This window comes from Primulina eburnea, chromosome 9, assembly GCF_022965805.1.
Source record: "Primulina eburnea isolate SZY01 chromosome 9, ASM2296580v1, whole genome shotgun sequence".
Classification (NCBI taxonomy): domain Eukaryota; kingdom Viridiplantae; phylum Streptophyta; class Magnoliopsida; order Lamiales; family Gesneriaceae; genus Primulina; species Primulina eburnea.
In genome coordinates, this window is record NC_133109.1 from 35,072,586 (window position 1) to 35,201,788 (window position 129,203).

At 38.0% G+C, this 129,203-nt stretch overlaps 3 protein-coding genes across 3 annotated transcripts; 1 reads left to right on the plus strand and 2 right to left on the minus strand.

Annotated features, from left to right (window-relative positions):
• Positions 1-23,026: 23,026 nt before the first annotated feature.
• On the plus strand, positions 23,027-23,755 carry LOC140840648 (uncharacterized). Its single transcript, XM_073207827.1, has one exon. It carries the CDS (start codon positions 23,110-23,112, stop codon positions 23,632-23,634), a length of 525 nt encoding a protein of 174 aa, XP_073063928.1. The 5' UTR covers positions 23,027-23,109; the 3' UTR covers positions 23,635-23,755.
• A 2,794-nt stretch (positions 23,756-26,549) lies between these two features.
• On the minus strand, positions 26,550-74,560 carry LOC140842074 (5'-3' exoribonuclease 4). Its single transcript, XM_073209893.1, is given in 24 exon segments — positions 26,550-27,803; positions 28,045-28,127; positions 29,273-29,348; positions 31,785-31,798; positions 31,800-31,890; positions 31,969-32,108; positions 33,252-33,326; positions 33,435-33,475; positions 33,563-33,639; positions 33,746-33,874; positions 34,215-34,285; positions 52,410-52,505; positions 52,809-52,889; positions 55,700-55,786; positions 56,040-56,117; positions 71,284-71,448; positions 71,560-71,712; positions 72,234-72,296; positions 72,402-72,411; positions 72,478-72,587; positions 72,754-72,945; positions 73,048-73,124; positions 73,203-73,305; positions 74,078-74,560. Coding segments are annotated over 24 exon segments (2,955 nt in total). The 5' UTR covers positions 74,285-74,560; the 3' UTR covers positions 26,550-27,067.
• An 18,499-nt stretch (positions 74,561-93,059) lies between these two features.
• LOC140842075 (FLUCTUATING-LIGHT-ACCLIMATION protein 1, chloroplastic) lies at positions 93,060-113,154 on the minus strand. The gene is made up of 6 exons (XM_073209895.1): positions 112,415-113,154; positions 110,220-110,322; positions 101,848-101,903; positions 94,030-94,194; positions 93,451-93,564; positions 93,060-93,366 (listed from the first exon to the last, which is right to left on the minus strand). Exons 1-6 carry the CDS (start codon positions 113,051-113,053, stop codon positions 93,274-93,276), a joined length of 1,170 nt encoding a protein of 389 aa, XP_073065996.1. The 5' UTR covers positions 113,054-113,154; the 3' UTR covers positions 93,060-93,273.
• Between the last annotated feature and the right edge of the window lie 16,049 nt (positions 113,155-129,203).

The window sequence follows — 129,203 nt, forward strand, 5'->3', positions numbered from 1 at the left end:
TCGTATATCTTCCATTTTGGGCAGTTTTAGTTTTTTTTATCGGAAAAAATTGATATGAAACTTATACATCAGCATCATGTCGGAGCCACGTAGGTGCAACTTAAATGTCACATCAATCTCACGTCAGAAAAAAGACTACAATTGTACACACAAAAAAGTAGCAAGCCAAAACTAAAATTTGATAACATTGAAGACCAAATTAAAGCTAAAAATAAACAAAGCTCATTTACAGACACATCGAGATTACAGACACATCGAGATTCGGGCAACATTTCGCGAAGTAAAACCCAATATTTGACGTCAAACAATTTTAAAATCGAAAATAGTTGGTGGAAATTCAAGTCTGAAAGAAAGAAAGGTAAACATCACAATAACCTGTTAAACGAAGATGTCAATGGGGAAACAAAATATCACCGACACACTCTGTTCTCCTTCGTCCGATTTCGCTGAGTTGGTGGGAGACTTCATTGTTCGACTTGTGGGGGGATGAAAGGGTACTTTAGGAAACTACACGTTAGACAAAAGGAAGGACTAATAATATTGGGGTGGGGCAATGGTTTATTTTATCTACCCTACTATACTTTAGTCCTTTGGACATGGGATTGGGAGGTGTTAACTAAAACTGAACCAAGCAGAGGATAGAGAAGGACAAAACAATGTAAACCTATTTAATTCAGCCTGCCAAACGCCCCCTAAATGTATCAGCGACCATAAACTCAACTTCGTGTTGGACCTATTGTGCCACATAAGAAGTTAAAACTCGGGAATTCTATAAACCTCTCCACATAATCATAAACTTATTTATAAGCTTATTTGTTATCTTTATTTATAATTATGTTCATTTATATACTACTAACCATCTTAATTAATTTATTAATAATATATATTAGTTTTATTTAATAAATTAATAATACATTCAATTTAATAATTATAATTAATAATTATTTCTATTTATAATTTTATTTAATAGCTATTTTTTAGGAAAATAATAATTTGATGAAAATATTGTCAAAAATTTTATTAATTTAAAAAGAAAGAGTACAACATTAGGAATAAAAATATATAAAATTTAAAAGAAATGCCAATTTGAATTTTTAAATCAAAATTTTAAAATAAAATACTGAATTGTTATTTTAAAACAATTTTTTTTAAAAAATAAAAATAAAGCAGCACGGCCTTACACACGCGTGCAATGAACATGGCTAAATATCTAATGTGCTTCATCATCCGTACTCTAGAAGAAGACTCACCACCATCCTAGTCTAATTACCAAATACAGACACACACACATACACAAAAAACCGTCCACGAGGGGTGAACAGAAACTCAATATGATAAAATAAGAACAAAATAACATGCAATTATAATGAATGCCATATGAAATGCAAGTCATGAATATATATGATACAACATAGACATAGTCTGTAAAGATAGTGGAAACCAATAACAATCTGAGAACATAACTGTGACCATGTTTGAGCACAATATAGCATAACATAGTGGCCACACCTTTGCCGATCAACTACCGTACGTGTATAAGTCACCTTGCAAACGATTTTACATATTCACAATGTCATTTAGCTTGGAATAACTCTTGGGCAAGTCACAACATTGTATAATCAAAAGCCCATCGAATCAACCTGTTTGGAAGTGGTTGAGCTGGGTTATGGGTTAGGTCAGAGATGGCCCACCATTTTTTTAAAAAAAATTAAAAATGTTGAAAAATATATTTAAAATGTGTGTATTGAATATTTGAATGTTGAATATTTGAATGTTGAAAATAAGAGTTGTAAATATTGAAAATTAGTGTGTGATGATGTAGGTAATGATGTATTTTATTTTTGGATTATTTGTAAAGATTTCCTATAAATAGATCTCTCATTTGTGAAGAAAATCACAATTGAGTAGAGAGAAAAATATTATAAAGTGTGTAGTTTGGTAAATTTTGAGAGTTTGAGATTTTTACTTTTTACCATAAATTTTTACTTTTTCACAACACGTTATCAGCACGAAGCTCTAAAAGTCCTACATATTTTTCCAAGCTCCAAACAGAAGAAAAAGGTAACAAAAGTAATTATATTTATTTTACTGTTATTTGTTTATTGTGTATTTATTTAATATACAATATAATGTTATTATTAGAAATAATAAAAATAAATTTTTCATAAACTTGTTATAAATCCTGGGAGGATGTTAAGACGACATCCCACACTCCCGGCAAGGGATACGACAAGTATAAAAGCCTATAAGGTTTTTAAACAAAATAAATTATGACAGTCGTTATAATATTATGATATGATATATATAATTATTTAAACATGTCTAATATTATATATACCATATTATTACCATAAAATTATACAAATACATACATTTATTCTTTTATTCACCAACGGTCATAAACGGTAACAAAACGGCTAGTTTTTGCCCTATAAATATGATCTCTCAAACTCATTCAATCACCCCAACTTTCTCTTCTTCTCTAAAAATTATTCTTCATCAAATTTTCGGAGAAAAAAGAAGATGGCTTTCGCAAGGTTATTTTTAATTATTTTAGTTATCATACTCACGAGTCTTGTATTTATCGGAGAATATCCTCCTCGTGTGTTTTCTTTATTTTTACGAATACTTGTACTTATTGTTTATCCATTACTTTGTATTGCAATATTCATTAACTAATAAAATGCATCGTGATTTTTAGTACCACAATGGCAAACTTGACAAAGCTCGATTCATCGCTCTTGACATTACTGGGAAAAATTATATGCCATGGACTCTCGATGTAGAAATTCATCTTGAGTCATTAGGTCTAAATGAGACCATAAAAGAAAATGACATATGCACATCACAAGAAAAGGCAAGAGCCATGATATTTTTGCGTCGACATCTCGACGATGGATTAAAATGTGAATATATGACTGAAAAAGATCCCATGGCTTTATGGAAGGGATTAAAAGAAAGATTCGAACATATAAGGGAAGTTATACTTCCGATCGCTAGGGATGAATGGAATACGTTAAGATTCCAAGACTTTAAAAAAGTCAGCGATTACAACTCGGCGATGTATAGAATAATCTCGCAGTTGAAATTTTGTGGGCACGAGATTACAGAATTGGAAAAGCTTGAGAAAACATTTTCCACTTTTCACGCATCGAATATAACTCTACAACAACAATATAGAGTGCGTGGATTTTTGAGATATTCTGAACTTATCGCCTGTCTCCTTGTGGCGGAAAAGAATAACGAGCTATTAATGAGAAATCATCAGGCACGACCTACTGGTTCAACGGCATTTCCTGAAGCAAATGTCGTAAGCAAAAATGAATTTAAATCTGGCAACCAAAATCAAAGTTATAGACAAGATTTTGGTCGAGGACGAAATCGAGGTCGTGGTCGTGGACGTGGTCGGGGACGTGGAAATAGTCGTGGTCGTGGACGCGGCCGTGGTTTTGAAAATAATCGAGATAGTTACTTCAATAACTCATCTCAAAGGAACGTCCCAAATCATCCACCGAAAAGGCATCAAGAGAACATGAGTGTAAATGAAAATCACTCAAAAAGATTTGAAATTTCTTGTTTCAGATGTGGTACTCCAGGACATTGGTCCCGTATTTGTCGAGCCCCTGAGCACCTTTGCAAACTTTATAAAGAATCAATAAAGGGGAAAGAAAAGGAGACCAACTTCGCTGAAAACAGTGAACCTTTGAGTAATTCAACTCATTTTGATGCTGGAGATTTTCTGATTGATTTCTCAGACAATGATCAATTTGCGGGTGGAATAAATATGTAAAACATTTTATTTTTCATGTAATTGTATGATAATATTTTATCGTGTGTTATATTTTGGCATATGTATTGTATTGTATTTTTATAAATGTATTGTCAGTAATTTTATTTCATTGCATATTTTTTTGAAGTTCAAATATGGAAAATACTATGAACAAAGATGAAGTTTGCATACCTGATAGTGGTACAACGCACACTATCCTCCGAGATAAAAGATATTTCTTGGAACTAAAACCAACAAAAACAATGGTGAATACAATATATGGTCCTGTAGACTTGATTAAAGGTTGTGGTAAAGCACAATTTTTGTTACCTAATGGTACAAAATTTTTGATCAATGATGCTTTATATTCACCACAATCGAAAAGAAATTTGTTGAGTTTTAATGATATATATTCCCATGGGTATGATACTCAAACAATGAATGAAGGGAATGAGAAATATATGTGCCTTATCACATATAAATCAGGAAAGAAATATGTGATTGAAAAACTACCAATGCTCCCTACTGGATTGCATTATACACATATAAGTCTCATTGAATCAAACATGGTAGTTGATAATTCTTCGATATTAACCAATTGGCATGATCGATTGGGACATCCTGGTTCAACAATGATGCGAAGAATTATAGAAAATACACATGGTCATCCACTGAAAGACCAGAAGATCTTTCAGAATAATAAGTTTCAATGCAAAGCATGTTCTCTTGGAAAACTTATTATAAGACCATCACCAGTCAAAATCCAAACTGAATCACCAATGTTTCTTGAACAAATCCAGGGTGATATTTTTGGACCAATCCATCCACCATGTGGACCATTCAGATACTTTATGGTATTGATTGATGCCTCCAGCAGATGGTCACATGTATGTTTATTGTCAACTCGAAATGTTGCATTTGCAAGATTACTTGCTCAAATAATAAAATTGAGGAATCAATTTCCCGATTATACAATCAAGAAAATTAGACTTGATAATGCTGGTGAATTTACTTCCCAGACTTTCAATGATTATTGTATGTCTATGAGAATCATTGTTGAGCATCCTGTTGCTCATGTACATACACAGAATGGATTGGCTGAATCATTGATTAAACGTCTGCAAATGATTGCTAGACCAATGATTATGAAAACAAAGCTCCCTATTTCTATATGGGGACATGCAATTTTACATGCTGCTGCATTAATTCGTATCAGACCAAGTGCATATCATAAATACTCCCCATTGCAGCTTGCATTTGGTAAAGAACCAGACATTTCTCATCTGAGAATTTTTGGATGTATGGTGTATGTGCCTATTGCACCACCACAACGAAAGAAAATGGGACCTCAAAGAAAGGTTGGAATTTATATCGGTTATGATAGTCCATCAATCATTCGATATCTTGAACCTCAGACAGGCGACGTGTTCACAGCACGTTTTGCTGATTGTCATTTTAATGAGGAAATCTTCCCAATGTTAGGGGGAGAACAGAAACATACCGAAAAGGAAATTACGTGGTATGTATCATCATTGTTACATATGGATCCAAGAACAAAACAATGTGAAAATGATGTACAACAAATTGTACACTTGCAAAGAATAGCAAATCAAATACCAGATGCATTTGCAGACACAAAAGGGGTAACTAAATCATATATACATGCTGCAAATGCCCCTGCTCGAATTGAAATTCCAAAGAAACAAATTGAAAATACTCATGATGTCATTAAACGTCTGAAGCGTGGAAGGCCAGTCGGTTCCAAGGATAAAAATCCTCGAAAAAGAAAATTCATAGAGAAACACGATGATCACAAAATAGAGAATGATGTTCCTGAAGAAACACATGATGATCACAAAATAGATAATGATGTTCCTGAAGAAACACATGATGATGAAAATGTTCTGTCAGAACCACAAACTGACGAGAATCGTGAAATATCTATCAATTACATTAATACTGGAAAAATATGGAACCGAAAAGATATAGAAGAAATTGATGATATATTTTCTTATAATGTGGCAATCGACATCATAAATGATAATGAAGATCATGAACCAAAATCTTTTGGTGAATGTAAAAATCGACAGGATTGGGTAAAATGGAAAGATGCTATCCAGGTTGAATTGGATTCGCTAAATAAACGTAATGTTTTTGGACCTATAGTCCTTACACCTGAAGGTGTAAAACCTGTTGGATACAAATGGGTTTTTATTCGAAAGCGAAATGAGAAAAATGAAATAGTAAGATATAAAGCTCGACTTGTTGCACAAGGTTTTTCTCAAAGGCCTGGAATTGATTATGAAGAAACGTATTCTCCCGTGATGGATGCAATTACGTTTCGGTATTTGATTAGCTTGGCGGTATCTGAAAATTTAGAAATGCGTCTTATGGATGTTGTTACAGCTTACTTATATGGATCACTTGATAGTAATATATATATGAAAATCCCTGAAGGATTTAAGATGCCTGAAGCACAAAGTTCAAAACCCAGGGAATGTTATTCTGTGAAATTACAAAGATCATTATATGGGTTAAAGCAATCAGGTCGAATGTGGTATAATCGACTAAGTGATCACTTGATGAAAAAGGGATATGTAAATAATTCAATATGCCCTTGTATTGTCATTAAGAAAACAATATCCGGATGCGTAATTATTGCTGTATATGTTGATGATTTAAACATCATTGGAACGAATAAGGAAATTCAAGAAGTTGTGTCATACTTGAAGGAAGAATTTGAAATGAAGGATCTTGGAAAAACCAAGTATTGTCTGGGTTTACAAATTGAACAAAAAGAATGTGGAATGTTTGTTCACCAGACAAATTATACAGAAAAGATCCTTAAACGTTTTAATATGGATAAAGCAAATCCTTTAAGTACTCCAATGGTTGTTAGATCATTAAACATAGAAAAGGATCCATTCCGTCCATGTGAAGATGATGAAGATATTCTTGGTCCAGAAGTACCATATCTAAGTGCCATCGGTGCCCTTATGTACCTTACAAATTGTACAAGGCCTGATATATCTTTTGCCGTGAATCTGTTGGCAAGATTTAGCTCATATCCAACAAAGAGACACTGAAACGGAATTAAACATATATTCCGTTATCTACGAGGAACGACAGACTTGGGACTTTGTATTCAAAAGATGCTAATCCAAGTATAATTGGTTATGCTGATGCTGGATACTTATCTGATCCACACAAGGCACGTTCCCAAACTGGATATGTATTTACTCGTGGAGGCACTGCAATATCTTGGCGTTCACAGAAACAAACGCTCGTAACAACTTCATCAAATCATGCCGAGATTATTGCACTACATGAAGCAAGTCGTGAATGTGTGTGGTTAAAATCAATGACCCAACATATCCAAATTTCATGCGGATTATCATTCGATGAGAAGCCTGTGATACTATATGAAGATAATGCTGCATGTGTTGCTCAAATGAAAGAGGGATACATAAAAAGCGACAGAACTAAACATATTCCTCCTAAGTTCTTCGCATTCACCAAGGAGTTAGAGAAGAATAAATGTATTGATGTTCGTCACATTCAATCAAGTGAAAACTCATCAGATCTCTTCACAAAGGCACTTCCTACGTCAATATTCAGAAAGCACATATATAATATTGGGATGCGCAATCTACGAAATTTGTGAAGAATTGTTCATGTCAACATCAGGGGGAGTTTACGTGACTGCACTCTTTTTCCCTTACTATGGTTTTTATCCCAATGGGTTTTTCCAAGTAAGGTTTTTAACGAGGCAGTACAAAACACGTAATGAAGACATCATCGTATCATGATCATCATCACAAGGGGGAGTGTTGAAAAATATATTTAAAATGTGTGTATTGAATATTTGAATGTTGAATATTTGAATGTTGAAAATAAGAGTTGTAAATATTGAAAATTAGTGTGTGATGATGTAGGTAATGATGTATTTTATTTTTGGATTATTTGTAAAGATTTCCTATAAATAGATCTCTCATTTGTGAAGAAAATCACAATTGAGTAGAGAGAAAAATATTATAAAGTGTGTAGTTTGGTAAATTTTGAGAGTTTGAGATTTTTACTTTTTACCATAAATTTTTACTTTTTCACAACAAAAAAGAATTTTTTATTTAATTATAGTAGTTGAGTGATAATTATTTCAATTCAATTTTGACCAAATTCATTTAAAAAAACTTCTTTCAAAGGCAAATTAAATATTTTTTTGGTTTTCTTATTCATTAATTTATTTCTAAACTTCTGTTTTTTATTACCGAAATAGTACTTTGTTGATATGTTTTCATTTGTTCTTCATGATCTTTCCAAATTCTGAGCAGCAGCAGTAGACGAGGCAAGAATTATATTCTTTCTCTACAAGACAAGATCACCCTATATCAATGTGCTTACTGTTTGGAAAAAATCGTCTCTAAGATACAACGACTAGAATTTATAGAATTCAGCAAATCGATTCTCCAGATATCGATGAACAAAATATATGTAGAGAGCTCTCAAAGCAGAGAAGAGAATTGAGAGACAATATGAATGTAGAAGAACTATTTCTCATCATTCAAATGAATGCAGACATGAGGAATTATTTGTCCTAATCTAAAGCTTGTGACTAAGGAAAAATGCAAAAACATAAAAGTTGTAGGCCCTATTCCTTGGGTTTCTAATGGAAGTCGTTTCATATCAATGTGATTAATATCCAGATAATTATGATAAAAACTGCATCACTACTTCATTTTTCATTTAATTTTCTATATATTAGTATCTCTAGTTTAACTTTTCATTACACTACTTAATTTATGCCTCTCAAAATCATCATATCCACACCAACAAGTTAATATTCAATGTTCCTACTTATATCTCATCAGAAGCTGGCGTAACAAAATTTCTTTCCGGTGAAGTCCACAAAACAAAAAAAAAGTCTTTTTTACGAGGTACACAAATCGAAATTCTTATTTATTTGTTCAAAAATTTACCATGCCAAAATGGTATTCCATACAAATTGAATTCGCAATTAAGAATTCAAAAAGAGTTTCATTTTTTAATGAAGTTACACGATCCAGTTTTTATTATTAGTTTACGCTCAACGAATACATGTCTATTCCATTGTCGTGTTGGTCCTAAACTCATGCACATAATCTCAATATCATCATAAATTCAAATATTTCAATTTTCATACGCATAATGCTATACTCATGGCACGAAATTAAAATTTTAAACTTGACATGGTAAACATAAGAAAGTTTATTAAATTTAAATCATTTTTAGGAATGACTGGACATTACAATTCTTCATTCCTTCAATGAATTTCGTTCTAGAAATTTGATATACATCATAGTTCAGCATGTTTTTGTCTAATTTCTTCTTCTTGTTCTCAAGTTACTTATTCAATATCATGATTGCACCACAAAACTTTAACTAAATGAATCTCTTTGTTCCTCGACATTTTCAACTTTCTGTCAAATATTTGGACATGTTGCTCTTTATAAGATTTGTTTGGGGCAAGTTCAAGTGGTTCATGAGGAATAACTTGGGACAGATTGGCAAAATACTTCTTTAGCATGTAAACATGAAATACATTATGAACACTTGAAAGAATTGGGGGCGACACAATATGGTATGCTCTTTCCCCAATCCTTTCCAGGACTTCAAAGGGACCGATATAAAGTGTACTCAACTTCCTTTTCTTATCAAATCGCAAGATGCCCTCTAAAGGTGACACTTTTACAAATATAAGATCACCAACTTGAAATTCTAGTTTATGACGTCGGACATCTGAATTGTTTTTTTGTCTGCTCTGATCAGTTTGTGATGGATAGGTTCGGGCACCTTTGAAGGTGCTTCAAACACAATATTCTCAATGAGCTGCAATAGCTCTTTTTCTAAGAATGTAAACACCGATGAATTAGATCGAGTTTGGTTTTAAACCAAGCGGAAAATACTCGAAATAATCCTTTGTTAAGAAAGCTAATCAGTTTAAAACTTTTAACTTGTGTAGACTGAATAACTGAAATAAGGGGGATCATTTCTTGCATATATCAGTTCAGTTATGGTGAGAACTGAATTGACAACAACTCGAACTGATCAAATCAGTTTTAAAACTAAATTTAAGCAGTTAAATACACAAGATATGTTTATGGATGTTCGGAGACTTCAACTGCTCCTATTTCACCCCTTCTACCACCTCGGGTAGGTTCCACTAAAAGACTTTGATATATACAACACCTTGTACAAACCCACTCAGCTTATGACTTACACCACTGCCTAAATGAACTCCTAGTTTAGACTGAAGGTAGCAACTTCCAGCCAACACTTGTTTAACGTCTATGTGTCAAAAACTACATACACAAGTTTTATGTCTTTGTGCAAGACTCACTCAGCTATTCGATAAGCTCAACTCTCTGTATATGCGAGTGATTATGTGTGTGCGTGTGTGAGAACTGATCTATGAATACAAAATGAAAGTGTTCTCACACACTGAGAATTTTGATTCTAAACTAAGCAGTTGGCATAACCTTTTTCTCTTCTTTTGATCTTCACACACTTGTGTGTTTTTCCACACCCTTGTAATTGATGATCTTGGTCTGGTATTATAGAGGCAATGAGACCGTACACCAAGACTCATCGAATATGAACGTTACAATTTGTATCTGTTCCTCGATATTTGTCTTGTACTTTCCGACAATCATTCTGGAACATTTTGACTTTAAGCACTACTACAACGTCTATTATTGTGCTTTGACTAGACAAAATATTTTCCTCAGTGTGCAAAGATGGATTTCATTGAATAAGCGCTTGTCGTGTTCTGCAAACTGATTGATTCATAACTGATGTTTCTCAACTGTTCAGTTGAACTGATCTTGAACTGGTTTGGTGAAATCAGTTGGCTCGTCAGCTGAACTGATTTCGCTACTTCAGTTGAACTGGTCAGTTGGACTCTTCGTCAGTTGAGCTTTTCATCATCTGGTCGGGCTTCTGAAGGTCTTCTGCTGAACTGCTATCAACTGGACAATCAGTTGAACTGGTCTTTGATATATCAGTTGAACTGATTCAGTTTCGGCGATCAGTTGACGCTTTCAGTTTGCGTCTTGATGGCTTCAGTTTTGGCTCGATAACTGATAAATTTGAATCCTGATCAGTTCCAGTTTCTACACACTTAGGTAAAATATTAGAAACAAAATAACAAGTTTTGTGAACATCAAAATCAAGATTGTGAACATGAAATATTCTAACAGTTTGCATTCGTTCTCGTATACTTGTTACTAGCTCGGATGTTTGTTGCACCAATTCTAGACACAATAACTTCCTTTCCACAACTTCATCCTATTGCACTAGAGATCAACACCTTCGGCCATATAATGCTGCATACAATGCCATCCCGATGGTGGACTAATAGTTTTTGTTATAGGTGAATTCCGCTAAAGGTAGCTTACTATGCCAACTGCCTGGAAAATCAATCATACGAGCTTTCAACATATCCTTCAATAGCTATTAATTTGCTCTGATTTTCCATCTCTTTGTGGGTGAAATCTTGTACTAAACAATAACTTGGTTCCAATAACATGATGTAAACTCTTCCAAAAGGCGCATGTAAACTTATGGTCCTTGTTTGATACAATGGATACTGGAATGCCATGTGGCCACACTATTCCCCTTATATAATCCTCGGCGTACTGATTCATAGTATATGTGTTCTTTACTGCAAAAAAGTGAGTTGATTTGGTTAACTAGTCTACAACGACCCAAATTGAATTGTACCCTTTCTGTGTTCTCTGCAACTCAAAAATGAAATCCATGGTAATGTGTTCCCATTTTCATGCAGGATTGGGCAACGTTTTCAGAGCCCCGCTAGACTCTGATGCTTCGTCTTTACTTGTTGCACATTAGGAATTCTGCAACACACTGAGCAACAACCTTTTTCATCATCGGCCACCAAAAATAAGGTTTCAGATCCTTGTACGTCTTTGTGCCTCTTGGATGGATGGAATAAGACGTTGCATGAGCATCAATCAGAACACCCCTCCTGATATTTCCCTGTTTTGGTACACATATTATTCTTCGACACGTCCATAACCATCATTATATTCAAAGTTCAAAGCTCATTTCTCTGCATCCTGGTGTCTTAGATTCTTTAATTCTTAATCTTAATTTTGTTCGACCTTAATTCTCTATGCTAATATAGGTCAAACCATTAACGCCAAAAGCTTAATTATAGCTCCCTGTGGTACAATTTCAATCTCCAATTTCTGTAAATTACTCAATATATGTTCTTGTACTCTCAAATTGCAACAAAACTCGACTTTCGGCTCAATGCATCCGCAACACATTTTCTTTTCTCGGATAGTATTTGATTACACAATCATAATCTTTTACAAGTTCTAACCATCTACGTTGTCGCATATTGAGTTCTTCTTGGGTGGAAAAGTATTTCAGACTCTTATTATCTGTGTAAATTTCACATTTCTCACCGTACAAGTTATGCCTTCATATCTCAAGGCAAACACTACAGTTGTCAGTTCCAATTAATGTGTTGGATATTTCTTTTCATACTCCTTCAATTATCCCGAGGCATAAAAAATAACATTCCCATGCTGCATTAACATTGCCCCCAATCAATGTTTTTACACCATAAATCCTCATGTTCCTTCTAAATTGCAAGGACATGTGTTGATGTCAACTTAGCTTTCAATTCCTGAAAGCTTCGATCACATGCTTCACACCATACAAATTTAACATCTTTTCTTGTCAAAGCAGTTAAGGGCAATAATATTTTAAAAAAATCCTATTATAAAACGACTATAATAATAAGCTAAACAAAGAAAACTATGTACCTCTGCAAAAGTGATAGGTCTAAGCCAACTATCAACAAATTCAATCTTACTTTGATCAATAGATACATCTTTTTTTGAAATTATATGATACCACCTCAAAGCGCCACGTGTTTGAGCCAAAAACTCGCATTTCTTCCATTTTGCATACAATTGCTTATATTTCAAAGTCTGCAACACCAGCCACAGATTTTATCGATTCTCATCCGTTTTTCATGAATAAATGAGGATATAATCTATGAACACAATCACAAACTTGTCTAAAAAGGTCTGGAAGATTCTATTCATCAAATCCATAAAGAAGTTGGTGCATTCGTCAGTCCAAATGACATTACAAGAAATTCATAATGCTCATACCTGGTTCGAAAGACAGTCTTTGATATTTCATCTCCTTTTACTTTCAATTGGTGATAGCCCACATACAAATCAACCTCGGAAAATGTTGCAGCTCATTGTAACTAATCAAATAGATCATCAATTCTGGAAAGTGGATACTTGTTCTTGATAGTTACCTTGTTTAACTCTCTATAATCAATGCATAATCGAAGGGTGCCATCCTATTTATTCACAAAAATATTGGTGCGCCCCATGGGAGAAACTCAGTCAAATAAGCCTCTTATCAAATAACTCTTGTAATTGATCTTTCAATTCTTTCATTTCAATTGGGGCCATACGGTAAGGGGTCTTAGAAATGAGATTTGTGCCAAGTACCACATCAATCGTAAACTCTATTCTCGGTCTAGAGGCAAACCTGTTATTTCATCTGTAAATACCTCTGAGAATGCACACAAAATTTATGTATCCTTCAGCTTTGATATAGGATGTTCCTAAAGGGCTACTGTAGCAATAAATCCCGAACATCCTTTATGAATCATTTTCTTGGCCTTCATAACAGATGGTGACAAGGACTTACCAGTGCTCTCCACTATAAATGGCTCTATCCCTATTGGTGCAAATCTCACTGTCTTCATGCCACAATATATTGTAGCTTGATACTTGGAAAGCCCATCCATTCCAAGTATTACATCGAAGTCATGTGTTATCATAACAATGAAGTCAACACATAATTCTTTGGATTTCACTTGTAAAAAACATGCCAGGACTATTCGGAATCCATATCAGATGATCCCGGGTCATGGATCATGTTAGGAGAAGTTTTGGGCCAATCTGACAGATAACCGGGAAAATATATTCTCGATACATCATCTCCCCAGGCTACTAGCAGCCAGGCATATACCTCGGGCTACCAGAAGCCTGGAATTCCAGACAAGCTCCCGGGTGATGGCTTTCTACCTGGGCTACCTCGATAGTAGTACCGCACTCGAGTGCACAAGTATGAGATACTTTATATTTGGAAATCATTTCTGTCAGAATCATAGGGATTTGGCATGTCAGAGAAGTTGTCAGAAAGTAGGGTATTTGCAACCATCTTGCCATAATTAGTATGTGGGCGTTGATAATAAGGTCATCATTGAATTCCTTGTCATAAATATCAGGTTTTCTCAAACTTTAAAGGAGTATTCATTCATTCACCTACATATTACCTACAACATTTACTACAAGATTCTCTAAAAAAATCATTTCATTGACTTGAGCGTCGGAGTGATCACGCCAGAGAATCTTTCGGCGCCCATTAACGTTCTTTCTTCCTTGAGAGTGCAGGTCTAGGTGCCCGGGCAACTATCTTCTGCTCATCAACCCGACCCGGTGTAGTCGCCCACTAAGCCCGCACTCGATTCACCCGTCATCATCATTGGCACCGTCCATGGGAAGTCTCGATCTAAGACGTTGATCATGGTTTCCAAAAGAAAATCCACAAGAAAGGATAATGCCGCGAAGGAGCCCTCTGACTTGGAAGTCCCTCAATAAGGTCAGCTTCAACCAACCTTTGTATTAAATCAAGAGAAACTCACCCAAATCATAGCAGTAGCTGTCCAGAAAGCTGTAGTGGAAAAGTTACCCCCTGGTGACAAATAGGCACAGCGTAAGGAATGGGCAGGAGACAAGTCTCCCTCTCTAGGAAAAAATGAAGAAGCAGAAGGCTCGCCAGAATACTCTAAGGCCCCCACTATGGCCGAGGAGCTAGAAGACTTAAGAAAAAATTTAAGAAGCTAGAAGGGCAAGCTGGATCTTCGTATGTTCCCTGAGCCCAGCTGAGAGGATGCCCTTTCTCTGCCCGCATTATTAATGAGCCTTTGCCCACCCATTTCAAGTCGGCGAACATCAGGGAATACAATGGAAATTCTGGTATAGAGGAACACTTGACTCGATTCGATAATATGGCCATGTTGCACTGTTAGGGCGATGAAATTAAGTGCAAGGCCTTTTTAACCACATTGGTATCTTCTGCCCAACGATGGTTCGACATATTGGAGCCCCGGAGTATATGAAGTTTTGAAGATTTCAAGAGAGTCTTTTTCCATCATTTCAGTAGTGTACGAGATACAAGAACACTGCTTTCAGCCTGTTTGAAGTCAAACAGGGACGAGATGAGTCACTACGAGGTTACATCCACAAATTTAACAGAGCGGCACTGGAAGTACCATCCTATGTCCCCGAGACAAAAACTACTGTCTTCACTCAGGGGTTGCAAGAAGGTGATTTCTTCAGGTCATTAATGAAGAGATTACCCAGTGATTTTGAGGAGTTGTTTTCCTAGGCAGAGAAATATATCAACATGGAGGAGGCGCAAAAACAAAAGAGAGAGGCTGGGAGAAGAGAAAAAGGGGAGAAGTCGGGGAGGCCAGAAGAACGAGTCTCTAAAAAAATTCCTTTGGGGCATTTCTCTCATTACACCCTCATAAATAATTCAAAGAGCCGGGATGTTCATCTTTGTGATGAGAAGGAGGGTGATATTCCAACGCATCTGCCTCCCCCTGTTTAGGGAGTTGGTAAGAAATTTTGTTCATTCCATAAAGAGTATTATCATGACACTAGCGAATGCAGGCAACTAACGAGAGAATACCCATGGAAGAGTCCTGAAGAATTCAAAGCAGCATCTAAGAAAGTTAAGGACCCCCCTGGGCACCCCGGAACTCGTGACCTACTTGTTGGGTGCAATAATTATCTCTGCTGGAAGAGTGATTGAACAGTGGTGCTTGAGCTGTTGTGAGATTTAAAAGATTTGAGTTACACCATTACTACCAGCTATAACTTTTAGTAAAACGGTAAGCACTCGGTCCTACAATTGTTATCAGAGCCAAGGTCATGAGTTTGATTCTCATTGATTGCAAGGAGTGTAATAATTGGGAGAAGTTGTTGGGTGCAATAATTGTCTCTGCTGGAAGAGTGATTGAATCGTGGTGCTTGAGCTGTTGTACGGTTTAAAAGATTTGAATTTCACCATTACCACCAACTATAGCTTTTGGTAAAACAGTAAGAACTCAGTCCTACACTATTTTTCCAGCCCGGGTTCCAAGTTCCAGACCGGTCTCAGGTACTAGAGAAAGGCTCATACATCAGGAAGGGCCTGGGAGGATAAAGATTGAAGGAAATTCCCCAACTTGGGGTGATAAAAATGATTTCAAGAGGATCTATAGACGGGGACTTCAACAGGGTGAGTAAAGCTTGGAGCCGAAGAGAAATTTTGGGAGTAGACAATTCCAAAAGAGAGGAGAAGCCAACTATTAGCTTTGGGCCCCAGGATTTACAGGGCATATGCCTACCTCATAATGATGCACTGGTCATCCATTTCAAGATTGCCAATTATGACATCAGAATGGTGTTTGTCGATACAGGTAGCTCTGTAAATGTTTTATTTCAAGAAGCTCTGGATCTGAAGAATCACGGTTTAGAGCCTGTGGAGACAACACTCTATGGGTTTGCCGGTCATCCGAGGATAAATTATGTTCCCCATAACTATGGGATCTGGGGAGCTAAGGAAGTCAGTAATGGCCATTTTCACTTTGGTCAACGCACCATCTTCTTACAATGTTATACTAGGGAGGCTAGCTATGAATGCCTTCAAGTCAGTAGCTTCCACCTATCATCAGAAAATAAAGTTCCCAGTGAAGGGAAAGATCGGGGATGTGCGAGATAATTTGCCTTCTTCTCAAAAATGTTAAGCAGAGACAATCCGAATTGAGAAGAAGAAAACCAGGAGGGGGTGGTGATAACCAAGGGTGGGGAGGGGAGGTTAGTGTGGTAGAAGAAGTGCAGGCCATCGTAGAAGAAGAACATGAAGAAATGCTCGGCCGGGATCTGGATCTTTCCACCCGGACACAATTGTTGGAGTGCTTAAAAAGGAATGTGAATGTTTTCGCCTGGTCCCCGACATAACTTGTGGGCATCACAGCCTATGTAGCCGAGCACAAGTTGAATACCTGCCAAATGCTCGGCCGGTAGTACAAAAGAAGTGGCATTTTGGACCAGAAAAAGATAAAATAATTGCAGACCAAGTGAAAGAGCTTTTGAAAGCTGGCCAGATTCGGGAAGTTCAATTCCCAACTTGGCTTTCAAATGTGGTGCTGGTCTAGAAGGCTACGGATAAATGGAGAACGTGTGTTGATTTCAGAGATATGAACAAAGCATGCCCCAAAGATTGTTATCATCTGCGCGAGGATTGATCAGCTAGTAGATTCTACTTTTGTTGTGAATTGCTGATCTTTATGGATTCCTATTGGGTATCATCAAATTCCCCTAACCAAAGATGAGCATGAAAATGTTATCTTTTTAACTTCTGGTGGTACTTTTTGTTACACTGTTATGCCGTTTGGTTTAAAGAATCCAAGAGTCACATATCAACGTTTAATGGATAAGATCTTTCAAGAGCAAGAAGAGAGGAACGTTGAAGTCTATGTGGATGATATTCTGGTTAAATCAGAGAAGACAACATCTCTTATTTCTGATCTCGAGGAAACTTTCTCAACCTTGATGAAATATGGGATAAAGTTGAATCCATCCAAATGCACTTTTGGGGTCCGGAGTGGAAAGTTCTTGGGCTTTATGGTAATGGAAAGAGGGATAGAAGTTAATCCTGAGAAGGTCAGAGCCATCTCCGAGATGACATCTCCTCGGTTAGTAAAAGAAATGCAAAAATTGACCGGGAGAATTGCTGCCCTGTCTCGCTTCATTTTCTTATCAGCACACTGGAGCTACCCATTTTTTCAAATTCTAAGAAAAGCTCAAAGGTATGGTTGGGATGACAAGGCCGAGCAGGCCTTCCAGGAATTAAAGAAACATTTATCCGGACTGCGAGTCTTGGTAAAGCCTAGGTTGGGAGAAAAATTGCTGATCTATCGGCCACGGATTGTGCTGTTAGTTCAGTCTTTATTCAAGAAGAAGGAACATATCAGAGGTCGGTCTATTATGTGTGCCATGCTTTGAGAGAACCCGACCTGTGCATGATATTGATGTTGTTGAGGGACTTGATGGTTGTTCTTGCTGGACTGAAGGTGCACACAACCCGAGAACCAGCACTAGTTTTCCGCATTTACATTAAGTTTATGATAAATATTTTACGACTTTTATGATGCTTTTGAGTGGTTTTGAGAGGATGCTAGAGTTATGTTATTTTGAAATATTGCTAAGTTTAGGTTTGGTAAATGATATGAGATTTAAATTCACAAGTCTTTGCAAGGTGTTGGAATTAATGTGTCATAGTATGTTGGAACATTCCATGTTCGCAATCTTGATTTTGATATTAATAAAACTTGTAATTTTGTTTCTAATGTATTTAACTAAGTGCGTAGGTAGCTTGAACTGATCAAGTTTTGAACTGATCAGTTATCGAGTCAAAACTGGAGCTGAGATCAGTTACGAGCTGTCAAAATCACAGACTGAGGACGTCCAAATGATCGCACAAGCTGAACCAGTGGAACTGAAATGTAAACGAATAGTTCCACAGATTGTCCAACTGATGTGTGGTTCAGCAGGAGATCTTTAGAAGCCCGGCCAGCTGATGAAGTGTTCAACTGATGAAGAGCCCAGCTGACCAGTTCAACTGAAAGAGTGAAATCAGTTCAACTGACGAGTCAACTGATTTCGCCAGCCCAACTGAAGATCAGTTCAGATGACCGGTTCAGAGCATCAGTCAGAACCAATCAGTTGCAGATCAAGACAAGCTTTGTATTCTAATGGAATCCAGATGTGCACAAAGGTACAAAAGCTATTGTATGATCTAGGTACAATAAGAGACGTTGCATCAGAGCTTAAAGCCAAAAATTCCGGAATAGATTTCGAGGAACAGATTCACTGTACGTTCAGCCAAACGCCTATAAATAAAAGCCGAAGCTCAGTGAAGAAACATGATGAGAATTGATAAGTGAAAGAAGAAGGGCACAAATATTGCATATCAGCTTATAAGAGAGAAACAAACAACCCAAAAGGAACACTTCAATGTATTATCAACTTAGATTAAAAGCCTATTTCCCTCAGTGTGTGAGAACACTTTTCGGGTAGTTTTCAGAGATCAGTTCTCACACACACACACACACTCACCACCACTCAAATACAGTCTTGCACAAAGACAATAAACTTGTGTATGTAGTCTTTCTCACATAAACGTTAAAGAAGTGTTGGCTGGAAGGTGATGCCTTAAGTCTATACTAGGAGTTCAGTTAGGCAGTGGGTAAGTCCTAAGTTGGTTGGGTTATTAAACTTGCTGTAATTAATCAAAGTCTTCTAGTGTATCCTACCCGAGGAGGTATAATGGGTGACGTAGGTTCAGCAGGAGATCTTTAGAAGCCCGACAAGCTGATGAAGTGTTCAACTGATGAAGAGCTCAGCTGACCAGTTCAACTTAAAGAGTGCAATCAGTTCAACTGACGAGTCAACTGATTTCGCCAGCCCAACTGAAGATCAGTTCAGATGACCAGTTCATAGCATCAGTCAGAGCCAATCAGTTGCAGATCAAGACAAGCTTTGTATTCTAGTGGAATCCAGCTGTGCACAAAGGTACAAAATCTACTGTATGATCTAGGTACAATAAAAGACGTTGCATTAGAGCTTAAAGCCAAAAGTTCCGGAATGGATTTCGAGGAACATATTCAAAATGCAATGTTCACAATAATTGAGTCTCACTGTACGTTCAGCCAAACGCCTATGAATAGAAGCCGAAGCTCAGTGAAGAAACATGATGAGAATTGATAAGTGAAAAGAAGAAGGGCACGCATATTGCATATCAGCTTACAAGAGAGAAGCAAACAGACCAAAGAGAACACTTCAATGTGTTATCAGTTTAGATTAAAAATCTATTTCCCTCAATGTGTGAGAACACTTTTCGGGTAGTTTTCAGAGATCAGTTCTCACTCACACACTCACCACCACTCAAATACATTCTTGCACAAAGATAATAAACTTGTGTATGTAGTCTTTCTCACATAGACGTTAAAGAAGTGTTGGCTGGAAGGTGCTGCTTTCAGTCTAGACTAGAAGTTCAGTTAGGCAGTGGGTAAGTTCTCAGTTTGGTGGGTTATTACACTTGATTTAATTAATCAAAGTCTTTTAGTGTATCCTACACGAGGAGGTAGAATGGGTGACGTAGGAGCAATTGAAGTCTCCGAACATCCATAAATATATCTTGTGTACTCTAACTATTAACCCCTAGCTTTAAACTTACTTGATCAGTTCGAGTGTCTATCAGTTCAGTTCTCACCATAACTGAATTGATACATGCGAGAACTCATCCCCCTTATCTCCAGTTAATTAGTTACACAAGATTAAAAGCTTTAACCGATCAGTTTTCTTAATGAAGGATTACTTCGAGTATTTTCCGCTTGATTTAATTTCAAACTCGATCTAATTCATCGATGTAAACATTCTTAGAACACGAGCTACTACAGCTCATCACGTTTTTAGAGGATTTTCCCGATCCAACATAGTCTTCCATGCCATAGATTAGAACATTCAGTCAAGTAAGCAGAATTCATAACTTTATTTTTCGCCTCTTGGCGTAAAAAATTCAGTGCATTTGTTTTAAAGAGCTCATTCTCTTCGTTCTCTTTGCGTACAAATACATAATTTTTGGTTAATAAAAACGTTTTTGATTCGAATACTATCTTAAACCCGACCTTACTCAATAGGGAGTTGGATACCAAATTCTTGCAGATGTCAGGGATATGCCACACGTCCTTAAGCGTCAGATATTTGCCATAAGTCAATTTGATCACCACCTTTCCAAGTCCTACAATGTTGGAAGTTGAAGAATTTCCCATAAACAATTTGTTTTCAATTTGAGTTGTGACATGTTTATCGGTAGAGACTGGTCCTCAACTATATTGGCTTGCCTTTTTGCCATTTCTTAATGTTTTTCTTTAGACAAAGGCAATTATTGTCCACGTGGTTTTTTTTTGCCACAGTTGTAGCAAACTCCTTTAAATTTCTTGGCTTTCACATGATGCTGATCATTGTGTTGACGTCTTCTTTTATGGCTAGTACTAGATTCTGCTAGATTTTCCTTTGCCTCGATTCCATATTCGATTTTCTCGACTTTGGAGTTCCGGTTGTCTTCCTAAATCCAAAATCTCACAATCAATTATTCAAGTTTTAACTTCTTGGGCTTATGCTTGAGGCAGTTCTTGAAGTATTTCCATGAAGGCGACAATTTCTTAATGATGGCTGGCCACTTGTAATGGTTCATTCAAAATCATTTCTTTCACCAGTAATTCGTGAAGAATGATTTCAAGTTTCTGCACCAGGCTTATCACGTTTTTTGAATCAATTATCTTAAAATCAAAAATTTACCGACAACAAACTTTTTGATTCACGTGTCCATTTTCTTGCATTTATTTTCCAAAATTCCCACAACTCCTTGGCAGTCGCCATAGTGTTGTAGACATTGTACAATGTATCATTGAGCTCGTTCAGTATGTAGTTTCTGCACAGTAAATCGCTGTTGTTCCAAACATCATCAACAGTTCTTCGTTGTGTGTCTGTATTGCCATCAGTAACGACATGGGGGTCCTACTTCAGAAATCTAGAGAGGCCGAGTGTATTCAGAGATAAAAATATATTTTGTTGCCAACGTTTGAAATCAGCACCAATGAACTTGGACGGTTTTTCTCTATGTACAGGAGTAGTGGCCATTGGAGTGAAAGATACAATTGACATCTTCAAGAATAAAAGAAGAAAGGAAAAAAAAATTGTCTTTGTGATCTTTCCAAATTCTGAGCAGCAATAGTCGAGGCAAAAATTATATTTTTTCTCTCTACAAGACAAATTGCCCCATATCAATGTGCTTACAATTTGAAAGCAATCGTCTCTAAGATACAACGATTCGGATCTAGAGAATGCAGCACACTGATTCTCCAGTTATCGACGAACAAAATATATGTAGAGAGCTCTCAAGATAGAGCAGAGAAAATATGAGTGCATAAGAATTATTTCTCATCAATTAAATGAATGGACGGACGAGGCATTATTTATACTAATTCAAAGGTTGCAACTAAGGATCACAACCTTTTGAGAAAGTCATAACCACATGACATGTCCATTCTTTATTTGGGGTGTCTCTTAGGTCAAGAGACTTGAATGGATCACCAAAATAATCATTTAGGTAAAATAATGTCAGATAGCTTGAAAATACATCACAACTTCTCGTGAAGCAAACTGTCAGGGACGCTGGGGAAACCAAAACGCTGATCTTACTACCTGGAGAACTCCAGGCAGCCTTTGGTGCGCTAGGGGTGGCCATTAGCCCGAACCTTGCTGCACATAATTTTCTTCTATGCAGCACTCCTATGCGCATTTGGAGCTCAAGTTTATCCTTTAGCTCCAGAGCTATCGTTTCGAGTTTTCTTAACTTCCTTGCTTAATTTTTAATTCATAAAACCTATAATAACAACATACTTTTAAAAATTTGTTTGGTTTTCCAAATTATTCTTTATAGACAATATTAATTTTGTCTTTTACACCTTTTTTTTTTAAAAAAAGTTGTGGGTTAGGCTTGAGGTAGATTGAGTTGAATTGAGATTTTCCAACACATCAAATGGTGGACCATGCCGCACCGACCAGTTTGACGACGGATTGTGGCCGGTCGATGTTAGTTGGCTTATTTTGACATCTCTACTTCAATATTAGTTATTGAACACATGTTCCTTTAGCGTAATTGTACAATATGTAAAAAATAGATAATGCCAATGGTATGAAACATGTACTAATAGTTTAACATCAATCACAAAAACAAATGAAGAAGACCATTGTGTGCATCGAAATGATGCCAAGGTAACATTACATCTAACTGTTAGATTCATTTGGATAATCATTTTATGATTAAAAATCTTACATTTATAGGTCTCAATTGTTAACAATGAAAAGCAGCAGTGACATTCAATTTTTATTGGCTGCTCATTAAGTTAAAGAAGGTTTAATTTGTAATTAAAAGTGTTAAAATCAGGAATTTGCTACGAAAATGTTGTATTGGAATATTCGATTTATCCATCCATCCATCCAAGAGGGATTGGATTGTTTATTTAATTTCCTCAAGCGATTTGCAACCACACATCAAAATCATTTATTGCTCGGAAAGGATAGGATATAGAACAGAACAGAACAGAACAGAAAATCAACAAGGAGATGGCTTCCGCAACAACCAGACACCCATTTACACTCTTTAATCTGCACAACACTCAGCCTCAAACACTATTCAAAACACCCGCGTTTTTCAAGCCTCGGAGACCCATTATAATCTCCACTACTTGGATCAAATCCACCGATGTGTCCAATGAAGACAAATCCATTTCAGAAGAAGCGCCAAAAGCCGACAAGAGAAGACAGGAGGAGAAATTTGCTGTGATAAACACTGGGATTTACGAATGCAGATCTTGTGGGTACAAATACGACGAGGGTATTGGGGACCCTTCGTATCCGATTCCACCTGGTTTGCCATTCGATCGGCTTCCGGATGATTGGAGATGCCCCACTTGCGGTGCTTCGCAGAGTTTCTTCGAGAGTAAGCGCATGGAAATCGCGGGGTTTGCTCAGAATCAGCAGTTCGGATTGGGGGCTAATGCGCTTACTTCGGGTCAGAAAGCTGTCCTCATATATGGTAGTTTGCTTCTTGCATTTGCTCTCTTTTTGTCTGGTTATTTTATTCAATAATGTGTTCATTAAATTTAATATACATCGCAGGACCATGTTAATTTTTTTCTGCCAGCAAAACATTAATGTAATAAGCAAGTAGAGTGAAGAAGATAACATAACATCATTGCCCATGCCTTTATTGGTACTTACATTCATGTTTCGTCGGAATAGTTGCTGTGCTTGGAACGACAACTATCGTTCCACTTTCAATGTTATGTCGATGAACGGTAGTATAAAAAAATTTAATAAATTCAAAAAAATTAGTAAAAAAATAAATATAAATTACATTATACTAAAACATAAAATATATGAATTATTAAAAATTAATATATAAATACAAACAATTTTACAATAATATCACAATAAGAAATACACACTAAAAATTATAACTTATCAAAACTAATACCATGAATAGTGATGTGGATGAGCGAAATCATTGTTATATTCTCCATGAGTATCCTGTTGATTAAATTGATTTCGAACATTTGGATATTGATGTAATTGTCCATAGGGATATTTATTAGATTGAGATGACGAAAGATCATTAGACTGTGATATTGATTTTGTAATAGTGTTTCATCACGACGATTATAGTATCCAAATCCACGATACCCACTAGAACTATCAGCTGTACTTGAAGATCTATACTTGAGACCATGACGTTCAACATCACGCCATATAGATGATGAAGATTCATTGTATCTATCACTAATATCTTGAGACGACCCATAATCAAATGCACGATGTCTAATTCATGTGTACCAGAACTCATTTAGGTAACTGAAGGACTGAACTCATTTAGGTATTCAAGAAAGTTTTCAAAATCAAATCAGAAAAAAAAAACAACCTAATCTTATTCTAAACTCATTCCGATCCCAAAACCCAATTCCTTGATGCAACAACAACCTGAATTCTACCCAAAACATAAATATTCAAGAATAATAATGGGAAGTTTCATCAAATACAGTTTATGATTAAAAAGCCTGGGTTAAAAAGACAAAGACAATCTTCTGATCAGGTGGATTCAGGCGAGCCTTGCTGAAGATTGTACATCAAGTTAGCACTTTCACGTTCCGTTCTGACCGCTACCGTTTCGTTCCACCGTTAAAGCGTCGCTATAACGTCGAAGACCAACGCTACAAAGCAATCACCGATTTGCCTTGGAACTTTGAACGTCGGTGACCGTTCCCGTTTCCAGTCCCGGAAGTGTTACGGCCGCGTCGTGGCCCTTCCAGATAATCATGCTTACATTTCATAAACGTTTGAAAAATGTCTTGAAATTTCAACTAAAGATTCGAAATCTCGTCTGTTATATTACCAAGCGTGATGGGCCACGACTAATGTATTTCCTTAATAGCGACTAATGTATTTCCTTAACCACTTTCAAGTGCAAATTACTAAGCGTGATGGGCGGTAGCAATCGTGATATTGTACTATTCTGTTGGATCTTCTAATCGTGATATTGTACTATTCTAGAAACTTTTAAACTGTCAAAACATTGATCCGATAGGCATGTGTACCCTTTGATCTTTCACAAAAACTCTCTTATACATGGATATTTCACGGGTCGATTTTTTGTTTCATGAAAAATCATTAATTTTTATAGTCAAAAATATTATTTTTCATCGTTAGTATAGATTGAATCAACTCGTTGTCATCCGTGAGATCATCTCATATAATACTTTTATCTTTTGAGATGGCATCAATAAGCTTGGGGCTTGGAATGAGACACTTTATAGATTGGCAAAATCCTTTTTCTTTACTTGTTTGCCTCCTAATTTACCCAAAACTGGAAGAGTGAGTCTCATGTGAGACCGTCTCACGGATCATAATCTGTGAGACGGGTCAACCCTATCCATATTCACAATAAAAAGTAATACTCTTAGCATAAAAAGTAATACTTTTCATGGGTGGCCCAAATAAGAGATCCGTCTCACAAATATGACCCGTGAGACCGTCTCACACAAGTTTTTGCCAAACTGGAAAAGGCCTGAAATATTTTTTTATCCCGTTAAACTATATGTAGTTTTATCCTATCAACCATTCAAACTTCAGTGATGAAGAATGATAAATAAAGTTTTTTTTTAAAAAAAAGAAACTTTTAGTTATCACCTATTTTTTTTATAGATAAATAACCTAATACTTGCAAAATAATAATAATAAAACAGACTCCAACACTAACGATTATCTTATTTTAACAAATGAAAGTCTTTAAAAAAAAACCGAAAACAAAATGTGCAAGAAGCCTATAAATTTGAAATTTATTCTCAAAACTAACCTCAATATCAAGAGCCAATGGTGAAGGAGTTGAAATTCACGTTGGAGGTATTGTTTTAAACCCAAAAAGACCCAAAAGAAAATGCTAATCCGATGACTTGACTAGTCATCACTTCAAATTGATATGATAACATGCAACAGATCCGGGTTTTGTGTGTATCTGTTGAACTTTACCTTGCATCAAGATAGTCGAGTGATTTGCTCCATTTGTTATTCATCTCGTGGAGTTTCTCCATAGCCAGATCTGATTTATAAAAGGTTTAGCACATGAAATCGGGATCTACCATCGCATTATCAGCAACCTTCTCTTGGCTTATCGTGAAAATCAGATCTATAACTAGAATTGGAGGAGTTGCGTCCTTTTTCAATTCATAAATACTTGCGGATTCTGTGAAGCTGTCTGTCCTCCGTCGGAATTTCTTAACGGAAATATTTTATTCATAGGATATTAATTTACAATTAAAGAAATGCGATCGTATCAATGATACACTGACATTCTTCGAGCGGGTAGAAACTCCACGAGAAAGGGTAAGCAGCCGAAGCAAAATGTAAAGTTTGAGATATAAGAAACGAGTGAGAAACCCAAATTTCAAATTATGCATACACCTCGAAACGTTTACAATCTAGTAAGGTATTTATTTTCTATGCCCACTAACGAATGTGAACTTCCCAATGACAATTGCAAAATCCCAATTGATTTCCAACCCAATAATATACCGTAGCAATGTGTTGTATTTGCATGTCGATTATATTACATGAACAAGTTTCTTTTATAATAAAAACATATAAAGGTAACCTGTGTTTTTTGTCTAAAAGAACCAAGTGTTTGAAGTCGATCTTTTACTCCCTGGCAATGAAACAGTGGCAGCAACGAACAAATAAAACATATACGTCTCTGTGCCATATAAAATAATCTATCGGGGATAAAAACACACCTGCATCTGCAAACTCAAAAATCCAAAAATCACCACTTCTAGCTGGAATCTGTATGCAACAAGACAGAAACAAACTTCGTGTTCTCATCTTTTAAATTCTCTTAGATAGCAAGCGCATTTTCATAGATTGATGCTACCATAACAGCTGTTTGGTGTTTCATTTGGAACTACTTGAATTGGAGGAGTTGCGTCCATATTCGATTCCAATTATCACTGCTGGTGTTCTGAATCCATGAGGTTCACTGGTTCAGCGTGGGCTTGTATTTGAGCTGGTAGACCATCTTCTTCACCGGTCTTTCATGATGCTCTGTACTACTATCTTGTCGTCTGGAATACATTTCTGTACTCCCAACTGCAGGTCTAGTGATCCATTTAGGGGGTGGTGATGGAAGTGGAGCGATGTTGGGCACCAGTTGGGGAAGTACATGAGTTACTTGACTAGAATTTGGAGCTCCGGAAGATGCAGGCGCAGGTGGTCTCATTTTTGGGCCACCTTCTATGCACAACGCAGAAATGCCATTTCTTAGGTCCTGTTGCTGCTCTATATATGAAATTCTATCTTGCAGCTTGAAACCTACATTTGGTCTATAGTCTTGCTTATTATTAGGGGAAACATGATACTTAGAACTAACTGCTGGGCCTCGAGGGAGGTAATGTCTGTCATGAAAATTTGGATCATTATAATAGCCCAGTTCATAACCATATTGACCAGCATCCTGCTCAAATCCCAATTGCCCAGCTGCTCTTGGCCTATATATTGCATGATGATTACTTAATGAATTTTGGGTAGATGTTCCGTCAGAAATAACTCTTTCATAACCAGGAGGTCCAGCTGGCCTTGGTCTATTTATTGCTTGATTTTCCCGGAAATTGCGATAACTCGTCTGCTCTGATTTAATATTGAGTGTGTTTTGAACCAAACGGTACGCAGCTTCTCCCAAAGTGGGACCGGATATTGCCCCAGAAACTTGCGTTCTGGGAAACAAAGTAAAACCAACAAATATATGAGAATAATAAGGATACTACCATTTCAAATCAAAACATAGTTCACCACTCCTCATTTGCAGAGATAGTTATGGGACAAAAGAAGCTCAAAATTTCCACAAATACCAAATTTAGAACTTGATTGATCAAATTGAAGAATTTGTAGTTGTTCAAAAATGATACGAGACTTGGTAAGGAACCTAATCAATACAATCCAGGTATAACAATTAACCTGTCTTTGCCCAGCTGATTCCTGCCCCTGTTGTCTTCATGCCATAAGACAGGGAAAGGTTTTATGTCAATAGATCTCAAAACCTGCAATTAACATATGCGGCCAATCATGAGAGCAAACGAAACTCACTGAAATGATACATCTCAAAGTCGGAAAGCAGTTACTCCGGAAATTGCTGCTATATGCACTTGGGCAATGCCCTTACTTTAGCATTCCCATGCCGGCTATGGAAACTACTATCACACCATTCAACACCCATCTGAACATTGAACTTGTTATATATCTAACCTTCCACTATGAGACTATAGCTCAGGGGGAAAAATTGAACATGTCATATATCTAACCTTCCACTAAGAGAGCCTCATGCAACACGATCGAACTAAGTATGTGGAGATATATAGGCATTTCATCAAAGAAAAGATTGAGGAATGTACCATAACCTATTTTATGTGCCTGCAAATCATGGAATCCTGATATTCTCACTAAGGCCCTTCCAAGAAATAACTTCGAAAACTTAAAATCCAACCTGGGTGTGCTTGACTTTCAAAACCAGATTGAAGGGGGAGGGGTTGTGGAAATTAAATTTTATGAATCTTTTATTGAGATAAATTAGTTTTTTTTATTGTGTAGGAGATCTCTCCTCCATAGCAAATAAACCAATTGTCTATTTTTCAAGATCATAAAAGTTTTAGCAGTAACTTTATATCCGAAACCCTTTAAGCTTCAGAAGATTTTTCTTAGACGAATGATGTTCAAATTCTATCGAAAAAGATCAGACAGACAAGTTTAAAATTCTTTATTTTCTGTCAGAAGTTGTCGATACATGGTAGAAAGAAGTAACTCAAACTTACCACATGTAACATACTGTAAATGAGACATTGTACTTCATGCGTGTTCTTATATAGGCGTATAATATTTATAGCACTGTAAAAGTTGTTATGATCCATTTAAGAAGTCACATCTTTTATTGAAAGGTAAGAAAAAATGACATCAAAATATTTGAATATTGATCATCTATATAAATGGTTCCTTCAAGCAAATACTACAAGGATCAAAAGCACCAATGGTCAGCCAGGTATGCTTTTTAAAATAACTAATGTAACTACTGCAACCTATAAAACAACAACTATGACTATAATTTAAGGACAATAATACTTGACGTAGCGAATGCTCCTTTAATACAAATCCATATCCAAAGGTAAAGAAGCAGAAAAATAATTTCACATACCTTCGCAGGAAAAATTACACCTTCAGGAGGCTTTGGAAGGTGAGCATGCTGAGATGGATTAAGATAAGTGATGTTTCTGCAAAAGCAGATACACTTGACTTTTTTGCTAAACTATATATATACACTAGAAAAGTGCACGTACATTGCACCCTAAACTGCTGAAAATATATGTACGAAATTTTGATCATATTTAAATGAATTAAAACATGGCTAATAGCATTTATCAATTGAAACAAACCAAGCCACGAAAAATAAAAAATCATAACCATGGACATTATATGAATCGGAGATGTTATCTTATCCACTTGACACACTTTTCAATATGCTTCTTGGTTGATTTTGACAACTCAACAATTATTTGTCATAGTTTCTTATAAGATGCATATAACCATTTTAGTATACTCAACAAGTATATGATCGTTTTTAACATCTATTATGTCATTTATAATCCTCATCTGAGATCTGACATGATCGTACTTTGCTTCCTTATCATGACATTTTCTCGGTTTTCTACATTGTTTTTATCTGATATCTTATTTTTTCGACTATTTGTTTTGTTATTAAATGATTTTTCAGTTTTTGACAATCATCAACTATAATTCTTAAGAAAAAATATTTTTAGTCGTGATAGATTTTCACTTGTGACTAAAAGTATGCATAACCTATATATTCTTCGACAACATAACCAATGAATGGTTTTGCACCTTCTTCAAACATCGTGATATTTGTGATATCATTTTTATATATTTAGTATCAATATTATCAACATAGAGCTATAAAGTTAATAATTTTTTAACAACTTTTTATTAATCACTATGATAAAAAATATTTGAAAATCTTTTCAAATGACTATATCTTAGAATTGTGTCCTCGTTTAGTTTGACGCAATTCAGGAAGGTCATCATCATTCGTCATTTTTTTGAAAGCTTTCGAACAATGATTGCGTGCATCATGTCATTAGGATGATATAGTTTCAATCTCATTTGTTGTTTCAATCACACTCATCTCCATTCCTCTTCCAGTTATTACCTTAATGTTCATAATATTAACAATTATTTAAATTTATAATATTATGATAACGATTTTCTATGAATTTAATGTCAATGTAAATATTAAAGTAATTAATTTTAAATTGAAAAGTAAAATTAAAATTAAAATAATAAATAGCTTGATTGAGTTAAATTTATGATAGTGATTTTCTATGAATTTGATCTTAATATATAAAATAAAGTAAATTAATTAAAGTAAATTAATAAATAGCTAGATTGAGTTAAGTACTCTATTAATAATCCTATTAAACTAATATAGAAATAATTTAAAGAACCTCGTGAACATTACAAATTATAAAACAAACAAAATGATAAAATAGTAAGTTACCAATAAAAGTCATATATTTATACTACTTATTATTTATTTCTAATAGTAATATATGTTAGTAATATTAACAATTTTTTTTAAAATGTACAACATTATGATAAAGATTTTCCATGAATTTGACGAAAATGTATAAAATTAAGTAATTAAATTAAATTTGAAAGTAAAATCAAAATAATAATTGTCTTCTTTGAGTTAAGTACACTATTAATGACTATATTAAACCAACATAGAAAATGACTTAAAGAACCTCATGAACATGACAAATTGTAAAACAAATAAAAGGGTAAAATAGTAAGCTCATAAAAAAGTAAAATTAAAGTTAAAATAATAAATAGCTTGATTGAGTTAAGTTTATGATAGTGATTTTCTATGAATTTGATGTCAATATATAAACTAAAGTAATTAAATTTAAAAGTAAAATTAAAATAATAAATAGTTTGATTGAATGAAGTACTCTATTAATAATCCTATTAAACTAATATAGAAATAATTTAAAGAACTTCAAGAACATGACAAATTATAAAACAATCAAAATGATAAAATAGTAAGTTACCAATAAAAGTCATATATTTATAATATTTATTTTTAATAGTAATATATGTTAGTAATATTAGCAATTTTTTTAAATGTATAACATTATGATAAGGATTTTCCATGAATTTGACGGAAATGTATAAAATTAATAAATGGAGATAAGTTTATGATAGTAATTTCTATGAATTTGATGTCAATATATAAATTGAAGTAATTAAATTTAAAAGTAAAATTAAAATAATAAATAGCTTGATTGTGTTAAGTACTCTATTAATAATCCTATTAACTACATAGAAATAATTTAAGGAACCTCGTGAACATGACAAATTATAAAACAAACAAAATAATAAAATAGTAAGTTACCAATAAAAGTCATATATTTATAATATTTATTTTTAATAGTAATACATGGTAGTAATATTAACAATTTTTTTAAATGTATAACATTATGATAAGGATTTTCTATGAATTTGACGGAAATATATAAATTAAGTAATTAAATCAAATTTGAAAGTAAGTAAGCTCACAAATGAAAGTCATATATTTATAATAAAAATAGATAGATAATAGATATGTATTGTTTATAATCAATAGAACTTACAAAACTTGATTATCATGTAATGTCTCCCAACCCACTGACAGGGGAAGCAACCACTTGCCGTAACGCATTCCTCTTAGTTAGCCACAGGAATCCATTCATTCCGCCACTGAAAAACCAGAAAATGGAACGACGTTTGAGATAACCAAAAAGAGCAAAGTTGGCCAAATCATACCAAATAACCAACCTCGAAACAGTGTCAATAGGCCATGTCGAATCTTCAATGTTACAAAGACGATAGTAAAAGGTAATTTGGGCAGCTAATGCATGAAGAGGATGGACATACAGCAAATCAAACATCACACTATTCCGAAAATGTTCTTCCTCCTAAAATAACAGGAATGATCAGAGCTAAAATGATAAAGATAGCAGCCCTCATATTTCCACCCTCTCCATAAAGAGCAATTGGCATTTGTAAATCAGTGCTTCAACATTCTGAAAATTTCTAAGCATAAAAGGTAATTTGGGCACATGTGTGAATTGTCCATAAGAAAATTAACAGAAGGCTGCGTTAGGCACGGTGTCTTCTATATGAGATAGCCACAGGTACCATCAAGACAAACGATGAAGTGAAGTTAGCCTTTTGTTCTACTCCAACTACCTAGCAGATATCTTTTCTTTTTTTGTAAAGGTCTATGAATATGCCAATTTATCATGGACGTAATTTCTAAGCATGCCAGTGTATCATATCGAATGTTTCCTGGATAAAGATACATGGCAAGTACCAAGTATTGGATACTTCTATTGAAGTATTAAAAGGTAAAATTTGGATACCATATCCAGCCTTGGTCAACAACTAAGTATAGACCAAGTTGGATACATAAATAATATTTAAATTTTTTAAACTATTATGATTTTTATTAAACAATAAAGAAAAACAAATCTAAAAGAATTCAATTAAAAATTTATGGAATATATTTGGTCGGATATAGCTGTATGTTTGTCGAGGCATTGTGGTATGAAAGAGAGCAATAATTCTTTATGGTGTAAAATACATTTCATAGAGTTGCGTTATATAGGCCACGCTACCGAAATTCTCCACGGTCCCAGGCACTATAGAACAACTATTCCTAGTAATAAGAAACATAAAATAATACAGTATATAGAATATTTAAACAAAAAATATCTAAATGAATCTATCTGTGAATATATCTTTATATTTTTAACACCCCTCAAATGAATGCAGATGTTGATCATGTCTAACTTATAAATAAAAACTTTGAACTTTGGCCTGAAATCGCCTTTAGTTAACATCAGCTGTTTGCTAGCAACCTAATCAAGTCTAACTAAAAAATGGGGTAAAGACACGTGTATATATATATACACAAATTCAGGAATATTTTCAATCGAATTGTGAAACATTTCACATACTGGTAACTAAGGGGGGATTCATGAGCACACAGAATTTGACAAAAAAAAAATATTAGGCTCATGAAAGTACACAGAAATTGAAGTATTCATCTTCCATACCATCAAAGTGTCTTCAAGTTTCTTAGTTTCGGCAAGCAATTTCTTCTCATCAATGAAAGGCAATTTGACAACCCCCTATGTTTCCGCAAATGAAAGATTTTCTCATACTCATTAGCCAAATAAATCAAATAACGTTAATCAGCAGCCGAGGAAACAACATTTGAGTAAGATATGGAAGGATACCTGCCAAGCAAAACGCTTCCCATTCATGTCAATTTCAAAATCTGCGCATTTGACAGATGAACAGCTTGTATAAAAAAATTAGAGGAAAAAACATCTAAAATATGCTTTCAGGAAACCACAGACTGTACCAGTTGGGTAGAAATAAAAAATGGGAGATGAAGGATCAGTCATCAGTCTCCTGTATTTCTCAGGAACAGCACTTGAGCTGTATATCAAGCATACAATAGATATTTTTAACTTAGGCAACAAATGAATTAAGAGGCAACTCAAAAGTTTCCAACTCTAAATAAATGGAAAAAGAAGTGAAGGACCTTGCAGATGGTAGGGTTCCTAAAAGCTGATCAAAGGGTTTAAAAGGTTCCCCAGGGAAAAAGGTTATTTCCAATTCAGCTAATCCTTCGAGATCAGATGCAAATGGGGCATAATGATATGGATAGTACCTGGATAAAGATCAAGTGAGCCAAGTAAACTTACGGGGAAAGTTAGACATTGCACAATGAAACTGCATGGCCCTAAACCTTTGAAAACCTCTTACATGTTAACACAGCACACATGGGACTAAACTTTAAGGTCCAAATTGATTTGGCATGGCAAGAGAGTATGACTCTGCCATGCCCAAACATTAAAAATTAAAGATTAATAAAAGAATTTTGGCCTGGTTTGTTTCCCAATTTTCATTGCACTTGTGAAGACGGTAAATTTCATTCATTAACTTCCTCTTCCAGCAAAAACTTCTGTATAGGTATGCATTTATCGGACTATTAAGAAGACAATACATACCACTGCCATGAGCAGACACCTTGGTAATAATAACGGCAAACCCAACACAGTCCTTCCACATACTTCAATACCTACAAAACAACTCATTATCCACCTATGCCAGATTGGAAGTAGGCTTTAGAAACACACTCAGTACCAGTTGGGTATCAGTCAGTAATATAGATTGGGCGTGTACTAAAATCTGATCATAATTTTTCATTGAACAGACAATCTGATCATTCTTTTGAGTAAGCTGTATTGCTTTTCCATAAGAGTACGTTATAACTCTAATTACAGCCATAGACATATTTAAACAATATAATATAATCAGTTACAAAATCAAAGCAGTATACTACAACAAGCTTGTAATCCATAGGTTCAAAAAATATTCAGAATCTTAACACAGTTTTACAAAAAGATATCTTAAAAACATGCCATAGTGAAGGTCCAAAAGAATTTCTAAGCCACAAAAAAGAAAAAGAACAATTGCCATAGACAAGAGCAAGTTCTTTTCTAATGCACTTCAACAGGCAACTGTTTCCATTATTGAAGCGACACTAAAATGTTTCAATTTTATTTCAATTTCATACACAAGAAAACATAGTTAAACATTGTATCATCAAAGTCAAAGCACAAGCACAAGCAGCCTCAAGGGTTTTTTTTTATCAGTTTACTGTACTTTTTTCAAAAACTTTATCAAACTAATGTGTTTTTTAAAAATTCATCATAATGTGAAATTTGACAGCCGAAATTTAAAAATATATGTATCTCAGTATGTGAGGGGGGTGGGGCAAAAATAAAGAGTAAATTTAGATGGCCAGCATGTCCTAGAGACGGGGCAAATATTGAATAAAATGGGGGGGCACTTAATTCTTTTAAAATTTTAAATGGTTGCCTTGCCTATGCCTTGATTTTTTTAAAATTTAAATGGCAGAGGCGGGGGAACTTAATTTTAAAATATATATATATATATGCATATCTATATAACATATATATACAATAATACATTTATAATATATAATTTATCTTATATATATTACACAATTTATACAATGTATATTTATCAATAATTTATGAACTTAACAGAATCAAACAAGTTGAGAAGCTATACAATCTGTGTTATCAGGAAATCAACTGAAAATACTGGAATTCCATTGGATATAATCGAATATATGCTCAAAGGGAGAAGTAATGAAGTATAAAACGAGTAACATTAACTGTTAATCATCCGGGAAGCCACTAGCTTTGTCCGGTAGCGAGGGAGACTATCTTCTTCACTTGGGAGAACAAGAAATTAGGGCACGAGTTATTTGGGATTTTTGGAGCTCATCTCTGTGTCTCACGTACGAGCTTTTGTCCATTTATTTTATCCATCAAATTGACAGAATGACTGGATTGGGAAAAACGATTGAACTAAATTGGCTCATTAAATTCAGTCAGGACTGAACCGGGAATGACTCCAAACAATTAGGGACTGAACCGAAATATTCCCCATCAAAGTTGTGTGCTAGATTATCGTGTACAATATAGAAATTTATATCTGGACAAGTAATATGGTAATCACTTGTGATCATTCTAGCTAGTTTTTTTACGCAAATTATAAATCCTGGTAGTACTACTTTTTTTTAAAAAAAATTGAATAATTTTTATTGTATGATTAACAGAGAGACACTTCATAAATTTTTAAGCATACTTTGAGTACAGCATAGTTGTCATAGAGATTGTAGCGCTTGCTACAGCGCGTAGACACGCGAAGGGAAGACCCGCAGCTACAGGGGGCGACGCACACGACACTTCCACATAGCGAGTGCTATCGTCGTTATCAACTCTATTTCGGTGAGGCGATGCAGCGCTACAGTAAAAAAAAGCGCAGGAGGCCCATTTTGCACAATATGTAGCCCTTGATTTCTGCTGCGTATCGGTTTCTCTCCACTTCTCCAAGCCTTACGTAAACCTTACCAGTTTCAACTCTAAACCGCTTCTCTCGTCGGACATCGCGTTTTGCACCGCCGGACTTCGGGCCTCCGACCGCCTGACATAGCTCACGCTTTGCACCACCGCCGGACTTCGGTAATATTCTGCTCTCTGTCAGTCCGTCTTCTCTTTTCTTTTTTTTTCGATTTTTGATTTCTTGGAATGGAAATTTTTATTTGACTGTGGAGGAATGCTGTTAATTTCTAAAAGACTATTATGTTGCACTGGTTTTCTTTCAGTTTTTATCAATCTTGAATAATTTTGGTTGCTGAAACAACTATTATGTTGATGCTGGATTTGTTTCAATGAGCTTCATTGTTGTGTGCATATAAACAAAACATGATTAGTGGTCTTTAGTTTTTATCAATCTTGATACATTTTGGTTGCTAAAACAACTATTATGCTGCTGATGGATTTGTTTCAATGTTCTTCATGGGTTGCTCAATTTTTCTTACTTTCAGAGTTTAAAAGTTGGAAAACCTACAAGAAGATATAAGAAAAAACGATATTGGATGGAACTATGAGAGGAATAGAATGGTTAACCCGGACAAGAATTTTGATGGAATATTATGCAACTTTTGCCAAAAATTTACAAAGGGTGTGATAACAAGACTCAAAAATCTTGTCGGAGGATTCAAAAATACAAAACCTTGTCCAAATGCCCCAGCACATGTTAAGCAAGAAATGAAAGATCACTTTGAAGTAAACATCTATTTCTTCCTCGGTCAACTCGTCAATATTACTACCCAAAAAACCACAGTCATTGGGTCCTATAAATGCTTTCTTTAAGCTAGATGCAAAGAATCAAGGTGGTAAAGCACCCCAATTTAATGAAGTTCAAAAAAAGTTGAGATCCGATGCAGTTCAAAAATTTGCAAGGTGGATGTATGATGCAGGGATCGCATTCAATGCCGTCAAATATGACAGCTTCAAGCCAATGATCGAAGCAATTGGACAATATGGTCCTGGGATGAAACCACTTAGTTACCATGAAGTGAGAGAACCTCTTTTAAAGGAGGAGATAAACCATACAAAGCTGATTTTGAAACAAAATGAAGAGGAGATGGTGAAGAATGGTTGTATTTTAATGGCTGATGGTGGAGAGATAGAAAGGGGAGATCACTTATCAATTTGTTGGTGAATACCCCAAAAGGCAGCATGTTTATTGATTGAGTTGATACATCTACTCTCACACTGGTGAGAAGATGTTTGAATTGTTTGACAAATTTGTGCAAAACGTTGGGGTGAATAATATTGTTCAAGTGGTCACCGACAGTACATCAAATAATGTTTATGCTGGTTAGAAAATCTAACATACTAAGTTACAACTTTAGTTTCATTAACTATCCTGTTATTCTCTTGTTCTTTACAAGAAAAAAGTTGATCGATAAATATTCAAACTCGTATTGCGCCAAATGTGCAGCACATTGTTTGAATTTGATGTTTGAGGACATATTTAAAATGCAATATTTGAAGAGGGTACTTTTTTTTGATAAGAAACTTAAGATTTATTATAATAGATTTAAAGTTTACAAAACAAGTGGATGAGTGATCCACAAAACGTAACCGTAATTAAGACAGCCACAACTCTAGGAACAAATAAATTTCCAATCCCTGACTAGGTCCGATATTCGCATATGTTGAAACTGCTTTATGTTGATCGTCCAAGTCGCGACTCTGAACCTGATCTTCTCCCATAATTCTTCCTACGAATCCTCTTTGTCGATGAAAATTCTGTTATTTCGTTCCAACCAAACTGACCAAAAAACGCACTGAATAACCACGTACCAGAAGTCTATAAGGGCCTTCCCCTTGAAGAATGACTGATCCATCAGCAACATGTCCCTCGATCTGCTTGGGAAACCCCATTGGAAGCCCAAATGCTGCATGACCTTAATCCATATTGCCCTCGTGAAATCACAGTGAAGTAGTAAGTTGTCCTGAGTCTCCATACTGTTCTTACATAGGCAGCACCATTGGGGACATAAAAATATTCCGGGCCTTAATATTGATGTCATCGTTTGGAATTCTATCATTCATGCTATGAAAGTTGGTGGCCCATTATTGCAGGTACTTCGGTTGGTGGATGGGGAGAAAAAGCCTGTCATGGGTTACATATACGGGGCGATGGATGGGGCTAAGGAGAAAATACCAAAAGCTTTTGGTAATAACGAGGATATGTACAAAGATGTTTTTGAGATAATTGACAATAGGTGGAAATTGCAATTCCATCAAGAATTGCATGCAACGGGTTATTTCTTGAACCCTCATTTCTTTTACTCAAATTCAAAGATAGAACAAGATGAAGAAGTAGTCACAGGGTTGTACAATGCAATCAGTAGGTTGACTTTTGATTCTAAGACGGAGAGAAAAGTACAAACAGAGTTGTTAAAATACAAACAAGCCGAAGGTCTTTTTGGGAAGGAAGTTGCAATTGAAACGAGAAAGGTTGTATCACCAGGTATGTAAATATGTTTCAAGGACAAGTTTTCCTTATTTTTTGAAAAAAAATTGAATGGGAAATATTAATATGAATATTGTTATTAACTAGCTGCATGGTGGAACTCATATAGAGCTTCGACACCAAAGTTGCAAAGACTTGCCCAAAAGATACTCAGTCTCACTTGTAGCTCCTCTGCTTGCGAGCGCAATTGAAGTGTTTTTGAACGTGTAAGATTTTTACAATATTACAATTTTTATTTTCCATTACTGTGAAGTTTTAAGAATTTGTTCTCGTGCCACGTGCCTTAATAAACATATATCAATAAATGCAGCTTCATTCCAAGAAAAGGAATAGATTGGAGCAAAAACGCCTAAATGATTTGGTGTTCATCAAGTAAAACAGAGCTCTGAGGCGTAGATACGATAATCGTGATACCATCGATCATATCATATTGAGTGAAGTTAATGATGGCAATGAATGGCTGCTAGGGAGACTGGGGGATGAAGAGCCAGACTTTGTTCATGATGGTGATGATTTGACTTAGCAAGATGTTGCAGATTGTTGGGGTAGATGAAGCTCTTTATAAATTGAGGAAATCCAGAAGGGCCTCGAAGGCAACCCTTGGAGCTACGTAGGTCTCACAGACGCACACATCTACACCTACAGGAAGCTCGAAGGCGTCCACATCTAAGTCTAGAGGGAAAAGGCCAATAGAACATCTACTACACTTAATTTTGTAGATGAAGATGAATTTGACTTTGATGAAGACAGTGAAGGAGAGAATGACGCCAAATGTTATGCAATTTCAAATGAAGAAGTTGGTATCGATCTTGATGATGAAGATGAAGATGAATTTTAAATTGTTACGTTAACTTTTTCTGATAACATGTGTTAAGATTGGAACTTGGACCTAACTCAACCTCAAAAGCTAGCTAAAAGGGGGATGATTGTCCAAGTCCATATATGCAACTCTCAGGTTATTTATCCAAACGGCGTGGGACAATTAACATACACCCCTCACGACCAGGAATGAACATCTGGAGCGTGGAGTTTACAAATGACCCAACTATAGGCAGAACGGGTGGCATATCTATAGGCAGTCCAATACATAATGGTGGAACCTGAGCTCTGATACTATGTTAAGATTGGAAATGTTTTTGCTGTCTAATACATGTACTTGCTAGCTGAGTTGGCAACTCACCATTTGGCTTGAAACATATGTCGATTGTTTCTCATATAAGCAATCAAGTGAGCATGATAAGTGAGAGCTAGGGAAATAATGAGTCAGGATTCAGAAGTCAAAAGTCATCCAGAACTTAGAGGGTTTAGTATTTCTGAAGTTTAACACAATTTGTTAGATATTGTTTCAGGATACAAAGACTACAGCTTACCTAGAATTTTCTATTTTGTTTTTCGGATTCAATGTTTGAGCCAACCCAATTGAGAGTCATTATTTTACAGAACTAATCTGTCGATATGGTTTTACTCACATGTTTTGTTCAGCTCATTATGAACTTATAATTTTCCCAACAGTTATTTGTGCTCTCAGCTACTTATCCAACAAAGATGGTATTTGTTCTACAGTGTGCTCAGTTCTGTCCCATTAAAATATAAGCTTGACACAAACTAAGAGTGAGAATTCCTTAATCAAAAAAAAGCAACATAAAAAAGCCCTAGAGAGAATTTTTTGAAAATGCTCTCTCCAACTGTTCCTGACTAGAGGCGGCAGCTCACTCCTTAACCCACCATCACCGATCAGCATCTACCTTTCCCGTCCACGGTCAACCACCTCCCTTTTCCGGTCACCGGCCATCGGAGGTTTCTCCCTCTTCTTTCTCCTTCTTTTCTCCATTATGAAGTATTTTATTGCATAGTCTCTCGTTAGATAACTAATATATATCATATCATTTCACATAGAAAGCTCATATACACTTAACAAAACCATTTGTTCTTTGAACAGTAAAAATGAAAAGCAATCAAACAAAAAAAAGGGTCCGGTCTTCCTCAGTATCCATCTATAAAAATGGTAAGAGCCCATTCCATGGATTGAAATAGAAAATTTCGGAAGAATCTTAGGTTAGAAAAAGTTTCTAATCTTTTTCCGGCCTCAGCCAACCTTCGCCTGCATTTTCCAACAAATGCTGACCTCCACCGGTGTAATCTTTCTCACTGGTGGCTCTGGTCTTCTTTTCTTCTTCAGAAACTGCCCTCTTTCTCAGTCCTGTTTTAGCCCCATCAAGTGCTGCTTGCCCTCAGTCTATCTTCGTCGTTCACCTCCGTCATCCGTTGATTTCCAGCCTTTGTATCGTTTAAATCAGCTCCAGCCTTCAGGTTTCGATATGCGGCAGTGGAGTCTCTCGAGGCAGCATGTCACTTGAGTTCCAAATAGAATGGGTAATCTGCCTTTGAGGGGGTTTTGGGGAGCTGCTGCTCCCAGTGTGGAGGGAGAACTCAAAGTTGAACAAAAATTGTTCATAATCAAAAAGGGAAGTGGGGAGGAAGTGGAACTTACTTTTCTTGACAGAAAGAACTCGAAATGCGAGTTATTAGTTGGAAGCTGATTTTGGGTGTGCTAGATGGATATGTTCAAAGCTTTGGGAGTACAGCAATAACTCTAAATCTTGCCCGGATTTAACCATTTCAGGGGCAAAAAAATGCAGTATTCTCTATTCAGAGGTTTGCTAACAATAAAGGCAGTTTTTTGGAAGTGTCTAAAATCATGCAACAAGGTAAGAGGCAGCATATCATAATACCGTGTGGCATTGCCATGTGGGGCTGGAAAATGTTTGGCGAATAATATATCCAAAGCCATGCGGGGGATGAAAGAGGTGCGGGTATTTCCACATGTAGACTGAGAGCGAGAAAATCAATTAAATCAGAAAGATCGCCATGCAAGGCAAAGTTAGTGTCTACCAAGATCGAGCAGAACAAACTCTTTAACTGTAAGGACAAGGATTGGAGTGAAGCATCTATCATCACTATAGAGGAAGTTAACATCACTTGGGACTTGATTCGGGCGGTTCATAGTAAGGCGGTCAAACGGTACATTGAAATCTTTCCGTTCCAAGCTAATAAGGCGGTGTGGTGGCCGAACAATGAGGACGACTCCTCTATGTTGGGGATTGAGAAGAGGCATTTAGTGATGAAGTAGGCAATGCATCGAGAGCCAATAAATTTAGGGAGTTGAAGAGGTTGACCTTTGGGACTTATCATGAGAAAGGATCATCGCAGTGGGGATTTGAAGACGTTAAATAAAGATTTGCTCCTGGAATATTAAGAGAGGAGGGTCGGATACAAGCAAGGGACTTATTAGAGCAGTTTTGCGAAAGAAGAAACTGGATATAATTGTTCTTCAAGAGATTAAGAGATAATCGATGGATATGAGATTTATTGTCAGTCGAGGTTTGTTGATTGGTTAATACTACCTGCTATAGATAATGAGTTATGACATAATCCCAGAAGAGAGAATTTTTTAAAAAATGCTCTCCCCCTCTTTCCCCTCCCTCGGTTTCTCGTTTCAATTTTCCTTCATCTTCTTTATCTCCTGAGTTTTTCTGTTCGACTCGTTTCTTCTTTTCCGGCGTCGGTCGCCGGTCGCCGGCGACCATTAATTCTTTACCTCTCCTCTTTAAGTTTCTTTCCATCTTTCCCGCTTCTTTTCCGTAGAGTCTTCTAGTTTCTTGCTCGAGATTACCTTCTCTCAGCTCCGAGGTTTTTCTTGCTGTCGAGCATGTATCGCTCACTTGTTTCCTCGTTTGGAAGTAAGGACTGTGATGAAAGTGTGTTCATTGAACACAAAGTTTTCAAGATGCGACTGGGCTTTGGGGGCAGTTCCGTTTGGTGGGAAGAACGAACCAGGAAGAAGAGCTATATGATGGACTTTGACCGCGATGAGGCACGTTGGTTAAGCAAGCGATTCCATGAACTGGGCAAGAACCCATCTTCATCGGCCGTCTCTCACCACTTCAGGGGTCGTAACTCGGTTTTCACGCTGCAAAAATTTGTAAACAAACGGGGTAGCTTTATTGAGATTTCTAAGTTCAAACCACAAGGAAGAAAGCAATATACAATTGTGCCCAGTGGATACGGTTCAGGGGGATGGCTGAAGATAGCTCATACTTTGGAAAAACTTTTGGGAGACATAAAGGCCTTAATCCGAGGCCACAACGCGTCATACAACCACCGAGACTTAAGGTCCATTTACAAGACGACAGAGAATCAGCGAGGGATGGTAACTCTAAGAAGATGTCAGATATGAATTTTAAGGAGATGAAATGGCTTGAAGCAATTGTGATTACGAAGTGCGAGATTAATATCTCTTGGGATAAGATTCAAAATGTTATTCAGAAATCAGCCATGAAACAGGTCAAGGTTTTCCCATTTCAAGCTAATAAGGTTTTGTGGTGGCCATCAAATGCAGAAGATTTCGATTTTTTCACTAAGTTGGGAAGGGGTTTTTTTTGATTACGGGATTGCTTTGGAATTCGAAGCTTGGAGAATGGATATAAACACGGATGACAGGGTTTTCAAGTGTTGCAACAGTTGGATCCTAATTCATGGGCTACCGTGGAATATCTGGAATCATGAGAACTTCAAACTCATAGGGGAGACTTGTGGTGGCTTGCTGGATATCCACGAAGACACTAGACTCTTCCGTAATCTGGAGGTGGCAAAGATTAAGGTTAAAGGAGTTGAGGGAGGCTTCATAAAGGATAGATTGTTGGTACATCTGGAAGGGAAGGAAAGACAGATCCAAATTCAAGTGGAATCCTTTGATCTGGGGGCCTACGAGCAATATCAAAGACAAACATATGCACAGGTTGTGGTTAATGGCAAAAGGACGGTGGCGGGATGGGGGAATAAAAATATTCTGAAGTGGAAAGTTATTAACAAGGGGGCTAAGGAAGGTCCATCAATCGCCAAACAGATGGACGTTTCTGGAAATCAAAATAGCAATACTGAAACAAGCTTTGAATGGCATCCGGGTCATGATTCTGGGTAGGAAAATGTGGCAACAAATGGTTCTTTCAAACCAAAGGCTCACTGCAAGCAACCAGGGGTTTCCAAAGGCATTGCAACTTCAAATGCAAGCAAAGTGCACAAAATATTAACAAATATTGTTCCTAAGGACGCTGAAATCTTCAGAAAATCTCCGATCCATTCATTGACAACCGACAACAATGTGGAAGTGCAAAATGGGGTTAATAAGGGTAACAACAACCAATTATTGCCTCCATTTTGGCATGTGTATTGCAGGAAAAAATCAAGAAGGAACGAGCTGCTGGAAGTGGGACACGAATATGAAAGAAAGCTTGAATCAGCGTACGGACTTGGTCTCGATAGTGAACATGAGGGAATTTACGACTCAGACAGCGGAGGAACATTGAAGTTTGTGGACTCAGGAGACGAGTTGTTCGACAATGAATCAAACTCAGAGGATGACGCTTGCAAAGGAATGATGCAGTCAAAGGAAGACATACAAGTTTTAGAGCAAGAAGTTTCAATTCAAGACTTGTTCAAATCACCGAAGATGCTGGAGGACTACGCAGCGCCCAATTCACCTGACAAGGACTTCTCTGCTGAGGGACAGGTACCAACCAACATCTCTTCTTCTTTTTCTAACCAATCCTCCTTGTCCAAATCTCGTCTACATTCTCTTTTAGTTTTGGGATTGTCTAGTGGTCCTTTAGGAAGTGAAGGGAAGTTTTTAGTTGAATTGCCGGGTAAAGAACAAGAATTCATCAATGGGTGTCTATCGGTAACATCAGCGGGTGCTAATAAGGATGTGCATTTTGAGTTGGAGCGTGACAACTGTGGGGATCAGTGCCACGTATCCACAATTCTGTTGGAGAGGGAGTTGCAAAGAATGGGTTCTGGTGCTGCAGACGAAACAGCCTCATCCTCGAGGGATAAAGAGGTTCCTCCATGAAAATCATCACTTGTAATATTAGGGGAGGAGGGAACTCGAAAAAAAGGGAATTGGTTCGGAGAATATTGCGGAAACAAAGGCCGGAACTCGTGGTCATTCAAGAAACAAAGAAAGAAATAGTTGATAGGTGGTTCGTTGCCAGCTTATGGAAAAACAGGTTTGTTGATTGGATTTCTCAGCCATCGGAAGGACGGGCGGGAGGTATTTTAGTAATGTGGGATCCGAGGGTAGTGGTGGTTAGTGATAACTTGATAGGTGAATTCTCGGTTTCTATTCGGATATTGTTTAACTATACCACCAGTTGGTGGTTCTCGGCGATCTACGGCCCAGTGAAGCCAACGGACAGGGACAGATTTTGGGACGAATTGGCTGGATTAAGTGCTATTTGCGGGGACAATTGGTGTTTGGGGGGTGACTTCAATGTGGTAAGGAACACGGGAGAGAAAAAGAACAGCTTCTCAACAACCACGAGTATGATTTGTTTTGATACCTTAATAGGCGAATTGGGCTTGCATGATCCTCCACTTCTCAACGCCCAACACACATGGTCAAATTTCAGAGTTTCACCGATATGTTGTCGTTTAGATAGATTTCTGTTCACCAACGGTTGGAGGGACTTATTCCCTCAATTCAGACAAACAGTGCTTCCAAGGACAACATCGGATCACTGCCCGGTGTCATTTGATACCACTAAGGCGAAATGGGGTCCATCTCCTTTTTATTAGAACGCCTGGCTATCTCACCACAACTTCAAAGATCTAATGCAGATTTGGTGGCACGACCGAGCTTATCATGGTTGGGAAGGATACAAATTCATGTGCAAGCTGAAAAAATTGAAAGGCGATTTGGTCATATGGAACAGAGATGTTTTCGGAAACTTGGATGCAAATATTAGCGAGTTGACTGCTAGGATAAAAATTTTGGATGAAATAGAAGGCAGTGGAAGATGGTCCGAAAATTCTCGGCTGGAAAGAAGAGATCTTAAATGTGAACTGGAACAAGTGAGTTTCAAAAAACTACAAATGGAAAGCCAAAAAGCAAAAACGAAATGGTTGAGGGAAGGCGACCAGAATTCAAAGTTTTTCCATTCGTTGTTAACAAATAGAAGAAACAAGTCGGTCATAGATAAGCTGGAATTGGACGACGGTTCTGTAATTGTGGATGAGAATCAAATTGAGGAAAATATTCTCAAATTCTATACTAATCTTTACAGAAGATCGAACGGGGTTGAGGGGCATTTGGATGGATTGGAATGGAGCCCTTTGGATAGGTCCGACGCACTGGAATTGGAGGTCCCTTTCTCGGAGATTGAAATCAAACATGCCGTATTTGACAGTGATGGGAACAAAGCTCCGGGTCCGGACGGGTTCACATTAGCTTTCTTTCAAAAGAATTGGGATTTATTGAAGGGGGAGTTGTTGAAAATCTTTCAGGAATTTTTCGAGGGGGGGCGTGGTAAATGGCATCACGAATGAAACCTATATTTGTCTCATACCGAAAAAACAAGACGCGATTAGGGTGAAAGACTTCCGACCAATCAGTGTGACTACCAGTTTGTACAAGATATTGGCAAAAGTGTTGACGAACAGATTAAAGAAAGTATTGAGGAGTACGATCGCCGAGAACCAATGTGCATTTATAAAAGGAAGACAAATTTTGGACTGCAGCCTTGTAGCAAATGAGGTGGTGGAGGACTACCGCAAAAGAAAGATGAGGGGATGGGTTTTCAAGGTGGACTTTGAAAAGGCTTACGATAACATCGACTGGGATTTTCTTGACTTCGTTCTACAAAAAATGGGCTTCGGAGATAGATGGCGGAAGTGGATTCGTGGGTGTGTGTCAAATGTCTCGTTCTCGATTTTTATAAACGGTAAAAAGGAATCCGTCAAGGATGTCCCCTATCGCCTTTTCTCTTCAACTTGGTTGTGGATATCTTGGGGAGGATGGTAGACAAGGCTAAGGATTCAAACGAGGTGAGAGGACTTGTAGTGGGGAAAGGGAAAACTGAGATTTCTCATATTCAATTTGCGGATGACACACTGTTCATGGTTCAAACGAAGGCTCATGTCATTGCACTTGTGGATTTACTCAAATCATTTGCGAAATATTCTGGTCTCAACATAAACTTTCAGAAAAGTGTCATTTTGGGCATCAATATTGAAACAATTGAAGTGGTACAGTTGGCGCAAATCATTGGTTGCAAACCTGACGACTGGCCCATCGTGTATCTAGGGGTTCCTTTGGGAGGTAGGCCTACGTCGTTCGACTTTTGGGAACCAGTCCTATCCAAAATGTCAAAAAAGTTATCTAGTTGGAAGAAAGCATTTCTATCAAAAGGGGGACGCCTGACACTCATAAAATCAGTTCTTTGTGCTATGCCTTCCTATTACATGTCTTTGTTCAAGGTCCCAAGAAAGGTGACAAAAATTATGGAAAAAATCATGCGTTATTTCCTTTGGGATGGTTTGGACGGGGAAAAACATTGTCATCTTGTGATATGGGATCACGTGTGTAAACCAAAAGAGAGAGGAGGATTGGGTTTGGGAAGTATCGTTTTGAGGAATAAGGCATTGCTAGGAAAATGGTGGTGGAGAGGAACGAGGGAGACTGAGACTATGTGGAAAAAGGTGATAAAGAGCATCTACGGTCTTCAAGAGAACGAGTGGGATTTGGGTTTGGCGAAGAATGTAACCTATAGATGCCCATGGAAATTCATTTCTAATACTTTCCCGGCAATTCAACTAATGTGGGGTTCGGTTTTGAGAGGCGGCAATTACATTAGATTTTGGGAGGATGTGTGGGGGGGGGGGGGTGGGGTTAGTCCGTTCAGTGTTCGTTTCCCTTCTTTGTATCGTATTTGTACCTTGTCAAACAAACCCATTTTGAGTTTCTTAGAAGTTGTCAGTCATCAGGATAGACGAACCTATCGGTGGGATGTTTGTTTTAGGAGAAATCTAAACGAATTAGAGTTGGAAGAGTTTGTTAGTCTTGCGGGAGTGTTAGATACAATAAGGGTTCAGCTAGGCGTCGACGATTACAGGGTGTGGTTGGGGGAGTCTACGGGTATGTTTTCTGTCAAATCATTTTACGACTCATTCTTTCCTACACAAACCTTTCCTGCTTTTCCAAGCTACAATCATATTTGGAAGGTTCCTGTCCCTCAAAAGTTGCAAATTTTCTCGTGGATTGTGGCGTTGGGTAGACTACCTACTGCAGACTTGGTGCAAAGGAGGTGGCCCACCTGTCAGTTGTGCCCTAACTGGTGCTCCTTATGCGAACGCAGCGACGAGACTCAAGATCATTTGCTACTTCACTGTTCGTACACAACCACCATATGGTCAAGGGTTATGCAAGATATGAATTTTCAATGGGTGTTCCCGAAGACGGCTAGAGATATGTTCACCAACGATCAGGGTATCCCTACGGGAAACAGAGCTACCATCCTATGGTTTGTCACGATTCATTACTTATTTTGGAGCATTTGGTTGGAGAGGAATAACAGAATTTTCAATGACACAAAAGCGGAAGCGACTGATGTATGGGAGCTCGTTAAGTTCAGAGTGGCAGCTACAATCACAAGGGCTAAAGAGTTTATTCATCAATCTAATTCAGATGTTGTTAGGGATTTCAAGTTTGTAATGACGTGAACCTAGTACTATTTCTATGATTTTGTGATTGCGGATCACTCATCCGCTCCTACTGTACTTGATCTTTGATAATTTAATAAAATAATGTTTCTAATCAAAAAAAAATACTACCTGCTATAGGGAGATCGGGGGGAGAACCTTTCAAATAGGTGATGGCAATATGTAGTGGTTTTCAGCAGTGCACGGACATTGTAAGCCACGGGGGAGAGAAATTTTTGGGATGAATTGGCAAGATGGAGAACAATTTGTGGGGATAAATGGTGTTTGGGGGGGATTTCAATGTGGTCAGCTAGTCAATTGAAAAAATGAATAGCTGAGCATTATCTACAAGCGTGAAGTGTTTTAATTCGCTCATTAAGGAGGAGCTAGAGTTGTACGACCCACCTTTGTTGTATGCAAAATATACTTGGTCGAACATGAGGGCATCCCCTATTTGCTGCACTTCGGACATATTCTTGTTTCTAGGGGTTGGGTAGAAATGTTTCCTTTGTACAGACAAACGATGTTACCCAAAATGACATCAGATCATTTTCCAGGAATCCTAGACACATCAAAGGTAGGGTGTGGTCCGTCAACTTTTAGATTCGAGAAAGTGTGCCTTAAACACCAAAGTTAAGTCAACAGTCTCATTTTGGTGGAATAACTCAGATTTTCAGGGTTGAGAGGGGTATAAATTTATGAGGACACTTAAAGCCACCAAAAGTGAGCTTTTACATTGGAACAAAGAGGTTTTCGAAAACGTAGGAATGAGATTGGCATAGTTGGAAAATAAAATTCAGTATTTCGAAGAGCAAGAACAAGAGGGGCAGGGGTAAGAGGAGGTAGCAATTGAGAAAAAGAAGATCAAATATTAGGGGTGTCAAAATGCGACACGACCCGTCAACCCGACACGACCCAACACGAAAAAAATCAGGTTCGGGTTAGGGTTTTTCGGGTTCGGGTTGGGTGGATTCGGGTTAGTGTCATGTTAGGCGGGTTTCGGGTTGGGTCGGGTTGGGTCGCGGGTTGACCCACGAACTTTTTTTTTGAAAATATTACCTATATTTTTATATATTGTATGTTTGAACAAAATTTATTGTATATTTATGTGCTAAATTTTCATCATTTGATATTTATTTTGCATATTTTTATTTTTTTAACAATTTTTTATTTGATTTAGTAAATATACTTTTAATTTTCTACGATTAAACTTTCAAATTTAAATCGAAAATTTTGTTATTATGTGTTTAAATTAAAATATTATTATTATTTTTTTGAATTTTTTTCATTAATTATTTAAAAAAAATTTAAAAAAATTAATAAAATTCGGGTTAGGCGGGTTAAACGGGTTGAATTGGGTTATACGGGTTCGTGTTCGGGTTGGGGGTTTTCGGGTTGCTTCGGGTTCGGGTTGGGTTCGGGTTGAAAAAAAAGTAAAAAAATTTCGCGGGTTGACCCGAAACCCGACCCAACCCACCCGATTGACATCCCTATCAAATATGCAATAGAAGAGATAGTATGCCGAAGAAATCAGACTGATAACCAGAAAGAGAAATTGAAATAGTAGAGTGAAGGGGATCATAACACAAAGTTCTTTCCTTCACTACTAAATCACTACAGGAGCGTATCATTTATTGATAAACTGGAGGTGGAGGATGGGTCGGTATGGTCAAACAGTGAGCAGGTGAAGGCGTATGATAATGTGGATTAGGGTTTTTTGGATTATGTTCTACTGAAAAAGAGGTTTGAGAGAGGTAACGTAAGCGGATTCGGGGTTGTGTTTCTACTGTTTCATGATCAATTCGAAGGCCTACAGATAAATTTAAGGGTGAGAAAAGACTCATACAAGGTGATCCACTTTCACCTTTCGTATTTAATTTGGTAGCAAACATGTTGGACAGATTGATTCATAAGGCCAAGGCAATGAATCTCATTCGAGGTTTGAATGTGGGTAGAGAGCGAGTAAAGATTTCACACATTCAGTTTGCGAATGATACTTTGTTCTTCGTAAAAAATACAAGTTGTTTGAGATTTCTGCTAGAGGTCTTAAACTCGTTATATCAGATGTAAGGAATAAAGATCAATAAGGAAAAAAGTGTCATGTTAGGCATAAATTGTAAAGAAGAAAAACAGGATGAGTTAGCTCTAGAGATTGGTTGTGGAAAGGAAAGCTAGCCAATTACATATCTGGGGGTTCCACTGGGGGGAAACCCGATGAAAATTTCTTTTTGGGAACCTTTAGCCAGTTGGAAGAAAGTTTTTTTGTCTAGAGAGAAAGATTAACTTTGATTTTTGCAGTTTTGAATGCGTTGCCAATGTATTTCATGTCCCTTTCTAGGGTCCTCAGGGGTATAACGACATTATTTTTAATTTTGACAAAATGGAGAAATTTTTCGCCATTTCTTCTTTATCCAGGGACTTGCATCTGCGGAGAGATCTAAAAGATGAGGAAGTGAACAAACAGAGTTCTTTGTTAGGATCTTTAGACAGAGTCAGATAGGTCAAGGGGATGGGAGATACCCGGGTTGAGATGGGGATCCTTCAGGAGTTTTCTCAGTCAAATCCTTCAATGAGTCTTTCTTCCCTATTAGGATTTTCCCTTGTTATGTTCTTTCATGTCATTTGGAAAAGTCCAATCCCATCAAAGATTCAAGTCTTCTCGTGGACTGCAGTGTTGGGTAAATTGCTTACTTGTGAGATGATGCAAAAGATATGATCTTCGTATGTTCCGTGTCCTAATTGGTGTGCGGGCTGGAAGGGGTGGAGAATCAAGATCGTTTATTTATTTAGTGTTTTTTTCACGAGTATTCTTTGGTTAAGAGCTTTGGAGGAGGTGGGTTTGCTATAGGTAGTTCCAAGGTCATTGCCCGAGCTTTTTGAGGCAGATCTTGGACACGATATGGGTAAGAGCGGTAGAACTTTTTGGACAGTAATAGTTCACTGTATTTGCTGGTCAGTATGATTGGAGCGGAATAAACAGATTTTTGACGGTTTAGAAAACTCAACCAAATATGCTAGAGAAAAGATTAAAATTCATGTATCTAGTTTGATAGTGAAGCATGCAGATTTTAAGAACTTCTCGATTTCAGATCTAGAAGTTGGAGTTTTATGTGTGAGTTGAGAAAGATTTTTCATCTTTTTTCTTGCAGTGAGGATCTCTTGTCCGTCCTTCGCAATTCCGTCCTTTGTAATTTGTGTTTCTTTTAATGAATATATTATAGTTTCCGATAATAATAATAAAAAAAAAATTCCTTGCTCAAAAACATTATTTCCGCTCACAATTAAATTCCAACTAGGCGATGTGTCTTTTTCCTTTTTGATTCTAGAAAGGCATGACTTCACAATTAACCTCTACAAAAAGTCGATTGACCAAGGTCTCGAAATTCACCATTTAGACCACCATGTACTCCGATTAATGCGCACGTAGAGAAATTGGATCCCATAATTAATTTGCAGATTCATAGACGCAGTTCACACATTCTATTAAGAAAATCCACATATTAAGTTTCAACAAACAACTTTGTAGGATTTGTGCCCCGCTGTCTTATGCAGCTTGCCTTGTGGAGAAGAGGTTAAAACATGGTATTTGGACTACCATGTGGACTTAAATTTTGAAGTTGCATGTTGCTAGCAACTATACACTTGTTCATCAAATGATACCAGAGCCAAGATTAAGAGAGAGGATTGTTAGGTTTGTGCCAATAGCTCATGTTATCCTGTGTCGTTGCTTTGTCGTAACAATTGAAACACGACGCTTGGTCTACTATACAATGCAAAAAAATTGATTTGTATGGTTACTAACAAATATAACTTTTGGTATTGCAGCATACGCCCGAAAATCAATAAATAGAATATTGGCACAAAGAAACCACAAAGTTGAGTAGATTATTTATAATATCAAACAAGATTTTGTTTGATTTTGCAGTTCTAAAATATTTACATCTTAAAAAAAAACTTTAATTGCATATTAAAGAATAAAAACATGATACAATTTAAAATCAAAGGATATATTTTTCCCCTGTTCATGCATTATTGATTACTGTTTTAATTTTCTGAAACAGTAACTATATTTAAACAGACACCCTGGTTTCTGGCACCTCACGTTTAAAATTCAAAAGTGCATGAAATAATTTTTTCAACAGAAGAATTAGAAGTATAAGAAATGAGTTTATTGACTGACGAAGAAAGCAAAATAAACACCAGGCTAAAAAGATAACTGTAATGAATGTGGCAAGTATGCTTACCACTTCCATTCTGACTTCATCAAATTTTTTTGGTTCCCACAAACCAAATTTCTCAGAATAATACCTTTCTTTGTATCCAGGCTCCCCCAACTTCACCTGAGAGGATTAACATTTTGGCTGGTTAATACAACAGTTTCAGTAATTATCATCTCAGCCATCATCCAGATATAAGAACTCTATAGTGTCAACTATGTTACCAAGCCACACTCCATAGTTTCAAATAAGTCAAAATAATCCCAGTTGTAGAATATAAAAGGTAGAGGTAAGGCATACAAATTAAATCACAATCTAATGCTGCAGACCAGAACAAGCAATCCACAATTTCCGTTAACTTTATTGGTGTAAGACATGAATTGCTATAAAATACTACTTTAAGACAAAAATTTAGAGAAGAATAACCTTGTCTGAAGCAGAAGTGTGTGGCTCTTCATTAGTATCTCTTCTTGATTTAAGTTTCATCTCTTCATTATTCTCATATGCCTGAAACAACATAAAGGAAAGAAACCACAGAATTAGTAATAGATTTGATTTCACAGGCAATGACACCATTGCAAAGCACTCCCACTTAGATAACCAGTATATCCTTGTATTAGGCACAAACAAACACTTATAACTCCATAATCTATCTAGAACATCTAGTAGCCATTTAAAATTCCACAAAAATGTCGATCCCTTTGAAATTTTTTGACTTGGCAGCCTGTATAACCAAAACATCACCTGCATGGAAAAAAACAAGGATGTGCAAAACTTCGCTGCTGACAATTTTTTTTATAAGAGATGATGTTTTATTAATAATTAAATAGATGTTAATTACAATTAGCGGACCACTAGTCCACTGTCAACAAAAGTTAGATAAGATCGATGTTCTACCAATGATACACATAAGCCCAACCTCTCAATACATATGAGATCGACACATTCTTAAATTCTTCATGATTACCAATCCACGTAGCAACTTTGATCTTGATTTCATCCCAGCATTCGCCACTGTTGTCTTCCGTATTCTCAAAAATTCTTCGATTTCTCTATAGCCACACTGATAAACATCTGTCGTGAACCACCACTTCCTAAAAAATTCTTCCCCTCTTGCCAATTAGTTGTCCTAGATTCAAAGCCAATAAATCATTCGTTGACTTCGGCACCGCCCAAACCAAATCCAATTCTTTCAAAGCTCTAGCCCACAAGCCGCTCGTGATGAATGAGCATATGATCTTGTCTTTCCATATCATTCCTACACAATACACACCAATTGGAGACATAGCAATTGAGGGCCAGTTCTTTGGCATTATCTGCGAGGTCGGCAACTTACCCAGAATCGATGTTCATGAGAATACCTGGATCTTTGTTGGAACTGGAACCTTCCATATAGCATAGAAATATGGAAAAACGGGAAAGCTACTTTCGGGAAAAATGAATCAAAGAAGGATTTGACTGACTCCACACTCGGCAGTCATCTACCCCTTCAATCAACTTAATCTTATCTAACACCCCTAATAACTCAGTCAACTCTAATAACTCATCATCTCTCACAACCCTCGGAAAATGCAGATCCCATAATTGGGAAGACAACGAATTGTCAAAGTGAACAAAATATGATAGTCTTTTTATGAACCGTGGAAAGCTGAAATAAAGATGAGTAAAGATCTTCATAGAAAGAATCCCCCCACCTTATGTCTTCCCAAAACCTAGCCTAGTTACCTCCTCTGATTTTTATCATCACTAATTGTTGAAAAGTTGGGTAAGATCGAGAAATAAACTTCCATGGACATCTGAATGTCACATTTCTTTCTAAACCCACATCCCACCCATTCTCTTGTAACCCGTATTTACCCACTGTGATCTTCTTCCACAACGTCCCATTTTACACACAAAACCTCCACCACCATTTCCCCAACATAGCCTTGTTTCTCTTGACAATATTCCTAATACCCAATCCGTCCTTTTCTTTAGGTTTACACACATGTTCCCAAGCAACCAAATGACTGTGCATCACCATCAGCTCCATCCCATAAAAATTTCCTTGAAGTTTTCTCCATCGCATCCGCTATTCTTTTTGGAACCCTAAAAAGAGACGTAATAAATCGGGAATGCACTTAAAATTGATGTTATCAACGTTAATCTTCCTTTTCTTGACAGAAAAAAGCTCTTCCAACTTGCCAACTTTTTAGACATCTTAGACAATATGGGTTCCCAGAACGAGACTTGTAATGGATTTCCTCCTAAAGACACTCCCAAATACTTAATCGACCACTTTTCCTTACCACATCCAATTTGCTAAGCTAACAGTTCAACTTCTTCTTCTTCCAATAGAAACCCAACAATGCACTCTTTTCCCAATTGATTTTTAACCCAGACATGTCGCAAAATGATCTCACAACTTCCACCAAAAACATGATATGATCCTCTTTATTAACAAAGAAAGATGAATCGCCCGCATATTGAATATGAGATATCTCTATCATATCTCTACCAACCTCGATCCCTCTGATTAAATTCATATCCTTAGTTTTATCGACCAACCTCCCCAACACGTCCACTACCAAGTTAAACAAAAAAAAAGACAACTGATCACCATGTCTAAGCCTTTTATGAGCATTAAATTTAGCCCTTGGACTTCCATTAATCATAATAGAAAATGATACATTCGATTCACGTCCTTTGATCCACCTTCTCAATCTCCCTCCCAACCCCTTCTTCCTTGATCCAAAATCCAAAAAATCCCAATCTACATTATCGTATACCTTTTCGAAATCTACCTTCAATACCCACCCTTTTTTTCTTCTTCTTCCTCCTTCCCTCTTCCAATAGTTCATTTGCAATTATGGCTTAGACCGCGTGCATATCAGCAGAACACCAGCAAATAAATTTCTATCGAATATAAATTAATCACAATTCTGGTTCCATTGCCTTCAATTTAGCTTCATGTATTGTCCATTTAACTTCTCTCTCAACTCAGTGGCCATTTCTCAGCAGATCCCAATAGTCTTACATTTAAAAGCAAATACAATACATAACAAGATTCAAGATAAGTAGACATGGCCACATGCAGACTTAGAGTAAGAGAATGAGACGGAGAGATCAAGAATACATAAATTTCTCCATGCCAAAACCAGTAAATTGATTTTTTAGTGTGATCATCATCAGTTTTTCAGTAAATTCAACTGTGAAAAATTGTACTCCTGCAAAAGCAATCAAAATCTTTATCATATATGCACAGCAGCAAAAGTAAGAGACTAAGAGGATATCAACCAATAAAGAGGCTAGGAGAAGAGGAAAGGGACAGAGACTACATGCTGTATTCGAGTGCGTTTTTTAAATATTTGATCTTCGTATACCGCAACTGCCTGAACAAAGTGTTCAACTCTATCCAAGAAGACCTGAAAAAAGGATCAATAAAACCAAAAGTTATAAAGATTAACAAAATTTAATCCTTGCAAAACCGTAGAATTGAAATACAAAAATTCAAAGTGTGGGAAGCAACTTGCTCCAGTGGATTTATATATAGTCATTTCTTTAATAAAATATGCAGGCAAGCACATCCCCACAAATTCTTGAGCGAAAACGGAATCAGCATCGAGCATAGGCTACTATCACAAATTGTACACCTTACGGCAGCATTATTTCTATTACCTCACCAGCATCAGTAAGATAACCACCCATAGCCGCAAATTCCCTTCTATATACAAAAATGAGCAAATTTATGGCACCCTGCAACAATGAAATGGAAAACTAAAAAGCTAATGATGGGAAGCAATCGATGGAAAAATAGAGGAATTCTAAGTGGTTCCAATTACACAATATTGCCTAAAAAGGTGACTGCAATTAAAACATCTCTTCTGTAAATTAACCTTTGTGTTATCAATCAATTTTGGTAGTTGTTTGATGATTACAATTATTTTAGTTTATTTGGTTGGCTCATTCCAACAAGTAAACGGTCCAATATAGACAAGTCTGGTGAAGATAATCAAGCGGCGGAACAAAGCAAATGGAAGAGCCATGGGTCCCATAAAGCCGAGCGCCATAGAGACGGGGCAAACTTGAAGGCATGCCAACTTTGACGATAATTCATGTAACAATTATGTGTCATACCCACACTATCAGTGTCTGTAAGAAACAGTGAAAAATCAGTTAAAATTTTTTGAGATTCCGCAAACCACTAAATAATGAAAAAAAATTGTATGATAGGTTTGATTCCTAAAATTTGAAGATTCTATTTCTAAGCATTCTATGACGAATATATATAAATAAAGGGTCTTAGTCGACATAAGAACACACCTAAGATCATAATTCAATCTTCATTTAATCCTAAAGTTCTAAGCATACTTCATTCAAACAAGACTATAAGTTCAAAAGTTAATGTAAGCACTTGCGATCATTCTAGTTTCATTTTTATATAACTCTAAGCACACATTTCCAAGTCACGGCAGTAAAACATTTTTTAAAATAATATGCCTTTATGTTGACAACCAAGCAAAGTTGTAAATGTATTTTCGGATATTAAAAAATGATTAAGTCTGAACCTCAGTGGCAGGTTAACGTTTGTTTGCACTAGATGGAGGAAGTGGATTATGGGGTGTGTCTCCAATGTTTCATTCTCAATTTTTATTAATGCACGACCACGGGAGAAATTTAAAGGTGAGGGAGGTCTAAGGCAAGGGGACCCATTATCCCCTTTTCTTTTCAACCTAGTGACCGATGGACTAGGTCGTTTGGTAGACAGGGCTAAGATAGTGAATGAGGTGAAAGGGATGGAAGTAAGGAGAGATGAGAAATTTCACACATTCAATCCGCGGATGACACTTTGTTCTTTGTCCGACCTGAGAGGCATTTGCTGGCTTTGGTGGAAATTTAAATTCCTTCAGCCTCAAATTGGGTCTGAGTTTCTTTTTTGACAATAATTTGTTCTAATTCTTGAATTTGTGGGTTAGTGGACTCTGTGCGATGGATTCGTCCAGACTGTATAGCTGTTGGATGCTTTGAGTTAAATGATGACGGAGGAAGTGAGAGAATTTTTTGAAATGCCCTATCCTCCCCCTAACCTCCGCTCGGCTGGATTTCTTCTCCGATCCTTCCCTATCCTCCTCCTTCGCTAAGCTGCTATTTTCGATCTCACTTTCCGTCTCCGGCGCCGGTCTCCGGCGGCGTCATAGATAAAAAAAAATAATAAAAAAAATTAAAAAACGCTTTTTCGTGCTTTGTTCTAATCTTTTCGGCAGTTGCCTCCCTTTCTCCAATTTCCTCCTTTGTTTCGCTTCGATACTTTGTCTTTTCCATCAACTTTCTCCGCCGAGCGTCTCCCGCCTTCGTGTTCCCTGTTTACATTTCAGCTGAGATGAACCAGCGGGATTTTAGGTTCGATTTCAAATCAAGTTGCGAGTTCAAAGTTGAACAGAAACTATTTCTAATCGGTAGGGATTTGAGGGTTAACTCAGTCAAGGTCATAGAAAGGACTAGAAACGCTAGTTATGTTCTGGAAATTAATCTGGAAAGCTTGGAGTGGATTATTTCAAAACTATGGGATCATATCATTAAACCTCAATCGACCCCTACTTTCAACAGATTTAGAGGTAGTGAAGCAGTGGTCTCTATGCAGAAAATTGCTAACGGCCGAGGAAGATATCTAGAAATATCTAAGCTAGTTTGGAGGGGCAAGACTCAACGTATCATCATACCTAGTGGCCGCTTCAACGGGGGATGGAAATGGATGGCTAACTATTTGAACAGATTCAGGATGACTACAAAGGACAACGTTATGAATTTCAGAGACCCTTTTAAGCATTTGGCAACACCACTTAAGAAACAAAATATTGGGCAGATTGTTTGCGACAAGGTTTTCTCGACATCAGAAGAATCAGATCAACCTCAGGATTTAGTAGCAAAGGATTGGAGTAAGGCTCTTATCATTACTAGGGATTGTGTCAACACATCATGGGATTTGGTGACTAGAACACTTGGTAAGGCGGTCCAGAGAAAAATCGAAGTCTTTCCTTTCCAGGCCAACAAGGCTGCTTGGTGGCCTCACAACGAAGACGAGGCTCTATTCTATTTAAGATTGAAGAAATGTTTTCTGGAAAGTAAAGTCACATTATCATTTCAGAAATGGAACGAAAATATTAACCGTGAAGAGGAAACTTTCGAGTGCTGTAACAGTTGGATTCGATTACTAGGGATCCCTTGGAATCTGTGGTCCAAAGAACTTCTCAAGCGTATTGGTGATCAATGCGGAGGATTACTTTGCATTAGCCAAGATACGATGTTATTAAGAGATCTCTCAAATGCAAAAATCAAGGTGCAGGGTCTCGAAGGAGGGTTTATCAATAGCAATCTTCATATCACGACTGAAAGAGGACCTCTAAACATACGCGTTGCCGTAGATTCAGTGAGCATAAAGGATTATGATTCGATTGAAAGAAGATCATACGCACAAGTGGTGATTGATGGAGGTAGAAACGACACAGGCTGGGGATTTAAGAAGGCTTTCAAAGACAGGGTCATAATTGCTGATAATATGCACGAACTACCATCAAGGCAGGAGGCCGTTTCATCTTTCAAACCTGATGCAGCCCATAAAGCAACAGCCTCGATTACTCAGTCCTGCGAGCTGCCGATTACGAACAAAGGTAAAGAAAAAATTGAGTTCAAGAAAGGCGAGACAGGCGAGAATTCAGGAGAAAGAAATTGTGCTTCAGACCCATGGCATCGTGGGAAACATATCAAGATTCTCAAAAAGTTAAAACCGAAGGATCAGAAGGAGTTTCACAAAGGAAAGATTGACACTACAAAAGCTACAGTCTCACAAAACAATGTTCAACAAACTTTCGAAGGGAAGACTAGAAAAGCGGGAAGGATGTTTGACCAGGTTTATCGAAGGAAACAGGTTCAGCAGCTTCTAGACAAATATTCTAAGCGTAAAATAGACAGTCAAACGATTCCAATCCTTGACATCGACAAAGATACATGTCTCGGGGAGGAAAGCTTCTGGGATAACAAAACAGATCACGGACAGTTCGAGGACAATTCAGATGACGGAAGAGAATTCAGTGATGCAGACAGTCATATCTCCGATCAGTCGGACTTCTCAACAAGAAAGTCACTGGAATTTAATGATTTGGGAGAATTTTTTGAGGAATCTCCGAGTAAGGTACGCAATTTACCCAACAACTCTACTTCGATTCATTCTCCTTCCCTTTCTATTCCAATTTCAGCTTCCTTCATCGGGTCGGGGGGAAAGGAAGTATTGCTGGGTGAGGGGGGGCTTTTTGCAGCGGGTAGAAAGTTGGGTTTATCCGGTAATAACTTCTCAGGGCATATTGACGGACTGGAGGAAGGTGTGGATATTCTGTCTATGGACAAACGGGAATCTAAGTATGCTGACCCGAACGAGTGCTTAACATTGATGGGTTTACAGAGGGTGGAACTTAGTGATTTCAATGCTGAAACTGTCTGTGGAATGACGAAGCTGAATGAAGGACTTAGTAGTCATAAGATAGAGAGGGCCGCAGAAGTTAATCAATGAAAATTCTTTCTTGGAATATAAGGGGGAGTGGTTCAGCCAATAGAAGGGGAGTGATTCGAGCCATACTAGCCAAAGAAAAACCAGACATAATTATTCTGCAGGAGACAAAAAGGGTGGTGGTGGACAGAAAACTAATATCAACTCTGTGGAAGTCTAGATTTGTGGAATGGGTATCCTTACCTTCGCTTGGTAGATCAGGGGGGATAATCATCATGTGGGATCCAAGGGTAATAACGGTCAAGGATAATCTGATAGGGGAATTTTCAGTCTCAATTCAGATACAATACAATACACAAATCGACTGGTGGTTTTCAGCCGTTTATGGGCCATGTCAACCGAGTTTAAGGAGTAATTTTTGGGATGAACTTGCGGGTTTGAGGGTCATTTGTGGTGATAGATGGTGTTTGGGGGGAGATTTCAACGTTGTGAGATCCACTAGTGAGAAATTAAACAGCGGCTCTACGACTTCGAGTATGCAGTGCTTTGACACTTTGATTCAAGATTTACAGCTTTGTGATCCACCTCTTTTGAACGGACATTTCACTTGGTCGAATATGAGGGCTTCACCAATTTGTTGCCGTTTGGATAGATTCTTGTTTACTATGGGTTGGACTGAACTATTCCCTTTCTATAGACAGTCTATCTTACCGAGAATCACGTCGGACCATTTCCCTTTGGTTCTCGACTTGACAAAAAGCAGGTGGGGGCCATCACCTTTCAGATTCGAGAACGTGTGGTTGAAGGATAAGAATTTCAAAAAAAATGCGGAACAGTGGTGGAATAAATTGGGTTTCGATGGATGGGCGGGTTATCAATTCATGATGAGACTAAGATCGGTTAAGGGTGACATCAAAAAATGGAATAAGGAAGTTTATGGGTCGTTGGAAATGCAAGCAGCAGAGTTATCAAACAAGATTGAAAGAATTGACAAAATAGAGGGTGAGGGGAAGGTCACGGAAGGCTTAATTTCTGAGAGAAAAGAAGCAAAATTAAAGTACGAAGAAAATCTAAAACGAAGGAATCAGATTAGCAACCAAAAATGCAGGGTGAAATGGATCAAAGATGGGGACCAAAATTCAAAATTCTTTCATTCAATTCTAAATCAGCGTAAGAGTAAGGCTACAATTGACAGAATCGAAAGAAATGATGGATCAATAACAACAAGCGAGGATGAGATTGTTTCAATTATTTCCGAATTCTACAAGGCACTATACAGTAAGCACGAGGAAGAAGTTTGGGGGGTTGAAGGCTTAGAATGGTGTCCAATTGAAGTGGAAATGAATAGGCAACTAGAAATAGAATTCACAATCGAGGAAGTAAAGGAAGCAGTCTTTACTTGTGATGGTGACAAGAGTCCGGGCCCTGATGGATTCACTTTGAGTTTCTTCCAAGATTGCTGGGAAATTGTCAAAAAGGATATTTTGTTGGTGTTCCAAGAGTTTTTCCGCAGTGGCATCATTAATGGAATCACAAACGAGACTTACATATGCTTGATTCGAAAGAAAGGCGACTCTTTCAAAGTTAAGGATTTCCGACCTATCAGTTTAATAACAAGTTTATACAAGATAATATCGAAAGTCCTGACATTGAGACTGAAACGTGTTATGGGGGTGACAATCTCGGAATCACAGAATGCTTTCGTTGAAGGGAGAAATATCCTAGATTGTGGACTAATAGCAAATGAGTTGCTTGAGGAGGCTAGGGTGAGGAGGAAGGAAGGATGGGTGCTGAAAGTGGATTTTGAGAAAGCTTACGACAATGTTAATTGGGATTTTCTGGACTACGTCTTAGCAAGGAAGGGGTTTGGGAAAAAATGGAGATCGTGGATGCGGGGATGTGTATCGAATGTTTCTTTTTCGGTTATGATCAACGGAAGGCCGAGAGGAAAATTTAATGCTTTCAAAGGACTTCGTCAAGGAGATCCTTTATCTCCTTTCCTATTCAACTTGGTCGCTGACGTTTTGGGAAGATTGATAGACAAAGCTAAATCATCGAATTTAATAAAAGGTATTACGGTTGGAAAAGATTTGATCGAGATAACTCACATACAGTTCGCGGATGACACACTTTTTTTCGCACAAAAAGACGAGCACATAAGATTCATGGTCAAAGTGGTGAGCTCCTTCTGCCAAATGTCGGGCCTGAAAATAAATTGGGATAAAAGTGCGTTGTTGGGGATTAATCGTGAAGATGATGAAGTGGAAAGGTTGGCATTACAGTTGGGTTGTGGCAAAGCGAATTGGCCTATCACTTATTTGGGGGTTCCTTTGGGAGGGAACCCATTGAAAGCATCATTTTGGCAACCGGTAGTTAATAAACTGTCCAAAAAACTTGTTGCATGGAAGAAAGGTTTTCTGTCGAAAGGTGCCAGATTGACTTTGATACTATCGGTCTTGAATTCCATACCGATATATTACATGTCATTATTTAGGCTGCCGAGAAATGTTGAGGAAGTCATGGACAAAATTTCAAGGAATTTTCTTTGGGATGGAGCGGATGGAGATGCACATATACATTTGGCCTCATGGGATCAAGTTTATAAACCAAAGGAAAGAGGTGGACTAGGCATAGTTAAACTAAGATTCAAAAATGAAGCCTTGTTAGGGAAGTGGTGGTGGAGATTCTTAAAGGAAGAGGGGACTTTATGGAAAAAGATCATAATTAGCAAATATGGATTTCAAGAAAATGGATGGGATGCGGGATTGGCGAGTGGTGTAACATTCAGATGCCCTTGGAAGTTTATCTCCCGGATTTACCCAACTTTCAAACGTTGTGTTTTAGTTAAGGTGAGAGGAGGGAATAAAGTGAGATTTTGGGAAGATCATTGGGTGGGTGATGGTTCCTTCAAAGTAGTTTTCCCAGCTTTACATCAGCTGTCAAATGTTCACAATCTGCCCATTTCGAACTTCGCATCACTTGATGAGTCCAACTTGAACTCTTCTTGGGATTTTCACTTCAGACGAGAGATTAGAGAGGGAGAGCTAGATGAGTTGACAGGTTTATTAGAGGTCTTAGAATCGGTTAGATTAGTCCGGGGGGTGCGAGACTTTGTCCAGTGGGGCGGGGATTCTTCGGGCATTTTTTCGGTAAGTTCATTTTACGATTCTTTTTTCTGTCATAATCTTCACCCAAAATTCCACCTTTTTGACAACATTTGGAAAATTCCTGTGCCGACCAAGATTCGATTCTTCTCTTGGTCAGCCTCTTTGGGTAAGCTGCCAAGCTCGGAGACAATTCAAAAAAGGTTCCCTGGAATTGCTCTGTCTCCAAATATGTGTGTTCTATGCAGACAGGAAACCGAGACTCAGGAACATATGTTGATTCACTGCTCTTTCGCAATCTCTCTGTGGAGTAGGGCTTTGCAAGAATTGAGGTTGACTTGGGTGACACCGAAATCAACAAAAGAGCTATTCGGCATGGATTTGGCCCAATCAACAGGGACTAAAGGAAGAATTTTCTGGAAAGTCGTGGTCCATTGCCTATGCTGGACAATTTGGTTGGAAAGAAACAAGAGAATCTTTGAAGGAACAGAGTCAAATGTTGAGATTTGCTGGGAGAAGATCAAAGTTAATGTGGCCTTGTGGATTGGAAACCACAAAGACTTCGACAACGTTTCGGTTTTTGATTTGTTAAGACAATGGGATTATGTGTATCTTTGAGACTCTCAAGCTTTTTTGTTTTGTTTGTAGGTTGACAGTGAACTTCCAGTCCACTGCATTTCTGTTCTAATACTTGTAAACTTTTAAATCATTATTAATTAATAAAATTATGTTTCCTATAAAAAAAAAAAATTGGGTCTGAAAATTAATCTGGAAAAAAGCGTTTTTTTGGGAGTTAATATACGGAAGAGGAGGTCGAAGGGTTGGTGTTAGCAATTAGGTGTAAAGAGGAGAAATGGCCGATTAAGTATCTCGGGGCACCGTTGGGTGGCAATCCTAGGAAATTCGATTTTGGGAACCGTGATATCCAAAATGTCCAAGAAATTTGCAAGTTGAAAAAGGTGTTCCCACGAGCAGATGGAAAACGCCCCCTGTATCGGGCTAGTAGCACGAGATGACATGATAAAGATTGAACACAAAGTATTCACGCTGCGTTTGGGAAATGGGAGCTGTTCTATTTGGTGGGCTGAAAGAACCAAGAGATCGAGTTACATGTTGAACTTTGACCGAGAGGAGGCACATTGGATAAGCCTAAGATTCAAGGACTTCATCAATAATCCCTTTTCAGGCTCGGACCTCCATCGATATAGGGACAGGAACGCGGTTTTCACAATGTAGAGAATTAACAACGAACGTTGAAGATTCGTCGAGGTGTCCAAATTCTGCACGAGGGGCAGAAAGCAAACCAGAATTGTGCCCAGTGGTTACAATTCAGAGGGATGGAAGAACATATCGACTGCCTTGGGGAAGTTGCTGTCAGAGAGTTATCAGAGAACGACTCAACAATCTATCCTACATTGCGGTTCAAACCCGCTGAGAACCAACACAGTAAAACTGGATGATAGAACAATAGAAAGGGAGCCTGAATGAGGGCAGTTAAAAGCTATGGAGGACAGTGGTGGGCTAAGAACGGACATGAAGTGGCATGAAGCAATCATTGTTACCAAAGGTAGGGTGAATATCTCTTGGGAGCTTAATCAAATTGTTCTTGGGAACTCTACAAATAAATAGGTAGAACTATTTCCGTTCAAGCCAACAGAGCAGTATGGTGGCCATCGAATTCGGACGAGTTCGCATACTATATCAACCTGAAAAGAGGATTCTTCGATAATGGCGTGTCTTTGGACTTCGAGGAGTGGAGACCAGATATTAATATGTCTGATATGGTAGACAAATATTGCAACAGCTGGATCAAGATTTGTGGGCTACATTGGAATTTTTGGTCGCCAGAGAATTTCAAAATCATAGGGGAACGGCGAACATATGCCCAAGTTGTGGTGAATGGCAAGAGGACATTGGCGGGATCGGGCTACACAAACATTCATAGGAAACGGATAGGAATGGCGGAGTTCATAAGCTGTCCTATCAAAGGAAAGAAAGAATCAGGGGTTATACTTGATCAACCAATGAGCACGGAAAACAGGAGGATAGGAGTTGGATACGGGAACAACGGGGAAAGGATGGAAAATGCGCAGGGCTCTAGGCCTTCGAAGGAACAGAAATGATCAGCATGAAAGAGCGAGACATCGACACCACCATTGGGGGGAAGTGTTCAAGATATTGAGGAAAGTCGCCCCAAAAGAGCAACAAAATTCAGATGCTCACCAATTCATTCTATGACTAATATAGACGCTGAGGAGCAATACAATAGGGTGGGTGTGGCAAGCAATAATCAACTAGTGCCTACTTATGGGAACGTCTATCGCAGAAGACACAAAAGAGGCAGTGTTGGGAAAAATGCGGTTACGACGATGATGGGATTACAGATTCGGGCCTCTTTAACAGGGAGGACAGCAAGAAGTTGGGGATACATGATTCAGAGGACATAATAGAAATTGAGTTTGATGACTCACAAGATGATTAGCTGGAAAATGAATTTGATTCCTCGGAGTTTGATAGTCACGTTTTTTTTTCCGATCAGAGGAGTCAACAAAAATTGTAGAAAAGGCAGCATTAATGAAGGGGCTGTTCTCACCATCGAAGGGGATTATGTCTATCACCAAGCCACTTCAACCTCAAAATGCGAAACCTACTGTGGGACAGGTGCTAACCAGTATTCACCATTCTATTTTACCAGTGTCGCTCTTAGTACCGGGGTTGTCTGGGGTTCTACTAGGAGGAGGGACAGAGAGGGTAGATGTCTTGTCGGGCTCCGAGAGAGAAAGTTTCAAAGGGACTGAGTGGAGAATAATATGTGTGTTGCAAGGGAAATCGGGGCAGATTCTACAGATGGAAACTGTTGGATTGGGGTGAAGAAATCGACGGGTCTCTAAAGTAGAGAACTATATAGGTTGAGTGTGGAATCAACTACGAGAGAGGTTCGACCTCGAAGGGTCCCAATTCTTTGTTATGAAAATATGCTCTTGGAATATCAGGGGAGGAGGGGCGGTAAGAAGGAGAGAACTAGTTCGAACTGTCATACATAAGAAAACTCCGGATATAGTGATGCTTTTGGAAACCAAGAAACAACAGGTGGATAAACGGTTCGTGGCAAGTTTGGAAGTCTAGATTTGTGGATTGGGTGTGTCTACCTTCGGTTGGGAGATCTGGGGGTATACTAGTGATGTGGGATCCTAGAGTGGTGGTAGTCAATAATAATTGAAAGGGGAGTTTTCGGTGTCGATTGAAATTCGTTTGAATGACGAGATCAAGTGGTGGTTTTCTGCCATTTAAGGACCGATCAAGCAAAGAGAGAGAAAGAGTTATTCTGGGATGAATTAGCAGGCTTGAACTCTATTTGTGGTGACAAATGGTTCCTGGGAGGTGATTTTAATGTGGTCAGAAATACGGTAGAAAAGATGAATAGCCTCTCAAACACCACGAGCATGTTATGTTTTGATAGTTTGATAGGGGAGTTGGGACTTCATGACCCTCCACTATTGAACGCAAAGTACACGTGGTCAAATTTTAAAGTCGATCAGTTTTGTCGCCTCTTAGACAGATATCTCATCTCCGGGGGCTGGAGGGACATTTTCCCCACTTTCAGACAAACGATGCTACCAGAATTGCATCGGACCACTGTCCGGTGATGTTTGATACCGCTAAGTCGACTTGGGGTCCTGCTCCGTTTAGATTTGAGAATGCTTGGTTGTCACACCATAATTTTAAAGACTTAGTCAAGTCATGGTGGAATAATGGGGCCATTCAGGGGTGGGAAGGTTGTAAGTTTATGAAAAAACTAAAAAGGATTAAAGTCGAGGTTTCCAAATGAAATAGAGGGGTTTTCGGAGATGTGGGTTTCAGATACACGGAGTTGGCTAACAATGATAAATCAGTTGGATGAGTTAGAAGCTGAGGGAGGTTGGTCTCAAACTCTTCATGAGGAAATAAGGGCTGCAAGGTATGAACTTTAAATTTTGTCGTTTAGAAGATTCCAAATAGAAAGTCAAAAGGCGAAAGTGAGATTGTAGAGGGAAGGGGATCAGAACTCAAAATTTTTCCATTCATTGTTGAACAACGGAAGGAACAAATCAACGATAGACAAAGTGGAGTTGGAGGATGGGTCTGTGGTTACGGAGGAGAGACAGATTGAAGAAAACATTATTAACTTCTACAGGAATCTGTATAGAAAATCGGAAGGGGGTGGAGGGGGATTCGATGGGTTGGAATGGTGCCCTTTAGATAGGCTTGAAGCGGAGGAGTTGGAGATTCCATTTTCGGAGGAAGAGATTAAAAAAACGGTGTTTGAGAGTGATGGATCCAAAGCTCCAGGGCCGGACGGGTTTACATTGGCTTTCTTTCAAAAGAGTTGGGATACGGTCAAAGCGGATTTAACGAAGGTGTTTGCTGAATTTTTTGAAGGAGAAGTTGTTAGTGGCATCACAAACGAAACCTATATTTGCCTAATCCCAAAGAAACAAGAAGCGATTAAGGTTAATGACTTTAGACCAATTAGTTTGACAACGAGCATGTATAAGATATTGGCCAGAGTCTTGACAAATAGGCTGAAGAAAGTATTGAGCAGTACAATAGCGGAGAACCAGTGTGCTTTTATTAAAAGAAGACAGATTCTGAACTGTTTCCTCATTGCGAATGAAGTTATAGAAGAATATCGACGGAAAAAAAGAAAGGTTGGGTGCTTAAAATTGACTTGCAAAAGGTGTACGACAACGTTGATTGGAGGTTTCTGGATTTTGTGTTACAAAAGAAATGGTTTGGAGACAGATGGAGGAGGTGGATTATGGGGTCCGTGTCTAATATTTCTTTCTCGATTTTTATCAACGGAAGGCCAAGGGGAAAATTTAAACGGAAGAGAGGCCTCAAACAAGGGGATCCATTATCCCCTTTCTTTTTTAATCTATTTATAGATGGTTTGGGGAGGTTGGATGATAATTATAATGATTTTCTCTGTGAAGATTAAGATTTGCATTGGACTCATGTAGCACAAGCGGCTAGGATTGGTGAAAGTGCATTTGACTTTCGATCTCGACATGTATCGACTTCAAAAAGAGCATCATCATCTACTTCAGCAAAAAAAAAGCAATCTTCAGCCCAAACTTTTTTTTTTATAGGAAACGTATATTTATTAATAATAAAGGACAGAGGATTACAGCATTGGACTAGTAGTCCACTATGTTAACTACACTCAACACACTAACAGCACTGTAGGAAAAAACGAAAACGAAGCGAATAATCTAGCAATACACAAGTTCCCAATGTCTCATTAAGTCAAAGAAGGAGACATTCGTAAAGTCTTTGTGATTTCCAAGCCACGATGCTATGCTGATCTTGATTTCCAAACTAATCTTGTAGATGAAGAGACGGTCGACTGACATTGATCAAATCAGTGCTAAGCGCGTTGCCTACTTACTTTATGTCCCTCTTCAAGATCACAAACAGAGTGGCGAAGCTTTTGGAAGCATTGATGAGGAATTTTCTATGGGATGGAATAGATGGGGAAACGCATTACCATGTTGTCAACTGGAATCAGGTGTGCAAACCGATAGATAGGGGAGGCTTAGGTTTGGGGAGTATACGCCTGAGGAATACAGCCCTGTTAGGGAAATGGTGGTGGAGATGCGCGGTAGAAAAAGATTCTCTGTGGAAAAAAAAATTGGGTAGCATTTATGGATTTCAAGATAATGGCTGGGACGTAAGGGTGGCAAGGAACTCGACTTTCAGAAGCCCTTGGAAGTTTATTTCTCGATCCCATTCGACTTGTCATCACTTGATTGGTACGGTGCTTAAGGGAGGGAATCTCATTAGGTTTTGGGAGGATATGTGGGCCGGTTTATTGTAGTTCCAAGTTAGTTTCCCTCACCTTCATCTTCTCTCATCCACCACAAACAAACCTATCCATCACTTCTATTAGTCTTAGTTAGTCAAGGCAATTCAGTCATTCAATGGGATGTGCGGTTCAGAAGAGGGTTGAATAACATCGAGTTGGGAGAATACGCTTCTCTTCTAGGGGTATAAGAGTCAGTAACACTGAGTGTGGGTACGGTGGACGTCAAGGTTTGGTTAGGGGACTCCTCTGGTGTTTTCTCTGTCAGTTCTCTTTACTCATCATTCTTTTCGAGTAATACTTATCCTTTTTTCCCTTACTACTATAACATCTGGAAAGTACCTATCCCACAAAAAGTGAAGGTATTCTCTTGGATAGTGGCTTTGGGAAAATTGCCGACTTGTGACAACTTGCAGAGAAGACGGCCGGATCATGTTTTAAACCCACAATGGTGTTACTTGTGCAAGAAAAACGAGGAGAATCGGGATCATATCTTGATACACTGTGCTTTCACAAGACTGTATTTGGACCAACGTAATGCAACACTTGGGATTCGAGTGGATTTTTCCAGCCACGTCGAAAGACATGTTTATCATGGAGCATGGTTTTCTCATTGGAAAGGGGCTTAGAAATTTTTGGTGCATCATAGTCCATTGTATCTTTTGGTCCACATGGTTGGAGCACAGTAACAGATTTTCAACGACAAGGAAGACTCGTGTGATGAATTATGGGAGAAGATCAGATTCAGAGTAGCGACATGGACGATTACCGTACCAGTGTTTCAGCATTTTCTTCTATCGGATCTAGTTAGGGATTGGTGTTTTATTTTCTCTTGAAGAACTACTGGTCTTTAATTTATGCGGTGGATTGTGGATGGCTCATCCACTAGCTCTGTAAACTCAGTTATAATGAATTATAATAAAATTATAGTTTCCGATAAAAAAAAATCTTGTAGATGAAGAAGAAATAAACCTTCATGAGGACACTGAAAAAGATACTGATGGATACATATCATGCGATGGAGCTGATGACGAAAATTTGGAAAATGGAGATGAACAAGAAGATGACGATGATTTTGATATTTAATATTTCATCTATCACATTTTCAAACACTTTTGATTTTATTTTTATTTTTTGAGAATATTTTGTTTTTTGCGTTTTTTTCTCGTAAAGCTTGAGCTTCGCTTTGCGCTTTAATCCCAAGACAATTTATAGCTTTTTTGAGCATCACGCTTTTGACAACTATGATATTGGGCCTCCACCTCTGGCCGGCACAACACACACCAACTTGGACATAGAGCGCAATTAGGATACCACTTTTGCATCGTCTCGCGCGGGTAATTTCCAAACAGTGCAATCCACGAGAACACCTAAACCTTAGATGAGATTGCCCCTTTCCAAATAAAATAATAGATAGGAAAATAGGAAGCTAAAATCGTGGAAAATTCACTCGAATAAGGATTTCTCATAAAACTGCCCAGAGGAATATGTTGATTATGAACCGTCGAAATCTGAAATAATGACGGAAAATGATCCTAAAATGAAGAATCCCCCACCATGTTCTCCCAAAACCTCATCTTATTCCCCCAGCCACAACCGTGACTGATTGGAGAAAAATCGGGTAGATCCTGTATATAAACTTTTAGGTACTCCTGAAAGTAACACCTCTTACAATGGCTGCGTCCCAAGCATTATCTTGTAACCCATATTTGCTAACAACGATTTTCTTCTACGACGACTCCCTCTCACTGGAGAATCTCCACCACCATTTCCCTAAAAGACCTTTATTACTTTGCCAGATATTGCCAATACCCAAGCCCCCTCGTTCTTTCGGTCTACAGACTTGGTCCCAAGCAACCAAGTGACAATGATGTACCCCATCGGGTCCGTCCCACAAAAAATCTCTCATGATCTTATTCATGGCCTCTGCTACTCCCCAGGGTTGTAACGTCAGGATTAGCATTGTTGATTCCATTATGTTTAATTATAGTTTTATCTCAGCAAACTTCTATCAAGACAGAGATTTGTTTTTAGCAAAAATGTATTTTGATCCATGTATTTGTCCTTTCCACGAACCAACTTGCTCCGCTTAAATGTGTTCAGCCTTGACTACTTGTCTAGCTCATTGTCTTGTTTCGTTTGTGATCAGCCTTGTTCCGTTGTTCTATTCACAAATTTTGTATAGACATAGGTATAGCTGACAATGAATTTGAAATCCCGATTTGAGCAAGCACTATCGGTCGTAGATAAATTTAAGTGCATTAAGAGCCTTTTGATAAACAATGATCATCGTGGCCATAGGCAATTCCGTCGTCTTGAGATTCTTGTAAGTTGGTGCGTCATGCTGATACTATTAAGTAGTTGAAATAAATATATAAAGTAACTTGACAACTTCCTTTCGCAGCATTCTTGATTTCTTTCTCTCCGTGCATTAAACAAAGTAAAAAAAATATTCCTCGATGTTAAGGCACATACCTCTCTAATTTCTAAGGTAGGCATGTGAGGAAGAAAGTCATTGCCAACAAAGAAACATAAAAACACAAAGTCATCCACCAGTCTGTCAAACTCGATTTTGAATGGAGGGTTTGGGATATCCATCTCATATCCCAAGTATTCTCTCAAGACCCAGATGTTGAGAAACTGCCATCAAAATATGGAAGTATTAGTGAAAAAAATCCAAAATAAGGACACCCAAAAGATGGCAATGAGATGAGACGAAAGGATCAATCACAAGAGAATACAATTTCCAACCTGATACTTCTTCTTATGAATGGGAACATCTTTCAAAAAATTCCCATTCACATCTTGAGCTTCGCCATTGGTTCCTCCGTGACATTCAGCAGCCAGATGACCAGTCTGACCACAAAGAAAACACTTTTCCTGGCGTCCAGGAGGATTGATTACCTACACAATCAGAAAAAAATGATTAAAAAACACTGGTAAGTCTCCAGTAGGAATTTCGCTGCTGTCTTCAAAAGTTTTGAGATAATTTTCTAAGATAATTTTGAAATGGTGCTTGGGCATGAGTTTTGAAATTTGAAGAGATAAGTAACGAGGATGTAATATATCATAATTATATGAGAAAAAAGTGAATTAGTATGATGATGGATGGAAAGGTAGAAAAAAAGTCATGATTGATACGTAATTGTGTTCTCAATAGATTGAATGTGACATGATTTGTCAATTAAAAATTGGAGAAATAATAAATTTTTAAATGTTATTAGAGCATATGGAAACTCCTACTGAATAGCGAGGCCGGGTAGCTCTTTTCTCTTTGAAATTCCCTGTGCTCTATCTCTACTTGTTTTTGTTTTGCTCAAGGCCTTTGAGTTGAAAAATGTCAACTTAAAATCCGAATGCAACATTTATTTCACGACTGACAAGAAAGTTCATTGAAATTGCTTCCAGAAATAATAGCTACTAACCTCCCTCAGTATTGAGAAGTGAACTTCATGTGTTGCCAGGGAAAGCATGATCAGGTCTGCATCCTATTTAAAACAGGTGCAAACATGTTTTAGACAATGGCAATCTACACAGAGCACTTCGTAGCAAGCAATTTTAAAATAAAAGAAAAACACGAAATATGGAACTACGGTTCCAACACTCGCACGAAAGAGAAAGAAAAGATAACAAAGAAATACGAAGTTCTTGCACTCACCAGACCATTACAAGCAGTGCCTGGTATTTGGATCAAATCCAGGGAGGTTACGCTGCAATCGTATGTAGGACATAATTTTGTGCTCCCCCTCGCCAGGAACATTTGCATCAGAAAGAATCACCTTCAATACATGGAGTCCAATAAAAAAAATTAAGAACGAAAAAGGTATCCCTAGAAGCCAGAGCCGAATGAAAATAGAACTAGCAAGCATCACTCCAGAGAAAGGCTTATAATATATCGAATTACATTGAATATCAAAGATGATTCTGAGATAATTTTTATCAAACCTTCATAAAGTGCCATCCAGGGCCATGGTTTAACCTACACTGTACATAATACTGAAGAGCTACAGAGAGAACTGCCATAAAGTGAGTGCCGGGAGTGATGACATTTGAATCAGATGTTTCAGTCTTTTCTTTTGGCAATAAATTTTCCTCCTCAAGTTCAAATTCTTTTCTCAATCTTTCTTCTTCAGCTTCCTAACAATAAAGACAGGTTAATATTTCTTGAGTTACTATCATAAACAAGTCAGAGTTCTTCCTTTCAACACTTTGAAATGTTTGACTAGTCAGAATACATACAGCTGCTGCAGCGTCTTTAGCAGCTCTGAAACGACGAGTTCTTTGTTGGTTCATTTTAGCCCTAGGGGCCACACCATCTGCAAATAAAAAATCCCTAACTTTAGGTTTTATTCTTTTGTGAGAAAAACCATATAAATCTAATCAAAGCAGCTTACCAATTGCCATATAAAGAAGTTTTCTTGGACGGACCAATGAAACAAGGTGGTCAATGTAATCAAAAATTGATTTAAACACATCACTGTAAGTGGTAGGCGCAGGCTGCATTCAAGAGAATGAGGCAGGGTCGTCATTTAAGACAGGAACATGAAGTTTTTCGACAAAGCTAATATTGCCTATTGAAGCAACAGAGCTTAACGCCATGTAACCCAAGATACAACCTCCATGTTTAACAAAATACAGCAAACATGTTCCAAATGGCTACGCTAAAGAAATGATACTTGATCATTTAATGAGGTCCATCGATTCCCGAATTCAGGCTAACGACAAACCAAATGGAAAGCTGATAGGACACCCCTCCAAGCAAAAGTATATTCGAATTTTACATCTAAATCAACTGAAATACAAGTTTATAACTCATCCTAACTCAGCACCAACCCAAAACATCCAACTATTCCCCCTCATCTAGATTTTTGTACTCAGCATTATTTGTGTCTCCCAGCATCAAAATGTCCGTTGCCTCCTTCCCCCCATATCAAGAAAATTATAATAATTTTAATTCACATTTAAAAGCTACTGAAAAATACAAATTTTACCTAACGCACACCAGCCCAAAACTTCCAATTTCCATGTATCGCTTTGCCCCTACAGTTTTATATATCAGCTTAAGTCCTCCCAGCCGTCAAAATTTCTTTAAATTTCTGCAGCACTCATTCCACCCAAGTCTAAAAAATTATAACTTCAGATTCAAACGACATTATTTCTTCTCGAGAGAATAGACAAACTCAATAGTTCTTTCCATAAGAAAACAAAACAGCTATCTCCACAAGAAACAGAATTTCATTAAACTATCAAAGAATATAAATATAATTACCTTGCCTTCCGGATGAAAACATGGGTGAATGATACCATTCATATCCAAATACAAATTATCAAACTCAATGCCATTAGGGTTAGGGGTAGACACATCGAGAGGCAGCTGCACGCCGTTATTATCCTTTCCGGGCTCTTCTTCCACCACGTCCACGATACACAAAGGGTACCGATCTGCTAGCCACCTGTAAAAAGACGGTACACCCATCCGTCCTCAGCTCTTGTTTTGACTTTAGCTCTAATTCCACTCGTTTTCGGAGACTGAAAAATAAAAAATCAACTCCGACGACAGGAAAATGTTGCAGTTAGTGATCGCTAATTACTGTTTCGTTGGACTTGGGATTGGAAAGGGGTTGAAGTTCTTGGGAAATTGGCGGTTGGGTTAAGTTACTCGAATTGAAGGAGAACTTGTCATTGTGCAGGATGGCAAAGGGCGGGCGTGAGACCGGGTTTAGACCCGCCACCTTTGCAGCAGTAAGTTCGTTTTTTTTTTCGATTTCTGGTTTTCAAATATTTACTATGAATATCAAACTATTTTATTCCGATTTGGTTGAATTAAAAATATAGTAAACTGAACTGCTAGTGAAAATTCGAAATTCTTCCAATATTTCATATTCAAAATATAACGACATAATTTTTAAAAAATCAGTTAATATTTTTCATTAAAGTTAACGTCTGTCTATTTCATTTTGTGTTATCTAAACTTCACTTTATATGTAAAATATATATCAAATTTATTCGCAAATAAAATATATTGTATACCTTTTTTAACTATTTTGATTTAATTATGCAATTTCTAAACGATTTTTAATTATAAAGGTCATAAATAAATATTATCCTTTTAACTATTTTAATTTAATATATATTATACATAAAATTTTAAATATTTTATTGTGTATAATTTGTAAAATGGTTTAACTGTTGTCATTTTTAAAAATTGAAAACCAACCAAAAAATCCAAAATTACAAAACTCAAAACCGAAACCAAAATCAACTCAAATATAGTAAGTTTCTTATGAGTCTCGCGAATCTTTATCTGTGAGACGGGTCAATCTTACCGATATTCACAATAAAAATTAATAATTTTAGCATAAAAAGTAATATTTTTTCATGAATGACCCAAATAAGATATTCATCTCACAAAATACGACTCGTGACACCGTCTCACACAAGTTTTTGCCCTCAAATATTGTCTAAAATCGAATCAAATAAACCGAAATTTACGGTCAACTCAATTTTTTCAGTTTAAACTATATTGTTTTTAAGATGTATTGTTCAAACATTTTATGTATTCTTCAAACACTAAAATATTGCACACAAAGTGTTTGATAAAATACTTTAACCAAAACAACTCAATTTAATTTCTTGGTGTTTGGTTCATTTTTTAACATTTCAATAACAAGATATTGTAGCTCAAGCTTTTAAATAAAATCTTCAAAAGAGTTTATTAATCCCCCTCTAAACTCTAACTCAATCATAGCAAATTTGTTTTATCTAATTTTTATTATATATTACGAGTTAGAAATAAAATATTATAAAAATTAATGAAAGTATATTTATTAGATTAGTCAACTTTGGATATTGTTGGGACAAATGAGTTTAGAAACACATGTTTAATATATGTTGCACTTTTGCATATATGGTATCAAGTTTTAGCATATGAGTATGTAAAAGTATCGTTCTTACATAGAGTATATATTTAAATTGTATAGTAAGTATCGTAATTGAAATAGCCTAAACTTTACTCAGAAGATTTAATCATGTTTTCGATTATTGACAAATAAATAAATAAGTGAATCACAGAACTAACACACAAGTAACTGAATTCAATGAGAGAATGAATCTAGATCTGCAAGTTCACTTGGTCTCCACTATATTTAATTGTTATTAGCTTGTTGTACAACTGAAATCAACTTGTTCAATAAACAAAAAAACTAAATTACTATCCCACTTCCCCAAGTGATAAATAGAAATGTATTGTCTATTATTGATTTTAATATTCATATTCAAAATCTAGCAATAAATGATATATGTAAATCATGTTCTTGTCATGTTTTCGATGATGTCATACATAGTCCCGAACAATATAAACACCCTATGATGTGTTTCTTACAATCCTAATTTCAATCATCTTTCTACAGTGATGAATATCAATTACGTAATCAATCGAACTATGGCCAGTATTTTGAAATCACTAAGAACAAGTAAACACAAATAAACGAATTGAAATTACTGAATAAAACTCAATAATTCAAAAATAATATTTCAACCAACCTACGTCGACCTTTAGACAACCGATTTAGTTCATAATGAAATATGGTTTAAAACAAAATATGATTTTTTGCCAATAACTCATAAAAGCGTATAATAAGAATAGGAGAAGAAGAAAAGAGAATAAGTCGAATCGCGTCTATGTCTCCGGAATATACGTTCTTCAATATTTATCATTCGTTCTTCGTCTTCCTGCTCCTTATCTCTTGTGTTCTCAGATTTTTAATGTGTACGGCTCTCTTCCCCTTGCTAATCTAGGGTTGCGGCCCATTTATAGTTGCAACGTCCGCACAAATCAGCTTCTACACACCTCGTAGCGAGCGGCTATGCGTCCTTGCTTGGGTGCGCACCAGCATCTGTTCGCATGAGATCCTGTGCATGCATGCACGTGCAGTTCTGCCTAAGGTGCTTTATCTTCCTTGGCGTGCGGTTGTGCGCTCTTATTGCACGGATGTGTGTCACACCTTGCTTTTTCAATATTTAATCATTTATACTCTGTATGCTCAAACCATTATGTGTCCGCAACTCCCCATTATGCACATATCACCACGATTCCTCTCATGACACTAAAAACAAAACAAACGTGTAATTCTGCCCCAAAACCAGCATAATTCACATTAATTTCTAAGCTTAATTAATTGCAAATTTTGCACTTATCAAATCCCTTCAAACTTGAAATTTTGTTAGTCCCGATAAAAACAATGACTTATACACAAAAATAACATAAACAACAATGAAAAAAATACATAAGTTGTGGAATATAGTGGTCAGCGCTAGCCTCATAGATCAAGTATCCATGGTACTTAAGCCAAACACATGCCACATCACTCGAAGTTCAAGTGTATGTGTGATTTGCTAATCTCATATACCCACACTAATACCAAAATAAATCCATACAGTTCGTTTCATGTCGTAAAATTCTAGACCCCTTGACTTACATTCGAAGTCACAGTCATCAAAAGACTCATTCAACAATCCTAGATCAAAAAGACTTGTGGGTGGGGGTCCTTATTTGGCTCAGTAAGTGTTCATGAAAAGTATGCCAACGTGTAAACCAATGTTGTGAGATGTGAAAGTGGGCGTTATCATTTTCTATATTTGTCGACGGTGTTTTTCAAGGGTCAATAGGCTCAACTTTAACAACTCTTCTCTACTAATATATTGAATACATGTGATTTGGAAATAAGTATTTTAAGCTTGTAACTTTAGGCTACGACTCACAACTACAATAAAGGAAGGGAATCAAGAATGTGAGAAAATAAACAATCTTTCATCTTTTAATCTCTTCTTTTACTGACTAATCATATTTTACATCACTTCTTCTTTATCATCATGTATGCCACAACAAAATTAATCGAATACATTTTGTAACAAATATATATATATATATATATATATATATATATATATATATATATATATATTTAACGACACTACTCCTTCATTTTTTTTCTTACGTGCTTCAGAGTTTTAAAATAAACACAATAGAGATTTGTTTCTCTTTACTTCATGTAGGATTTAGTGTATTGGCACAAATTTTTTGTATTTGATGAGGGATTTAGAAATAAAATGAATGGGAGTTATTGTAATGTCCCAAATTAATGGTTTTCTGAATTATTCAATTAGAAAAATTTACACAACTCATTCAATAGGCTCAGAGATCTAAAAATTAAAAAAATAGTTAAGAAAACATGCATGTATTATTCAAATGACTGCCTAAATAATTTTTGTGTTGGTGAACAAGCATTTCGACGTCAAGTGATTATCATGAAAGTTTTAGAATACATTCATCTATTCCATATCGCAAATGACATAGACATCTCTTAATATCATGTGTATTAACCATAATGGCAGTAGTGAAAATAATTGTGAACATGTAAGCAAATGTACACAGAGACGGATTTATTCTAGGGCTGTACTGGGCTGTAACCCAGCCCACTTTTTTTTAGCGACGGTTTTTCGGCAACCGTCGCTAATATTTGCGACGGTTTTAATTCAAACAATCGCTATTAGCGACTGTTTTTTGAAAAACCGTTGCTAATAGCGACGGTTGTGTCAAAAACCGTCGTACATCAATGTCTTAGTCCAATCAAGTCCCGTCCATTTACAAGGATGAGACCAAATTCATCCCATATCCTCTGATCCGCCCCACCTCAATTCTACAAAATTTCTCTCCCAAGTCCCAAGCCCTTTAGCGACAGAATAGAATTGCGGACTCCCGAAGAAATCGAATTGCTCATCGGCAAGGCAACAATCCAGGCAAGAATCGGCTATACATTTTTTATTTTGTTTTTTTATAGCTTCTCTGTGCGTGATTTATGGTTTCTTGATTGTTTGTTGTTGAGTTGTTGATTGACTATTACTTGTTTATTTGTTTAATAATTATTTTATTCTTGTTTATGATTATAACTTGAACTATTTCAAAATGGAATATCAATAGAACATCATTACCACTTTGATGTTTTTAATGCAGCAATAGATTTCATTTTGATGGAGTTAAATACTCGGTTCAATGAGTCATCGGTGAAACTTCTTTCTCTTAGTACAGCTTTAGATCCTAAAAATTCATTTGACTCATTTAACAGTGATGATATTTGCAAGCTTGCGAAGAAGTTTTATCATGGAGATTTCAAAGCTCAAGAAATTGTTGCTTTGGAGTATGAATTGATACATTATAAACTTGATGTGATGCAGAATTTAAAGATTTCTACACTTGTTGAGTTGTGTCAGCAATTGACCGAGAGTGGACGGTCAAGTGTTTATGTTATGTTGACTAGATTGATTCATCTTGTTTTGACATTACCTGTGTCTACCGCCACTACTGAGCGGGCTTTTTCAGCAATGAAGCATGTGAAGACGGCACTTCGCAATAAAATGGAGGATGACTTTCTTGCCGATTGTTTGACACTCTATATTGAACGAGATTTAGCTAAACATATTGATGTAAAATCTATTATTGATGAATTTTATGTTTTAAAATCTCGTAGGGCACAACTTCGTTGAACGATATAATGTAGTTTTTTAATATATAACTTATCATATTGAGTTCAAGCCCCCCCCAACTTTTATTCCTGGATCCGTCCCTGAATGTACACATGCATAATAAATCAAAACCTTCGATTCAATTTTGTTTCACACATTTTCTCATCATCGACAGTCTGTACCTGATTTCCAAAACTTGACACTCTAGACATTAATAATAATAATAATAATGATAATTATTATTATTATTATTATTATTATTATTATTATTATTATTATTATTATTATTATTATTTATTTTAATTTTTTTATAAAACTAAAAATCTACTACTTGCAGAAAATCAATGGTTAACTTTGATTTACCCCTCCCCAACCCCAAACTTACAGTATGTATTATCCTCACTGTATAAACTAAAAAGAACATAACAACCTCAAACAACAAGCATTGGAACTTGTTTCTCAATTAATACAATGATTGGTGCCTTGGGCTTTAAAACCTGTTCATCTGGCCCCCTATCACACCAACATGATTGCATTGGTCATTGATAATATCTGGACAAGGGAGACCAACGACGATGAGACTTGCGCTCGCAGGCATGATGGAACCATGAATTATTTTTCCTAAATCCATTGTATTCCCTATCATGATGGCATAGACCAACGCCACCTTGTCCTTGGTAACTTCAGTTTGGTGGGTCAAGGGCATGACTCTTGTAAAAAAAAAAAATAAGCCCAACTTCTTGGGTCATTGAGCATTTCAGATTTCTTTAAAGTGACCAGAGATCACTGGCTCATTCTCCATTCGGCTCCATTAATGTACAAGTCCCTGATCATGATATCGTAATCTACTATCCCAAGCATGTATTAAGTGTACTCATCTAGGTCAAATATCGGTAGATTGTAAATCAAATTGATGGTGTTCGAGTCAAAGACCACGAGTTTTCCTCGCACCAACACCTTATAATCTTCATGCCTCACTCGCAAGTTGACATAAAATTATCGAACCACGGGAACGACATATTCTAGCAGTGATTGGGCCAGTTCTATCCACCCCTATTCACAATCTCTTGAACTAACGGATAACTGGGGTTGGACATGTCTATTCCCATTTCCTTAATAATCAGTTGAGTAAGAGTGGTTTCGTAAATACCATGTGCTTTCTCATTCCAAAATCTACCCACTCCAGAGCACTATATACCGTAAATACCGCAAACAAAGCCAAGAAGAAGTTGTGTTCACCTAAGCAGTTACAGTTTAATGAAAAAGACGAAGTAGATATGAAAAATTGTTTACCGGAGAAAGCTTATGGTCGCTTGGAGAGGTCGGTATGCATCTTGCAAGGCGGTGAGTCGGAGGATGGCTGGTCGGTCGACGGGTAGATAGGTGTGGTGTGGTGGTCGGTGAGGGGGATGAGAGAAAAGGTGTGGGTATTTTTGTGTTTTATTTTTTTGTTTGTGTTCCAAAAAAGGTGGATATGAACTTTTAAAAGAGGCCCGCGTGCGATTGCGCTCTAATATCGCGCACGTCACATCTGTTTCTGTGTTTTTATAGGAAACCCTCGTGCGCAAGTGTGCATAAATAGCGTGCAGGGGCGCATTGGCTTCAGTGCCACATTTTGTAGCCACTGTGCGCTATTGTGTAGAAATTTCGTGTAGACTTCACTTGCTGGCCATTAACATTCGTTCTTCGCTGTATTTAAGCTCAATCGCTCTATATGGTTGCACTGTATCCACTATAAAATTGCCTGAGCATATTGACTACAACTTACCAGGGAACAGTCTGAGGCAGGAATTGAATAAAAATACTTGCTGACCCGACTCAAAGTCTCTTTTTCGAATATGTTTGTCATGCCATTTCTTTGTCTTCTCCTTATAAATCTTCGCATTTTCGTAAGCATCATTCTTGAATTCCTCCATTTCACTTAGTTGTAGCAATTGTTGTTCACCTGCAGCCTTCATATCAAAATTTAATATCTCGACAGCCCAAAAGGCTCGATGCTCCAATTCTAGTAGCAGGTGACACGCTTTACCGAATACTAACAGATAGGGAGACATCCCAATAGGTGTCTTGTATACCGTTCTATAGGCCCACAACGCATCATCCGCTTGATTGCCCAATCTTTTTTGTTTGTCTTCATAGTTTTCTCCAGTATTTTCTTGATCTCGCTGTTGGATATCTATGCCTGCCCATTTTTTTGTGGATAGTATGCAAGTCTCACCTTGTGATTCACGTTATATTTGGCCAGGAGTGCGTTAAAAAAATTATTATAGAACTGTGTACCTTCATCACTTAGTATAACTCTTGGTGTTTCAAATCTAGTGAAGATATTCATGTGAATAAACTTACAAACAACTAGAGCATCATTAGTACTGGTGGTAATTGCTTCCACCCATTTCGAAACATTGTCCACAACAGGTAAAATATAAGAATGACCAAAGGAGGTTGGCAGTGGTCCCATGAAGTCAATTCACCAAACCTCAAAGAGTTCCACTTTCAAAATACTTGTCAATGGTAAATCATGATGCCTAGTAATATTGCCAACCATTTGGCATATGTCACAGAACTTTATTAACGCATAATTGTCCTTAAATAAATCGGGCCAATAAAAACCAACTGTAATACTTTGATGTTGTTCTTGATGCTCCAAAGTGGCCACCGTATGGAGTAGAGTGACATTGTTCAAGGATTTCACGTGATTCATCTTCAGCCACACATCTTCTGATTAATTGGTTGGCGCACCAGTATACAGAATTACATTAGTGCCAATGAGATATGATATGAATTTCTCGAACACAAAAACCACTGCAAGCATCTCCTTTTATGTAGTGGTGTAATTATGTTGTGCTGCATCCACAATGCGACTTGCATAGTAAACTACTCTGAACATCTTATATTTTCTTTGTCCTAAAACCACTCCCACAGCAAAGTCGCTGGATCACACATCAGCTCGAAGGGCTCTTTCCAATCAGGTACTGCCATAATACGTGCAAAAATCAGTGCTTCCTTGAACTTGTAAAAATCCTGCAAGCAATCATCATAAAAAAATATAGGTTGAATCTTTTTCTAGCGAATTGCACAAGGGCTTCGTAAATTTAGAAAAATCCTTTATAAATCTATGATAAAACTCGGCATGTCCCATAAAATTTGCCATTCCCTTTACATTTTTTTGGTAGTAGGAGCTTTTCAATAGCCATTACTTTTGTTACATCAAACAATGACAGCCAAATACCAAAAATCATCTATGAAAACTTTCATAATTTCTTACACCATATCAGCAAAGATGTCCATCATGAACCTCTGGAACGTAGCAGGCGCATTGCAAAGCCCAAAAGATACCCTCCTAAAGGCGAAGGTGTGGTAAGGACAAGTGAAGGTAGTCATCTCTTGATCCTCCGGTGCAATTGTTTTATGATTATATCCTGAATAAAATCTAAAAACAATAATGATGATATCATGCATGTCTATCAAGCATTTGATCAATAAAAGCGAGTGAAAATTGATATTTACGAGTGGCCTTATTTAACTTCCTGTAGTCTATACATACAAGCCAACCAGTGACATTGCGAGTGGAAATCAACTTATTATTTTCGTTTTTTATCATTGTCATCCCTTTTTTCTTAGGCACTACTTGCATAGATGAAACCCAACTACTTCAGAAATGACATATATCACACCAACGTTCAACAATTTCAATACTTCAGCTTTCACTACTTCTTTTATAGTCGGGTTCGGCCTCTTTTATGATCAACATAATGAGTGTATGATTCTTCCATCAAAATCTTATGAATGTATATAGTGGGACTAATTCTCTTGTTATAAAAAATTGACCATCCCATGCAGTTTTAAATTCTCACAACACTCTCAACCATTTTTCTTTTTGTGCATAGAAAGAGAATATGAGATGATTATTGGGTAAATACCTTTTTCATCCAAAAATACATAGCATAAGTGTCCAGACAAATCATTGAGTTCGTGAGTGACCTGCGGTACCTCATTAGATGCATCCTTCAGTAGATCCTTTGGATGAGTGTTAACCACCTTTTCTTTCGGCAAAAGATTGAGAGTGAGTAGTTGCTCTCTAAAGTCCCAATCATCATTATAATACTCGATGTCACATTCACCAGACATCTCTCGAAGGAATCTTCCACTTTCATCTTTACACCAACATGAGATACACACAAATCAATGATATCAATACTATTACACGTAAGAAAGGTTAATAAATCAAAGGTCCAACTATTTACCTCGTGAGTTCCTCTGATGGTGTTGTAGAGGTTGAAAACCACTCTTTCGCCACCAAATCTCAATTTGAGCTCTCTTTTGTGCGCGTCAGTCAATGCTTTTCCAGTGGCCAAGAACGGTCTCCCAAAACTCAAGAGGCGTCCTGATATTCCTCTATGTCTAATATAACGAAATCAGTCGGGAAGATAAATTTGTGCACCTTCACCATCACATCCTCAAATATTCCTCGTGGATACGTTAGAGACCTGTCTACCAACTGTAAAGTGATGGTGGTGGGCTTCACTTGCTCCTAAATCACATAAAGCTCTATTTACACGAGAGCCACCAATCACAAAATGAATAGTGGAACTCCCTGGATCATTCAATTTCTATAGTAGTTTTTTTTTGGAGGATTGAACTGCAATCTTTTGCGGCTTCACTGTCTCAAACTCTTGCAATTTCCTCTTTTTTGACTTTACATCCTTGATAAATTTAGCATAGTTGGACATTTGCTCCAATGCAACGGCGAATGAGATGTTAATGTGGATTTTCTTGAATATTTCAAGGAACTTCGTAAACTGATCATCTAAAACCTTCTTTTTAACCTCTTTGGGTACAATAAATTGGTTTTTGGTAAAGGCTGCTGGTTAGGTACACTTTTTTTTATCATTATTCATCGTCTTTACCTTTCTTTGACCCTCATCCACTACTTCATCTACTATTTTCTCGTCTACATCATCTATTTCCTTTGGAACCACAACTCCAATTTCCTTGCGGCTTCTCAATATGACAGCTTTGCACTGCTCCCTGTGGTTCACTTCTATATTACTTGAAACTGGCCCCTACTCTGATCTTTTAAAGCATTTGCAAGCTGCTCTATCTGCGTCTCCAGTGACTTCATTATGGTTTCCATGTTTCCCATATGTGTCTCAATGTTGTCAAGACGAGATTCAGTTTTTCCTATCCTTTTGCTTGATTCAGCTACAGATGTCACAACCAAATCATCCAAGGAGGGTTTTCTTTCACCCTTTTGATTGTTGAACCTCGAAGGATCATTCAATGAATTCTTGTTATTTGCATAAGAAAATTTTTCATGGTTACGCAAACTAGGATGATATTGATTAGGAACAGGGTTGCCTCAATAGCCTCTATACCCATGATTGTTGGTAATGTATTGTACTTCTTCCACGCTGAGCTCTTCTTCTATGGCCACAGTCGCTACATCAGACATAGACTAGCCTCCCTTGTTCATGGCTGCGATCTGTGTGGTTAGAGTAGATACTTGGGCAGTGAGCATGGTGATAAGATCCATAGTGTATAATCTGGTCGTCTTCTTAGATCTAGATCTATCACTAGGCCACTGATAGCTGTTGATGGTCATATGTTCAAGTAGGTCATATGCTTGGTCAGGATATTTAGCAATAATCGTGCTACCAGTGACTGCATCAACAGTTGTTCTTGTTTGGCCATTCAAACCAATATAAAATAACTTGATTTGCACCCAATCTTCAAAGCCATGCTTTGGGAATCTTCTAAGTAGTTTTTTATAACGATCCCAGACTTCATAAAGCTGCTCAAATTCGTTCTGTCAGAATGTGATGATCTCAATCTTCAATTGAGAGGATCTGGCAAGCAGAAAATATTTTGCAAGAAATTTTGTTGCCAAGTCTTGCCACGTGGTGATGCTTCCTAGTGGTAGCGATTGAAGCCAACCCCTCACTTGGCCCCTAAGAAAAAACAGAAACAACCACATTATAATAATATCATCAAAAACATTATTAATCTTTACCATGTCCGCAATCTCCAATAATGTCCACGAATGAAGATGCTGACTGCTCCCCCGAATTGTTCAGCTTAACCATGATGATTGATCGAGCATTACTTGCAGTATAAATATCCAGGAAAAATTATTGAAAAGTTCAAGCTCAAAATGATCGCAAGTGCGCAATGCAAGGTATAGTATAGTGTATTAAAACATGGATATCGTTCCACCGAAACTGTATTACATGAATATTATTGTCAATTGTATATTCTTTAGCAAACAATATTTTGAATTGATTTGTTAACTACTAGAGTTTAAATAACAAAGTGGTCCCAAGGTTAAATACACAAAACAAAATGAATAATTAAAATCAAATACGAAGTAAATTTGTTAGGAATTTCAGTTCACATATCCCTCGTTATTTTTTATAATTACTCTCGACCATTTTTCATTCCTTTGACAGGATTCCCTAATTAATTAATTTTTTTTTCAAGCTATGTTAAACTAATTCAACACAATGAAATAACTAAATGTCTTTAATTATTTATCAACCGTGAATTGGATGTACGATCTATAGAATCCCCTAACTTTCGACTTATTGGACTGTGACTATCAACGTGTATTCAATTTTATATGTCTATACAAATTGTAAATCCAAGAAGTATATTACTCGTTTCTATTGCAAATTAGTTTCTCAAGCTCACTCGCAATATAAAATATTGTCAAAGTCAGCTAAACTTTAATAATTCAAAGAAAAACAACAATATAATCAAGAATGAAGCAAAAGTCGAGTATTTAATTAATTCAAACAATGGATCGGGGTATAATCTCCTTAAATCCCAACAAAAAGAAAGTTTAGCTACCAGAATTCATGCTGAAATAGGCAATAGAAAAATTAAATTAATGTTCTTAAACTAAAAATACTAGTGTAGTCAAAGAGGGGAAGATACGCTGCTCAAAAGATCCTGAATTCTACAAGTTGCCTTGAATCTGGTTCATTTCTCCTTGCGTGCGGCTGCCCTTCTTCTGATAAAAAACTCATCCTCCCATAAAAACGTATGCTAGGTTTTATCAAGTAGGCAACATCCAAAAAAATGGAAAGAAATCGATAAAAAAATTTCCTGAATTTCCGGCCCCCGCATGCTTGTCTCGCACAAACTTTTTCTCGGCAACACTAGGGCGGGCAAAAATCTCCGCCTAAGCACGCCTACCTCGCAAAATCTTCTTGTTCTCTTTGCGGGCATCCTAGGGCGGGCGAAAACCTTCCCAACACGCATATGTCATTTTTTTTTCTCAGGCCCGCCCAGCGCGCTTGTCTCGGTTTTTTTGCCCATATCACCTGCAAAAAATCAACTCAAACACATGAAAATATTGTTTATCCCAAACATACAATAAAAATAACCAAAAATACATGAAATCTCACGACACGGGCATGAATGTGATGAAATGACAAAATAAAAAGGGCAAAAACGACATCTATCATTGATCAGTGCTGGCTTTAGCTCAAAATTGTTGGCATTGATAGTTCCACGAGCTATGCCAGAGTAGTTTGTGTTGATCATTGGTCTAAAGTGATATCTGATAGGCACCACAGCCAACATCGACACAAAAGACCTGTTTCAATTTTTTCCTACTGCAAATATACGGTGTCAAGGTTTAGCATGTGAGTAAGTAAAATTATGGTTCCCACATGGACTATGTATTTAAATGTATAGTAAGTATCGTAATTAAAATAACATAACTTTATTCATAAGATTTAATCATGTTTTCGATCGTTGAAAAATAAATAAATAACTGAATCACAACACGAACACACAAGTAACTGAATTCAATAAGAGAATGAATCTAGATTTGTGAGTTCACTTGGTCTCTACTATATTTAATTGTTATTGGCTTGTTGTACAACTAAAATCAACCCGTCCATAAACAAGAACACTAAATTTCAATCCCCTTTCCCAAGTGATGAATATCAATTTTATAATCAATTGTTTTCGATCTTCGTCTTTCGCATTCCAACTCTTTATCTCGTGTTCTCTCATATTTTTCGTGTATATGAAATTATTTAAAATATGAGTTATGCTTTTTCTTATTTTTGAAAATAAGAGGTTTTGAAGTGATTTTATACGTATAAATTCACAAACTTTATTAAACAAAAATTATTTTAAATATTTTAATTAAGCACTAATGGTCCTACTTTACATACTAAATGGGCCTAAGTTTTGTTAATGGTTTAATTAATATTTAAAGTGTAATCAAACCCTTCCCCACTCACAAACCCACGCCCCACTCTCACAATTCTCCCCAAACTTTCCCAACACATCACGACACACACAAGAAGAGATTGAGAGAAAATTCGAAGCCTTCAAGGGAAAAACAAGGCAAGGTCGTTCGTCGCAGTTCTTCGCAATCGTCAACGAATAATCGTGCGTTAAAAACACAAAGGCACGTCATACTCTTTCTTTTACTCATCATCACACCATATTATGTATTTATTTATGAAATTGCATGAAAGCAAGTTGCACCTTTAATTATTTTCGTTTTTGCACAACACATGAATTTTTGAAGCATGTTTTGATCCAAAAACTTGATGTATATGTTCATCAAGGGGCTGCCATGATTAGGAAAGGTTTAAAGGTTGTTTTTTTCATGTTCTAAATAGTCCTAGGATACACGAGTCACGCTGCAACATAAACCAAATAAGTTGGAATCGTTATTCACGTGTTTGTGAGTCAAGGGTTCGGGTTCATGGTAAATCGAGGCATGGCTTGGCTTTGGCTGGACCAGAGCTGGGCTAGGATCAGGTATGAGTCAAGGAATGAGTCCTAGCCATGCTAGGACTCGAATACCAGGGCTAGGAAGGAGTCCTAGCTTCCAACTTGTGAGCTTCAAGGAAGTGGCGCAGGGTTCAACATGTTATTTATTTAAGAGAAATTTTTAAATAATTCCGCAAATTTACAAATACAAAACACGGGTCTCTACAACTGTTTTATATGCTAATTTTACTATTTTAAATGTTTATGAATTTTATTTTATATGTTAAAATGTCAATTTTAAATGTTTATAGATTTTTATGATGTTAAAAGGTTTATTTTAAACGTTTATGGATCTTATGATTTTATGATATAAAATGTTATGATTAATATGTTAAAATGTTGATTTTAAAACGTTTATGGTTTTTTATGAATTTTATATGTTAAAACGTTTATTTTAAGTGTTTACGGATTTTTATATGTTAAATTATGATTTTTTTTAATATTTATGGATTTTTATGATTTAACATTGATATTTAAAATATATGTTGCATGCTTGGATTAAAAAAAAAACGATATTCTATGCATGTTTTTATTAAGTGATGGAAATATGAAATGTTGAAGGACGTGAAGGGATTGTGACTAATACAATGATATGTTGGATATATTGTGAGGGTTATAGTCCTAGTGGGAGCCCGACGATCGTGTTTCCTTGGATACGGTACTAATATGTTAATACGTTGGTCAAGGCCAGTTGACCGGCGAGAGTGTTGCTGGTGTCCCCGCTGCCCAGTACTGTGGTTTTGTAGATGGATCCATTGCCCAATACGAATACGAATACGAGTCACAATCACTATCTGAATTCAACAAACACGAATGTGAATATGAATATGATGATATGAATATGGATACGAATTATGAATATGTTTGTGTTTATATGAAAATATTTATGTTCAAAGATGATGCATCATTATGAAAATGTTTTATTTAAAATTTATGCATCATAAAAAGGTTTACGAAAATGTTATGTTTAAATTTTATTCATCTTCATGAAAATGTTATTTTAATTACAAGTATTTTTACGGTGCATGTGTTTTGTATATGTATTACTTGTTATCAAGATTATGGTGTATTGAGTCTTTAGACTCACTAGGTACGATTGATGATGGTGAGTGTTTTTCCAAATCAACCTTAAGCACTCAACCCCTCTTTTTCTTCTTACGGTATTCCTCAACCACTTCATTGGCAACGAGGCAACATTCCAGAATTTGTCTTCCTCTGATAAAAGCACTCTGGTTCTCGGCGATTGTACCGCTCAAAACTTTCTTCGTTCTTTTAGTCAACACTTTGGTTAATATCTTATACAAGCTCGTTGTCAAGCTTATTGGTCTAAAATCGTTGACCTTAATCGCGTCTTGTTTCTTAGGAATGAGGCAAATATAAGTCTCATTTGTAATGTCGTTTACTACTCCTCCTTCAAAAAATTCAGCGAAAACCTTCATTAAATCCCCTTGACCGTATCCCAATTCTTTTGGAAAAAGGCCAATGTGAACCTATCCGGCCCTGGAGCTTTGGATCCATCACTCTCAAACACTGTCTTTTTACCTCATCCTCCGAAAAAGGAATCTCCAGCTCCTCCGCTTCAATCGTATCCAAAGGGCACAGCTTCAATGTTGAAGGACGTGACGGGATTGTGATTAATACCATGATATGTTTGAGATATTGTGAGGGTTATGGTCGTAGTGGGAGCCCGACGATCTTGTTTCCTTGGATACGAATACGAATACGTTAATATGTTCATACGTTGGCCAAGGCTCAGTTGACCGGCGAGAGTGTTGCTGGTGTCTCCGCTGCCTAGTACTGTGGTTTTATAGATGGATCCATCACCCAATACGAACACGAATACGAGTCACAATCACGATCTGAATTCAACAAACACGAATATGAATATGATGATATGAATATGTTGATTATGAATATGGATACAAATATGAATATGTTTATGTTTATACGAAAATGTTTATGTTCAAAGATGATGCATCATTATGAAAATGTTTTATGTAAAGTTTATGCATCATAAAAAAGTTTACGAAAATTTATGTTTAAAGTTTATGCATCTTCATGAAAACGATATTTGAAGTACAAGTATTTTTGCGGTGCATGTGTTTTGTATATGTATTACTTGTTATCAAGATTATAGTGTGTTGAGTCTTTAGACTTACTATGTGTGATTGATGCATGTGAGTGTGATAATATTGTTGAGGGAGGCTTGGATGGTTGACTTTGCTGGAATGAATGTGCACATAACCCGATGATCGACCCTAGTTTTCCGCACTAGTTATTATTTATGATTTTAAGTGATGTTAAAGATATTTTTACGACGATTTATTTATGAGTGATTTTTAAGAGGTTATAGTATGAACTATACTTTTCAAATAATATTTTTAGGTTTGGTAAAATGATTGACGATTTTATGTTTTAAACTATGGCAAAAACTTGGGTGAGACGGTCTCACGGGTCGTATTTGTGATTTTTAAATATCTGTTGGTTGGGTTATTTTAAAATGACGTCAAAAATACTTTAATTATTTTATGCAAGTGTTCGGCCGATGCTAGTAAGGGTTTTAAAAAATAAAATAAAATTCTAGCACGTTAAGAAAACGAGTAGCTGACGTTTCACTTACCCTTGCTAATCTAGGGATGAGGCCCTTTTATAGTTGCAACGTCTGCACAAATCAGCTTTTGCACGTCGTGCGTAGGTGCACATCATCCTTGCACGGGTGCGCTCTAGTGTCTGTTTTCGTGAGATCATGCGCACATGGCTGGGCATGAACAGCGCGAGCATGTGCATGTAGTTTTGTCTCGGGCGCTCTTATCCACGCGCTCTTGTCATGCGGGTGCGTGCAGACCCAGTTTCTTTCATCTTTAATCCTTCATACTCCATATGCTCCGCCCATTATGTGTGTGCAATGCCCCATTATGAATATCACCACGATTTCTGTGATGACACTAAAAACAACACAAAAACATAATTCTGCCCAAAAATTAGTTTAATTCACATTAATTTCTAGGCTAATTTAGTGAAAAAGTTGCACTTATCGATATAATTTAATTATTTAGTTTAGAGAGTGTTCAACAGAGCTTATAAGTTTTAAATAATCTTTTTTATAAAAAAAAGTTGCAAACAACTTATAAACTTTCAAATAAGTTGTTTGACCACTTATAAGCTGTTTTGAAAAAGTTCAGATACCTCGTCTTTTTTCAAAAAGATTAATTATCCCAAAATATCATTATATATATTTTTAAAGTCACCACTTTATCCTCACCACTTTATTACTTTACTTTTATTGAAATTAAAATAAATTTCCACTGTATTTTTATTATGAAATAAAAAACAAAAGTGTTAAGATTTTATTGAGAAAATTATTAACTACAATTTTTAATCAATATTTTACTTATTCAGATTAAAATTAATATTAAATATTTTTTTCCAAAGAACTTCAATTTTCTAAATATAAATATAAAATCGATTAATTTTTTAAATATTAAAATTATAAAACTATTTTGACACACATAAATATAAATTACTTACATTAACTCATTGTATACCTATTTGTTAATAAAAAAATCTTATAATAACGAATATATTAACATTTTTAAGTTGTTTAAAATAAATTAGCCAAAATCTCTAACAATTTATTTTTAAAATAAGATATTGCTAAAATAACTTATAAGATGTAAGAGCGCTGTTTTAAATAAATTTAGTCAAAACACTTTTAATAATGTATAAATATGAAAAATCACATAAATTTATATTGCTACTTTGGTTTTCCCACAGGAAGAATTTCATATTATTTTCAAAACAATTCAAATTTTAAGTTCTACTATTTTATTTTATAAAAAACAAAATGGTCAAATTGGCATGGCTTTAACCACCCTTTCCCGTTTATAACCAGATCAACGCTTTTTATCCATGTTTCACTGTTTTAAAACACTGACCATAACCTTTCATTTGAAAAGTATTCCAAGATTTCTCAAAGTTATAAATTCTCTTTTTGAATTCTCCTGTATTATTGACTTGGTTACCCTTACTTAACATCTTTGGTGGAAGATCGCATATTTCCCGCTGAATGCAAACAACTAGCACATGACACTAGCGTCTTATCAAAATCTAAATCGTAACAATGGATTACCCAACATTTTTAAGACCCGATTTGTACCCAAGAAATTTGAACATAAAGCATGTTTAGTCACATCTCTTAGGCTGCGTTTGGTTCGGGTGATTAGGAGGGATTGATTATTTTATCCTACCTAGTCAGTCGTTTGGTTCGCGTGATTATTTAACCAAGTCAATACCTCCTATGAATGATTAGGTTATATTAGGTGGGTTAAAATAATATCTCATCACCCCCTAGGATTATTTATCCAAATATTAATCCTTCCTATTTTCCAATTTTACCCTTCTCCTATATCCAAACTCACCGCCCCTTCCCGCCATGATCGCCGCCACCGGCCACCGGCCGCCGCCGCCGCCAGACCACCGCCGGCCGTCGCCGGCCGCCGCCGGAAGACCACCCACCGCCGCCGCCGCCGCCGGCCACCGCCGACGTCGACGGCCGCCAGACCACCCACTGGCGGCGTCGCCGGCCGTCGCCGCCAGACCACCCACCGCCGGCGTCTCCGCCGGACCGTCGCCGCCGAACGGCCATCGCCAACCCGCCGCCGTCGCCGCCGGAGTGGAAGAAAAAAAAAAGAAGGGGCAATTTTGTCCTTTCCTCAAAAAATTCAAAATTATCCCACACTTAAAAATCATACCAAACATAACACCATATAATACATTCCTACAACAATCATTTTCTTTATCATTTACTTACTAATCATTAGTTTATTTTATCCTACAAACCAAACGCAGCCTTATATTATTAATAAATGGATCGGTAACAACAAAAATGAAAATCCACGGACAAATGTTTTCGGCTGTAGAAGCAAGCGAGCCTAAGGAAAATAGAGAACATGCTCTTACACATAACCTGTCTAAAGTCGAAAACACATTTTTTCGTGCTCACATATTACTCAAACCCTTCAATATTTTTTTTCTAAAAATACATTCTGTATCATGCACATTTAAGTGTCATTATTTGGCAACAGAGGAGTGTAAAATAGTTAGATACAAACCTATTTATAATAATAGATGCAGGAAGCTCTCCACCTCTTACAGAGGCCTCAATAAGGGGTAATCTTCAAGTAGTTCCCGTTCTGAAAGCACGTCGCCTTCATTTTGAGGGGTCCATAACACCTCAACTGCCTACATTTAAGAATACAAAATTGCACGATGGTAAATGACAGAAACAAATTTAGAGGTTACTAGTGGTAAATATTCTTCTCTCACCAGAATTCTACTCGAGGGAATTGACGCTAGCATTTGCAAGGCTTCCTTTAAGTCCTTGCTGCTGTTGATAGAAGACAGCTTATGTACTCCCACAGCTGCTACCACAACTGTAATCTGGTATATGGCAAAATAATCAAAAGGATAAACGGGTCATACACCAGAAAGTAAAAAACCCAACTATATGGCTCAAATTTCACAACAGAAATAATCAAAGACCGTGAGGTAAAAAAGGAGGCAAGGAAGCTGATTACACGGAAAACCAGAAGAAACATTACGTCTCTTAATCAAACATAATCTGTTTCAGCATTAAGTCATGCTACAATTTGAATATTCATTAGCACACTAACTAGGTAATGATCTAGAGCAAAACAAATATGTGAAGATACAACGACAGAATAACCAGAACCTTTTCACATATATATGACAAACTCAGCACCAACCATTAGGAGCACACTTGATATGAACATTATAATATACAATGGGTAATACATCCTAGAGATAGTTCCTCAAATGTAAAAAAGAGTTTCTAGGCATATGTTTCTTTTTCAATGAATATAGTCATGGGAAACTAGCCATTACCACTATGTATTCATTGCTAAATCCACTTGAAGTCAGGATTGTCGATCTTTGCTTCTTTATGTTATTTACGTTTACAAGTGTCTCCTCATCAAACTTCCCACGTTCCTCAATCGAAAGTTGATTGAATCTTCTTTCCCCTTCCTCTATGCTCTTTTTCACGTCAAACTGCATGTCATATGGCAAACTTAATACATGAAAATAAAATTATATCTATCTCTAGTATTACTCTTACAAGATGAGGTTTTTTGCACTAGGGATTTTTGCTATGATGTTAAAAGTTAAACTATCTAGAACCATGATATCAATTTATAAAAATGAAGCCAATAAAAAAGAAAATAAACTTGACATGAGAAATTTAAAAAGAATTACGCTTGCAGGAAAAAAATATCAGCATCCAATTATTTAGTTACTTTATTATTGGACAAATATTAAATTCAGATAACCCGCTCTATTACCAAAATCAATATCCAATAAAAGGCCATTCCAACATTAAAGGAGATGCCAGACTGTCTCTATAATCTGAGATATTGTTTACAACTATATTTCAGTAAAGAATCAAGTATAAGCATCATCAGACAACCAGGTTCAAAATAAACAAGAAAATTTGTTTGAAGTGCTGGGACCATGTCGTTTCAAAGAAATTTTACTCCTTAGTACATAAAATGATTTGATCCAGAATAAAACTCCAATCAATACCGATGTAAAGCAAACACAGACAGACGCCAAGACTTGAGAAAACTCGCAGTTATCATTTTTATTAAACTCAAAACTGTTTATACCAAAATTAATGATACCTTTAAATAAAAAACTAAAATATAATCCAATCAAGAATTTGACTTAACTAGGAAATCAAACAACATAATCTAAACCAATCCTAAATAAACGAAAGATAGATGAACAAAACAAACTTAAAGATGAATCTCTTCATTCATGTTTGAATCAAATAGACAAATACCCACTATAATATGATGTGCATCAGTCACATGGTATTTTTTTGCTATCTCTTGTAAACACAATCAAACAAATTAGAATGTATGGAAACTAGAATGCCAGATCACCATTGAAACAAAAAACTGAGCCCTAAAAATTCTCTCTCCCTCCCGTTACTTTTCCAATCGGCGACTAACCAATTTCCTTCTTTGTGTTTCGTGATCCTCCTATTCAGTCGACAATACTCTCCTTACGAAGATCGGCGGAAATCACTACATCATTACAACATCGTTTCGTAGGCTCATTCGCGCAATCACGCGGCAGATTTTCTCGAGAATGGGGCATTCCATAATCAAGCAGCTATCTACGACATTAACGTTAGCAGTAAGCGACATGATAACATGGAGGAAAGAACCAGTATCTGGACAAACGGACTTGCGATAAAGTTATACGCATTGAACACAAAATTTTCAAGTTGCGGATGGGAAATGGGGGCGGTTCCATCTGGTGGGAAGAAAGAACCAGGAAGTCGAGTTACATGATGAATTTTGATCGTGACGAAGCGCGTTGGATAAGCCAAAGATTCAATGAATTTGTCAATAACCCTTTTCCAGATTCGGAGTTCCATAGATACAAGGGACGGAATGCGGTCTTCACCTTGCAGAAATTTGACAATAAATGCGGAAGATTCATCGAGGTGTCAAAATTCAGTTCAAAGGGGAGAAAGCAAACTACAATAGTGCCCAGCGGATATAACTCAGGGGGATGGAAGAGTATATCGTTTACATTGAGGACGCTATTGTCAGGTAGATATCAGAGGAAGTTTCATCAAGTTGTGCTACACCGTGGTTTATACCCGCCGAGAAACAATTCTGTTAAACAAGATGACAGAGCAATGGAGATGAATTTTAGACAAAAGGAGCTGGCAGTTACGAAGGATAATGGAAATCAAATAATGAAGATGAAGTGGCATGAAGCAATTGTGATTACTAAAGGTAGGGTGAACATCTCTTGGGAGCTTATTCAAGACGTCCTTGGGAAATCTACCAATAAACCGGTTGAGGTATTTCCCTTTCAAGCAAACAAGGCAGTATGGTGGCCATTAACTCGGAAGATTTAGCTTATTATATTAAGTTGAAAAGAGGATTTTTTGATAAAGGGGTCACCTTGGACTTCGAGGAGTGGAGACCGGATATTAATACACAAGAAAAGGTACAAAAATGTTGCAACAGCTGGTTACAAGTTTTAGGGATACCTTGGAATTTATGGTCACCTGATACTTTCAAGATCATCGGAGAACATTGCGGGGGATTGCTGGCCATCAGTGATGATACTATATTCTTCCGCAACCTAGAAGCGCTAAGATTAAGGTTAAAGGCTTTGAAGGAGGGTTTATTCGGAGTACGATGCGTATTCCATTGGAAGGGGGGATTATAGAGACAAGTACTAAGGTAGAATCTTTTGATCCATTGGCATATGAGTAGTACCAACAGCAAACTTATGCACAAGTTGTGGTGAATGACAAGACGACGTTGGCGGGATGGGGAAACAGAAACATTGAAAAGGAGCTGAGAGGAGTTGCGGAGGCCATAACATTCCCTATCAAAGGAAACAAAGAATCGGGGGTGATATGCAAACCATCAATGAGCACCGACGCAAGGAGGACACGGGATGATTATGGGGACAGCGAGGAGAGAATGGAAGAGCCGCAGGTGTCAACATATTTGAAGGAACAACACATCCGTCCAGCGGGCATAAGGAGACAGTGACACAAAAACAGGGGGGAAAAGTATAATATTTTGAGGAAAGTTGTTCCGAAAGAAGCATCAAAATTCAAACGATCCCAATTCAATCAATTACTAACAGAGGAGATGAGGAAAATCAGATAAGCGGGGGTAAAGGAACCAGTAATCATATAGTGCCTACATATGGGAATGTCTATTGCAGAAAACAAAAAAGATGCAGTGTTCGTACAAAAGCAGGTCACGGTGATGATGAGAAGAAAGCTGCAGCTCTCGACACCAGTGAAGACATTAAGAATGGCGGGCTTCATGATTTAGAAAATAGAGTAACAATGGAGTTTGACGACTCAAAAGATGATTTGCTCGAAAATGATTTTGATTTTGATTGCTCAGATACTGATATTCATGGTACGCTGCGGTCAGAGGAATCAACCAAAGGTGTAGAAGAGGCAGTAATTATGAAGGAAATGTTCTCATCACCAAAAAGGATTGTGTCACATGCCGAGTCAAATCAACATGAGAATGCGAAATCTGCTGTGGGCCAGGTACTAACCAGTTTTCATTCTTCAATCATAAACCATTCTTTCAAGCTTCATTCAATTTTTCCATCGTCATTCTCTGTATTGGGGTTGTCTAGTGGCCTATTAGGATGACGGGATGAAAGGGTAGTTGAATTGTCGGGTTACGAGAAAGAAATTTCCAAAGGGCTAGAAGTGGAGAGGAATGGGTGGGTTGCAAAGGAAATCCGGGCAGATTGTGCAGATGGAAAATGTGGGGTGGAGAGGAAGTTATCGACGTGTCCTTTGAAGAGAGAGTTGAATAGGTTGAAGTGTGGAATGAACTACGAGAGAGGTTCGTCTTCGAAGGGTCAAGAAGTTTTGTTATGAAAATTTTCTCTTGGAATATCAGGGGAGGAGGGGCGACGAAGAGAAGAGAGCTAGTACGAACGGTAATACGTAAGGAAAATCCGGACATAGTGGTGCTTCTGGAAACAAAAAAAGAATGTTGATAAGTGGTTTGTGACTAGTATGTGGAAGTCTAGATTTGTGAATTTGGTCTGTCTACCATCAGATGGGCGTTCGGGAGGTATACTAGTGATGTGGGATCCGAGAGTGGTGGTGGTCAGTAATAATTTAATAGGGGAATTCTCGGTGTCATTTGAAATTAGACTTGATGACAACACCATGTGGTGGTTCTCAGCTATTTATGGACCTGTCAAGCCGAGAGAGAGGGAGAGATTCTGGGATGAATTAGCAGGATTGAGTTCTATATGCGGGGAAAAGTGGTGTTTGGGAGGAGATTTTAATGTGGTCAGAAACACGGGAGAAAAGATGAACATCATTTCAAACACTACGAGCATGTTATGTTTTGACAGTTTGATAGGAGAAATGAGACTTTCTGACCTTCCTCTTTTGAATGCAAAGTACACGTGGTCAAATTTCAGGGATGATCCGATTTGTTGCCGATTAGACAAATATCTCATCTCGAATGGAAGGAGGGACATTTTCCCTCATTTCAGACAAACGGTGTTACCCAGGATTACTTCGGATCACTGTCCAGTGAAGTTTGATACCACTAAGTCGAAATGAGGACCTCCTCCATTCAGATTCGAGAACGTTTGGTTGTCACATCAGAATTTTAAAGATTTGGTCCACACATGGTGGAATGATGGGGTGAATCAAGGTTGGGAAGGGTATATATTTATGAAAAAACTAAAAAAACTGAAAGTCGATATCTCAAGTTGGAACAGAGAAGTTTTTGGCAATTGTGGGTGTCAGATATGTGGAGTTGACTTGTAGGATAAATCAATTGGATGAGTTAGAAGCTGGGGGAGGATGGTCCGAAAGTTTAAATTCCGAAAGAAGAGACGCAAAATGTGAGCTGGAAAATTTGACGTTTAATAGGGTTTCAATTGGAGAGTCAGAAAGCGAAAATGAGATGGTTGAGGGAAGGAGATCAAAACTCAAAGTTCTTCCACTCAGTGTTGACCAACAGAAGGAGCAGATCGATTATAGATAAGGTGGAGTTGGAAGATAGGTCATTGGTTACGGAAAAGGAACAGATTGAAGAAAACATTGTCAAATATTTTATGAATCTGTATAGAAAATCAGAGAGGGGGAGGGGGAGGTATTGATGGGCGCCCTTTGGATTCGAGTGCAGCAGAGGAGCTGGAGATTTCTTTCTCCGAGGACGAGGTAAAAAAACAGTGTTTGAGAGTGATGGATCCAAAGCTTCAGGGCCGGTCGGGTTCACAAAGGCATTTTTTCAAAAAAATTGGGATACGGTTAAGGAGGACTTAATGAAGGTCTTCGCTGAATTTTTCGAAGGAGAAGCTGTAAACGGCATTACAAATGAAACTTATATTTGCCTCATTCCCAAGAAACAAGACGCGATTAAGGTCAATGACTTTCGACCAATAAGCTTGACAACGAGTTTGTACAAGATATTAGCCAAAGTGTTGATTTACAGAATAAAAAAAGTTTTGCGCTGTACAATCACCGAGAATCAATGTGCTTTTATCAAAGGAAGACAAATTATGGACTGTTGCCTTGTTGCCAATGAAGTGGTTGAGGAATACCGTAAGAAGAAAAAAAAGGGTTGGGTGCTTAAGGTGGATTTGGAAAAGGCGTATGACAACGTCGACTGGAGATTTTTTGATTTTGTGTTACAAAAGAAAGGGTTTGGAGACAGATGGAGAAAGTGGATAAGGGGGTATATGTCTAACGTCTCATTCTCAATCTTTATCAACGGAAAGCCGAGGGGAAAAGTTAAAGGGGAAAGCGGCATTCGACAAGGGGATCCTTTATCCCCCTTCCTTTTTAATTTAGTCGTTGATGTTTTGGGAAGGTTAGTCAACATGGCTAAGGAATTGAATGAGGTAAGAGGATTGGTGGTGCGAAGGGGAAATTTGGAAATCTCGCATATCCAAGTTGCGGATGATACGTTGTTTTTGGTACAAACGGAAAGGCATGTGATGGCACTGGTGGAAATAATAAAATTATTCGGGCAGAAATCGGGTTTGAAGATCAATTTCGAAAAAAGTGTTGTGTTGGGGATTAACTTCGAGGATGAGGAAGTGGTTGGTTTGGCACAAGCAATTTGGTGCAAAAAAGATGATTGGCCAATTAAGTATCTCGGGGTACCGTTGGGAGTGAAACCTATGACTTTCGAGTTTTGGGAACCGGTCCTTTCAAAAATGTCAAAAAAAACTTTCAAGTTGGAAAAAGTCGTTCTTATCCAGAGGTGGTCGACTGAGTCTGATAAAATCGGTGTTAAGCGCAATGCCTTCTTATTACATGTCCTTGTTTAGGGTGCCAACAAAGGTTGCCAAAAAGATGGAAAAATTGATGCGGGATTTCTTGTAGGATGGAGCGGACGGGGACAAGCGTTGTCATGTTGTTGGCTGGGAGCAGGTATGTAAACCAAAAGACAAGGGAATGATGGGATTGGGGAATATTTGTTTTAGAAATAAAGCTCTACTAGGGAAATGGTGGTGGAGAGGTACAAAGGAAAAGGAGACGTTGTGGAAAAACGTAGTTAAAAACATCTATGGTCTTCAAGAGAATGGGTGGGATTTGAGATTGGCCAAGAATGCGACCTTCAGAAGCCCTTGGAAATATATTTCTCGTTCTTACCCGGCAATTCAACTGTTGAGTGGGACGGTTTTGAGAGGGGGAAATTTCATTAGGTTTTGGTAGGATGTTTGTGTGGGGGGGGGGGGGGGGTCCTTTCTTCAAATAACGCTTTCCGTCTTTGTTTAGGATTTGTACTAAGATCAATAAACCAATTCGTAACTTTTTAGAGGTTGTCGATTTAGGAGTCAATCAAACATATCGTTGGGACGTGCGTTTTAGGAGACATCTTAATGATATCGAGCTAGGGGAGTTTGCTACTCTAGTGAGAGTCTTAGATACGGTCAGAATAGAGTTGGGTTCAGAGGCCTTCAGGGTGTGGTTGGGGGATTCTACGGGGTTGTTCTCTGCCCGATCTTTTTACGAGTCTTTCTTTCCCTTCCATAATTTCCCAGTTTTCTCTTCTTAGATTCATATATGGAAAGTAATTATCCCGCAAAAGGTTCAAATTTTCTCGTGGATTGTGGCTTTGAGGAAACTTCCAACCTAAGATTTGGTGCAAAGAAGATGGCCAACTTGTGCTCTATGTCCACAACGGTGCACGTTATGTCACAACCACAAAGAGAATCAGGATCATTTACTGGTACATTGTTCTTTTTCTAGAGGCATATGGACTAAGGTGGTGCAAGAGCTGAGATTTTATTGGATTTTCCCGAGAAGGGCACGAGATATGTTCATTATAGAGCCGAAAATTCAAGCAGGGACAACAGTAAAGAGATTCTGGTATATGATCGTTCATTTCACGTTCTGGACATTATGGCTCGAGAGAAATAACAGGATATTCAACGACTCGTCTGCCTCGGTCGATAAAGTATGGGAGATGCTCAAATTCAGGGTTGCAGCGTCGACAACAAAGATAAAAGAGTTCAGTCATCTGGTTATCTCAGATGTAGTTAGGGATTGGAAGTTTGTAATGTTTTGACGAAAGTGTATTAGTGTCTTTTAATCCGCGGATCACTCATCCGCTTTTTATGTAAAACCATCTAATTATTATATAAAAGTCATGTTTCCTATAAAAAAAAGAATGATTTAGCTGTAAAATTCAGCAGTCCGCTACTTACATAATGCACTCTCATTTAAATGTTTACAAAGTGCAGAAAAATGGAGAGCAGGAAGTAAGAACTGAAGTGTAAATATAAACACTCAAGATTAAAAAACATTTGCATGCACATTAATAAAATATGGACAATCCTTTCTACCGCAAAGAATATAATGAGTTTAACATTTTAACGAGAAACGTTCTGAATAGTGGCTAACCGACTAGCTTGTTTTGTAGAATAGTCGGTTTCCCACAGCAACATCATGGATTGATACCACAACTCATGTGCAATTGAAAACTAAAAGAAAACAAATTGGATTAATGAAGTGTCACAAGTATAATATAATAATATTGCAATATTCCAATCCATGACAAGCAGGGTATATACACAACATCCTAACAACTGAGTTTTTAACTCTCACCAACCCCAACCCCAGAATGGCAAGAAACTAGATAAAATAAAATTTCAACTTACAGATGAATGAGCTGAGATGCAATACTCCGGATGCCTGAGTAAAGAGAGTATTGTTTCTGCAACAAAATAAAAATTGTTCAACTCTAGCAATAAGTTCAAAGAGATAAACAACAATTAAGAATTTTAAGGGTAAAAATATGGCAAATCATCCACTCCCTTTGACACTTGTATGCACCCATAGAGAAAAGAACTATCATGCTTCGACGGACAGTGTGACAAAATGAAGGATGACTCAGCATACACCACATGCTAGGACGCATAACTTCCGGGGGTAAGAGGCTAATTAAGAATCACACATATAGGGATATGATTGAAATGACATGTATTATACAACAACAATCAAGCATTAATCCCTGCGATCAGCTATATGAATCCTCCTACGAATTGTGCTTTATCCACTACTATATTCTCATCTATATTTAAATTAATTTATCATGTTCTACTGTTGCTAACCAGGTCTTAATTGGTATCGCTCTTCCTCGATTAATGTGTGTAGTTGTCATGGTCTTATATCGCCTGACTGGGGCATTTATTGGTCGCCGAGTACATGTCATACCTTCCTAATCGCGCCTCTCAAAGGTTTTTCTCAATAGGCGCAATTCCAACTTTCTCTCTAATTTTCTCATTTGTTATTTTGTCAATCCTCATACGTCCGTGATAGGAACCAAATCCCTAAACGAATCAAAATCTAAAAAGATTAACAAAATAAATAAGAATGAATTGATTTAATAGTAATTATAATCTGAGAGATATTCTCAGCCAAGGATTGAATCCTTTCACAAGAAGAACGCTCTTTCCTTCCAAGCTCACGCTAGTGAAAAAACAAGCAATAAACACAAATTAATCCTCTAACCAACTCTCCACCTCTTTTATTTGTTTCTTTCTCCCAACTTTGCTTATAATGTAGTCCTATTTTCTAGGTCCAATGCAGTTGAGCCCGCAACAGTCAGCACATCCACCTTAACATCCTCGTCTCAGCAACAATCATCTTCCGCTTATGCACTAGAATCATAACCCAATACTTAGCTCCATAAAGGATAGTACACATAATTGTCGCTTTGTAAAACTTCCTTTAAGCTTTAGAGGTACTTTACGATCACAAAGATCGCCTGATGTTCTCTGTCATTTCAACCATCATACTTGTATTATATGCAATACATCTCTATCAAACTCTTCATCCTTTGCAAAAATGATTCAAGATACTTAACACTCTCACTCACATGTAACTCATAATCTTCTTTTTTTTTTTTATCAGAAACTAATATATATTAGATTAATAATGTTAAAAGATTACAATACGAGTGGATGAGCCATCCACGAATTCGAAAACAACCCATAAATGTAACTTGTTCAACAAAAAATATAACACCAATCCCTAATCAAATCAGATAATAGGTATGTCCGAAACTTTGGTACGCAAACCGTCCACGTCGCCACCCTGAATCTTATCTTCTCCCAAACGTCATCTCTTGATTCTTCTTTGTCACTGAATAATCTGTTGTTGCGCTCCAACCAAATCGACCAAAAAACACAGTGAACGATTATGTACCAGAAGTCTTTGAATCCCTTTCCTGTGAGAAATTCATTATCCAAAATGAACATATCTCTTGACGATTCTGGAAATGTCCACTCGAAACCCAAATGTTGCATTACCTTGTTCCAGACACTCGTCGTGAATGAACAGTGAAGCAAAATATGATCCTGATCTTCCTCGTGTTTCTTGCATAAGTAGCACCAATGTGGGTTCAAAACATGATCCGGCCGTCTCCTCTGAATGCTGTCACAAGTTTGCAGTTTTCCCAAAGCTACTATCCAGGAGAATACCTTAACTTTTTGTGGGATAGGAACTTTCCATATGTTGTAATAGTAGGGAAAGAAGGGGTGTGTAGTACTCTGAAAAAATGATGAGTATAAAGAACTGACAGAGAAAACACCAGATGAATCTCTTAACCAAACCATGACATCCCCCGAACCCACACTCAAAGATACTGACTCTAAAACCCCTAAAAGATCAGTAAACTCACCCAACTCGACATCATTCAACCCTCTCCTGAACCTAATATCCCATGATATGACCAAATTACCTAGAGTACTGGACACCGTGAAGAACTGAGAGATAGGTTTGTCTCTGACAGTAGATAATGAATAAATGTGAGGATAAACAACTTTGAAGGACAATAAACCCACCCACCTATCCTCCCAGAACCTAATGAGATTCCCCCCCTTGAGCACCGTACTAATCAGTGTTTGACAAGTCGAGTAGGACCGAGAGATAAACTTCCAAGGGCTTTTAAAGGTCGTGTTCCTTGCGACCCTTAAGTCCCAGCCATTACTGTGAAATCCGTAAATGCTACCGACTACTGTTTTCCAAAGAGAGTTATCTTCCACAGCGCCTCTCCACCACCATTTCCCTAACAGTGCTATGTTCCTCAGTCGAATACTGCCCAATCCTAATCCCCCCTTGTCTAACGGTTTACACACCTGCTTCCAATTGACAACATGGTACTGCGATTCTCCATCGGCTCCATCCCATAGGAAATTCCTCATCAATGCTTCCAATTGTTTTGCCACTTTGTTTGGGACCTTGAAAATTGACATGAAGTAAGTAGGCAGTGAACTAAGGACTGATTTGATCAAAGTCAGTCGGCCTCCTCTTGATAAATAGGCTTTTTTCCAACTTGCTAGTTTGGTTGACATCTTGGAAATCACCGGAGCCCAAAACTCCAGCTTCGTTGGATTCCCACCCAACGGTAAGCCGAGGTATTTTATTGGCCAATTTTCTTTCTTGCAACCAATGGCTGATGCTAAACTGTCAATCTCTTCGTCCAAACGATTGATTCCAAGCAGAAAACTCTTTTCTAAGTTGATTTTAAGTCCGGATTTAGAGCAAAATAGTTTGATAAGATCGACAACCGCAAGCATGTGTCTGTCAGTTTGAACTAAGAAGAGTGTGTCATCTGCAAATTGAATGTGCGAAACTTCCTTTTTGTCTCTCCCCACCACGAGCCCTCTAACATCATTACCCGTCCTTGCCTTATCCATCAATCTCCCCAGCCCATCTATCACTAAATTGAACAGAAAAGGTGATAGTGGATCGCCTTGTCTAAGACCCCTTTGTCCCTTGAACCTACCCCTTGGTCTGCCATTAATGAAAACCGAGTAAGAAACGTTACTGACACAACCCTTCATCCACTTCCTCCACTTATCCCCGAAGCCCTTCTTCTCGAGTACGAAGTCTAAAAACCTCCAATCCACATTGTCATAAGCCTTTTCCAAGTCGATCTTCAAAACCCACCCTTTTTTCTTTTTTCTTCTATACTCTTCCACCACCTCATTAGCAATAAGACAACAGTCAATTATCTGTCTACCTCGAATGAATGCAATCTGTCTACCTCGAATGAATGCACATTGATTTTCTGAGACTGTTTTGGATAAAATTTTTGTCAATCTTCTCGTCAATACCTTAGCCAGTATTTTGTACAAGCTAGTAATTAGGCTAATTGGTCGAAAATCTTTTAGCTTCGTTGCTTCTTGTCTCTTAGGGATGAGACAAATGTACGTTTCGTTCGTCAAACCATTAACGATGCCATCTGAGAAGAAATCAGCGAACACTTTTGAAAGGTCATCTTTTATTGTGTCCCAATTGGATTGATAGAATGCTAAAGTGAAACCGTCAGGCCCCGGTGCTTTGGAGCCATCACAATCCATCACCGCACCTTTAATCTCCTCCTCCGTGAATGGCAGCTCCAATTGGTCAGCATCAGCAGTAGTTATTGGCGCCCAATCCACCCCATCAAGTCCCGAACCATCCCCTGTCGATGATTTGTACAGATTTGTGAAAAAACTAATTATTGCATTTTGAATTTGAGCTTCATCAGAAAGGAGAGTCCCATCTTCCAATTCAACCTTATCTATCACTGCTTTGTTCTTTCTGTTTTGCAATAACGAATGAAAAAACTTAGAATTTTGGTCCCCATCTTGCATCCATTTCACTTTGGCTTTCTGACTTTCCATTTGTTGCTTTCGAATGATCAATGTTTCCAACTCACAACGAGCTTCCCGTCGCTGCTGATTTAGGTAAATTGTCCAGTTACCTTCCGTTTCTTGTGCATCTAGATGTTTCAATTTATTACGCAGCTCTGAAATTTTAACATGTACGTCCCCAAAGACGTCCTGATTCCATGCTGTAACTTCCTTCTTAATGTTTTTAAGCCTTAGCATGAATTTGTACCCTTCCCAGCCATGAATCGTTTCACTATGCCACCACGTAGGTAGAGATTCTTTAAAGTTCCTATGCGTCAACCAAACGTTCTCAAATCTAAATGGAGTTGGACCCCATTTTGACTTTGTTGTGTCCAATAAAATCGGGTAATGATCCGATGTAAGTCTTGGGAGAACCGTCTGTCGGAAAGTGGGGTATAATTCCTTCCACCCCTCGGAGAATAGGTACCTGTCAAGTCTACAACAAATCGGATTATCCCTGAAATTTGACCAAGTGTACCTAGCATTTAAAAGAGGTGGATCTTGAAGGCCCAGCTCCTGTATCAGATTATCAAAGCATTGCATACTAGTGGTGTATGAGTTGCTGTTTAACTTTTCACTCAGATTCCTGACAACGTTGAAATCTCCACCAACACACCATCTGTCACCACAGATCGAATACAAACCAGCTAGTTCATCCCATAGCAAATCCCTAGTCCTTGATTTACATGGACCGTACATAGCAGTAAACCACCAAACCAACTCGTCTTTCCAATGAATTTGTATCGAGACAGAAAAGTTCCCAACTAAATTGTCACAAACTCGGACCACTCTAGGATCCCACATCACCAAAATACCTCCTGATCTACCTTCCGCTGGCAAAGAAACCCAATCCACGAATCTTGATTTCCATAAACTGGCTACAAAACGACGATCAACTGAAATTCTCTTTGTTTCTAACACCACTGCAATATCCGGGTTCTCCTTGCGAATGATTGAACGTACTAATTCCCTCTTCCTCGATGAACCTCCTCCCCTGATATTCCAGGAAACTATCTTCATAAACAACGTTTTGATCCCTTCAAGGTCGAACGTTTCTCATAGTTTATACTGCACTTCAATCTGCCAAGCTCTCTGATTAATTTGCCCGAGGACTTACTCAGCTCAATGTCTCCTTTCTCGACTTGGCCACCCTCCTGTAAATTCTCACTATCAATGTTGTCATTCTTCCTTTCATTCCCTAAGAGAGCATATCCCTCGATCCCAGACTTGTCAATGACTGAAGATTGCCCCCCTCCTAAGAACCCACTAGACAACCCCAAGGCATTGAAAGAACAAGGGAAAAGATAATTTAACGCGAAGGAATGATTAAGAGTTGAAGATTGAAAACAGGAAAGTACCTTATCCACTAAAGGATTAGTATTTTCGAGGATAGTAGCTTTTTTTGGAGTCACGATTACCTCGTTTTCTTTGAACAAAGCCTGTAGATCAACTTCGATTGCTTCGTTACTGAGCAAAGTTTCCGTATGCGAAGATATGTGGATGTCTGCATCCGTTGAATCAAAGCCATCATCCAGAAAATCTTCATCTGAGTCCTCTAGTGGAAAATCATCAACATCATTATGATGAAACTCCCCTGAGTTAATCGGTTGTTCACTGTCCAGCACTTCTGTGTTCTTCGAATCGCCAATATATATGGATTCCAGAACCTCCTCAGTATCTTTGTCATCTGAATTGCTGCACACCTGAATTCCTCTTTCTGATAGTGACTGAACTGGAGAGATTTTGAATTCCTCAATTGGTTTAAGGGAGATACGTTGCAGTATTTTTGCCACCTTCCTAGCCTTCGATTGATCTGCAGGCAAATCATAATCTTTACTGGTCGAGTGGCTGCATTCCGGCAAATCTTCATTCATAACCTTTAGACTTTTGGAAGGCGCCCGTAATTCCTCATTGATCCCATTTAATTTAAACTTCCCCCTGCCTGCTACTGTCCTCATACCTTTGACCAAAACTTGGGCATAGGTCTGTTTCTGAGTTGTCTCGTAAGCCTTAAAATCAAATGTGTCGACGCTAATTCCGAGTTCCAGTTTGTCGTTGTTCAGTAAAATCGTCAATCTGCTATTAATAAAGCCATCATTCTTACCAATTACCCTTATCTTAGCAGCACTCAATTCAGTGAAACACCTTGTATCTTCACTGATTTCCATTAGCCCCCCACACTGATCCCCTATTGCTTTGAAACTTTCTTCCGTCCATAGATTCCAAGGTAACCCGTAAATCTTTATCCAGCTCTTGTAACACCTGAGTACCGAATCCACTGAATTGATGTTTGGGCTCCACTCCTCGAAGTTTAATACCACTCCGCCATTGAAGAATCCTCTTTTCAAATCTCGAAAGAACGTCAACTCCTTCGGAGAAGCAGGCCACCATACCGCTTTATTAGCTTGAAAAATCTGTAAATGGACCTTCCTCTTAACATCTTGTCCTAGTAGCATTTCCACTTGCTCCCACGAGGTGTTTACTTTTTCCTTAGAGACAACAAGAGCTTCATTCCAATTTCTCTCCGGTATCCTTCTGATATATGCATCCCTAACATTGCTCGAATGTTGACAGTAAGGCCGATCAATTATCTTGAATGGCTGTTGGATGCTCGGAAAATCTCTCCTCTGAGGTTGCCTAGTCAATAGATTAATGAGGATATCAGAAATCCTTATCCATCCTTGAGAGTTATACCCGCTTGGCACTATAATACTCTTTTTTTCCCCATGTTACTAAATCTTGAAATTTCTAAGAATCGGCCTCTTCTATTGGCAATCCTTTGGGCGACAATTGTTGCATTTGTGCCCCGAAGTCGGTTAAAATCCCATCTAGACTGAGGATTAATAATAACATTTTTGATAACTGAGCTTAACCAGCGTGCCTCTTCTCGTTCCAAATCCAACACATAGCTAGCATTCCTAGTTCTTTCAGTCCACCTCAGCGAAGTTCCCCCATTAACCAGCTTGAGTAAGAACAACTTGTACTCAATCTTTATCTCTTGCTCTCTGCCCGATGACATAGTTACGGAACGAAGAAAACGCTGCTCGAAATGACTTGAACGAACGATAAATCGCGAGAAAACGGAAAACCCCAAGGCGTGAGACCGTATAGATCGGCGACCGGAGACCGGCACCGGACCCGGATGCCCGATGCGAACGGAGGATTCAGATGTCGGAAAGCATTACTGAACATAGAGGAAGATCTGGGAATAGGAAAATGGGAGGGAAGAGAGCATTTTGAAAAATTCTCTCTCTAGCACTCTACTGGTCTTGTTGCTAAAAAATAGCTTGCTATTTTTCCACCATTGAGTCCGCAACAAATGAAATGGAACTTGGCGTAACTCATAATCTTCTATTTTAACAATTGGCTTATTGTCTCTAAAATTGCTAAACTTAAATGCCATATATTCAGTTTTTACTCTACTAAGCCAAAAACCATTTACTTCCAATGTTTCCAGGCAAGAATCGAGCTCAGCAATTACTTCTACACATGTCTCCGCAACCAAGACAATGAATGACATGCATTGTAATTACCCAATATTCATTTCTTGTGGATACACAACATTTATCGATTATTTTGTCACCAGAGATCTCACATCCTCAAATTAATTTGCAGAACCAATTAAAGGATGAGAGAAATATGTGTTTATAAATCTGAAGTCTGAACAACTCTCCAACTTTATGATTCAGAGGTTCCATGTTATGGGCCTAGGTTTTAAGAGGTTAGTGGACCGAATCAGGAGAGGCTCATGCGAGGGAAATATATAAAATGTATTAAGTGAGACGATAGTTGGTCATTCAGTTTCTTAACTTTCTTGTGAGTTTTACCAGCTTTCAGCTAGGGAGGCTTGTACAGAAGGAAACCTCATGGTTATTATCTTCTTTCATTCAATATATGCCATATAAATCCTTGTTCTTAATCTGTTTTGGGATTCTTAATTCGCTGCATTTGTTGAGGAACGTAACATTCCATTGTCTGAAACAAGAGATCATTGTCACACACCACATCCACTTAAGGAGGACTCCTCAAAGTGTTGAGAGAACATAAGATGCTTTACAAGAGTTTCATGGGTTATCATGAAAAATGAAATCTTTGACAATACAGTTTTAATCTTGATCACTCTATTGCGAGTCAATCTGTTTGAAAGCATCAGATGTATGCAGCACTGCACATCGACAAAATTCAGGCACAACCATTAATGAAAATTCTATTAGAGACAACCCAAAATTCACGAGGGATGTGCTTTTCATGCATTATTCATTCAGAAAATAAATGTCTTTGAAACGGTATCTATCAGCATTATCTTCACACGACATTCATATCATGTTCAGAACTAAGGACGCATTTACCAGTCAACACATAGTGCAGACCCTCTGATTTAGATGTATCTGCAAGTTCAGCAATCCGATTGAGATCCTTTTGGAGCGACCTCCCCAAGCCCAAAAGCCCAACCTTAAACCAAACGAAAGAGACAGATGACATAAAGAAGATACATGAAAAATAAAAGGAGACAACAAAACATATATAACTGTTAAAAAGGTTTGGAAATATTTCAGAGAAACTATTGGCAACAATAGCTATAAACCACTCATATCTTAGAATTCCAATGGTAAAACAGAGTCCTCAAAAACATGACCCTCGGTGTTTTTCTTATTTCTTACTCTATATGAAAACATTTTGTAAACCATTAATTCTTCAACTGCTATATGTCGAAGTACACAGTTTCAAGGGACTGAGCCATGATACATCAAGGTAAGTTAAAGGACTCGCTATTCATAAGAAGGCTCACACGCTTGCTAAGGAAATTCATTTCTCCAACCCAAAGTGGCTTTGTTGATGGAGATTAATCTCTGACAACAATCTTTTGGCCAAAGAGCTTATTCACAAAATCAACTATACAGTCTGTGGTGGTAACTTGGTGTTGAAGCTGTATATGGCTACAGCTTATGACGGGGTCAGATAGGACTTCCTATTTTCGTATGCCTTCTGCTTTTTGTTTTTTGGATGCTTTCGTTGATATTATAAATAGATGTATCTCAAACGGTTAGTTCACAGTCATCATCAATGGGATCCTATGCAGGATCTCTACGTCCAACAGAGACTTGAGACAAGCTGGCTTCTCTCACCGCTGCTTTTCATTATCATGGCGGGGTAACTTTCTCTTGTTTTGGATGCCTTAGTCTTAGTTAATAAGAAGTTAGCTTGCTATTTAGGGTGTGCACTTAGCATCTCCTATCTTGCATATGTTGATGACATCCCTACGCCAATGGAAATCATAAAGCTGTCAAGAAGATTAGGTTCCTTTGTCAGTATGAGTCTTGCTCAGGGCAGCTAATGAGTGAAGCCAAGAGTTCGTCTTTTACCTTCAATAAATGAACATCTAGGAGGCAAGGACAATATGGACATGTGGTGCAGCTACTGGCTTTTCAGAGGATGCTCTCTCCTTCACTTACTTGGGAGTTCCGATGTTTGTGAGCCATAGAATAAAGCTTGTTATTTCAAGAATCTGGTCCAGAAAGCTCGTTAATAACTCTTGGAGGTTTTTAACTAAGAGGATCCCAGTTGATGATATCCTCAAAGCCCGGGGAGTTCAATTAGCTTCTAAATGTCAATGTTATTAAAATGAGGAAACAATGGATCATATCATCTTTTCTAGTGAGATCACCACTCATATGTGGACATACTTTGCTCAATTTTTTGGTGTTTATCACTTTGATAGGTTGGAGACCTAAAAGCCGGGTGATGCTTTGAGGGAAAAAAGGCACAATAAGGAGCTAATTTTGTTTATTATTATCTGGTTCCTTTGGGTGGCTCGCAATAATTCCATAAATCGGGATATCAAATGCTCAAACTCTAGAATTATTCAAGATATCTCTTCATATATCTCCCACTGCCATGGACAGAAAGATCCCTCATGCTTTGGCAGTAGAAGAAAATCCACCCCGGTGTTCAAATTTATACAACCCCGCATCAGCAGAAAGAGAACATGGAAAGAGTTACTAGGCTGTTCCTGACCAATATCCTAACTTTCTACAGGAACCCACATCAAATTTAGTTATTGTTATTGTTAAAGAAGATTTGCTGTATTTAGTCTCAGACTGAGATTCTCTCTTCTCCTTCCCTCATTCTGACCAATCCCAAACAGTGAATACAACTTCATCCTGGTCAAAAACTAAAAGACGTACCACAACTACTCATCTGCTCAATAAAAGCTTCTCACTTTTTTCAGATGAAATCTATCACCTCTAATCCAAAGGAAAGCAATCACTAAATTTTTTAAAAAAATGGTTTTTGCGTTGTTATCACATAAATAATGTTCACCCTTTCAAGTAAGAAAAAGAAGACAAATTGAAGCTGGTCGGCAAGTAGCATCCAAAAAGTTAATAGGTAGAACTCTGCTAATGACAAAAGGACTTTGATATATGCATAATCTTAATCACAAAAACTCAACGTCAATTCAAACCAGCTCCAAGACTAACACATGTAGAAATAAACAAGCCAACGAATTTGTCAAAGGTAACCGAGTCTAAATATTAAATTATACCTGCAGCTTCAGCACAGTTGTTTTTTCAGTATCAGCGAGCACACTACTTTCAGAATCCCCAGTCAAGAATCCGGACACCAAAACAAATGCAGCAACCGCAAGCATAATAGGAAAGAAACTGGACCCAAAACCCACTGCAGGGCCAACATAAACGCCAGAGAAAGGAGACGGTGCATAATATGGAACCGAATACGAGAAACCGGACCCCTCCCCCATCCTCGGAGTGCTATAACTCCTCGAAGACGACATTGATGACCGCGAAGAAAACGAACTTCCGCCCATCCTTCCACCAGAAGCAGCCATGGCGGAACCAGGATCACACATCAACAGTAACCCCACAAGCACTGCAGCCGCCGCGGGTTTTTGGAATGCTTTGAGGGTTTTTATTATGGTCTGAACGACAAATCCTACTGGGATTTGCTCAATTTTCGAATTCATTGATGCTTTAGTATTGAAAGCAAGATGGGAAATGGAAGCATCGGTGCCGCGAATGTTACCGATGAAGAAGCATTTGGCGCGAAGTTTGCCTAAACTTGTGCGAATCTTGAAAGGATGAAATGGTATATGACCCTGGATAAGATTGTTTTGGTACAATAAGGGGTTGTTCCACTGAAGGTTTATGGTCGGGGTTGCGGCCATTTTGCGGGGAGGTTTGGTGATGGATGCGATTTGGGAAAATTTTGTGTGTGATATTTTTTTGGAGTTGACAGAAAGGGAAACAGAAAATTGAAATGGTTGGTATGTCGCAAAGCCATGTGTGGCCGAAATTATCTGATACGTAGTCATTGCGTATTGCTTGCGTGAAAATTAAATTAAATGGTTAAAAATATTTTGTCAATTAATTTTTTTCAATATTTTAGTTATATTTGTAAGATAATTATATGTAATTATGTTCTATTCCAAATTTTTAAAACAAAAAATAATATTCCGTTCTTCAGTTTTTCATAATTTATTACATATTTTCTTATATTTTTAATATATCTTTAAAAATTCAAACTTTTAATTGAATCACGATATCTGATAAAAGAGACGTGTCTATCAATAAAATTGTTATTTTCAAACAAAATATAATTTATCAAATTTATAATTAGTATATTTGTGTAATAAATAAAATTTCTTTAAAAAAATAGAATTCTATTTTTACAAATTTGACCATCTCTTCTATTAAATGATCATTTGTGTTTATTATCTTCGTGAAATTTTATGACATGTGCATTTATTTTTGGTATATGTATTTGTTATATATATATTTTTTGGGATAGTTTGAATTGAAATCATATCATTTCATGTAAATTTTAAAAGTTACTATATATATTTGTTATAGATATAACTATAAACTATAACAAAATAAATTCTTTTACGAAATGTGATATCATCATTATCATTTTAACTTACAGTAGTGGGAATGTGTACAATATTCATTAATAACAAAAATATATCGAAAAAGAGAAGAGAGGGAAGAAATAACCTGATCCGATAATAAGATACTTGGAATGCCATCAAGAACTATCGGTACATGACCTCCTCCATCGAATCAACAACATATGTGAAACTCTTTTCCAGCATATTTGGAGACGGACGACTCAAAATATCCATGAAAGATACCGAAGGAAGGACAGAACGCCTAGAAACAACCGCTGGAGCAACGGGAACAGTGGTACACAATTTGCCAAGTGCCGAGTCAACCCGCTTGGGTTGAATGGTGACTCGAACGAGTCAACCCGCGAGGTACCGGGAAGACCACTACCGGGGCCGACGACGATGAGAGGGTTCCAGAACCGGTGATAACATGTGGGGCCTTAGCTCCTAATCGTTATTACAACACAATCTGATTAGGGTTAATTAATTACAGCGGAAAACGAGTTTAAAATTTCTTTACGATGAGCCCATAATATTTCTTCTGATATTTGAATATTAAAAATAGTATTTAATTTCAAATCATAAAACACGCCCACACATAATCAAACCCAATCACAAACAAACAACTCATATCCTCGGGAGATTCTCCGGTATATAGATACATATACATATATACTGGGAACAAGACATAAACATAAAACTCAGCCCAAGCTGTGGCTCCTTCCAAAAGTACTCTCTCCGGTCTCCTAATATCCTGGAGTACCTGCCATTGTCCACACACAAAGACAACAACAGCCCCCCTTGGGGTTGAGCAAAGCTCCGTATGGAACAACCAATCATATATACCACAGATATCTAAACAATGATATATGGTATGCAATGCATGTATGTCGTGGAGGTATCAGGTCAAATGCCCATCCACTGAGCACATGTCAGAATCAAACGAATCACTATCAAATCAATGCTCGAGCTGGCACACCGGCCTCAATAAGGGATACTCATATGACAGCGTCGGCAAAGCGCCATCAAATCCCAAATCTCATATCCAATCATCGGGGCCATAATTGTCTATGCTTTACGGGTCATATAATACCAACATAGCAATTGTGTTCACAAACTCCAGAATGCAATCAAATCATATCAGGGTATCCAAGGATCACAGCTCAACGTGCATGTCATGTATCGATGTATGCATCAAACGATGTGTGATAACAAAACATTTATTTTATACATCGATATTCCAATCATAATGTCATGTATGCCACATCAATCAACAAATAAGGCATATAGACATATAATCTCATTCCAATCAATCCGACATATATCATATAATACAGATACCTGTCGTATGTTACCCGGTCGCAACATACCTCAATTCTTAATTTCCAGTTGATGTAGCCTGAAGATATTGATATTACACTTTATCTACATCAATAACATACTCATTCCAATCAATAACATATTCCAAAATCATTAATATGAGTTTCAAATATCATTTGAAACTTCAAAAATTCATATCAAATCAAAATCATATCATAATTCAATTCCGACTTCGAATATGAGTTTCTTGTCGGTTATTATACTACATATCAGAAATTCAACTTCAAATACATGCAATTCCAGCACTTTGATATTTAGAGCTGCTGGAACCAGAAGAAAATTACCTCAGTTAGAAGCCTCGACACGACGATCACAAATATATAATTTGTTTTGCGTTTGGACAACGTTTCGAAGTCGATTTGGACGATTGAAAATCAAAATCTCTCGAAGTCTCTCTCGAAGGAAATAGCGGAATGAAGAAAGAAAGAACGAAAGTCTAATTCTTATCCTCACCGCCTATGCGCTCGGGCCGTAGAATTCTCGCGCCCGAGCGCCAGATGTTCTGCCCCCGAGTGTGATTTGTGCCGCGCTCGGGCGGTAAAAAATTACCACTCGGGCGCGGAACTTTCTGCCCGAATACACATCTCATATCTCCTGGCGCCCGGGCGGTCATTTTCTACCGCCCGGGCGCCATATGTTCTGTACAAATGTTAACTTTTGTACTAAATTGGCGTCCGGCCTCTCCACTCGAGCTCTTACAATGTCAGTTCATATTCCATACTCATTTTCTCAATTCATTGTCATGATATACATCAAATACATAATTACATGACAATTTCATAGATTATTGATAATCAATACAGGATTTATAATAATACGATACACGGTCCTTACATAACACAAGTAGAATCGGAGTGAACGATGTCCAATTGGACTTGTAAATGCCTCGAACTCGGTCGCGAACCATCCAATTGGTCGTTTCCGAGGTGGCCGAAAACCTGCAATTAATGACACCAATGTGTTTCCCATGGCCTGAGGAACACATCCTAAAGATGGATTGGAAAAAAAGCTCAGATGCTGGAGGAATCGAGGGAACTTAGAAATGATCTTGTTTGTGACGTTACACAGACTGATCGGATGGAAATCCGACCAAGCTTGTGAACCCTCAACTTTTGGGATCAAAGTAATCGTGGTGGCAATAAAACTCTGAGGCAGGGGAAAGCCTCGGAAAAAATCCAAAACTGCATCCAAAACATCCTGATGAACGATCTTGAGTAATGCTGAAAAAAACGCCGAAGAGAAGCCATCAGGGCCTGCCACACTGTCAGGAGAAATGGAGAAAAGAGTCGTGCGGACCTTCTCTAAAGAGGGGATAGACGCAATACCATTATTCTCCTCATCGGAAATCACCGAAGGAAAGCCCGAAAAATCAGGACGATCAAGCACAAAGGGATCCCCGGTAAGCAAGTCCTGGAAAAACGAGACACCCGACTGCTGAATCAGCTTAGGAGACGTCAGGCAAACCCCATTATCCAAGATTCGGAATATTTTATTTGCCACATGCTTCTTCTTAACCATGTTATGAAAGTGATAGGATCGGTTGGTAGGTGAAAGAGTGTTTAGAAGGAGGGTTGAATAAAAACTTGACAATTTTACAATTTTCGAATAATGAGTCAGTTTAGTGATAAACTGAACTCGAGAATCTTGTTAATCAATGTCAATCAGTTACCTAATGAAAGTGCGAAAATAAACTGACTGGTAGATAGAATAAAATATAAATTAAGAGACACGAGATTTATGGATGTTCAGAGATTTCAATCACCCCTACGTCACCCCTTCTATCTAGAAGATATGAAATTCACTAAAAGACTTTGATCAATACAAGACTTGTAAAACCCTCTCCAGTTTTGAACTTAACAATGCCAAACTGAAACTCTTAGTTTCAATATAGTTTATCAGTTCTCAAGTGATCTGAAACTACTTAGCACAACTGATCTTTATAAGATCTAATATTACAACGATATGTGTTTGTTCTTGTAAGCTCAATGTATAGCCTTGAATGCTATGAATGTATCTGCTAAGTGTGAGCTTTATAAATCTTTTGAATATGAACAGAAAGATTGTGAAGAGATTTCAGCAGAATAACAACTTGGTAGTTCGGTTTGTTATATTTTCTCAGCTGTTCTTTTCGGCTATTTATAGGATTTGCTTCCAACGGTAATAATGAGTGCGTTTGAATCTTTTTATCCGTTGTTTGCCATGTCAATATCCTTTTGAAAATCGTACACTGTAGCATTGTTGAAATGCAGTGTTCCCACTACATGTTGCAGTCTGCTTTTGTACAGTTGTCGGTCCATAGCTACATTCCTTAACTGATGACGTGTCAGTTTGAAACAGCCGATAGAATTGGTTGATAGCTCTCAACTGATTGTAGTAAAGCTGATCAGTTCCAACTGATCATCTAGTCGACTACATATTTCAGTTAGCTTAGTTCATTTGCCTTATTTGCGCACTAATCTTCAGTTAGGCAACCAATAGTTTGCGTAATTTTAGATCAGTTATTTTTAGTCTTCTTGATAAGTTTGTTCAATCTTTTTATGATTGGTTTGTCAAAATTCCGAAATTCAGTTTCCTACAGAAAGAGTTTGGTGGTCTGCTCACCATCCTCTAGCCAATTGCATGCAGCTTTTTTTCCCCAAAAATCCGCTTCCATGGAGGTTACACAAGCCAGATCGGCATTGCGATCGGACAGCGCAGTCCAATTCGACTCAGAAGGATCGGCCTCACAGGCAGCCTCAGCAGAAAGAACAGTACTCTAGCCTCAGTGAGTATATCAAAGATGTTACGAAAACATCTCGATTCCACCACTTGAGGTGATGCTTGAGGCGCTTCAACTTGGCAAAAAGGTGCGGCATACCAATCAGACTGCAAGGAAAATTCCAATTGAGTCTAACGGTCTGCAAAAAACCATGATGCCGAAGCCGCATACTGTGGGGCCCTTAGCTCCTAATCGTTATTACAATGCAATCTGATTAGGGTTAATTAATCACAGCGGAAAACGATTTTAAATTTTCTTTACAATGAGCCCAAGTCATTTTATTTGAATACTAAAAATAGTATCTCATCTCACGTCATAATCATGCCCACATGTAATCACAACCAATCACATACAAACATCTCATATCCTCGGGACATGCCCCGGTATATAGATACATATACATATGTAAGGCTCGAGATTATTAGTTTTCATTAAAATGATACTTGGAAGATATGGGAATGCATGACGTGCCAGGAGAGGAGAAAAGACATGAAAATTAAGAGTTTGCAAGACCGCACCCGCGCCCAGAACAGGAGTGCACCCGCGGTCATGCAATGATAGAATTTAGCAAGAAAAACCGAAGCCACACCGGGTGCAACCTAGACCGCACCCGCGGTGCATGGACAGTAAGTTGGCAGATTTTATTCGTAGCATCACCGCACCCGCGGTGCAGAAAGACCGCACCCGCGGTGACAAGACCGCACCCGAGGTCTTGCAGAGACCGCACCCGCGGTCGCTATTTTGGGGAAAATGATAGGGTTGCCGAGAGTATAGTGCACCCGCGGTGCTAACGTGACCGCACCCGCGGTGTTGCATGCGAGAAAACCACCCTTCTTCTTAATGTGACACATGGCATGGTATATATATAGAATTGTGCTGATTCATGTTTTCTTCACTTCAAGCACAGAGAACCGAGACTTTTCTCCAAGAATCCTCAAGTTCTTTAAAGTTTGGGGTAAGATATCTTAAGATTTAGCCATCCGATTTGTAATCCGAGTAGAGATTCTTGTTCCTTGCTTCAAGGGCTACAAGAGGATGTAAGTTTCACTCAGTTTCTACATGACTTGGGATATCGATATTGGAGAAAATGTATTATTCTTGTAGATAAATGTTCTTGTGATGATTATGAGTTTATAATCACAACCGGAACGAAGAAATAATATCGTATGCGTTTGCTATGAATTCCAACATGTTTTAAGAATAGATGGTGCATAATTATTGTGTTCTAGCTTGTTATTGTGATGGATTATTGAGGTGTGAGTTGTTCGGTTTATCGAGAATCTACAGTTATGCCGTCGAATGATATTAAGATAGATTATTGATTCATAGATGTGTTGAATGGAATAGGAATTGATAGAATGTGTATCAATGTATCTCTTTCAGATTTGATTGACAGACTTGATATCGACTTCGAGACTTCGATTGATTCTAACGACAAGAAAGGTATAAGCCATGTTTGTTTGGGAAGCCACAACTCAAATAAGATATCATTTGAGTTTCCCAACCAAAATCACATACTAGCATTGTTGTATATATGGTAATATGTTTATGACTTGTTTATAGAATTATATCCAAATCTTGTAACATGATTATGCTTTGATTATAGAATTGTATTAAAGCATATAAGATCATTGTGATATTCAGATATGAATATGAGCATGCTTTGTTTACAGATTGATATTCTGGTGTATTCTAAGAACAGGAATGAGCATGCAGAGCATCTCAGAATTGTGTTACAGACACTGAGAAATGAGAGATTGTATGCTAAATTGTCAAAGTGTGAATTTTGGTTAAATCGGGTTGTCTTTTTGGGACATATCATATCTGGAGATGGTATTTCTGTAGACCCGAGTAAAGTGGAAGTGGTGATCAATTGGTCGAGACCGACTTCTGTGCCAGAGATACGCAGTTTCATGGGTCTAGCAGGATACTATAGACGATTCATCCAAGATTTCTCCCGTATTGCGAAGCCAATTACACAATTGACACAGAAGAATGCGCCATTCCTATGGTCTGAGGAGTGTGAGTCTAGCTTTCTAGAACTGAAGAAGAGGCTGACCAGTGCACCTGTCTTGATGATTCCTTCAGGTACGGGTGATTTCATTGTATATTGTGATGCCTCTCACAGAGGTTTGGGATGTGTTCTTATGCAGCGAGGTCATGTGGTCGCATATGCCTCAAGACAATTGAAGACTCACGAGACTCGATACCCTATTCATGATCTTGAATTGGCGGCTATCGTATTTGCACTAAAGATCTGGCGTCATTATCTTTATGGCGAGAAATTTGAGATCTATTCAGACCATAAAAGCCTAAAATACTTGTTTTCTCAGTCGGAGTTGAACATGAGGCAGCGTAGATGGCTTGATCTGTTAAAAGACTTTGATTGCGAGATCAAATATTATCCAGGAAAGTCAAATGCAGCAGCAGACGCCTTAAGTCGAAAGGTTTGCTCCTTATCCTTATCAACGATATGTGTTACAAAGCTAGTTGAAAATTGTTGTTTCTCTGGATTAGAATTTGATACAGATAGGAGGCCACTACGACTTGCTGCTATTCAAGTTGAGCCAGACTTGATCATGAGGATTAAAGAAGCACAAAGAACAGATCAGAATGTGCAGAGATCGATTCAAATGGTCAGATCAGGGCATTTGTCAGAATATCAGGTGCGTGAGCATGTTTTGTACGTCAATAACCGTCTTGTTGTGCCAGATGTTTCAGATTTGAGGCATCAAATCATGTCAAAAGCACACTGTAGTCGGTTCAGCATCCATCCTGGTGGCAGGAAGATGTATAATGACTTGAAGACACAGTTCTGGTGGAAGCAGATGAAGTCAGAAATCGCAGAGTATGTGTCTAAATGCTTGAACTGCCAACAGGTGAAGGCCGAGAGGAAGAAGCCCGGAGGGTTACTTCAGAGTTTGTTTATTCCTGAATGGAAATGGGACCACATTTCCATGGATTTCGTGACGAAGTTACCCCGATCTTCCCGAGGCTGTGATGCGATTTGGGCCGTTATCGACAGATTGACCAAATCAGCTTGTTTCATCCCGTACAGAATGACTTACAGACACGATCAGATGGCAGAGATATATGTTCGAGAGGTAGTCAGATTACATGGTGTGCCGAAGTCTATCGTATCAGATCGTGATCCACGATTTACTTCACACTTCTGGCACAGTCTACAGCAGGCTCTAGGTACGACATTACACCTGAGTACTGCATATCATCCTCAGACAGACGGACAGTCAGAGCAGACTATCCAGACTTTAGAGGATATGTTGAGAGCCGTAGTGCTAGATTTTGGCACTAGTTGGCAAGATTCTCTACCTCTTTGTGAATTCTTTTACAATAATAGCTATCAGACAAGCATTGAGATGGCACCGTTTGAAGCTTTATATGGCAGGAAGTGCAGATCTGCGCTGTACTGGGATGACGTCTCTGAGGTACCGGAACTTGGGCCAGATATGATTCGTGACATGACTGAAAAGGTGAAAGTCATTCAGAAAAGAATGAAGACGGCACAAGATAGGCAAGCTAAATACGCCAATGTCAGACGTAGACCGTTGGTATTTGAGCAAGGAGACCGAGTATTTCTAAAGATTTCCCCATTCAGAGGCGTTGTCAGATTTGGTAAGCGTGGGAAGCTGTCTCCTAGATACGCCGGTCCTTACGAGATCTTAGAAAAGATTGGCGACCGAGCCTATCGACTTGCTCTTCCTCCTTCATTATCCGGGATACATGATGTCTTTCATGTGTCAATGTTGCGTAAGTATATGCCAGATATTTCTCATGTCATTCAGTCTGACGAAGCTGAGCTTCATCAGAATTTGAGCTATGTTGAGCAACCAATACAAATTCTTGATCGGAAAGAAAAGAAGCTCAGGACAAAAACTATTCCGCTAGTGAAAGTCCAATGGAGTCGTCATGGCATTGAAGAAGCGACTTGGGAAACAGAAGCAGATATGCGACAGAAATATCCCGAATTATTTACATGATGTAAGTAAATTTTCAGTTCTAATTATGTTACTTGTCATGTATATTTGAAAATTGCTTGTGATTTCGAGGACGAAATCATTTCTTAGAGGGGGAGAAATGTAAGGCTCGAGATTATTAGTTTTCATTAAAATGATACTTGGAAGATATGGGAATGCATGACGTGCGAGGAGAGGAGAAAAGACATGAAAATTAAGAGTTTGCAAGACCACACCCGCGCCCAGAACAGGAGTGCACCCACGGTCATGCAATGATAGAATTTAGCAAGAAAAACCGAAGCCACACCGCACCCGCGGTGCAACCTAGACCGCACCCGCGGTGCATGGACAGTAAGTTGGCAGATTTTATTCGTAGCATCACCGCACCCGCGGTGCAGAAAGACCGCACCCGCGGTGACAAGACCGCACCCGCGGTCGCTATTTTGGGGAAAATGATAGGGTTGCCGAGAGCATAGCGCACCCGCGGTGCTAACGTGACCGCACCCACGGTGCTGCATGCGAGAAAGCCACCCTTCTTCTTAACGTGACACATGGCATGGTATATATATAGAATTGTGCTGATTCATGTTTTCTTCACTTCCAGCACAAAGAACCGAGACTTTTCTCCAAGAATCCTCAAGTTCTTTAAAGTTTGGGGTAAGATATCTTAAGATTTAGCTATCCGATTTGTAATCCAAGTAGAGATTCTTGTTCCTTGCTTCAAGGGCTACAAGAGGATGTAAGTTTCACTCAGTTTCTACATGATGCTTGTAGATAAATGTTCTTGTGATGATTATGAGTTTATAATCGAAACCGGAACGAAGAAATAATATCGTATGCGTTTGCTATGAATTCCAGCATGTTTTAAGAATAGATGGTGCAGAATTATTGTGTTCTAGCTTGATATTGTGATGGATTATTGAGGTGTGAGTTGTTCGGTTTATCGAGAATCTACAGTTATGCCGTCGAATGATATTAAGATAGATTATTGATTCATAGATGTGTTGAATGGAATAGGAATTGATAGAATGTGTATCAATGTATCTCTTTCAGATTTGATTGACAGACTTGATATCGACTTCGAGACTTCGATTGATACTAACGACAAGAAAGGTATAAGCCATGTTTGTTTGGGAAGCCACAACTCAAATAAGATATCATTTGAGTTTCCCAACCAAAATCACATACTAGCATTGTTGTATATATGGTAATATGTTTATGACTTGTTTATAGAATTATATCCAAATCTTGTAACATGATTATGCTTTGATTATAGAATTGTATTAAAGCATATAAGAACATTGTGATATTCAGATATGAATATGAGCATGCTTTGTTTACAGATTGATATTCATTGCATTTAAGATAGGAGAGTCGTTGACAGCTATTGTCAAATATCTAGATGTTCGGTGTATCTCAGCTTAGGAGCAGCTCTGACTCCTATTGCATCGTCGATACAGCTCAGACCGAAGTCTAGGAATAAGACGTACAGTCACCCCGAGTGGGAGGGTAGGTGACAGCCATTGACGTCTTATTCACACCGGAATCCCTAGAGTTATAGTCGAGTCGAGTCCAGACATGATTTGATTCGCATTGCATGTTTATATGGATGTCATTCATTATATCATGTTTCATGTTTTAGATTGATTATATGCATGTATACATGTTTATACTGGGATTTGTTCTCACCGGAGTTTCCGGTTGTTGTTATGTTTGTATGTGTGCATAACAACAGGTGGGGCAGGATCTAGGTCACACAGAGGATGAGAGATGGACATAGCGTGGTGATCTCGGGTATAACAGAAGAACTAGTAGTTGTACTTTTGATATGTATTGTATTAATTACTAGTTGTTGAGTATGGATGGAACAAGACATGTTGTACCTTATGTTTGTACATTATGTTGTTAAATAACATAGACTCCTCTTGTTTAGCTTTCATATAAATTAATGTTAAAAGCAAAAATTTGACCCACTTTTTATATTAACGATCCATTGAATCCCAAAGAAAAGAGTTAGAGCCCGGGTCCCCACAACATATATACTGGGAACAAGACATAAACATAAAACCTCAGCCCAAGCTGTGGTTCCCTCTAGAAGTACCCTCTCCGGTCTCCTGATATCCTGGAGTATCTGCCATTGTCCACACACAAAGACAACAACAGCCACCCTTGGGGGTGAGCAAAGCTCCGTATGGAACAACCAATCATATATACCACAGATATCTAAACAATGATATATGGTATGCAATGCATGTATGTCGTGGAGGTATCAGGTAATATGCCCATCCACTGAGCACATGTCAGAACCAATCGAATCGCTATCAAATCAATGCTCGAGCTGGCACACCGGCCGATATGGGAATACACATATGAGAGAGTCGGCAAAGCGCCATCAAATCCCACATCTCATATCCAATCATATGGGGCCACAATTGTCTATGCTTTACGGGTCATATAATATCGGCATAGCGCTTGTGTTCACAAACCCCGGAATCCAATCCAATCATATCAAGGTATCCAAGGATCATAGCTCAACGTGCATGTCATGTATCGATGTATGCATAAAATGATGTGTGTTAACAAAACATTTATTTTATACATCGATATCTCAATCTCAATGTCATGTATGCCGCATCAAATCATCAAATAGGCACATAGACACGTATTCCAATCCAATCAATTCAACATATATCATATAATACAGATACCTGTCGTATGTTACCCGGTCGCAACATACCTCAATTCTTCGTTTCCAGTTGATGTAGCCTGAAGATATTGATATTACACTTTATCTACATCAATAACATATTCATTTCAATCAATAACATACTCCAAAATGGTTATTATGAGTTTCAAATATCATTTGAAACTTCAAAAATTCATATCAAATCAAAATCATATCTTAATTCAATTCCGACTTCGAATATAAGTTTCTTGTCGGTTATTCTACTACATATCAGAAATTCAACTTCAAATACATGCTATTCCAGCACTTTGATATTTCAAGCTGCTGGAACTAGAAGAAAATTACCTCAGTCTGAAGCTCTCGACGCGACGATCACAAATATATAATTTGTTTCGTGTTTAGACAGCGTTTCGAAGTCGATTTAGAAGAAAGAAATCATAATTCTCTCGACTTTCTCGAAGGTGTGAAATGATAAAATGAATAAAACGAACGACAAAACATTCTTATCTTTCCACCGCTCTCGCGCTCGGGCGGTAGAATTCTCGCGCCCGAGCACGAGACATTCTGCCCCGAGAATTATTTACGCCGCGCTCGGGCGGTCAAAAATTACCGCTCGGGCGCGGAGTGTTCTGCCTGAACACTAACCTTATATACCCTGGCGCTCGGGCGGTAATCTTCTACCCCTCGGGCGCCACATGTTCTGTACAATTATACACTTTTGTACTATATTGGCGTCCGGCTTCTCTACTCGAGCTCTTACAACGTCAATTCATATTCAACATTCATTTCTCAATTTCATTATCATAATATACATCAAATACATAATCACATGACAATTTCATGAATTATCGATAATCAACACAGGATTTACGATAATACGATACACGGTCCTTACACATACACTGGAAGCGAAATGAGCTCGCCCCATAGGCAAAAACCGTAGCGGTAACCAGAAGCAGACAATTGTCGGAGACCGTACGACTAAGATGTTCAACTCGAATATAGCTGAAATGGTCACCCCAATCAACCGAAACCAGCACCCTATCCAACCTCTTCCAGATGGTCTTATTTGTCCACGTAAACAAAGACCCCTCAAAACTATCATCGACCAAACCAGAGTCCATAATGAAAGTGTTGAAATCTTCTATGGGTAGCAACCTACCACCACGGGTGTCCAGACACTCAGAGGCATCTCTGACAACATTGAAATCCCCACCGACAAGCCAAGGACCCATAGCAGGCTTAACCTAAAACAGGGAAGCAAAGATCCCTACGCTTTATATAGTCACATCTAGCATAAACAAAGGAAAAAAAAAACATCCGTCTGCAAAAAAAGAGCTGACACTCTAAGATGAAGGAACTGATCATGGTCAAAAACACACTCAACCTTAACATCCTCAGTAAAAAAATGCTCAATTGGAATTTGCCTTGCAGTCTGATTGGTATGCCGCGTCTTTTTGTCAAGTTGAAGCGCCTTAAGAATCACCTCAAGTGGTGGAATCGGGATGTTTTTGGTAACATCTTTGATAAAATCACTGAGGCTGAGAGTGCGGTTCGTTCTGCTGAGCTTGCCTGTGAGGCCGATCCTTCTGATTCGAATTGGACTGTCCTGTCCGATCGTAATGAGGATCTGGCTCGTGTCGCCGCCATGGAGGTGGATTTTTGGAGACAAAAAGCTGCATGCAACTGGCTAGAGGATGGTGAGCGGAACACCAAACTCTTTCATAATATGGTTAAGAAGAAGCGTGTGGCGAATAAGATATTCCGCATATGGGATGATGGGGTTTGCCTGACGTCTCCTGAGTTGATTCAGCAGTCAGGTGCCTTGTTTTTTCAACATTTACTCACTGGGGTTTTGGGTTTTGGGTTTTGGGTTTAGGGTTTTGGGTTGAGGGTTGGGGGTTTAGGGTTTAGGGTTTTTTTTTTTTCCCGGAAAACACCGCCGGATGCGGGGGGGTTAGGCAGACCCCTACCTGTATATATCCACAAAATAAAAAGTAACAGCAGAAAGAAAACCTAAAAGAGGAGGGGGACTATACCAAGACCTCCTCAAAAAGGCTAAAGCAGTAGAAACATAAAGACAAAGTAGCCTAGGGACATAAATACATAAGCAAAAATAACCCTAGACTACGACAAAAACTGCGCCAGAAACTATTCAAATACGAGCTGCGCTAAGAGTCAACACGCCGAAGAAGACCAAATGATAATTGGGAGATGAGTGCGGAATCCATGAAGAAATTCTCATCTCTAAGCCATCACCCTGAAGAATCCAATCTGTCAAAACGACTCTAATCTAAAACCGTGTAAATGTATGAATCCCAGCAATCAAAATAAGATATGGCCAGGAAATCACTGTACAATGACGATAGAAGAGCAAAATGAAGATCGCAATCCAGCCAGAACAAAAAGATCCAGCATCTGAAGTATAAATTTGACGAAGGTATCATAACAATGAAGAGGATCGTCCGGAAAGAATCCCTGGAACCACCACGACATCCAGTAAACTCCTGTAAAAGAACTGAGACGGCGGGCAAGGAGAAACTGCAGTAAACGCCCGCCATGGACCAGAAGTGGTCCAAAGAGAGGCCCAAACAGAAATAGCGCTCCAGGGAATATGAGAGGACCAAAGAAGAGCACCAAGAGGGTAAGTGCGAGAGCCCACCCAATCCCGAGGAGACCAAACATGTAGTGTGCGAGTGTCTGGGCCCACTCACACCAGACTGGCAAAACGGGGGAAAAGAGAAACCCCCTAAGTAACAGTACCTGCAAAGAAAAAATATACATATACATATAGAAAGATCGAAGAAATGGAGCCAAGTGAAGGGAAGGGCTGCAAACAGCTAAGAAGATCTATATCTCAGGTAGGGAAGCCCGGAGGTATCCGAGCGAGCAAGTATGGAAATGTGCCTAGGGAGGGAAGGACCTAACTCTAAGGTAAAGTGCCTAAGTGTGTGGGCCCTCGCCGCCAATGCATCCGCCACCGAATTACCCTCCCGGAATATATGCGAAATATGAACAGACCGCCCCCTCAAAAGGACCAGAATCCTGGAAACAATGTGATCAAGACCCCAGCAACATTGACGGGAACGAATGAGCTGAATAGAAGTCAGAGAATCAAGCTCGATCCAAAGGGGGAAAAAGAATGATCAGAACAAAGGAGAAGACCCCTCCAAACAGCCCAAAGCTCAGCCCGGAGAGAAGACCCAGCTCCAATGAACTCGCTAAATGAGAGCACAACCCTCCCGGAATCGTCCCGAACAACGCCACCAGCAGCAGAGTCCCCAGATAAACCATGCGAGCTCCCATCCACATTAAGCTTGAAGCACCCGGACGGAGGTCGCAGCCAGCGAACAATCGCCGTCCTATGTAATCTGTGGAGAGCAACCGAAATACCCATCAATCTCGTCACATGAAACACACCCAGCCAATGTCAGGGCTTGACAGTACGCGCAGAGTGGGCGAGACGCAGGTAAGACAAAATCTGGTACTTCACCGTCTCCCCAGAAACAGGGAGATGACGGTGCTTAGCATCGTTCCGCGCAGTCCAAAGGAACCACAGAACGATGCAGGGGAGAAACTCCCGCACATGGCCCCCCCGAGACCAGACCAAATCTCTCTTCCATGCACTGAGGAAAAAACTGAAATCCTCAGTGTCGGGAATACGAACCCGAAACACGGCACCAAAGAAGTGCCAGACAGACCGAGCAACCGGGCTGCGAATGAATATGTGTGTGAATGTCTCAGACATATCACAACACTGACAACTCGAGGCTAATGCAAAACCCCGGCGCTGGAGCACCTCATCAACTGGGAGCCACTAATGCCAGAATCTCCAAAGGAAGAACGACATGGTAGGCCTCAACGACCTCCCCCAACACGGGCGGAATATATCTGAAGACGGAGCACGCTGACGGATCAGCTCCCAAGCAGATCTCACAGAGAAAGCACCATCGGAGCTATGGATCCACCGAGCAAGATCAGGATCTCTCGAAAGAACAGGAATCAGAACAATCTCCTCGGCAACCGAAGGAGCAACAACCGCACAAAGGCGATCAAAATCCCAGGACCCCTCAGACAGAAAATGAGAGATCCGAACATCACGGCCCCCGCGGACCACACACCGGGAGGACAAAGGAACGTCCCCAAACCAAGTGTCATCCCAAAAGGAAACATCTTCGAGACCAACTCGCCAGCGAATGCCAGGCTCCGCGCGAGGGCGGATCCTGAGGAGACGACGCCAAATGGGGGAAATAGAAGCACGGGCGGGGACACAGGCAGGAGCATCCAGCCGGCAATACTTCCGGAAAAGGAATCTCGCCCATAAAGAAGAGCCCTGCCGAAATCTGAACCATAATTTTATAGAGAAACATTCCACGAGATCTTTCAATCTGCGGAATCCAAGTCCCCCCTCAATCACGGGGAGGCAAGCCCGGGACCACCGGGCCCAGTGCCACTTCCTTTCCAAGGGTCTCGACCCCCAGAGGAAGGCGTTGAAGGCCCGCTCAAGCTTCTCCATGACAGCCAGAGGTGGCTGAACCACCTGAAATAGATAAATCGGCATGGAGAGGAGCACGCTACGTATCAGGGTCATGCGGCTACCCGGAGAGAGGGTCCGAATCTCCAACCCTCCTA

Bases quoted from the DNA above. Each gene is read 5' to 3' on its own strand.
- LOC140842075 (XM_073209895.1), bottom strand. From the start codon at position 113,053: ATGGCCGCAACCCCGACCATAAACCTTCAGTGGAACAACCCCTTATTG. The intron at 110,323-112,414 runs GTATAATTTAAT...GTTTGGTTTAAG, and splicing joins CAACTGTGCTGAAGCTGCAG to GTTGGGCTTTTGGGCTTGGG. The intron at 93,565-94,029 runs GTAATGGCTAGT...GCCATATACCAG, and splicing joins TTAGCAATGAATACATAGTG to ATTACAGTTGTGGTAGCAGC.
- LOC140840648 (XM_073207827.1), top strand. From the start codon at position 23,110: ATGGCTTCCGCAACAACCAGACACCCATTTACACTCTTTAATCTGCAC.